The sequence below is a fragment of the Argentina anserina genome, chromosome 7, assembly GCF_933775445.1.
Source record: "Argentina anserina chromosome 7, drPotAnse1.1, whole genome shotgun sequence".
NCBI classification, from domain to species: Eukaryota; Viridiplantae; Streptophyta; class Magnoliopsida; order Rosales; family Rosaceae; genus Argentina; species Argentina anserina.
The window spans coordinates 5169123-5313301 of NC_065878.1; the positions used below are offsets into that span (position 1 = coordinate 5169123).

General features: G+C 37.7%; 8 protein-coding genes, 2 non-coding genes and 1 pseudogene across 15 annotated transcripts; 6 read left to right on the forward strand and 5 right to left on the reverse strand.

The window, feature by feature from the left end:
- The first annotated feature begins 4718 nt into the window (after nt 1-4718).
- LOC126802383 (uncharacterized) lies at nt 4719-14215 on the forward strand. Of its 2 annotated transcripts, XM_050530001.1 has the most exons (15): nt 4720-4919; nt 4994-5165; nt 5279-5358; nt 5948-5986; nt 6715-6733; nt 7732-7785; nt 9412-9539; nt 9621-9689; nt 10270-10355; nt 11391-11500; nt 11723-11773; nt 12201-12259; nt 12403-12447; nt 13256-13330; nt 13782-14215. In XM_050530001.1, the coding sequence occupies exons 1-15, from the start codon at nt 4794-4796 to the stop codon at nt 13911-13913; spliced, it is 1245 nt and encodes a 414-aa protein (XP_050385958.1). In that variant the 5' UTR covers nt 4720-4793; the 3' UTR covers nt 13914-14215. The 2 variants fall into 2 exon arrangements, with proteins under 2 accessions (XP_050385959.1, XP_050385958.1); XM_050530002.1 differs by lacking the exon at nt 9621-9689 and having other exon boundaries at nt 4719-4919.
- Nucleotides 14216-16754: 2539 nt separating this feature from the next.
- Nucleotides 16755-21398, reverse strand: LOC126802208 (ethylene-responsive transcription factor WRI1). Of its 2 annotated transcripts, XM_050529795.1 has the most exons (7): nt 21009-21398; nt 20824-20906; nt 20637-20645; nt 20266-20354; nt 19922-20046; nt 19755-19831; nt 16755-17529 (listed from the first exon to the last, which is right to left on the reverse strand). In XM_050529795.1, exons 1-7 carry the CDS (start codon nt 21209-21211, stop codon nt 16916-16918), a joined length of 1200 nt encoding a protein of 399 aa, XP_050385752.1. In that variant the 5' UTR covers nt 21212-21398; the 3' UTR covers nt 16755-16915. The 2 variants fall into 2 exon arrangements, with proteins under 2 accessions (XP_050385752.1, XP_050385753.1); XM_050529796.1 differs by lacking the exon at nt 20637-20645.
- A 14155-nt stretch (nt 21399-35553) lies between these two features.
- On the reverse strand, nt 35554-51478 carry LOC126803454 (uncharacterized; the record flags this gene model as incomplete). Its single annotated transcript, XM_050531262.1, has 7 exons — nt 51398-51478; nt 51202-51259; nt 46223-46383; nt 44094-44195; nt 43682-43787; nt 36540-38105; nt 35554-36035 (listed from the first exon to the last, which is right to left on the reverse strand). Coding segments are annotated over exons 1-7 (2556 nt in total), but the record flags the coding sequence as incomplete, so codon positions are not given.
- LOC126804283 (small nucleolar RNA R71) lies at nt 40275-40381 on the forward strand. Its single transcript, XR_007673237.1, has one exon. It is a non-coding gene; the product is annotated as a small nucleolar RNA R71 (small nucleolar RNA).
- On the forward strand, nt 47262-47368 carry LOC126804273 (small nucleolar RNA R71). The gene has a single exon (XR_007673227.1). It is a non-coding gene; the product is annotated as a small nucleolar RNA R71 (small nucleolar RNA).
- A 3569-nt stretch (nt 51479-55047) lies between the features above and the next one.
- Nucleotides 55048-59151, reverse strand: LOC126802107 (uncharacterized). 3 transcript variants are annotated; one of them, XM_050529658.1, is made up of 7 exons: nt 58807-59151; nt 58622-58734; nt 58282-58530; nt 57660-57794; nt 57197-57367; nt 55735-55896; nt 55048-55631 (listed from the first exon to the last, which is right to left on the reverse strand). In XM_050529658.1, the coding sequence occupies exons 1-7, from the start codon at nt 59141-59143 to the stop codon at nt 55215-55217; spliced, it is 1584 nt and encodes a 527-aa protein (XP_050385615.1). In that variant the 5' UTR covers nt 59144-59151; the 3' UTR covers nt 55048-55214. The 3 variants fall into 3 exon arrangements, with proteins under 3 accessions (XP_050385615.1, XP_050385614.1, XP_050385613.1); XM_050529657.1 differs by having other exon boundaries at nt 58622-58740; XM_050529656.1 differs by having other exon boundaries at nt 58622-58743.
- A 3664-nt stretch (nt 59152-62815) lies between these two features.
- LOC126801583 (uncharacterized) lies at nt 62816-68615 on the forward strand. 2 transcript variants are annotated; one of them, XM_050528979.1, is made up of 8 exons: nt 62816-63441; nt 63533-63700; nt 63800-63931; nt 64039-64149; nt 65063-65194; nt 65742-65879; nt 66686-66919; nt 67810-68615. In XM_050528979.1, the coding sequence occupies exons 1-8, from the start codon at nt 62974-62976 to the stop codon at nt 68200-68202; spliced, it is 1776 nt and encodes a 591-aa protein (XP_050384936.1). In that variant the 5' UTR covers nt 62816-62973; the 3' UTR covers nt 68203-68615. The 2 variants fall into 2 exon arrangements, with proteins under 2 accessions (XP_050384936.1, XP_050384937.1); XM_050528980.1 differs by lacking the exon at nt 63800-63931.
- Nucleotides 68616-72403: 3788 nt separating this feature from the next.
- On the forward strand, nt 72404-84396 carry LOC126801582 (DNA gyrase subunit A, chloroplastic/mitochondrial). The gene is made up of 26 exons (XM_050528978.1): nt 72404-72890; nt 72986-73121; nt 74932-75033; nt 75490-75534; nt 75618-75716; nt 75836-75922; nt 76185-76255; nt 76407-76515; nt 76595-76657; nt 76752-76817; nt 76962-77050; nt 77563-77611; nt 78383-78469; nt 78815-78908; nt 79462-79532; nt 79624-79713; nt 80411-80536; nt 80669-80826; nt 81434-81515; nt 81596-81760; nt 81843-81944; nt 82471-82607; nt 83242-83362; nt 83489-83543; nt 83628-83727; nt 83884-84396. Exons 1-26 carry the CDS (start codon nt 72481-72483, stop codon nt 83999-84001), a joined length of 2832 nt encoding a protein of 943 aa, XP_050384935.1. The 5' UTR covers nt 72404-72480; the 3' UTR covers nt 84002-84396.
- A 265-nt stretch (nt 84397-84661) lies between these two features.
- On the reverse strand, nt 84662-85600 carry LOC126803041 (uncharacterized). The gene is made up of 2 exons (XM_050530788.1): nt 85201-85600; nt 84662-85119 (listed from the first exon to the last, which is right to left on the reverse strand). The coding sequence occupies exons 1-2, from the start codon at nt 85555-85557 to the stop codon at nt 84850-84852; spliced, it is 627 nt and encodes a 208-aa protein (XP_050386745.1). The 5' UTR covers nt 85558-85600; the 3' UTR covers nt 84662-84849.
- Nucleotides 85601-91376: 5776 nt separating this feature from the next.
- On the reverse strand, nt 91377-94314 carry LOC126803455 (WD repeat-containing protein VIP3-like; annotated as a pseudogene).
- Nucleotides 94315-105912: 11598 nt separating this feature from the next.
- On the forward strand, nt 105913-109649 carry LOC126802633 (cationic amino acid transporter 7, chloroplastic). The gene is made up of 5 exons (XM_050530283.1): nt 105913-106333; nt 106453-106672; nt 106811-107162; nt 107254-107473; nt 108882-109649. Exons 1-5 carry the CDS (start codon nt 105934-105936, stop codon nt 109451-109453), a joined length of 1764 nt encoding a protein of 587 aa, XP_050386240.1. The 5' UTR covers nt 105913-105933; the 3' UTR covers nt 109454-109649.
- Nucleotides 109650-144179: the final 34530 nt, after the last annotated feature.

A 144179-nucleotide genomic window follows, 5' to 3' on the forward strand; every position in this document is an offset into this window, starting at 1 on the left:
TCATTGTGAAATTTTCTAGATCTTATTCGGTTTTATGTTTCTATAGATTGTTCAAGTTACCATGAGTGAGTCCGTCTTCTTCTTCGAATCATTCGTCAGAAACTAAGACTTCTAATATCCCAAGCTTCTCTTCTCGATCAAATTCCAAGTTAGATTCAAGCTACGTTGCACGGAAAATGCACGGGAATGTGTGTTCCCGCTTCCGAAGTGGAACCACGATGGAAGTGCTTGGAAACGCCCAGATTTGCGATTCTTTAAAAAGGTAGTTTTGGAAGCGTTATGGAAGCGCGAGTTTCCGAACGGGAAGCGCGAGGTGACAAAAATTAGAAGTGTGAGACCAATTTTTATAGCCCGGATCCAACATAAAGAGCAAGACCAATCTTGAGATCGAATCCACTATTAGTCTGAGGTAGCTCAATTCAGATGCGTGCATGCGATCAGGGAGGAATAGGAAGAGGCTTACGGAGAGAGAAGAGTCATCCGAGGAGGAAGAAGGAGGGCAAAGGTGGTGGAGGAGAACATTCTGCTTGTTGATCGCCTTCTCACATGCGTGCATACAATCAAGGAGGAAGAGGAAGAGGCTTACTGAGAGAGAAGAGTCAGAGGAGGAGGAAGGAGGGCGGAGGTGGTGGAGGAGAACCTTCTGCCTATTGATCGCCTATGAAAGAGAGCTTAAAGCTTGAGAGAAAAGAAGTACTTATTACATTGAATTGATGTTGTTATTACATAGCGGAAGAGATATACAACTATTTATATAAGAAGAAACGAATCACACACAACATGACCATGTGGATAATCCCTGACTAACATTACAATTAATGCATAATTGATTAACTAAGACAAACATGGTCTTACCAACTTAATTCCTAATTACCAAATATAACAAGAGAGAGATAGATCGGTTAGATTTGTTTGTCCAAAACTCTCTCTACTCTTTTAACATGGATATTTAAAAATGTAAAGGGAGTGAGGTTATTTTCAGATATTATTAGCAAAATATTTTTTATTTTTTTATATAATATTTTATTTCGTGTTTCCAAAATGTACCCGTTTCTAATTTTCTTAAAAAAAACAAAAAATCGTTTTCGTGTTTCTAAACGTTTCGCTTTCACTTATTCGTACCCGATTTCATGCAACTTAGGATTCAAGCTTCCATTTTGATTTTATTATGAAATTTTCTAGATCTTATTTGGTTTCATGTTTTATATTTCTATTCAATAACATAGTAGCAGGTTTATTGTTGTTCTGTACTATTGAATCAATACAGTACCAGTATTAGTGTGCTTGGGGACGATTTCATGCATTTTCCTTGCTTTTTTTAAATAGTAGTGGGTCATTATTGTTTTGCAGTTTTGAATCAACACAATACCAGTATTAGTTAGTTTTGGGACGATTTCGTGTTTTTCTAAATTTACGTAGTAGCAAGTAATTGTTGTTTTGTACTGTTGAATCAACATAGTAGCAGCCTTATTAGTTTTGGGACGATTTCATGTTTTTATGTCGTTGTTTTAATTCACATAGTAGCAGGTAATTGTTGTATTGTATTGTTGAATTAGCACAATAGCAATATTATTTAGTTCCAGTATCAATATGTCGATGTTTGTGTTTACACAATAGTAGTTTCTATATTCTAAAAGAAAATTAGAGATAGACCCAATATTAGAGCCTCTCATTGAAGTTAAATCCACACCCAAGTTTTTTCAATCTAGACCCAAATTCTTTCTTTACAAGTCTATTTTGTAATTTTTAATCATTTTAGTTTCCTTAATCTTAGCACCCATTCAAAACATTTTATTCTACAAGTCTAATTCAATCATTCCATTGATTTTTCATTACTTTAAATTGTTGAAACATTTGATTTCAAATTTTCTTTGAGAAAAACTTATGTATGTAGCTATAGTCCCGCTGACCTGCGAGACTGATTTTAAGGGACAAAATTGGCACAAATGAATTATGGTTGTTAGATCTAAATCTAACGAATTTGAGGGTTGAGTAAACTTTACAAACCTTCTTGACACCTTCTTGTCTGCACCAAATCCATTACCACCTTCCATCTTTGCACTTTGCCTCCTCCCTCTCATATAATTCTTCTCGAAGTGCACTCTCAAAAAAGAAAAGAAAAATCTTATGAAAATGGTATGACCAGGCGACATGTTGTGGGTGACCAAGGAGGGGAAGAGTCCATCAGAAATAACAAGGTGCCTGAAAAGGCAGGTTGGTGACGCTAATGTGCGGTGGCATTAGCTCGCTGGACATGTAGCTCCGGCAAGATCTTAATCTCTATGTTTTATTGTCAATCAACTGATTCATTATGCCTAATCCCAACCTCCTCAATTTGAAGTAGACTTCGACTCTGAGTTTTATTACTGGAGATTATTTGATATTTTCCAATTCAGTGTTGGTTTATCCCCTTTTTCAATTGATACATAATCATACATTCAAACTAATGCACGGAGTTTTCTGGGGTTTAACTTAATTAAAATCTTCAATTGATTAAGGATATGATTGTGTTGTTATTTTAATAAATTCATCTCGAACTTGTATCTAAATTAGATGGAACGATCTTGCACATTTATAACTTGAAAATGAATGAATTTCCAATTTTCGCTCAACCCATAATATAATACGTAACAGAACTCTTAAATTTCTTAGATGGAACTTGGAAGAGAAAACAACATAGAAAACTTAGGGAGAGAAGCCCAGAAGAATATGGGAGGCGAGTTGGAACCATATTAAACTTAATGACCAATCTTAATAAATAGAATGTCATGTGATTATATGAAGTATGGATGCATTTTATTCTTGACAACAACAACAACAACAACAACAACAACAAAAGATCGATAGTATCTAAATCAATATCAAAACCAATTTACTACCAATCCAAATTCTTCTCTACCTCATTCACCAAAGCACAAAGGAATTCTCACAAACAAAGTTCCATACTTTGTGTACCTAAACGAAGCCCCCATTGCCAACCCCTCTGGTAAAACTATAAACGCCGTAAAAACATCCTACTAAACTTGGAAAAGACTAACAATGGTGATATGGAGTTAAGCAATCAGCCAATCGCTCTTACCGAAGCATGAGTAATACAGTTTACCCCCTTTTCTTTGATTTTGCTATGCTCCTATTTATTTTTGTACTTTGTATGAACTGCAAATTAGGAGAGGGGGAGAGGGGTGTGTACTGATTTGGAACCATCTCCACTCCTATAGGCTCCCACATCTCAACTCTCAAGTCTCTATTTGTGTGCGATCATGGGCTTCATCAGTTTTCCTCCCATGTGCAATTGCGACTTTGGTTCCCATGATTTTCTTGTTAATTTACAGTAATAGCCCTCATTGATCTTCTTTGTAAATGTAAGTAAATTTTATACAAACTATGAGTGATTTAGGAACTTCATAAAATTCTTCTAAAAAAAAGAACTTCATAAAATTGGTGCATTTGTTGATACCAACCGAGGAGCCTCCTGTTATAGTAATGAAGATTTAGTTGTCAAAAAAGAAAAAAAAGGAAGAAATATGGTACATGTACATGAACTTATTTGTGCCACTAGTAACATTCATACACCATGTTTGCAAACATAAACTTAAGCACATCACATTCGATGCCCGATTGATAATAAGGACACGACATTACTAACGCCGTTAGTTGATGGAATAGGTGACATATTTTCAGGGGTAAAACGGACTTTACAAAATTTCCTTCCAAATTATTTGGTTTAAACCCTTGTAAATCTTGAAAAAAATGGACTATTCTAATAGAATATAGAAAGATAATGATTGTTAATGATGGGGATAAGAAACCATATAATCTGGGCATAATCACAAGTATAAAAATGAGAGAGAAAATGATCAGGTAACACAATCATAAAAAATAATAATTAAGTACATAACACAAAATACATGACCAAATAATGGTAAATAAATTGTTTCAAGGGCTATTACATAATCAAAAGTCCAATAAAAACTATATGTTACATAAAAGCTATAATCAATGTCTCAGAAACAAAAGAAAACAAATGACACATTAACATGTGGTGTTTCATGCCCCCCCTTCTACCATATTTTGGTTCCTAATATGCTGAATTCAATATTTCCAAATGTTGCGGCAAGTTTGGGTGCTTTCCTGATGACATTCTCTGTAGGATTCTTTGATCTCTTCCTTGAATCTTTTGCATTTGCACTTGTTGTCTCATGCATTGGTTCATACTAGGGAATTAATTAAATAGATAGTGTGTTAGCAATGACATTTATAAAATTGATGATAAAAAAACTCATCTTAATTATTAATCATATGCACTAGAACTAGTAAAACTTACCTCGAAAACATTACGCACCACATGGAATTGTCTTTAGGAATATTTTCATTCCCTTCATCAGCATTAGAGTCAATATTAAGATTAACATTGACATTAGACCTTAGATATATTCACATTTTGGTTGGCATTTTCATTTTTCCTCTGCCTTTTATGTTCATACAGATATTAGATCTACTTTAGTATGTCCAAGAGTAAGGGTTTTCAATTAAAAAACTAATTTTGTCCTTCATTCAATTCATAATGGCATACGATTTGACGGGCTCAGTAACATCCTGTACCTATTTGAGGTCAGATTTGGTATTTGATGTACTTAAATATATATTTTCAAATGTGAAGTTATAATTTCTTTTTCAGGAAAAAAAAAACAGTAAACTAATTGTTGTGACAAGTGCGGCGTGTGGTATACAATTGGGCGGGCGATAGTCGATAGAAGAGCAAATTGGGAGCGTTGGCATGGTGCTATGAATTCATGGCCTCCTCTTTCTCTTCCCTCCTTCTCCTTCAATCCCTTTCCAGATGCTTCTGCTTCCTTCGCCCACCACCTGCTCATCACTTGCGCCCTTCTCTCCACTTCCTTCCGATAACATCCCCAAAGGTCTCTACTCTACAATTTTCTTCATCTGAATTTTTAGGGTTTTGCTGATTGTGGATTCCTTTGATTGAAATCAGGGACACTCTACTCTATCGGCCTCGGGACTTGCTCACGACAGTGGAGATTTGCTGATTGATTCCGGGAAGCGTGAAGAGAACACAGTAGATACAAACACTTCAAATTCAAAGGGTAGAATAATGCTCATTGACGGCACATCCATCATCTATAGATCTTACTACAAGCTTCTCGGTAAAACTATGCTTCTCTTTCTCTCTTGGTTATTCTTACCTAATTTGTTATCCGCTATCGAATTGCACTACTGACACTGATGAGGGCTGTATTTGTCTTTTTGATGAGAGTAGCCAAGTTACACCATGGCCAACTGACACATGCCGATGGAAATGGAGATTGGGTGCTCACAATATTTACTGCGCTTTCTCTTGTAAGTGATGCCTAGGACTGACAATTTCCCGTGCCTTCTTTTTTCATGTGCTTCCGAATTGTGCTCCACGTATTTTGCTTCCGAATAGGACTCCTTACTCGCCGCAGTAGGTGTTTCTATTTGTTCGTTTTCAGCTTTGTGATTTTATCCTATCTTGATGCAAATGTATATGTTCGCAGAAGTTATCTTCTCTTGCAGAGGGTACTGATTCCATATATTTGTTTTTGTTTTTGTTTTTGTTTTTTGTTTTTTTTTGTTGTTGTTATTTTGTCCTTTGACCCTGCATATAGAATCCATGTAGTGCTTTATTACGATAAAATTACATTAGTGTAATCCTGGCACCTGCATAGAGCACTTTGTTGGTTTAATGCTTTTTTGGACTGTAACTTGGTTTGTGTATGTAGATTTTTAGTTGTCAATCTTGATGAATAAGTTCGTATCTAAATCCTTTTTTAATACACATGAACTGAACTTTCTTTCATTTTCTAGACATACTACGTTTAACATACGGATAATATAGTACTTTTATGATAAGTCTGTAATTTTATGGTCTAAGGCCTTTTATTTTTATTTTTATTCTGGATTGCAGATAATTGATGTGCTAAAGTTTGTCCCTTCCCATGTGGCGGTATGTATTTATCCATCCTTTGTGTATCTGACATTATATCAGCTTTAACATTTTGGTTCGCTGATGGATTTTATAGCACTCACTATGTTTCTTTCTGCTAGTCATAATTGGCCATCTTGCCTTTTTTCTTTTCTCATTATGGGTCCATTCTAATTTGGTAACACAAACCGTTAGGAGACTAGTTACGCAGAATTGATAGTGAAGAGAGAAGAACAATGGAACCACATTAGAATTTCCGTGTTTCACACTGAAGTCTTCATCCTTGAACATGACCTTAGAAAAGACATAATTTTTGACCTATTATTTGTTAGGTTAGTCCAAAATCAACAAAAGTTTAAACCAGTAATCCGTGATTTTATTAATTTCCTCCTAATGCAAATTAATACAAACTAGTCCCTGTATTTACCATCCTTTACCAACTTGTCTATTGTTCCTGCTCTTGTGGGTTGAACTGCGCTCTAGTCATAAGCGGGTATACGAATTTGGCTGTTTGTTTGGTCTTGTTTGTTTATTTATGGGGGTTGAAATTTGGACCCCGACTCTTACGAACCACACCCCTCCATGAGCAATTTTCCAATGGACATGTGCATGGAGGAGTGGGTGTTCTGTTTTGTAAAAGGGGAAGCCAATTTCACGTCCCCTTATTTAAATTTGCCAATCTCATTCCCCCTTAATTATTTTTTAACTTTACTACTGATTATATATTTCTTTTCTTTATGTTTGTGCAGGTGGTGTTTGACCATGATGGTGGGATATGAATCCTGTTAACCTCTTCCTTTTGTACTTCATTTTCATAAAGAAAGATACACTTTTAATGCTGTACATGTTATCACTCTTTAGCTCTTCATCTTTGTCATTTCTAGAAAAAGAAACAGAAGAAGAAAGTGGACTTTAATTATAGTGATTTCTTAATTCTTTCTGTTAATGCTTAAATGCTTTATGATATTGCTTATCCTAGAGGAATCAAATTTTATTGGTAGTTTGAGGATTGGTTAAGAAACTGCCTCTAGAATTTAGTAAAAATGATCGTTGATACTAAAGTTTGATTGCAAACATGTTTTCCATGTAGACAGCATATTCATGTTAGATCCCTTGAATCAGGTGCAATGTATGATTTTTCACTGTGTATTGGCTCTATCATGTAGTGATTCACTACTTGTGCACAGTATTCATAGAATTATGCCAAACCAGCATTTTTGGTCCAACTATTAGTGTCATATGTCTTGGATATTATTCATACAAACAGATCGTGTAATTATATATTCTAGGATAGTGACTTGCATATTTTCTCTCATTGAATAACTTAGTCATATTAGTTCAAATTAATTCATACATTGCTGTTGTGTGAAATCTCTATATGAAGGAGTACTGAAGCTTTTAAAAAGAGTATTGAAAGTACCCTGTTTCCTGTTCCCTCTATTGATTCGATATTTACCTCGCCCCTTCTATTGATTTAATATTATGCAGAATAATAGAAGCCTAATTAATTTGACGATATTTCACTATTGGTTGTCTTTCCATCACATTGTGTTATGTGTGCTTATTTCATATACTAATTATCACGTATGCCTATGTTGTTAGTTAATCTTTGTTCAGTGTTAAGATGGTGGGTGCTGTTAAGTAGTCTCCTGACTGTAATCTACTTTTCATCCCTGTGACTGGCTAATTATGAATTGTCAGCTGCTTTGGTATGTGTAGCTGTTTCTTAAGCCCAATTTTTGATTAGACAAACCATCTCTTTTCAGGAGGTTCATTTGGTCAAACTAGTGTTTCATCCAAAGAAAGTGTAAGAGGAAAAGGTATGCTTCATTTGTATTAATGTTTTTCTTTGTTTGCATTTTGGACTTGAGAAAATAAACCAGTCTGGCCAAAGAAGTAACAGTGGCTTATGAGTATTAAATATCTGCCAAACCTCGTGAAGGTTTTGGCAGACAATAGAGTATTTCTGTCCTGCTGAATTTTCTCAAATAATTAGATCCAACCATTTTGATCATCAGAAACCTACCTTGGCCTAGTAAGGCCACAGATTGCTTCCTAGTGCCCACAGCACCTATCGAATTTAAATTCCTGTGTAATGCTATGTTTTTTAGGTTACTTGGGCATTTTTGTTTGTTCCACTTCTTGCATTCTGACTAGTATATATGATGGTATTTTTTTTTTGCTGTTAAAAAATGCAATACCTGGTCAAGGCATCACCAAGGCGAAATAGATTGAGTTAAGAGAGGAGAGAAAAGAAAGGGTGGATAAGAGATTGACTGAATAGGAATAGGACACAGGAGAAGAGTATTAGAATAGCAGGGGGGAACAGAGTTTATAGTGGAATAAAGTGAGAAAGGAAGGAACAATTCCTAGGAAAGAAAAATATGATCACCAGTGAAGGCTGCTGCCATTTTCAGTTTCTTAGAAGATAAACCATGAGAGAAAACTCAGATAACTAAAATAGACAAATGTTGACATAGCGAAGCCCAGAAAATAATTAATCCTAGAAAGTAGTCCAGTCCATTTTGCATTTCTAGCCATGCACATATTTTCTCCGTTTTCAATGTTGTTGAAAGGTTGAGTTTATCCATTATAAAAAATACTGAACCTACAGTTGTCTCGATCTTTAATGTAATTGAAACATTATTAGAACCTAATATGTGAACTCACAACCACTAAATGGTTGTGTATGGCCATCGAATATAAATGGAAAATGCCATGTTCCTACTGTCTGTATAAGCTTACATGACTAAAACATATGATCTTGGACCTGTTGCGTTGCTAATTGGTTCTTGGGTTCAAAGGTTTACCATTTTTGATAGTTGAAATTTACAACTAAAAGCACAGTAGTGTTAATGTATGTATACATTTGCAATCTTAGCATTGTCTTGTTTTTTTTCCTGTACATTATGGGACCTGCATACCTCTGCCGCCCATGCAACATGCTTTCTGATCTCTCTCTCTCTCTCTCTCTCTCTCTCTCTCTACATATATCTTGCTTCCTCTCTCCCTTTCACATATGGGGACACTGAATGTTGAATATGTGATTGGTTCTATATATATGGTGAACTATTTTGAATTAAAGACATTTGGCCTTTGTAATTTATTTGTTTGTTTGCTTGTTTCTTTGCTTTTTTTTGTTTTTTTAGTAAGAAAAATATATTGTTTAGCTTTTCTCTTTAGTTTTATTCTATATTTTATATCACGTTACTAATTGGATTGAATGATGGAACTTTATTGAGGTTTTTTGCCCCAGTAGATGCTTTACTCTTGAATATTTGTCTCAGTTTAGAGTCTCATTTTTCTATGTATCCCGTATTGCATCTCTTATAAAAGTTTTGGCCTATTTTAAAATTTCAGTATTGGACTTTTATTTATTTATTTTATGTATTGTTTCTAATTTTCAAGAATGATAATCTTATAGCATTATCTTTATATTATTGAAGGCATGAATTTCCGACATAATTTATACCCCGCATACAAGAGCAATCGACCCCCTACACCAGACACCATTGTTCAGGGACTTCAATACTTGAAAGCATCTCTCAAATCCATGGCCATCTCAGTGATCGAGGTAATAGCTCCATATAACAGCTTAGTGTGATTAGTTGCCCTATTGGTATCTGTTGATTAATTGTCGCCTACACAAAGGCAGGTTCCAGGTGTGGAAGCTGATGATGTGATTGGAACATTGGCTGTCAAGAGTGTTAATAATGGTTACAAGGTTATACTTGCAACTTGTAAATTTGGATATTTCACAATGTAGTTGTTTTATACTGTGTTATGCGAGAACATCATTGCTAAACCTGTTAGGCTTTTGAGCAAAGGAAATCAATAACAGAGAACCTAGCCATATGGCTTGAGCAATTTCTCTAAAATATATTAATTTCAGCTTAAAGGGTCTGATCTCAGAAGTCTCTAGGCCTAGTGGTTTCTTCCTATATCTTTCAAGTTTCTGTTTCAGTTTGGGAGTTTAAAGATTTCCTTTGTTAGGTATTCTATGCTTTAGGGCAAGTTAGGGATTGCTGTGACATTTAAATCAAACTGCTACTGCTGTGTTGTGAAAATACTTGTCTGCTAAAGATAACTTATTTTTGAATTTTAGTTCTGATAATGCAATGGATATATCATCTCAAAAATATCTATTGTCATAACTGATGCATGCTGCCATGGCAAATAATGAATTATTGGAATAACATATTCATAGGATTTTTAATTATTATTTTTAACTCATAGAAACTAATTATCAGCTTCTGACTGTTAGAATCAGAAAGAGTTAATTCAGTTGCTCTTACTTTTAACAGGTACGGGTTGTCTCCCCAGACAAAGACTTTTTTCAGATCTTATCTCCTTCATTGCGTCTTCTACGAATTGCTCCGCGTGGCTTTGAGTGAGTAAGCTCATTTACTGTCCATGTTTACTTCATTCTCCTTGCGAGCTTTTTTCAACGTCTGTTTTTCTGTGCATGTTTGGTTACAGTGCTTTAATATATTTTTGCAATATATTTAGCATATTTCTTGGCTGCTTCATTTGGAACAGTGCCCAGCTTTTGTTTCATGGTGTGTTAAGGTTTTATGGTAGAGATGACGATGTGGATCCACTGTAGAAGAGGATCAAGTTCTTAACATATCTCTGTGCTTGTTTATCTAAACAGTACAAGGATGTTTGCTTGAATTTAGCTCTCTTGCTTGGCTGGTTTTCTGTTTTCTGATTAATGCTGGTGATGGGGCTATGTGGTGGTTGTCTTTCAATAACGTAGTACGTTACTTTGGGTACAATGAAACGGGCTAAATTAATTTGAACATAGTACAAGGAAGCATAGGGATGGAGAAAAAAGTTAGTTTGGGTATGGTCTCGGTGGTTAAGTAAAGCTGTCAAATTGAGAATTTATGAAGACGATGAATCCAGAGTTTGATTAGTACAAAACTTGTTCTGATGTAAACATTATTACAACTCATGCTCTCACTGGGTTATAATAATATATAGCATTTCATACACTTTCTTTATCAGGAAAATCAATGTTTCTTGAAACTGAAATCTAGAAGTTAGGAACTGCGTCATCAGATTTCATCTCTTGTTTTATATTCTTTTGGGTTCATTTGATTTTACCTCCGTAGCTTTACACCCTCAATAATCTGTGCCCTGTATTTCTAATTTTATCTAATTTAACTAATTTCAATTAAACAATGTTGGGTTCATTTGATTTTACCTCTGTAGCCTTGCACCTCAAATAATTTGTGCCCTGCATTTCTAATTTCATCGCAAGTACCCTTTTAGCACCACTTTTAATTAATCTTGACCAATGATTTTGATTGTAAATGTTGACATGACTTTCGTTTGACCCTTGTACTATCATATGTCGTTGTCGTCAGATGCCCGATAGATCAGATGACTATGTTTCCTGATATATTTTGTGGTTTCCCAGGATGGTTTCATTTGGAATGGAGGACTTTGCTAAAAAATATGGAACCTTGCAACCCTCTCAATTTGTTGATGTGATGTCACTTGTTGGTGATAAATGTGATAACATTCCAGGTTATCTATAATCTTGAAATTACATATGCTATAAGGAAAAGAACTAGTTACGTGAAGGGACCAAAAAATGTAAAACATATTGTTGAAGAAGTACAAATGATTATAGCTAGACATTTTTTTTTTCGAATATCAAGGCATAAGATGCAATTCAGAGGAATATTTTTGTAGTATCCTCAGCATCAAGACAATATTTTAATGTTAGAACTTGAACCATTCATGCAGGAGTTGATGGAATTGGGAATGTCCATGCTCTGCAGCTCATCACTAAATTTGGTACGTCCCTGTGTCTACTATTGAGAAATAATATATTTGTCAATTTGTGAACCTTTGATGGCTCCAGTAAAACCTTGCATGACTCCAGTACTATGCAGTTTTTCATAAAGGTTCATCTATTGAATGTAATTGCCAACAAAAGTATGGAAGGAAAGTGAAACTTGAATTTTGAAATCTATACTGTTCCAATGTTCAGTATTTTGATGTTCCAAACATCTTTTCACCCTTAAGTTTCTTCCATCAGACCAATAGAAGGAAAATCTTTATAATAACCTACCTCTTTACTCTTAGAGTCTTAGTGTATTTTTGTTTCTTTTTGTAAGTCACTTAATTATATGTTGTCTTTTGTTTACTTCTATCCCACTTAGTCCTATGTAGGGACCATATTGCTTCGTATATTAACAGATGACCTTTCTGATGTGGACAGCCTCTTTGGAAAATTTATTGCAATGTGTAGATCAAGTTGAGGAGGAACGAATCAGAAAGGTAATGTCAATAGCAAGAAGTACCCATTACTTCTTGCTCTTTAAAGCCATTAATTAGTAAGAGATTATACTGTAATAGAAAGTGCAAGTGTTCAGAAATTTTCCTGGTTGACTGACAGTGCTACCTTTGGTTTTTTGTTCTAGGCCTTGGTAGCAGGTGCTGATCAGGCTATATTAAGCAAGAACTTGGTATATAATATGAGCATTTTAGCTTTATGTATTTTTCTTTGATAAAATCTGTGCGTTTTCTACTAAAAAAAAAGTCATAGCCAGTCTATTTATTCAACAATAACAAAAAAAACTTTAAAATAGCCCGTAAGTGACTAAGTGTGATGGTGTGTCCCTGCTGTATAAAACTATCAATATTTAACTATTGGACCCAGCAATGTGCAAGACACCCGACAGTTCATCAGTCTGAACATGGACATTTAGTTTTACACACATGCCAACTGACTTGAAGGTTACTTTCAACTGAATTTACTATAAGAAAACATTTGGAGGTTTTTTTTTTTGCATGAAAAAAAAGCGATCAAGCCAAACTAAGCCATGTTTAAGAAATCTAAATTTGCAGATTGCTCTAAATGTAAACCAGCATTCAGCTTCAAGCTTTGCTTGGTTGCTACTTTACATGTAATGTTAAGTAGAGACTTCTCTTGTGAGTGGTATTTTGGTACTGTCTCGATTGTCTTCCACTCTTCCTTACTCCTCCCTTGTTTTCTCCCCTTGATGTTTGTTATTCTTTTTTGGTTAACTGCACTTAATTGTTGATAAATGTTGTAAAGACATAAAAGTCACCACTAAAAGCAATATGGTCAAAATATCTTTATGTTCTGTTGTGCTGATATTAACTATTTTAGGGTAATTTATATGGCTGAATAGTGTCTTACATCTTCATTTGTGTCCTAAGAATTTATTACTACTCATCTCCTAGTGGACTGGTGTCCCTACAACTTCTAATAATCTTGTTTTAATATCTAACTGCTCCACATTATGACAGGCACTGTTACGTACTGATATTCCACCCTACATGGTACCATTTGATACAGATAATTTGACGTTTAAAAAACCCAAGGTTGGTGCACTTTTATCTTTTTCAATTAGAATTTTGGGATTGTTCAGATACGCCTACATCAAGCCCGTGAAAGTTTTACTGAGTACATGACATTACTGTTCTGGCTTGTTGTGGTGGAACTCTAATTATTATTTAGTAGACGAATACATCTGGGGTTTACAGCTTCTTAGTACGTGGATGAGTGGTGAATCCTAGACTAACGGTCTACTTGGCACTATTTAGGGTCCTGCTAGCTATTATTTTTTCAAATGCTTGAATTTGTAGAGGTTCTAGAAACCAATAAGCTATTATTGTTGAAAATCTGTACAAAATCCTAAGTTGGCACTCTTTTTTGGTCCTGCTACGTAACGTGTACATGTTAAACAGATGCAGTGCATTTCCATGTTCTGCTATGTTCTGCTATGATGAAACAATTCATGCGTGAGAGCTGATTTACATGGTTTGGTTACAGGATGATGGAGAGAAATTCATGAGTCTCTTGACTGCCATTAGTGCGTATGCGGAAGGATTTTCTGCTGATCCAGTTATAAGAAGAGCATTTTACCTATGGAACAAACTACAAAACCATAACCAAGTTTCCTAGCTTTGGAGTAGACGGTCTGCAGAGAAGGCCCACCATGGGTTTTGTTTGCATTGTTTTGATACTTTGGTGTACTAATTCAAACAGCTTCTGACTACCAGGGGCATCTGATATATTATATGAATTCTATTAGTTTTGTAGATAGTCAGATAGTTATTACCATCTAAGGTGCAGTTGTTGAAAGGGAAAAAGTTGAAAACTGTATGCTGATTTTTATCAGTAGAGTAGCCAAAAGTATGTCAATCTGACTTTAGGCGTTCAATCTGATTAGGCATATGCTGAGCAGAACTCAATTACAAGCTAGCTATTTCACTTTTCGCCAAATATATCTAATAAATCTCACTGTTGGAGATGCAATATACGCTTTATGTACATGGAAAGAAACGGAACCTGACACACGTGGATTAAACAAAGGACTACAAGGATAAGGAAGCATAATTGCCAATTTACTATCTTAGGATTCACTTGGTGTTATTTATACCAATTTGCTACTCTAGCTTTATATAGCTTGCCAATTTGCTACTCCAAGTATGAATTTTGTCAATTTGCTAACCTTAAGCAAAATTTACTATAGATTTTTCATGATTAACCATTTTGTTTATTTAGATTTTCAAATCAAGTCACTTGTTATGGATATTGACAAATTGATATGACTAAATGGTGGTAAAATAGTTAATTTTAGAAACATAGGGTAGCAAATTGGCAAAATTAATACTTTGGGTAGCAGATTGGCAAATTATGAAAACCTAGGGCAACAAATTGGCACTAAGGTGAATCATATGGTGGCAAATTGACTATTAAGCCTTAAAAACATGGGCTTTATACTCGAGATAGATTCATTCTCCTGTTAGCTTATGCATTCCTGAATCAACTAGGAAATTATATCCTAGCTCAAACTGGACACATTCCTCTTGCACGTTCAACTTCTCATTTCATCTCCTTTTGTCGATTCTTTCCTTTTTATTACATAAAACACAAAAGTAATTCCAATTGATAAAGTTAAGGGATATAACATGCCAAAATGCATGTAGAAATGCTCTAAATACATAGACAAAATTACGTTGATCACATTCCCCCACACTTAAGCTTTGCTAGTCCCTTAGCAAAGTCAACAAAACTCACCACTCTACTAAACTAGACACAAACAATTGACACTCTACTTCTATGACACTAGCCATGGCAAATAAGTCAAACACTCTTCAAGCTTCAACAACATAGAGAACTCCAATTAGGCACATAAGAGCATGTAATCCACATATTCACAAGTAAGACACAAGGGCATTTCTTCAATGATCAATGACGCTCAACATATTCCTAAACAAGTCATAAGCTACCTCATAAAGATGCACTCATTCTTTTTCCAGTTGAAATCAGGTTCATGCTTAGAAGCTTAACTACTTCAATAGATATGTGAGAGAAAATGTTGTAAGGCATTCAAATAGCTCACATATATCATGAAAAAAATGTTCTTTAAGTAATAAACATCACAGTACTTCACGAAAGAATATCAATTACTTGCACCAATGGACCAAAACCATATGCTCTCTCTTAAAACGTTAGCTCCAAAAATTAAAAGTAGTCTACTATAAGGACCATAGAAAATTTTAAAAGGGTTCATGTTAGGTTCAAGGTCAAGAAACGAATGATAAGAACTTTTGAAACATCTTCTATAACCATGTAAAACACCGTACTGCCATGATTCACACCAAAGAGGACAAAGGTCAAAGTATAACATTGCTAGACATTCAATTCACTACACAACTCCTCCCATGCCACAACGTATCATCAAAACTTAGTGAATTGACACAACTTTTCTTTTTCCTTTTATTTTCACGAATCCACTGTTTCTTTTTTCTTTTTTTTCCTCCCTTTTCTTTTTCTTTTCGGGTACAAATTTTCTCTCCTCCACACTTCATTTTTTACCATATTCTTCTTTTGTTCTTTCTACACACCCTCAACTATTCACCAAAGCATAGTTCTTCATTCTTTTTAAGATTCTAACACTTATAAGTTACAATCGCAGCATTATCACACGTATGACCGTAAATAAATACATTAATTCATCATTTTAAAGGGAAAAACACAAATACAATGCAAAACAACACATCTTTAAGCCACTGATTCACATCCTAAGACACTAATTCCCTAAGATATTGAGGCGCAACAAAACTGATATTCAATTGCAAAAAATGAGACAGTCTAAACAATTCACAGTTTTCACAACTCTGCTCATCAAAACAATGATATTGAGGCTCAATAGCGCAACAACACTAATGAGACACAGTCTAAACATAGTAATAGTGATACTGAACCTCATTAACTTTCAAATTTTTCATGAAATGATACAATATGAGCCAAGAAAATGAAAATCATGCACATATATTGCCACTGAGTCTCAATAACAACATTAATTTAAAGGCAAAACAATTGAAATTCAGTACAGCACCTTCAGATCTCAATACTCTACCGCGCACCAAGGCAATTGAACCTTAGATCTCAATACTCCACTATGCTCCGCCGCTCGCCAAGGCCACTGAACCTCAGAAATCAGCCTCTCTGCCTTTCGCTTGCCGCGCCTCGATCTGGTTCTAGGGTTTGGAAATTAAACTGAGATTGGGGACTGGGGAATTGTATAAGGAATGACAATTTTGTGATTTGTTTATCTTTGAAGGGTAAATGAGTAATAGAGCTTTTGTTTTAAACGGGCCGTTACCTCTAATTTGGACCGTCTGGTATAATAGTATTAGGTTTTGCCATTGGCAATTAAAGGTGCTTAGTTGTAGTTATGGGTAAAAACTCCTTTTATATTTGTTATCTAATTTTAATTTTTCTAAATATAAAATAGAGAAATTTTCTATTCATCTGATCAAAACCAAAGATACATAAAACTCTGAAAATATATGTTATCCACCTTCCCTCCCTTCGACCAACCCACTCATTTTCTCCATAACGAACCACAACAAAATAAAACAACCCCAACAATCCAGCCTCAAAATTGGGCCTCTTTATACAGAGTAGTTAGAAGAAACCGATGTAGTAGTTGAAGATGGACAAGGAGAAGGAGAGCCATTATCATCCAAGTTTCCAGGCACACAAGCTGCGGTGTCCCCCAAAAAGCCACTCAAATTGATATCAGTTGCACCTCCGAATATCAAGTCAAAATTCTCTTCAAATCCCAAGTCCTCAAACAAGTCTGGTATATCTGAGGGCTTATTATCCAGTGGGATGTCAGGAACGGGAAGAAGAGTGTCCAAAAAGTTCCAACTGAACTGGGACTGATGCTCGTTCGTAGGATCCATGACATCCTGCATTGTAGTAGTACTACTTTCTATGCAAGGCGAAACCTGTGGATACTGAAGTTTGGGGGCGACCAATATTTGTTCTACCTTTGGTTCTTGTTGATGCTGCTCTTGTCGTTCTTGTGGCTGTGGTTGAAATTGATGTACTTCTTGTTTTACTTGGACTTGTTCTTGTGCTACATGGGAGGCAGGTGGATCTTGTGGTTCTAAACTCTTGAGTCTGTCAATGTAGTTGCTGATATCAAAATTGGTCACTGCATTTGTTCCCCTGTACTCTATAGCTGCCATATCATATGCTGCTGCTGCCTCTTCTTGTGTGTCTACTCATACAAAGAATAACAAACGGTTAAAACATATTATGTCAAGGGAAATGTGCATAACTTAACTAAAGAGAAAACAAATCATACAAGCTATCACATTAATATGTACACACACAATCTCATTGCCCCACAGCACCTACCCTTTGCTGCATTAACCAGTATGTAGAAGGTAGGAATTAGGTGGAGGGATAGATGGACCCTTCACATGATCATTTTCTATTTTCTTCCCTTTTGTTGTTTTCATTACCTTTCATTTGCCCTAATTCCTTGAGGGAGGGACTTTTCAAGTTTAACCAGATATATTTATAACAAATTCCAAAAGGCACCAATAATAAAGAAAAGAAAGAAACATAGAACCTGAAGCAGTGGATCTATGTTCCCAGACTGTATAGAAATCATGCTATAAGATATCTATTTTCTTGGATTTCAAACTCTAGTTTTTATTTTTTTAAAAATTAAAAAGACAAGGGTGACTATCTTGAATTGAAACTTAACAAAGGAAAAGTTTTCTCTTCTTGTCTTATAGTGCCCACAATTTTTAGGAATTGTTGCTTCTAACTAATATTTGTTTCAATTTTCTTTCCCACCAAAAATTTCATATGTTGACACAAACAAAAGAATGTGCCTTCATGAGAAAGGGGGGTAGGGTGTAAAGTCAATGCGCACAGGCTACTTCCAACTGTTGATGATCTCTATAACCTTCGATTGTTTTTCCAAGAATTTGAAGAGCAAATTCAATTTGGGTTAGTTCAAAATGGGTTAATCTTGCTTGCACTTGAAGAAAATGCAATGCAATAACCCACGTGTTTGGACGACTACTAATCGATGACAATTCAGCCATTCGAAAAACATTAAAACAGTAGATACAAGTGAGAGTCACCCACGCGATGTGATCGACGGTCACTAGCCTTCGGACTTTCTCCGAGTAATAATAATGAAGAACAAACCTAACCCAAGATCAGGACTGTTTTGGATCTGGCAAAAGTCCCCCAAGGCATGGCTCACTTGGAGATATGCACAGGCAGAGCAATGGGACACGTGAGACCCAATGCCCATCCCTTTTCAAAGGGGATGAATCAAATCAAATTACTCTGAAATCTCAAATCTGTGATCCTGTCTTTCTTTCTTTGAAGAAGAAGAATGACAGTACCAACTTTTCTTTTGTTTCTCAGTAAAGGGTGTCACGTGCCTTTCAGACGCTAAATAGACAAGAAAAGAGGGTGTCACGTGCCCCACTTATCACACTCTTTTGCTGCTCAAAGTCTCAAACTCTCCAACCAGATCAGGTCAAACCAAACTGTTGGCTCCTAGTGCATCTCCTGCTACCCCTGCCATGCCCAAACCCTAAACCCAAATCCAACTACGCTCTATGCTTAAATGTATTTACCCTCCATCTTAATCTCAGAACTTCTATTAAAATTGAAACTCAGATCTTTTCTAGAAAACAACATCAGAGCAATGACTAAACCCGAAATATGATGAAAAACAAGATCAGTAAAATCAGCTAGGCCTCATTATTGTAAAACAAAAAGGGAAGAGATAAAATTGTATGTTTTTTTTTTCAGATCCAAATTGATAGTTTTCCTGGCAAAAAATAAATAGATTAATTGATTTACTCAGGAAAATATGGTGCTATAGTGGTCCTGTCCCATGTGGAATTTACTTGTGGGGATAAAATACAAGTAGTCAAGTACTCTTGCTTTGGCCACCTAATAACTCTATCAGTTTCAACCTGCTTTGGCAGCTTCCTAATATAACCTACAGTTACGAATTAAAAACATTGTTTTCCAAACAGCCAATATAGGTTACCAAATTCCATTTTGAGGCTGAGCCTGTAGTTTTATTTTCCAATGCAGAAGCGAAACAAGAACAATTTCAAATATTAGAAAACCTGTGGTTTTTCATGCAGCAGACAGTTTCATTTTGGCATGTATTATATAATGTTTTGGACTAGAATGAAAAAATGGCAGCCACGTATGTGCATTGGCTGAACAAAAAGTTTTCAAAGTGGCATTTAGTTCAGCACACAAGTTGGCAGCATCTTGTTCTTCAGAAAAAGCCAAATAATATATAAGATGGACAAAAATAATTTTGGAGCCAGAAATGGGCCGAGAAAATGTGTGCGATTTGTTATATGTGAGGAAAAAAGTGAAGGTACATATGCATGTTGTATCTGGAAACTGAGAAAAATTTAGGAACAGAGAGGAAAGGAGAAGTACACATACTGTAAGTTCCCAGGTACAAGTACTTGTTTCCAAACACTCTTCCAATTCGTGCCTCCCATCGCCCGTTATGATGATGCCTGTGAAAATTAAATTTGCAGCAGCTATAACAAAACCATCCAAGGCCTCGCTACCCCAAAACTAAAGGTATAATCATGATTCATTCGTACCTAGCCACGCCGCGATACTTTGACACCCCTCTAGAAAACCCACTACTCCGGCGGCGCAAAGAAGCCAAGTATTCTTCCTTGGACACCTTCTGCATTTCATCAAGTTCCTTGGTGTATGTCTCTAGCTGCAGCATACACATAAAAGCAACCATTTCTGTTAAGTCCATAAGACACAAATTCAACCATTACAGCTGTAGACAACCCATATCTCACACTATGTATATGATTAGGTGACTAATTATTGTGACAATTCAACTGCATTAACCACTTTTTGAGAGAAAAACGTTGTCCACAAAGGATTCATGCCCGAAAAGAAGAGGAAGTCGGAGGATAAGTTGTTGTACCGGGAAATTGAGGATGGTTCCAGGACCCCAATACTTAAGTGCAGCAAGATCATATGTATGAGCAGCAGCATCCTCACTATCATAGGCCCCTAAATAAATAAATAAACAAAAAAACAGAGTTAATACGTCAATGGCAGGTAACAACACATCAGCCTACTTTACTGACCAGAATCTGAATATTTATTTTTCTAAACTCAAATATTTGTTTATTCTTGATCCAGAACATGATAATAAAATAAGAAAAAATCACAGAGAAAAGGATCACGATTGCAAGGAAAATATTAGAGTGAAATCATGTATTGTGGTGAGAGAGAGAGAGAGAGAGAGAGAGAGAGAGAGAGAGAGAGAGAGAGAGAGAGAGAGAGAGTCACCCAAATAGACTATAGAAGCAGGGAAGAGCGGCAAAAGTGCATATGAACGTTGCATTGACAGGGATTTACAGGAATAAAAACACAAGTCAGAAAACTCACAAGAAGATTAGATTAAAGAATGAAAATTACAGATCTCCTTGAACTTGGGTCTCATTACTCTGTCAAAATCAATCTTAATCATAATTACCTTGCCGTCCTTTCTTTTTCTGAATGTCATTCCAGGAAGCCTTGTCCCAGAGATGAGCTTCATACCTTCCAGTCCATCTATGCCTGTGAATTATGAACCAAATGACCATAAAGGTGGAAACTTTGACACATGCAAATAAAATTCCAGTAACAAAACTGAGAAATGAAGCATTGTCAAATGAGTACCTGGTGACCCCTCTGTAAATTGAGCTTCTTCTACCCGAGTTTGGGCATTTCTCAGCAGACTTGTTGTGGGTTTTTCTACTGCGTTTGGGTTTGGGTTTGGGTTTGTCTGATTGCTTCAGGTTGGTTGGAATCTCAGGGCCAACACATGAGGATGATGAAGAAGAAGAGGAAGAAGAGCAGGAATAACTAGGAGACCTCTTCATTTCTGGGCACACAGACACTCTCAATTACTCAGACTTGTAGTATGAAAGAAAGGACAGAGGAAATGATGGGTATAAATGCATGGTCTCTTCTTCTCTCTTGTTGAGGTTGGATTGCTCAAGGGACAACATGTAATAGTAGTACTAGTAGTAGAAGAAGTGGCATTTTGGTAGGCTGAAGTGGTTAACCAAAAAGAGGGACTCACTGACTCACTAGTCTCTAGTCTCTAGGGGTAGAAAGGAAGGACAGCCAATTTATTTTGTAAAATGGGGATTGTACTGGGGTTTAGTTTTGACCAAGGTTCAATTCTGGAAGCTGGGTTAAGTAACCAAGAGTTAATTAAAAGCCCTACACTTGTCATGTGTCACAGCCATGCTACCAATGGGGACAAACTGTCCATGCTGGCCTTTGCTAAGCTATGAGCAGTTGAGCTTTGAGCTTCAGAGGGAGAGAGAACATCTCTATCCCAGTTTTCAAAACTGAAATTCAATATCACTCTGCAGGCTTCTCTGTGTCAGTTATACTTGGTTGCATTTGCCTTGGTCTTCAGTTTCTAGATTCCACTTGAGTTTTCACAATCATTAAGCTTCTCATAAAACTACATCCACCATCTAAATTTTTTGAAGAATTGATGAACTAGTTAAATAAATCACAATTTCATCTCGAGTATTAATCTAATTCACAGAAATTAGAAGTTTTAATCATTGATTAGGTTATGAGAAGAAAAAAAATCAAGTCTCTTTATTCTAGCATGTGAACCCTAGCACATCAGATGGCAGTGCGTTGTTGTTTTGGCTGCTGTCGTCGTCTCCTTTTTACAGTAAATAAATCTAAGTCTTCTTAATCATTGTTGTGTGTTACGGCATAAATCTATAAGTCTTATCCTTTTATGTCCCGAAATTGTAATCTATTGGTAATTTGGGGGAACAAATTTGCCGACTATAATTCTTGTATTCACCATTTTAAACTCATGACATATGTTTAATTGCTCAATTATTATTTAAATATGAGTTGATAAAAGATATATGTCATGAGTTTAAAAGAGTGGACACCTAAGTAGCACGGACACGGACACGAGTGTTCGTATTAAACACGATTCGATACGTAGACACGGCATATAAATTTTTTTTGGACACGGACACGTGGTGGACACGTTAATTAAATATTATTTTTAATATATATATATTTATTTATTTATTTATTAAAAAAATATTTCATAAATTTGAAAGTATTTAGAATTTTAGATGTATATATATGTCAAATTGTGCATTAAAATGATGAAAACATAACTTGTTAGAATGGCTAAGAACTTGATAAGTACCTTGGATAATCAAGGTTCGAATCCCACCACAAGCATTTTTATTTTTATCACGAGTTTCTCTCCTTATATATATATATATATATATATATATTAAAGTGTGCATAAATATAACAAAAACTGAATCTGTTGAAATGGTTGAAGAGTTGTTGAGTGCCTTGGATGACCAAGGTTAGATTCTCACCATAAACACTTTCACTTTTATTATGAGTTGGTGCGTGTCCGCGTGTCCGATTTGGATACTCGCGTGTCCGTGTCCGTGTCGGCCACGCAATACGGTGGCATGAGCACGTGCCCGTGCTACTTAGGTGAGCACAAGGTGGACACAAAAATGGTGGTTGGCAAATTTACTTCCGGAGCAGGGAGAGATAGTATCGGCAATATAAAGAAGGTTCATGACATTATTACAATTTGGATGTTGAATGGGAGTGAGAAATTGTTTATCATTGTTATGCAACTATTAATAAGGATTGGACAACTGTAATTTTAAGGTCGTTCATTCATAGTAATGTCGGGGCTTGTAATTGGGGTGTATCTGGAAATCAGTATTTGAAAATTTGTAATTAGAAATCCGATTTATACAAGTTTCACCATTTTAAACTTTCAAAAGCTAGAAATTGTGTGACAACAGTGTCAATTAACTAGATCTCCTCCGCCATGTCACCGGAAAATAAATGTGCACCATATTTAGCTGGTGAGATGAAAATTAGAGCTCATCAACGGGCCGGGTCGGGCTTTCCTCTATTTTTGAAAAATAACGGGCCGAGCTTTATTGCTTTTCCTGGTTGGGCCTACTGGGCTTTATTTTAAAAAAATCATATATAATACCCAAGATTTTTAATCTCGTTTTACCAACACATTAGGACTAACTAATCAACATTTGTCAAATAACGTAGTTTAATACGTTGATATTAAATTACATGTCGTCATGAACATTTCTGATGCTCTAATTAATTTTTCTGACTTTACACATTATTTTCTTGTGCTTTAAAAATATGTTACTTGAAACACGACTAAAACCGTGACATTCAAACTAACACTGTCGAATCTCCGTCATTGGATAATTTTCAGAGTAGTAGATTTTGGGCTATTTGGTCAAGACTTGAGAAAGCCCAATCCTCTATTTTCTTCATCACAAATTCTGAGCCCAGGACCTGGCCTATTTCTCTTTTATCTCGGCCAACTCTCTCTCTCTCTCTCTCTCTCTCTCTCTCTCTTCCAATTCGACACATAGGGAGAGAAGAAATTTTGATAACTAACCACTACTTATCTCTCGAATTGATTTTTAACCAACAATTTAACTATGATTGAAAAATGACCTTATATGGTAAGGAAAAGACACAAGTATCCTAAGTTAAACAAAACAACGGTTGCAACTCATCTTTTTTGAACTCTCAAACTAATCTTCACGCAGTGGCATGGAGTACTCTGGCCTACTTTTGTACAAGTTTTCAACTTGCCAAAAAATTGGGAAAATACCCAGAGCTGCAACATCAATGGTGGACACAATTTGAAGACATTTGATTAAACCAGAAGATATTCTAATACTCCAGTAACCGTCATCGTCTTCCTCTACTGTCTTTAAGATCTTAGAACTTCTACTTTATGAAGTAAAAACATTAGAGGTAAGACAACTCATAAATTCTCGGGCTCTCAACCTTTGTTCTTTATAAATTGTTTCTTCTTCTTGTCTTTCTTCTTCTATCACAAGGTATTTGCCCAAGCTCTTTTCTAGGCTTGAACGGGTTTGAATTAGAATTATTGAAGTGAAGGTGTGTGGAGCTGTGCATGGGTTGTGGTGGCCTGCAAGGCATGCAAGGATAGAGACCAAGGTTGCACGCTTTTCTCCTCAATTCATGACTTTTCTCCTCAATTAATGTCTGCTTGTCTCCCAAATGGCCTCTCCTTCCTTTTTTTTTCTGGTTACTTTTTCCACCTTTTGGTAGGTAATGATGTAGTTAGCCTTTGTTTTATTTTTCTTAGCTATTTAGCTCTCTTGAGCAGTTTTGGTTCAAACAGAAGAAAACATTGGAAATCATCAATCTTCGTCTTCTTCATTCTCTTCGTTTCATTACATTTCATAACTCAACATGGTATCAGAGCAGACGTCCAATTAATTGGACCTGCTTCTGCTCTTCATTTTGGTTTCACCTTTGTAGTAATTCCTTGTTTTCAATCTAGCATATCATGACTGGAGGTGACACTAAGTGGGATTCTTCAGGTTCTGCATCATCTGCAACTGAAGTAAATGATACCAACACCAATCTTTGACTTATTCATACTCTTCTTAATGAGTTCAACTACCTATCTTGGTCTAGAGAAATCAGGCATGCTCTTGGAGGAAAAAGGCTGCTTAGTTTCATTGATGACTCAGTCAACATCCCCTCCACCTCAGCTAAGGAGTATGATGCATGGTTTGCTCAGGATCAGCTGATGATGACTTGGATATTAAATTCCATGGAACCAAAGATGCGTGAAATTTTTGGTTATATTGAGTATTCACTCCAACTGTGGAAAGAAGTCAAAGACTTATTTGGTGATTTAAACAATGCTGCATGTATATTTGAGCTCAAGAGAGAGAGATGACTGAGTTGCAGCAAGATAACTCTTCTTTTGTTCAATATCTTGGAAGGTTGAAAACTATGTGGAATGAGCTAGATCAATATCGTCCAATTACTACTAATAGAAAGATTTTAATGAAGAGAGCTGAAGAGGATCAGATTTTTTTGTTACTTGCTAATCTAAGTTCTTAATATGATGATGTGAAAAGCCATCTTCTCATGGCATCTGAGCTTCCCTCTCTGCAATCGGTTTGTACTACTATACAAAGAGAGAGGAACAAGAAGGCAAGTGATGAGGGCTGATGTATCGGTAGTAGAATAGAACAATGAAGCAAGGGTCTTTGCTAGCTCAAGCTCAAATTCAAAAGTTAGACCTTACAAGGGAAGAAAGTCGGATCTCAAATGTACTCACGGTGTCTCTATTGGCAGATCTAACATTGGTCATGAGAAGGAAACATGTTGGATTTTGTACCCTGAGTTGAAGCCAAAGTTTACTAATGATTCCAAAGGTCAGAAGAGAAAGATAAAGAGTAATACCACTGCTAGAGCTAATGTGGCTGAAGAAAATGGTTCAGAAGCAAAAATGAATTTTACTGCTAATCCAATCACTCAATTAAATGAGTTTGCTGCTTTCTTGCAACAAAAGCAAGGTGGAACTTGTGATGAAGATGCCATTGCTATGCTAGGCAAGTTTGCAGGATACCTTGTAGATGGAAAGTTGGCCTCTCATGAGGAAATTCCAGGTATTATTTGTGCTATTTCCACTACCTGGATCTCAGTAAAAAATATGATTTTTGGATTGTCGACTCAGGAGCTTCTGTTCACATGTCATACAATGCATCTTGCTTGAGTGAATTCATTTCATTTGAAAAACCTTCATTTGTGTCAGTTGCTAATGGGAATAGAGTGCCAATTGTAGGAAAGGGAAAAATGAAATTTTTTTCTGATCATAAACACTCTAGTGTCATGTATGTGACATCTTTTCCATTTAAACTCTTATAAGTTGGGAAATCAACTCACTTGTTGGATTGTTTGGTTGTGTTCTCAACCTCCAATGTTATATTTCAGGACCATGTGACCAAGAGGAAGATTGGTGAAGGATTTTTCCTAAATGGTCTGTATTATATTTCATCTTCCCCAACTTTTTCAAAGAGTTTTCTTGCTGAATCACATTCATCTACTCGTCAGCAGTTGTGGCACATGCATCTTGCTCATTCCTCTCTTCATATCATGTCTTATTTTTTTCCAAATCTATGTAAACCTAGTTCAGATTGTGAGACGTGTCACAAATCTAAATTCACTAGACTAGCATTTCCCAACTCGAACTCTAGAGACTCTAGAGCATTTGAACTTATTCACTCTGATGTATGGGGACCTACAAAGGTGAATTCTTTTGATGGTTATAAATATTATGTGTACCTGTTGAAACATAAAAATGAGGTCAAGAAGAGTTTTGAAAATTTCAATAAACTGGTTAAAAATCATTTTTCCTCAAGCATATGCATGTTAAGATCATATAATGATACATAATATACATCCAAAATCATGACTGAGTATCTCAATGCAAATGACATTTTGCATCAAACAAGTTGTGCTAGAAGTCCACAGTAGAATGGTGTTTCTGAAAGGAAAAATAGGGATTTGTTGGAAAAAACAAGAGCTATTATGATTCAGGCAAATGTACCAAAAAAGTTTTGGTCAAATGCAATACAAACAGCTGCTTATATCATCAATAGACTACCCTCGAGAGTTCTTGATTTCAAATCTCCATACTCAGTATTAAAAGGAAGAAATGTTAGCATTGATCATCTCAAATATTTGGATGTGTTTGTTATGTTCATATTCAGTCTCATCACAGGGACAAGCTTGATCTGAGGGCCTTAAAGTGTGTGTTTCTGGGCTACTCTTCATCTCAAAAGGGCTATAAATGCTATGATCCAATTTCCAGAAAAATCATTGAATCTCGAGATGTTAAGTTTGATGAGTCAAATTCTTTCTTTCAAATTCATGATAATGATATGCAAGGGGAGCTTTTTGATATGGCTGCAGATGTACCTACAGTTGTACTTATGGAGAAACATGCAGATTTGCCTGCAAATGTGCATGCCGAGGAGACTGCATAGAGCAATGAAGGGGTACCTGCAAGAGGGCATGCAGAGGGTTCTGCATAGCAGCTTGCAGGGAGGCATGCAGATACGTCTGCAGAGAGGTCTGTTGATTTGTCCTCTCCACCTCGATTTCATTCTTCTTCTTCTTCTTTCGATAAAAACATAAATAATCAAATGAAGTTTGTGATGATGATGATGTTGGCCATAGAAATTATGAACCTCAAGTCGAACTAGGAATCTTCCAACTAGGTTACAAGGTTATGAAGTTTTTAAGCCTAAGCATCTGCTTGGTAATGTGGTAATTTTTGCCTATGCTTCTGAGTCATATTGTGCTTTTATCAATAAAATCAGTCATATTACAAGACCAAGGAGTTTTGCAAAGGCTAATCAATCTGAAATTTGGAAGAAAGCCATGATGGAGGAATTGAAATCTTTAGATGACAATCAGACTTGGAGTATTGTTCCTGCTCCAAAAAATCAGAAAGTGGTTGGTGCTCGATGAATTTATAAAATCAAATTTCATTCTAACGGTGAGATAGAAAGGTGTAAAGCTCGATTGGTTGCGTGAGGTTTCACTCAGACTTTTGGTGTTGATTACAAAGAGACATTTGGTCATGTAGCCAAAATGAATATTGTCCGAGTTTTGTTATCTATTGCTATCAATGCAGGCTGGTCTCTCTATCAAATGGATGTTAAAAATGCTTTTCTTCATGGTGCATTAGAAGAAGATGTTTTCATGAGAGTTCCTCCGGGTCATCCTCAAGAGCATGAGCCAGGTTTAGTGTGTAAACTTCACAAGGCCATCTATAGTCTTAAGTAATCTCCTCGAGCTTGGTATTCTAAGTTGAGTTCAGTTCTTTTCAAGTGTGGTTTCAAAAGAAGTGTTGGCGACTCATCCTTGTTTGTTTGAAGAGGAAAGTTTGGACAACTTGTGGTTTTGTATATGTTGATGATCTTATTATTACAGGTGATTGTGCTAAAGAAATTCAAGCCCTTAAAGAGACCTTGTGTGATACCTTCTCCATCAAGGATCTTGGCACTCTTAAATATTTTCTTGGCATTGAGATGGATCAATCTTCTTCAGGATTGTTTCTAAATCAACGCAAGTACATCATTGATCTATTAGACGAAGTTGAAATGGCATCATGCAAACCTGCCAAAACTCCTCTCCCTTGTAATCACAAAATTGAAAGTGAGGGTGAACCTTTTCATGATATTACCACTTATCAAAGGTTAGTTTCCTGGCTTATTTACCTTACTATCACTCGACCGGATATTACAAATGTTGTGAGCTTGCTCAGTCAGTTCATGCATGCACCTACTTTGCATTATTATAATCTTGTAAAAAGACTTCTCAGGTATCTAGAAGGTTCAATCACTCGAGGGATTGTAATGCATAAACATGATCACTTCAAGATTGAAGGTTTTACTGATTCATATTCGGGTGGAAATGCAATTGATCACAAATCAACTACAGGTTATTGTACCTTTGTTGGAGGAAATTTAGTGACTTGGAAAAGTAAGAAACAAATTGTAGTGGCTCGCTCTAGTGCCGAAGCAGAGTACAGAGCAATGGCATCCACTGCTTGTGAGCTTATTTGGCTCAAAACCTTACTTTGTGATCTTGGCATTCAATGTGCTCTTCCTATCACATTACATTGTGACAACCAAGCTGCTATGCATTGTGAAGCTAATCCTGTTTTTCATGAATGTACCAAGCATATTGAAGTTGATTGTCACTTTGTGAGAGATCAGGTTCAATCTGGGATTATTGTCACTGCTTATGTTAGGTCTTGTGATAAGTTTGCAGATGTTTTTACCAAGTTTTTACCTTCAGTTCAATTTGAGAGATAGTTGGTCAAGCTTGGCTCTCGTTTTTCTCTCGCCTGCACTTGAGGGGGAGTATTGTAGTGAAAGTGTGTGGAGCTGTGCAAGACTTGTTGATCAGTTTAATTACTCGACATCAATATTCAACCCTGTAAGCATCATTAGTAGTATAAAGTAAGAGTATCGTTCACAAACCGAGGATCCAACCAGGGCATAGAATCACAAACATTTAACAACGAATTCATAAGAGTTTAAGGATTTTGAGATATAGGTTCGGACTTCAAATATAAAAACAGAAAATAAAACATAAACTAATATATACATGTGATCAACCAACTAACACACAAACCATCACCAAAATAATTCATATAAAAAAACCGAAAACAAGTTCTAGTTCTCCCTTTGGAATCATGCCGAGACTTACTCATGAACAACTAAAGTTGGATCATGCAATTAGAGTTCTAAGAAATAACCTAAACACATAGACACTTAACACATTTGATTCATTCCAAGCACTCCTAATCAAAATCTAACATGTTCATCCTATCATGTAATTGCAACACCATGCACATTGAATTCATTAAGCAGGTCACCTACTTAACCAACAATCATGCAATTCAAAACTTACATCGAATAGAATAGACATGTTCATAGCATAAGTCTTTAATCCAATAACCTAAATATCATGCTACAAGCGTATAGATAACATAAAGATATCGAAATCACTCAAAGTACACAGTAGAAAACCAAAAATTGAAATCGCAACTTTATATAAATTGAATCAAGTAGCTATTCATTGACAAAATCGAAACAAGGTTACAATATCCAAATCGCATACACAACCAAGAACAAGAAAACCAAAACCGAAATCGAAATAAACATAGAGAGAATCATGGTTACACTTTATCAATCAAGCAATCCTACAAGGTGTAGCTCTGGCTTTCTAAGGGAATGAAACTTCTTCACAAGCATGCTTGAAGCTAAGGATAATGGTGAAGAATGATGGAATCGGTTTTAGGATTTCTTGGAAGGATGAGTATGAAATTCGGTAGAGCTTTGGCTAGTATGTGTGCAAGGTTAATGATTCTTGAACAATGAGGTTGTGCCTCTATATATAGGAGTCACAAACATAGCCTTGCCGTCCCATATAGGAGATAGAATCGGATTGGGAAGCTGAAATCTTCTTTGATATGGACTTTGATTCATGTACTTCAAATCCAACTTGATGTATGAAACCAAATCCAATAAGGAAACATATAGGTTGCACGGCATCTCTTATTCTTCAACTAGGAAATAGCTAGGCCGACCTCTTCTCTCCTTATCCAACTCGGACATGACTTCCTTATCTCACTAGGAATGCATCACGATATCACTACTCTTTGTCCAAATAGGATTTGTCTTTCCTGAAAAGAAATCGACGATTAAGAAATAAGAAAGAATGAAAATAGGAAAGTAGAGTCCTAGTCGAGTAAGGAATCCTAGTTCAATAAGAATTTCTAACACTTAGCACAATTTCATCATCAAATTATCCAAATTTGGCATAGCTATACTAAAACATACAAATGACAAATATGAACCTAAAACAACTAAAAATAAGAAGTAACAAAGCATAAGAATATGACATATATACATTAAGAACGTCACACTTTGTGCTCCTATCAACAACCTCATACTTAGACTTTGCTAGTCCCTTAGCAAACACTAAAAAGGGAAATCTAAACATAAAAAAAAACAATACCATTAGACTAACACACGAAACATTCTAATGCCTTCAATATTTTGTCTCTGAGATCTTCAAACTCATAGAATCAAGAATAACACTCAATCGAAATAGATAGGATGAATTCAATGGTTAATAAACATGAGATTTCGTTTAACAAGTAAGAAATGACAAAAACATAGGTGATTTTAAGTTCGACATGTTCAAAACAAATTCAAATTCAACTCACAAAAAATATGCACTCCGAATTTTTTCTCTCAAGAACATGGCATATGCTTAAATGCTTTTCACACACAAGAGTTATGAACACATAGTGAAATCGAAAACCTCATGAAAGATACCAATCATACGCACAAATGAACCCAAACCATATGCTTACTCATTAAACAAACTCCACAAATCAAGAACTACTCATTTTAAGAATCATGCGGATCTTTAAAAAATAGTAGGCTCGACATGAATATCATTTTTCAGGGTAAAAGGAATCACAAAAGTCATCCTCAAGACTTAGCAGAGCAAACAACCACCTTATGTCGCCATACTCCATAAAAAAAAGGCCAAATATCATCGTGTTGGGCCCATTCTTCACTCTAAACATTGTGAAAATGAACAAAGGCTAAATTATAACATCATTGAACCTTCAACAAATACAACACAACTCCAAATTCACATAAACAACATGTTCATGCCGTGATAATCATTCTTCATTCTTTTCATGTTTTTTTAATCAAGTACATACAATAGCATAACCCCACACTTGAATCACATCATCACTCCATATTAACACCAAGAATCGGCTCTGCCAAGCCTCAAAGACAAGGTAGATATATAACTATACTAAGCAAGGATATTAACATGTTGGTAATGAAAGAAAAAGCTTAACGTAAGCTCAAAGGGGTTAACTCTAATATGTCCCAAGCAGGGCTCAAATAGGGATATACGGCTTTTTCACTTAAGTGGTGGAAATCCTAAACATATCTAACAATCATTTTCAAAATCAGAGTATATTATGACATAAAGCTTCAAAAGTTTCACAAAGTAAGTTCTAGCATTCTCTAGTTCATTGCAATTATATGGCATATAAATTGATCAAAATAAATGTAATGAGATTATAAAGCCAAGAAACGATAGAATAAACTCTCCAAAGAAAGGCACAAGTATGGCTCAAAACTCACAAAGGTTATATGAATCAAAACAAGTAACGAACATGCTCATTCTGTACCTAAGTTTCAAAATCCTCATCTACTACATGATCGTACAATCTCTACACATCGATTAACCATCAAATAATGATGAGTGCTCGATTACTCGACATCAATATTTAACCCTGAACACATCATAGTAGTATAAAGCAAGAGGGTATCGTTCACAAACCGGGGATCCAGCCAGGACTTAGGATCACAATACTTACACGAATTCATAAAGGTTTTAAGGTTTGATATAGATTTTGGATTGAGTCATAAACAGTAAATAGAACCTAAACTAATATATACATGTGATCAACCAACCAACACATAAACAATCACCAAAACAATTCACATAAAGGTAATTGAAACAAGTTCATGACTTCCTATTAGCATCATGCCGAGACTATGTAATGAACAACCAAGAATGGATCATGCATTTAGGGTTCTAAGCAGTAACCTAAATACATAGACACTTAATACATTTGATCAATACCAAGTAGCCATAATCGAAATCTACCATGTTCATCTTAATCATGTAATTCCAAAACCATGCACATTGAATTCATTAAGTATGTCACTTACTTAACCAACAACCATGCAATTCGAAAATCACCTAAACAAGAATAAACATGTTCTTAGCATAAGTCTTTAATCCAACAACCTAAATGTCATGCTACAAGCATAGTCATAACACTTAGAAATCGAAATTGATCAAGAGCTAGGTTCGGCAGAAACCAAAAACAGAAATTCATAAAACCAAAACATAATTTTCGAATCCTCTATATAAATTGAATCAAGTAGCTATTTCATAGACAAAATTGATACAAGATTGCACAACACAAATCACAAGCTTCATCCAAGAGCAAGAACAAAACCAAAATCGAAATTAAACAAGAGTGAATCATAGTTACACTTTATAAATCAAGCAATCCACAAGTGTAGCCGAGACTTCTATGGATGAAACCTTCTTCACAAGCGTGTTTGAAGGCTATTGATAGGTGGGGAATGATGGAATCAGTTTTAGGATTTCTTGGAATGGTGAAGGATGAATTCGGCAGAGCTATGGCTTGTGTTTGTGTGTAGGGCTGATGATGTTCTGAATGGAGAGGCCGAGCCTCTTATATAGAGGTTTAGGAAGCCTCTTGCCGTCCCATTTAGGAGATAGAAACCAATTGGAAAACTGAAATCCTCTTTGTTATGGATTTGGTTTATGTACTCCATATCAAACTTGATGTAGGAAACCAAGTCCAATAGGGAGATCACATTAAGGGCTGCTCGGCATTCTCTTGGTCCAACTAGGAGTAGCTAGGCCGGCCTCCTCTTCTCCTTCTTCAACTCGAATATGATTTCCTTGTTCAACTAGGAATGCAACTCGGCAACTCTTCTTCCTTTCCAAATATGATTTGTCTTTCCTGAAAAGAAATCGTCGATTAAGGAAAGAATGAAAATAGGAAAGTAGAGTCCTAGTCGAGTAAGGAATCCTAGCTCAATCAGGAGTTCTAACACTTAGCACAATTTCATCATCAAATCATCTCAATTCGAAATAGCTTTCCTTAGAACATACATATGACAAATATGAACCTAAAACAACTAAATAAGAAGTAACAAAGCATAAGAATAGGGCATATATACATTAAGAACGTCACACTTTGTGCTCCTATCACAACCCCACACTTAGACTTTGCTAGTCCCTTAGCAAACACTAACAAGGAAAATCAAAACAGAAAACGAAAATCAAAGCAACTAGCATTAACGACACAACACTAATGCCTTCAACATTTTGTCTCAGAGATCTTCAAACTCATAGCATCAAGAATAACACTCAATCGAAATAGATAAGATGAATTCAATGGTTAATAAACATGAAATTTCATTTAACAAGTAAGACATGGCAGAAACAAAGGTGATATTAAGCTCGACATGTTCAAAACAAGTTCAAATTCAACTCACTTAGGATATGCACTCGAAATCTTTTCTCTCAAGAACATGGCATATGCTTAAAAGCTTTTCACACACAAGAGTTATGAACATAGTGAAATCGAAAACCTCATGAAAGATACCAATTATATGCACAAATGAACCCAAACCATATGCTTACTCATGAAACAAACTCCACAAATCAAGGACTACTCATTTTAAGAATCATGCGGATCTTTAGAAAAGGGATAGGTTAGGCGCGGCATTGATATACTTTCAAGGTAAAAGGAATCACAAGGATCATCCTCAAGACTTAGCAGAGCAAAACATCCACCTTATGTCGCCATACTCCATAAGACAAGGGCCAAATATCATCATGTTGGACCCATTCTTCACTTTAAACATTGTGAAAACGAACAAAGGCTAGAGTATAACATTATTGAGCCTTCATCAAATACATCACAACTCCAAATTCACCAAAAACAACATGTATGCCGAGATCTTTTCATCATTCAAAATTTTTTTTTCTTTTTCTTAGCCGTGTATATATCTTTTTCTTTCTTCTCTTTTCACACGGCAACATACATTTTTCTCTTTCTTTCATTCTCTTTTCACGGCATAACATGCATACAATAGCATAACCCCATACTTGAATCAAATCATCACTCCATATTACATCCAAGAATCGGCTCTGCCAAGCCTCAAAGACAAGGTAGAGATATAACTATACTAAGCAAGGATATAACATGTTGGTCATGAAAGAAAAAGGCTTAACGTAGGCTCAAAGGGGTTAACACTAGGGTGTCCCAAGGAGGGCTCAAATAGGGATATACGGCTTTTTGGCTTAAGTGGTGGAAATCCTAAAAAGATCCAACAATCCTTTTCAAAATCAGAGTATATTATGACATAAAGCTTCGAAAGTTTCACAAAGTAAGTTCTAGCATTCTCTAGTTCATTGCAATTCTTTGGCATATGAATTGATCAAAATAGATGTAATGAGGTTATAAAGCCAAGAAACGATAGAATAAACTCTCCAAAGAAAGCACAAGTATATGGCTCGAAACTCACATAGGTTACATGAATTCAAACAAGTAGGGAACATGCTCATTATGTACCTAAGTTTCAAAATCCTCATCTACTACATGTTCGTACAAAATCTACACATCGATTAACCATCAAATAACAATGAAGTTCATTCCAATATCATGCTCATCTATCAACTATAAATTCAAAGATCAACTCATCCTAGACAGTCAAAGGCATACCTAGGACTCAAAACAAAAACAAAACAACTAAACAACTTAAAAATCGAAAAACAGAACCAAAATGACACTAAAATTCGAAAATCAAAACACAAAATTGAAACACATAAACATCAAACAATAGAATACAACGAATGAATGATGTATACCCCACCCCACACTTAAAACTTACATTGCCCTCAATGTACAATATGATAAGCAACGAAAATTAGAAAGAGTTAAGGGATAAGAAAATGCAAACACTCGTTGATGGCTCCTTCATTGGCTTAAGTTTAGAGTCTATAGCCTAGACTATCTCCAAAGCATCACTTGCTTGCCGTAGGATCAAGGAGAGACGTCTCCTCCACGTTATGTTCCACGAAATTGTCATAGTACGGCTTCAAGCGATGTCCATTGACCGTGAATTCCTTTCCATGCACCATGCTTTTGATCTGAATAGCCAAAAGGAAAAATATTAGTAACAACAAACGGTCCAAGCCACCTAGAACGGAGCTTGCCCGGAAACAATCTAAGTCGAGAATTAAACAAAAGAACTTTCTGCCCAACGACAAAGTGTTTCTTCCTAATCATGCGGTCATGGAATGTCTTAGTCTTCTCCTTGTAAACCATTTCCGAATCATAGGCCTCATTCCTAATCTCTTCAAGCTCATGCAATTGCAACTTCCTATGGAATCCGGCCTCATCAATGTCCATGTTAAAATTCTTCACAGCCCACCATGCACGATGTTCAAGCTCCACAGGAAGATGGCACGCCTTGCCATAGACTAATCGAAATGGTGACATGCCTAGGGGAGTCTTGTATGCCGTCCTATAGGCCCAAAGATCATCATCCAATCGTTGAGACCAATCCTTGCGTGATGGTCCAACAGACTTCTCTAAAATTCTCTTGATCTCACGATTAGATAGCTCCACTTGTCCACTTGTTTGAGGGTGATAAGGCGTAGCAACCTTATGCTTAATTCCATACTTCTTCAACAACGCCTCCATGGTCCGGTTGCAAAAGTGAGATCCTCCATCACTAATGATAACTCTCGGCATACCAAACCTAGAGAAAATGTTAGAACGAAGGAAATCTGCAACAACTCGAGAATCATTAGTCCGGGTGGCCTTTGCTTCCACCCATTTCGAAACATAGTCAACACAAACGAGTATGTATAAGTAACCATTTGAGCTAGGAAAAGGTCCCATGAAATCAATACCCCAACAATCAAAAATTTCAACATAGATAATCGGTGTCATAGGCATTTGATCTCTAGATCCTAAGTTTCCCATGCGTTGGCACCTATCACAAGTCATGCAAAAATGATATGCATCTTTAAAAATCGTAGGCCAAAAGAAACCACATTCTAACACCTTAAGAGCAGTCCTACGTGAACCAAAATGTCCTCCACAAGATTCAGAATGGCAAAAAGTAAGTATAGAATGATGTTCATGTTCAGGGACACACCTCCTAATGATTTGATCAACACAATGTTTCCACAAGTATGGTTCATCCCAAACATAATACTTAGCTAATGCCTTGAGTCTATTCTTTTGAGCATGCGATAAAGTATCCGGAAATTGCTTAGAAACAAGATAATTGACAATATCTGCATACCATGGTTCACTTACCTCAACTCGAAAGAGTTGCTCATCCTGAAAACTCTCTTGGATGGACAAGGGCTCGGCATCTCGCACCAAACGACTCAAGTGATCCGCCACAACATTGTCACTTCCCTTCTTGTCCTTGATCTCGAGATCAAATTCTTGGAGTAGAAGAATCCATCGAATCAATCTCGGTTTGGCATCCTTCTTTGTCATTAAATACTTCAAAGCTGCATGGTCAGTGTAAACAATAACTTTAGATTGAAGTAAGTAAGAACGAAACTTATCTAGAGCAAAGATCACGGCAAGAAGTTCTTTTTCAGTTGTGGTGTAGTTTTGTTGAGCATCATTGAGTGTTCGTGAGGCATAGTAGATGGCGTAGGGCTGCTTGTCCTTCCTCTGCCCTAGCACGGCTCCAACTGCATAGTCGGAGGCATCACACATCAACTCAAATGGCAAGGACCAGTCCGGCGGTGCCATGATCGGAGCTGAAGTCATGAGCTTCTTTAAGGTCTCGAATGCATGCTTGCAATCATCATCGAAGTGAAATGGGACGTCCTTTTGAAGCAATGAACTCATTGGTCTCGCAATCTTGGAAAAATCCTTGATAAACCTACGATAGAAACCTGCATGTCCAAGAAACGATCGAACATCCCTCACACTTGTGGGGAGGGGTAAGTGACGCACAAGATCTATTTTAGACTTATCAACCTCAATTCCTCTAGATGAAACAATATGACCTAAGACAATGCCTTGCGTGACCATAAAGTGACATTTTTCCCAATTCAAAACCAAGTTAGTTTCTTCACAACGTTTAAGCACAAGTTCAACATTTTCTAAACAAGTTTCGAAATCTTCACCATAGACAGAAAAATCATCCATGAAAACTTCAATTTTAGAACCAATATACTCAGAGAAAATGTGATACATGCAACGTTGAAACGTACCTGGGGCGTTGCATAAACCAAAAGGCATGCGACGATAAGCAAACGTACCAAAAGGGCATGTGAACGTAGTCTTCTCTTGATCTTCTTCCGCAACACTTATTTGGTTGTATCCACTATATCCATCAAGGAAACAATAGAAAGAGTGACCAGCTAACCTCTCAAGCATTTGATCAATGAATGGTAATGGCATGTGGTCCTTCCTTGTTGTCGCATTGAGCTTCCTATAGTCAATACATACTCTATGACCGGTCACTGTCCTTTGAGGCACCAACTCGTTGTCTTTGTTCTTCACCACCGTGATGCCTGACTTCTTTGGCACAACTTGAATGGGAGAGATCCACCTACTATCCGAGATGGGGTAGATCACGCCACAATCGTGCAACTTAGTGATTTCATCCTTTACAACTTGCATCATTGGTGGGTGAAGGCGTCTTTGTCCTTCCTTAGTTGGTTTGGCACCATCTTCTAGCAATATTCGATGCACACACACGGTAGGGCTGATCCCCTTGATGTCGGCTAAGGTCCATCCTATTACCGTCTTGTGTCTCTTCAACACTTCAATCAATCTCTCTTCTTGCTCCTCATTTAGTGCAGATGAAATGATCACGGGCAATGTATCCTCTTCTCCTAAAAACGCATACTTCAAGTGGTCCGAAAGAACCTTAAGATCAAGCTTCGGCGCTTGCACCACAGAAGGAAGATTCTTGTTAGTAGTTAAGAGAATTGGACTAGGAGAGACAAAGCTTACCTCACGTGCAACCTCAAGAGAGGTCACGTTTTCATGAATGAAGGATGGCACGGCATCCTTAGCTTCTAGCACCGAAATGTTTGAGCCATCACTTGTAAATCCGGCCCCTTGGGCAACGGTGAGTGCCAACTCGTCATTAGCCAAAGTATCTAGATAGTTATCTACAAGGGAATCAAGTATGTCAACTGAAAAACAATCACTTAACTCCGAAAGAGGATACCTCATAACTTCAAAGATGTTGAAGCTAATCACTTCACCATCGAACTCAAAGGTGAGTGATCCACTAAACACATCGATTTTGGTTCTTGCGGTCCTCATGAAGGGGCGGCCCAACAAGATAGGGACCTCCTTGTCATCTGCCTCAGTTGGTTCCATGTCTATGACATAGAAGTCGGCAGGAAAGATCAAGCTCGAAACCTGCACAAGAACATCTTCAACATAGCCCAAAGGGACTTTGTTGGAACAATCAGCCAATCGAATCACAACATTATCACGTTTCAAATCACCTAGACCTAGGTTCTCGTAGATATAGTGCGGCATTACATTAATAGATGCACCTAAGTCTAACATTATCTTTTCAAATGTCATGTTTCCGATTGTACAAGGGATAGAAAAACTCCCTGGATCCTTAAGCTTTGGTGGTAGCTTCCTTTGGAGCACGGCAGAAACCGTCTCACTCATTGTGACAACCTCCTTCTCTCGAGTCATCCTCTTGTTGGTGCACAATTCTTTCAAAAACTTAGCATACTTAGGATTTTGTTGTATGCATTCAATAAGAGGCATGTTCACTTCCACCTTCTTGAAAATGTCGAGCATGGCTTGAGTCATCCTTCTTTTGCTTTGCAAATCTACTAGGGAAGGGAACACGAGGAAGATCATTAGTTGAAACCAAACCACTAGAGTTAGGATCCTTACCTTTGTCATGCACGGCATGATCTTCTTTTGGTAGAGGCACGGCATCATTGGCCTTAGAGGAGGCAGGGTCCTTCTCTAAGTTTTTGGCATTGAAACTCTCGGCCTCTTGTCCTTTAAAAGGCACGGCCTTCATGTGTTGCTGCAATGGAGCATCCAAAGTCCTCCCACTTCGTGTCACCATGGCCTTCACGTTAGGATTAGGCTCAGTTTGGCTCGGCAACTTTCCTCCTTCATGGATCTTGCCCATAAAATCGATCACTTGTCCCATCTGCTTCTTAAGCTCGGTTATGTCCTTAGAATGAGCTTGTTGACCTGTAACTAAAGCTTGAGTAGCAGAGTTTAGATTTTGTTGCCCTTGAGCAAGAGACTTCAAAAGTTCATCATAATTAGGTGAAGATGCATTATTCGAACCATGAACATTAGAGTTAAAGGGAGCAGAACCTTGAGGTACCTGAGGCCTCACAAACAAACCTGAAGGACGAGGTCCTTGACCTTGAGCATTGGATGGTTGAGCATTGTTGCTCCAACGAAAATTTGGATGATCTCTAAGTTCAGGGTTGTATGTGTTCGAGTATGGATCGTACCTAGGCCTTTGTTGCCCCATAAAGTTCAACTCTTCTTCAGTTATTGCACCATTTGGACAATTGTCAGTCGTGTGATCCTTGAAAGAACAAATGCCACATACTTGAGGGTTGATGCTCGAACCATTGAATGCCTTGACTAGCACGTCAAGCTTCCTTTCTAAAGTAGTCATCTGATTCCTTGCATCAACATCATACACCCCACGGCTCTTGCTTCCTCTCTTCTCTTTGGAACTAAATTGGCGATTGTTGTCTGCCAAGTCATCAATCAAGGTGTAAGCTTCTTGACCGGTCTTGTTCATGAAGGTGCAGCCACATGCCGAATCCACCATGCTCTTATTGGTGGTGTCGAGTCCTTCATAGAAGAATTGCACCAAGTCATCCAACGAAATACCATGGTGAGGGCACTTCCTTTGTAGTTCCTGAAATTCCTCCCAAGCCTCATAGAGTGAATCACCATCTTTTTTAGTGAAGTTCTGAATCTCCCTCCTAAGTCTTTTCGTGAGTTGAGTAGGGAAGAATTGCTTCAAGAACCTCCTAGTCATTTCGTCCCATGTAGTGATGATTCCTGCAGGCAAAGAATACAACCAACGTTTATCATCATCCTTAAGGGTAAATGGGAACAAAAGCAACCTCAAGCCTTCTTGAGAAAGATGGTGAATCGATTGGAGCTTGCAAATGTCCAAGAACTCCCTAAGGTGAACATTAGGGTCTTCCATTGAAGAGCCAGAGTACTTAGGCAGCTGCCCAAGCAATTGAACAGGAATGGAGAAGTTAGCTTCATCAGGTGGAGTGAAAGCAATGCATGAAGGTGATTCCGGGGTGGTGGGAATGAATGCATTCTTTAGTGCCATTGGAGCACCAACAGGAATTATGTCACGGCCCGCAATTGTGTCTAAGTCTGAATTGAAGATGAAGGGGAAGGAAAGGTCCTCCTCTTCTTCTGATCTAGGTGAAGAGTTTAAGATTGAATTGCTTGGAGATGTTTCGAAATTTAAAGGTCTACTTATGAAAGAGTTGTTTAAATCTCTAAGTGCTTGAATTAGATCCTTGAGCTCTTCTGTCTTCTTAGAAAATTCGGACATGCATAGTACCTGTTATATGAAAGGTAACGAGTTAGCATTGAAGAATACATGATGGATACATAAAATTCGTGCCTTCCCTTAGTCATACACACGCACACTTACGGTGAAGGACACGGCAACTATGTCAAGTTTACAAGAGTTAGTTCTTTACGTTTACAAAAGTTCATACAATTCACAAGTTCTTTTTTCCATTTCAATGATTGAATGATCGATTGATTCTAAGTTGTAAATCAAGGTGGACGTGTGGCCTAAGTATTGATGCCTAGACACAAGATCAAGTCTTTGTTTCAGAAGGCCTTGTAGCTCAATCAGAGATAGTGAACATGGTAGGACTCATTTGTTGAACTACGGAGAGCGAACTCCCTATCGACTCCATCACCGAGATGTATGTCAGTCATTAGTTCTCTGAGATCCAATTTTGGTCCCATGCACCAGAGTAATAAGAGAGCGTGCCCCTTACTCAGCTGGACTTAACCACATGTGTTAGACAAATCTCCAAGTGTTAATAAAAGCCGCCCTCGACCTCATGCAAACTCGAGACCTAGCATGAAGGGTTAAGGCTAATATTAACAAAATGGACTTTGCCTATTCCGTTCGATTTACAACCTACAACAATCATTCACTCAAGCACCAAAACAACAACCTAAGATACATTACTATATGTTACACGAAATAAGAATAAGAATATACAAATGTACAATATACACAATGAATTCGCATTAAAAGTTAGGGATCCATCTCTTATGGATCCCCGGCAACGGCGCCATTTGATGAGTGCTCGATTACTCGACATCAATATTTAACCCTGAACACATCATAGTAGTATAAAGCAAGAGGGTATCGTTCACAAACCGGGGATCCAGCCAGGGCTTAGTATCACAATACTTACACGAATTCATAAAGGTTTTAAGGTTTGATATAGATTTTGGATTGAGTCATAAAAACAGTAAATAAAACCTAAACTAATATATACATGTGATCAACCAACCAACACATAAACAATCACCAAAACAATTCACATAAAGGTAATTGAAACAAGTTCATGACTTCCTATTAGCATCATGCCGAGACTATGTAATGAACAACCAAGAATGGATCATGCATTTAGGGTTCTAAGCAGTAACCTAAACACATAGACACTTCACACATTCGATCAATACCAAGCAGCCATAATCGAAATCTAACATGTTCATCTTAATCATGTAATTCCAAAACCATGCACATTGAATTCATTAAGTATGTCACTTACTTAACCAACAACCATGCAATTCGAAAATCACCTAAACAAGAATAAACATGTTCTTAGCATAAGTCTTTAATCCAACAACCTAAATGTCATGCTACAAGCATAGTCATAACACTTAGAAATCGAAATTCATCAAGAGCTAGGTTCGGCAGAAACCAAAAACAGAAATTCATAAAACCAAAACATAATTTTCGAATCCTCTATATAAATTGAATCAAGTAGCTATTTCATAGACAAAATTGATACAAGATTGCACAACACAAATCACAAGCTTCATCCAAGAGCAAGAACAAAACCAAAACCGAAATTAAACAAGAGTGAATCATGGTTACACTTTATAAATCAAGCAATCCACAAGTGTAGCCGAGACTTCTATGGATGAAACCTTCTTCACAAGCGTGTTTGAAGGCTATTGATAGGTGGGGAATGATGGAATCGGTTTTAGGATTTCTTGGAATGGTGAAGGATGAATTCGGCAGAGCTATGGCTTGTGTTTGTGTGTAGGGCTGATGATGTTCTGAATGGAGAGGCCGAGCCTCAATATATAGAGGTTTAGGAAGCCTCTTGCCGTCCCATTTAGGAGATAGAAACCAATTGGGAAACTGAAATCCTCTTTGTTATGGATTTGGTTTATGTATTCCATATCCAACTTGATGTAGGAAACCAAGTCCAATAGGGAGATCACATTAAGGGCTGCTCGGCATTCTCTTGGTCCAACTAGGAGTAGCTAGGCCGGCCTCCTCTTCTCCTTCTTCAACTCGAATATGATTTCCTTGTTCAACTAGGAATGCAACTCGGCAACTCTTCTTCCTTTCCAAATATGATTTGTCTTTCCTGAAAAGAAATCGTCGATTAAGGAAAGAATGAAAATAGGAAAGTAGAGTCCTAGTCGAGTAAGGAATCCTAGCTCAATCAGGAGTTCTAACACTTAGCACAATTTCATCATCAAATCATCTCAATTCGAAATAGCTTTTCTTAGAACATACATATGACAAATATGAACCTAAAACAACTAAATAAGAAGTAACAAAGCATAAGAATAGGGCATATATACATTAAGAACGTCACACTTTGTGCTCCTATCAAATAACAATGAAGTTCAATTCAATATTGTGATCATCTATCAACCATAAATTCAAAGGTCAACTCATCATAGACAGTTAAAGGCATACCTATGACTCAAAACAAAAACAAAACAAAAATAAAACAACTTAAAATCGAAAAACAAAACCGAAAATTTAAACTAAAAATCGAAACACATAAACATCAAACAATAGAATACAACGAATGATGTATACCCCACCTCACCCCACATTTAAAACTTACATTGCCCTTAATGTACAATATGATAAGCAACGAAAAATACTAAGAGATAAGGATAAGAAAATGCAAACACACGTTGATGGCACCTTCATTGGCTTAAGTTTAGAGTCCATAGCCTAGACTATCTCCACAATATCACTTGCTTGCCGTAGGATCAAGGAGAGAGATCTCCTCCACATTATGCTCCACAAAATTCTCATAGTACGGCTTCAAGTGATGTCCATGACCGTGAATTACCATACTTTTGATCTGAATAGCACCATAAGGAAAAAAATTAGTAACAACAAAAGGACCAAGCCACCTAGGACGGAGTTTGCCAGGAAACAATCTAAGTCAAGAATTAAATAAAAGAACTTTCTGCCCAACGACAAAATGTTTCTTCCTAATCATACGGTCATGGAACATCTTAGTCTTCTCTTTGTAAACCATTGCCGAATCATAGGCCTCATTGCTAATCTCTTCAAGCTCATGCAATCCGGCCTCATCAATGTCCATGTTAAAATTCTTCACAGCCCATCATGCACGATGTTCAAGCACCACGGGAAGATGACACACCTTGCCATAGACTAACCGAAACGGTGACATGCCAAGAGGAGTCTTGTATGCCGTCCTATAGACCCATAGAGCATCATCCAATCGTTGAGACCAATCCTTGCGCTATGGTCCACCAAAATTCTCCAAAATTCTCTTGATCTCACGATTAGATAGCTCGACTTGTCCACTTGTTTGAGGGTGATAAGGCGTAGCAATCTTATGCTTGATTCCATACTTCTTCAATAACGCCTCAATGGACCGGTTGCAAAAGTGAGATCCTCCATCACTAATGATAACTCTCGGCATACCAAACCTAGAGAAAATGTTAGAACGAAGGAAATCTGCAACAACTCGAGAATCATTAGTACGGGTTGCTTTTGCTTCCACCCATTTCAAAACATAATCAACACACACGAGTATGTACAAGAAACCATTCGAGTTAGGAAAAGGTCCCATGAAATCAATACCCCAACAATCAAATATTTCGATAATCGGTGTCATACATTCGATCCTTATATCCTAAATTTCCCATGCGTTGGCATCTATCACAAGTCATGCAAAAATGATATACATCTTTGAAAATCATAGGCCAAAAGAAACCACATTCTAACACCTTAAGAGCAGTCATACGTGAACCAAAATGTCATCCACAAGACTCAGAATGGCAAAAAGTAATTATAGAATGATGTTCAGATTCATGGACACACCTCATAATGATTTAATCAACACAATGTTTCCACAAGTGTGGTTCATCCCAAAATAACACTTAGCTAATGCCTTGAGTCTAATCTTTTGAGCATGCGATAAAGTATCTGGAAATTACTTAGAAACAAGATAATTCACAATATATGCATACCATGGCTCACTTATCTCAACTCGAAAGAGTAGTCAGAGGCATCACACATCAACTCAAATGGCAAGGACCAATTCGGCAGTGCCATGATCGGTGCCGACGTCAAGAGCTTCTTCAAGGTCTCAAATGCATGCTTGCAATCATCATCAAAGTGAAAAGGAAAATCCTTTTGAAGTAATGAACTTAATGGTCTTGCAATAATGGAAAAGTCCTTGATAAACCTACGATAGAAACCTGCATGTCCAAGAAATGATCGAACATCCCTCCCATTTGTGGGGTAAGTGACGCACAAGATCTATTTTAGACTTGCCAACCTCAATTCCTCTAGATGAAACAATATGGCCTAAGACAATACGTTGCGTAACCATGAAATGACATTTTCCCAATTCAAAACCAAGTTAGTTTCTTCACAACATTTAAGCACAAGTTCAACATTCTCTAAACATGCATTGAAATTTTCACCATAAACAGAAAAATCATCCATGAAAACTTCAATTTTAGAACCAATATACTCAGAGAAAATGTTATACATACAACATTGAAACGTACCTGGAGCGTTGCATAAACCAAAAGGCATGCAACGATAAGCAAACGTACCAAAAGGGCATATGAATGTGGTATTCTCTTGATCTTTCTCCGCAACACTAATCTGATTGTATCCACTATATCCATCAAGGAAACAATAGAAATAATGACTAGCTAACCTCTCAAGCATTTGATCAATGAATGACAATGACATATGGTCATTCCTTATCGTAGCATTGAGGTTCCTATAGTCGATACACACACGGTGGCCGGTCACTGTCCCTTGAGGCACTAACTCGTTATCTTTGTTCTTCACCACTGTGATTCCTGACTTCTTTGGCACAACTTGAATATGAGAGATCCACGTACTATCCGAGATAGGGTAGATTACGCCACAATCATGAAACTTGGTGATCTCGTCCTTGACAACTTGCATCATTGGTGGTTGAAGACGTCTCTGACCTTCCTTGGTCGGTTTGGCACCATCTTCAAGCAAAATTCGGTGCACACACATGGTATGGCTGATTCCTTTGTTGTCGGCTAGGGTCCATCCTTTGGCCGTCTTGTGTCTTTTCAAGATCTCAATCAATCTCTCCTTTTTTTCCTCGTTGAGTGCAGATGAGATGATCACTGGCAATGTATCCTCATATCCTAAAAACGCATACTTCAAGTGGTCCGGAAGAACCTTAAGATCAAGTTTTGGGGCTTGCACCAAAGAAGGAAGATTCTTGTTAGTGGTTAAGAGAATTGGACTATGAGAGACATAACTTACCTCACGTGCAACCTCAAGAGAGGTCACGTTCTCTAGAACAAAGGATGGCACGGCATCATTAGCTTCTAACTCAAAAATGTTAGAAACATCACTTGTAAATCCGGCCCCTTGGGAAATAGTAAGTGTCAACTCATCATGTGCCAAGGTATCTAGATAGTTATCTGCAAGGGAATCAAGAATGTCGACTGAAAAACAATCACTTAATTCTGAAAGGGGATGCCTCATGGCTTCAAAGATGTTGAAGCTAATCACTTCACCATCGAACTCAAAGGTGAGTGATCCACTAAACACATCGAATTTTGTTCATGCAGTCCTCATGAAGGGATGGCCCAACAAGATAGGGACCTTCTTGTCATCTGGTTCAGTTAGCTCCATGTCAATGACATAGAAGTCTGTAGGAAAAATTAAGCTCGAAACATGCACAAGAACATCTTCAACATAGCCCAAAGGGACTTTGTTGGAACAATCTATCAATCGAATCACAACATTATCTCATTTCAAATCACCTAGACCTAGGTCCTCATAAATATAGTAAGGCATTGCATTGATCGATGCACCTATGTCTAGCATTATCTTTTCAAATGTCATGTTTCCAATTGTACAAGGGATGATCTCTAAGTCCAGGATTGTATGTGTTCAAGTAAGGATCATACATAGGCCTTTGTTGTCTTATGAAGTTAAACTCTTCTTCAGTTATTGCACCATTTGGACAATTCTCCGTTGTGTGATCTTTGAAAGAACAAATACCACACACTTGAGTGTTGATGTTCGAGCTATTGAATGCCTTGACTAGAACGTCAAGTTTCCTTTCTAAAGTGGCCATATGATTTCTTGCATCAACATCATACACCCCACAACTCTTGCTTCCTCTCTTCTCCTTGGAACTAAATTGACGATTGTTGTCGGCCAAGTCATCAATTAAGGTGTAAGCTTCTTGACGGTCTTGTTCATGAATGTGCAGCCACATGTCAAATCCACCATGCTCTTATTAGTGGTGTCAAGTCCTTCATAGAAGAATTGCACCAAGTCATCCAACGAAATACCATGGTGAGGGTACTTCCTTTGTAGTTCCTGAAATTCCTCCCATGCCTCATAGAGTGAATCACCATCCTTTTGAGTGAAGTTCTGAATCTCCCTCCTAAGTCTTTTCGTGAGTTGAGTAGGGAAGAATTGCTTCAAAAACCTCCTAGTCATTTCGTCCCATGTGGTGATGATTCCCACAGGTAGAGAGTACAACCAACGCTTAGCATCATCCTTAAGGGTAAATGGAAACAAAAGCAACCTCAAGCCTTCTTGAGACAGATGATGAATCGACAGGAGCTTGCAAATGTCCAAGAACTCCCTCAGGTGAACATTAGGGTCTTCCATTGAGGAACCAGAGTACTTAGGCAGTTGCCCAAGCAATTGAACTAGAATGGAGAAGTTGGCTTCATCAGGTGGAGTGAAAGCAATGCATGAAGGAGATTCATGGGTGGTGGGGATGAAAGCATTCTTGAGTGTCATTGGAGCGCCGATAGGAACTAGGTCACGGTCTGCAATTGTGTCTGACTCTGAATTGAAGATGAAGGGAAAGGAAATGTCCTCCTCTTCTTCTAATTTAGGTCGAGAGTTTAAGATTGAATTGTTTGGAGATGATTCGAAATCTAAGGGTCCACTCGTGAAAGAGTTTTGTAAATCTCTAAGTGCTTGAATTCAATCTTTGAGCTCTTATGTTTTCTTAGATATTGTGGATATGCATAGTTCCTGTAATACGAAAGTTAAAGGGTTAGCATTGAAGAATACACAATGAAGTCATGAAACCGTGCCCTTCCTTAATCATATACATGGCACACTTATGGAAGAGGCACGACAACTATGTTGTCATGCTTACAAAGATTTGGTTCTTTACGTTTACAAAGTTCATACAATTCACAAGTTCCTTTTTGTCGTTTTAATGATTGAACGATCGATTGATTCTAAGTTGTAAACCGAGGTGGACGTGCGGCCTAAGTATGGATGCCTAGACACAAGATCAAGTCTTTGTTTCAGAAGGCCGTGTAGCTCAATTAGAGATAGTGAACATGGTAGGACTCATTTGTTGAACTACAGAGAACGAACTCCCTATCGACTCCATCACCGAGATGTATGTCAGTCAGTAGTTCTCTGAGATCCAATTTTGGTCCCATGCACCAGGGTAATAAGAGAGCGTGCCCCTTACTCAGCTGGACTTAACCTTGGGTGTTAGACAAATCTCCAAGTGTTAATAAAAGCCGTCCTTGACCTCATGAAAACCCGAGAGCTAGCATGAAGGGTTAAAGCTAATATTAACAAAAGGGACTTTACCTATTCCATTCGATTTACAACCTACAACAATCATTCACTCAAGCACCAAAACAACAACCTAAGATATATTTACTATATGTACAACGAAACAAGATAAGAATAAACAAATGTACAATATGAAAATGAATTCGACATTAAAAGTTAGGGATCCATCTCTATGGATCCCCGACAACGGCGCCATTTGATCGGTTCGATTACTCGACATCAATATTTAACCCTGTAAGCATCCTTAGCAGTATAAAGCAAGAGGTTATCTTTCACAAACCGAGGATCCAGCCAGGACATAGAATCACAAACATTTAACAACGAATTCATAAGAGTTTAAGGATTTTGAGATATAGGTTTGAACTTCTAATATAAAAATAGAAAATAAAACCTAAACTAATATATACATGTGACCAACTAACTAACACACAAACCATCACCAAAATAATTCATATAAAGAAACCGAAAACAAGTTCTAGTTCTCCTTTTGGAATCATGCCGAGACTTACTCATGAACAACTAAGGTTGGATCATGCAATTAGGGTTCTAAGCAGTTATCTAGACACATAGACACTTAACACATTCGATTCATTCTAAGCAGTCCTAATCGAAATCTAACATCTTCATCCTATCATGTAATTCCAACACCATGCACATTGAATTCATTAAGCATGTCACATACTTAAACAACAATCATGCAATTCGAAACTTACATAGAATAGGATAGACATGTTCATAGCATAAGTCTTTAATCCAACAACCTAAATATCATGCTACAAGTGTATACATAACATAAAGATATCGAAACCACTCAAAGATAGTACACAGCAGAAAACCAAAAATCATAAAACCAAAACTTGAAATCGCAACTTTATATAAATTGAATCAAGTAGCACAATTTCATCATCAATTTATCCAAATTCGGCATAGCTCTACTAAAACATAGAAATGACAAATATGAACCTAAAACAACTAAATAAGAAGTAATAAAGCATAAGAATATGACATATATACATTAAGAACATCACAATTTGTGCTCTTATCACGTAGTTAGCCTTTGTTTTATCTTTCTTAGCTATTTAGCTCTCTTGAGCTGCTTTGGTTCAGACAGAAGAAAACATTGGAAATCATCAATCTTTGTCTTTTTCATTTTCTCTGTTTCATTACATTTCATAAATAAACAAGAATCATCACTTCAGATAAACTGATCTTCATGAAGCCACATGCTAATGCTAATCTGATACTCTAATTGAAGTCGTGCTCAGTAAATGCAGCAGAGGAACAACTAAATAAGACGCAATGAAGATAAAAAAAAAAACAAGGAACAAAACCAATGAGAAGGATGAATTTGGGGTATTCATGTCTTTTGACACTTTAAAATGGTTAGAATTTAACTCTTTCTTAAACAGTGATCAAAAATCATTTTGAAGGTTAAAAATTGGTTATTTATCAAAATTTCTCTAGGGAGAGACTTCTCTCTTTTCTTTTAGTTCCACCAAACACCGAGACCACCGCCATTCTTCTCCTCCCCTTAGCGCCGTCGTTTCCGCAACTTGGCGACTTGCAATCCCACCTTCTTATTCCTCTCCTTCTTCTCTATAGAACCATGTACATCGATCATCCATTCTCGCCAGTTTCTAGTCAGATTGAAGAATGAACAGTTCTGATCTTTCATTGATTCTGGCGATTCTCAGTGTTTACGATGAGCTCCGGTCATCTTCTAGGTTTTCTATTGGTAAGCTTACTGATTCTTAACAGAACCCATTTCAGTTTTCTCTTACAATTTTTTAGAACCCTAACTAATTATTTATCCTAATTTCTCTGCCAAATCGCCACCACCATCACTATCGTTGTTCCTTTTCTTCCCAATGACGCATATATACTCCGGCGAGATCCTCATACCAAGTTTAGTAAGCTAGCCTTCAATTATCATTCTTCGTTCTCTTTGTTCTTAATGCTTTAAAATCGAATTCTAAACCCTTTTCACTGCTTGTTGATTTGGAATCGATTGGGGCTGAGTTTATGCGACAGGAATCATATCGGAATTGAAAAGAGTGAAAACCCTAGTTTTTACCTTAACAGTTTAACCTTTTACAATTTTACCGTGACGTGAATTTACCATTCTGCCCCAGGCAGAAATAACAATTTTATTGTTGACCTTTTTACTGTTTACGGTTTTATCTTTTAACTTTTTTACTAAAAAGGTTTTAACAGTTATACTTTTTCCTCATGGTAAGTTGGTAAAACCTAAATTTAACAATGGCTATGATTAACGTAGCTTTTAGTTACAACTAAACAATAGTTCTGATTTTCACCTGGTTAGTCGAGAACTCTTTTAACTTAGAAATATGTCGATAATCAGATGAATCGTTGATATGGTTATAAGTGTTTTTAATGATCTTAAGGCATGTTTAGTATCAGTTGACGACTAAAGTTAGACTATCCGAGAATTAGTCGATCAAATAAGGTCAACATAGTCAATTCCTGGTCAAACCAAGATATACTTGGTTAATAAAAAGGCAACATTTGACTTTCCTAGTCAAACTAGGGATGGATATTGAGTCATTAATCTATGAGCTTCGGAATTGTGTTTGACTCCTACATTTGGTTGGATGATTCAATTACAATGGTTGCTCAATGCTTGGAGCAGCAAAATAGGTGTGGGAGCTTACGTTTTAGATTTGTGGATTGTATACGTCGTTCCAAGTAGGGGAGGACCCTCTCATGTTGCTTTGACCAAATATATGAAATACATAGTCTAGGACTCGGTATTGATTTATTATTGAATTATGCTTATGCATTAAATTTTTGTGAAAACCTGAGACTAGGCAACGTTTTAAAATATGATTCTTTTCGAGCGTTACAGACCTGAGAGTAATGGGGTTCTGGGATATTGGTCCACGACTCCTCGGTGTCAAAATTGTAAAACCTCCGGAAGGACAATGCCATGTTATTGTTCTACCTTGTGCTTTATTTATTTATTTCATGACATTCAAGTGAAATGGATACTCTCACTCTTTTATTGTTATGTTAACAATATTGGCATTTGACATCAACTTAAGAGGTGACTTGTTCGCCTCCTAGTTGTTAGGATCAGTCGTTCATTCCTATTATATCAATCACATCTTATGAAAATGGCCTACTGTTTTAGCATGATATTTGCAAAACTTGAATGTTTTAGTAAATGGTTTTACTTGGATCCTAAACCTACCCTCAAACATTTTATAAAACCTATTTTGTATCCTTACACGGTTTTAGTTTTCAAAATCATGGGTGGCTGACCCTTACTGGGAAAGCGAAGACGATGTTCACCCCTACTATAGTGTCTTGCAGGTCGTTCTGTTATTCGGAGCTAAGAGTCTTCCATTAGAGAGTCATCCACCTCTATCGCGTTTGTAGTTGTTTTCCTTCATTGTTACTTATATTTGTATCTCTGAGGTTGCTTGTAAAGTATTTGTCACCATCTATTTCTATTTCAAGATTGGGTTGTTGATCATTTATTAAACTTGGGCCGGTGACTAAATTCACAATCTTCCATCTCTTTGTAAATTTTGTAACTCTTGTAATTCATGAAATTATTTTAAGTTGTTCGTTTCTCTTCTTGTCATTGTTGGAGAAAAAAAATGTATTCACAAGTTTCATTCATCTTAGTGAGTGTACAAAACGAACTTCTTCGTTTTGTTTCGCTTACTAATCTCATTTTAAATCAGATATGCTGTTTGCATTCTTTTCTAGGATGTGAGATCATAATAATCAAACAATCTTCACATGTGATATACAAATATATGATGATTATTTTTGTTCACAATCAGACAAAAGAAAATTATACATGATTGTCAACGATATGCACATAAACATTGCTCACTAATTATACAAGAAGTTCAACAACGTAGACATGATTCGTAATATAAATCATGATGAGCTGGTGGATTTGGGCAACCTCAAATGCCTAGACACACGCTTTCTTGCTCAACATTTCTACCTCATCGGAAATCTCAACACCGTGTGTGTTGCACCTTCTGACACCTTCTCGAGTGCTATTAGAACTATGTGGAGGTTAAATGCTCTGGTGGAGATTCAATCACGTGAAAATAGGTACCTATTCATCTTCACAAATAAGAAGGATGTGGATAGGGTTACGCAAGGTGGTCCTTGGGGACTTCAGAGATCTATGCTTCTTTCGAATGACTATGACGGCTTCTCCGATATAACAGCGGTGTCGTTGGATTTCGTGTGGATCTGGGTGGAGATAAAGAATCTTTCGGTGGCGCTACATACACCAGCGGCATCTCGACTGTTGGGACAGACCATTGGCCCAGTTCTGATGGTTGATGAGAATGGTCGTAGCTGTGTTGTGGTTATGGTTAGGCTTACCATTCCACTTAATGACCTGGTTTGTTTCGATTGCCACATGCGAATCTTGCCAGAAGATGTGATCATGGTGGCTTGTCGCTATGAAATATTGCTTGGGCAATGTCGCTCATGTATGATGATTAATCATGGTGGGTTTGAATGTCCCAGTCCCAGAGAAGCAGAGGTAGAGGAGGCTGTCAGTTCCTCTCATGCTTGTCCAGCTATGGTTTTTAAGGCTTCTATGCCTCAAACCCAAGCCTCCCTACCGTTTCCAAACCCATATGCCCTGCTTCCTTCTGCTCCAAAGGAAAAGCGCCCGATTCTAGTGCATGAAGTTCCAACCTTATGCAACTTGGGTCCGATTTCTAGAGGGCGGTGTTGCCACGAGGAGGAGGCTGGGATTCTGGGGAAACAAAGCCGACATGGATTGCAGCTAGCTCCGATCAACCTTTCACCAACTAAGCTAGGCCTCACGGCAACGGTGACGAGGGTGCTTAGAATTCATTGGTTGGCCAATCTCCAACAAAGCTTGACTAGCCTCATGGTAGGTGTAACAAGAAGCAAAGCTCTTGCCATTAACTCAACCTTAAGGACTCAACAGAGATGGAGATAAATTTGGTGACATTCATTCAAACGGCCAATCCCAAGCCCACAAAGACTGTTGCAACGGAGGTTATGGAACAATGCTTTGAGAGTGAACAAGTAGGCAGCCTCCATGTGGAGACGGACAACGAGTAGTTTCCTAACTGCACCAGGAAAGATCATCCATCTTACTTTTTCTTGATTATTTCTTCCGATGAGAGTACACAATTGATTCTCTTGGCTTGATTTGTTTGATCTAATCAAGTCTTAATGTAGAGAATTATTATGCTTTAGTTTTTGCTTCAAAATTTTTTTTGTCCTTTTTAGGGCTTGCTTTTTCAGACTTTGGTTTGTTTAATATGCTTGTTTTTGTGCATCTATTTGCTTAGTTTACCTTACATTAGGGGTGACATGTCATCTCTTATGTTTAGCCTTTGTGGTCGTTATGGCGTTGTCACCAAATGAAGTTAATTTATTCTCCTAAAAAAAACTTACCTTCAGGAATCGTCTTGAACTTCTTAGGAGATGCGGAAAGTCCTCCTCAGTCCTCCCCCATTTCTCGTATCCGAAGGATTCAAACGACAACCGCCATGTTCTTGTTTGTCTCTTGTTCAGTCACCATTTGTTGCCATGAGCTCACATCATAAGAGAGTAACAGCGGCTCCGTACATTGTATGTTTGAGCGTACACTAACTTAGTTTTGAGGATTCTCTAGTTGCAAGATCACCGATTTTCTCAGAAGAAGCATCTATTCTAGGACTCCAGAGCGACCAATGAGGGGAAAATTTAGAATTTTCTCCTTACGTTGGCGATGAACTCGATTCACCCGAACTAGGCAGTGGTGGTGGTGGTGATCAGATTTCACCTAAACCATCTAGTGGTGAGATTCTGATTTTAAAAACAAACAACTTTTATGTCATTTTTTAATTTTTATTGTGTTTGGTAAATCAAATAAAAGAAGTTTTTTTTTCTAAAGTTACAAGTCACTGGAAAATAGCTTTTAGAAGTAGCATCATGATTGCTTTTAGAAGCTGATGTCATAAAAAACACTAGGAAATTAAATAATATTTTATGACATAACAACAGCTTTTTAAAATAAATGTTATACCAAACACGATAATACAAAATTGTTTTATTTTATAGCCTATTCAATTCAAAGTACAGTAGCAGCGAATATTTTTTTTTAAATCGCAGCAATACCAGACTACCCCTTAAATACTTAGATTCAGAAATACTGAAAAAATCCCATTCCTTTATTATTATTTTTTTAACAGAAAAGGCCTCAATCCTACATGCCTAAATTGCTCCCTGCCCCGTCGCCACCATTTGCACACCAAAAATTAATAAAATTAGTGACAGATACTGTTTGAGTCTTAGATGTCCAATGATTTGTGGCTTGACTTAAAGTCCCACCAAAGTAATTGGGCCACAAGCAGCAACTCTGACTGGTATAAACTACGAATGAAGCATAAATTCCTAGAATGGGTTGGTGCTCAATGCTTCAGTCAGGATCATCTTCAGAGTTCTGTTGAGATGAGGGCCCAAAAATTTTAAAACCGTAGAAAAAAGAATGTAATCTGTCCAAATATGCTCAAGTTGTGAAACCCTGCTCATAGTTTAGATCATAATCTGAAGATCAATAATCTGTCCATGTATACATATGCCAAAAGTTACTCTACTTGCAGATATTCTCTGCCGAAATCTCCACGACGTTCTGTTCCCATTTCTAACTTGCTTAAACTAACAATATTCATGATACAGGAGGTTTTGAAAGCAGCTTCCACCACAAATTTTGAATCAACAATAAGAGATTATAATTTATATTAGAGACCAAACCCTGTTTAGATTTCTGCGTACTATCTATCAGCCATTGATAATCTGATAACATGGTGTCCGATAAAGGCTCCAAAAACTCACACCTTGCCAAAATCTCAGGTGCAGGTACTCCTGCAATGAGGTTTGTGTCCAGTCTTGGCTTACCCTCTAACACTTCCGTTGGAGAACTATCAAGTGCAGAGGGGGAGGCACCTGGGATTACCTCCTGCTTGAAAGGGAGTGCTCTAGCAGCTTGCAAGCAGAAGTCTATCCACTGATGGATGAGCAGAGACGGCCCTCTAACTCGCCCCCCAATTTGAGTTGTTTCAAGTTGAGAAACAGCAGGGATTGCCTAGGAAAGGGAAAAAGGAAAGGAATATGTAATGTGAATTCTAGGAGAAGAAAGAACCAGGTGAAAGAAAATGTCCAACACAATAACATGATGCAGAACCTACCCACAGATCTGCCCATATACTAGCTCCAGATTTCGGAACAATAACTGCAACACCAGGCATGCGTTTGGCAACAGGAAGAACATCACTGCTCCACCCAACAGCCACCCACACATCTCCAACTGCAAACGCTTTCAAATAGTGTGCACTGTCAAATAGTCGGACCTACATGAAACCCATAAGCAATTTAATTAGAACCTAATGTCAATGGTTGAAAATTCATAATGTCCATTGTTGAGACCATCTGCAAGGCTGCTGAATTTCTACTATCATGAATAATTAGAAATATGCAAGCACAACAATAATAATATTATACTCATGAAAATTGAAAGGTACCCCACATCTCCTAAATATATATTACGTCTTCAATTTTCACTCAAAACAATACATCTAACAGAATTGCACCATCTACACATTTGGAAAGTCCCACTTGATGATTCAGGTATATACATGAAGCCTGAAAAGAGATACTCGGTGGCTGTTTTTGGAGAACCAATTCTCGGAGCCAACTATTTGTACACATGTACGTAACAAGACCTATTAAAAACACTTATACCAAAGGATGAAAGGAGAGCTATTGTTTAATTAGCAAGCAATTACAACAATGATAAAATGAAAATAGAAAAGTAAGTTCAACTAACTCACAACTTCCGGATATCATCTGATGGATGAGGGAAGATGGCCCTCTGTGCTAATCAAAGAGAATACATCATAGACTTGTACTTGGCTAGACTTGATGTGTTTATGAAATAATAAGCTCATTGCGTACTTGAAAATGCTTAACCCGTAAAGTGCTAAAGGTAGAACATATCCAATATTAGAATTAGAAAAGTGAAGCCTGCAACTACAGTATGCAGGGTGGAAGATAAGAAATAATCAGCGACTCATAGCAACACACGGTATGAAGTTGGAAGTTAGAAGGCCAGCCAGGCCTAAAAGAAGCAAGCACCAAGAGGACAACATTCCGCTCGTGCCAGATTTTTGCATGTTTATGGGAGCTAACTTCATAGAGCTGAAGAAAATGAACAAATGAAAGGGATCTACTACTTAGGGTTATATAATGTCAATCAATATCTGTTCTAAAGAGGAGTCATGTGTCTTTTTTTGCACAACTCCCCATTCCGCAATCCAATGATCAGAACCGTGCATTTGTCTATTTATTCCACAGAAAATTGGAGACTATTTAATTTCCACTACCATTACGCTTATTCCAGTCTCATCTGACGGACTATATTTGTTTGCACAGATTGGATACACACAAATGTCATTGGCTTAATTTATCGATTTTACTGAGGAAAGGATATCTTTTAGTCATATAAATGATGGAAATGACTGGTATTGCATGGTTCAAATGCAGAAGTCAAGATCATCATCTCTTTTTACAACTTTGATATCACAAATATGAATGTACACGTTAGCCTGTGTGTTCTATTGAGAATCCGTTAGAGAGGGAAAAGGTTAATACCTGTTTACCAAGTACAGCAAGATTTTGCCTTACAGCATCTCTCCCACCATCCACTTGCAAGTCATTGTAGGATGATCCCATATGCTTCAGGACTGCACCAATAACTTCTCTAGGAGAATCAATCATTGAAATCCTCCCTGCCAGTTCGGGCCGCCATAAATCTGCCCAATCCTGTTGCAAAGAAGATAATTAAAAAGAAATTAAAAATACATCAAGAAACAGTGGAGAAAATTAATTCTAAAAAGGAAAGGTACGCCTGGTTAATAAAACCCAGGGACTCAAAACATTACTTAGGATTTCAGGAGTTCAGAAAATTTTAGCAGGTCTATATCATCATTTGAATTTGCGCAACAGCTTTATAATATTTTCCGATCTTCTAAGCATAATATTTGGTCCGACTGAACTTTTGAGGAAAGAGTAATACTACTATACAAAATCCAGTCTTCTATACTACTATACTCACCATTATAGGAGCCAGGTTATGCTTTCTAAATTTAGTTTTTTTGTATGCTATCACCATGCAGCCCCACCGATATGGAGCAGCCCATATTTTACCATCAGGGTCAATTCTCCCCTCAGAGTTCCTGCGTAGATATACCTGAATTTTTTTTTAGTAAAAGTAAAACACGACCAAAAAATCCTGGACACAACAAAAACGAAAGACATCACTATTTCATAAAGTACAACAGATGCAAGCCACAACTTTAAATGGCCGAGTAAAAGTGAGCATCCAAACTCAAACAGCTTCACAGATTTAATCTGCTTGACATAGAATTATGGTATCCATCCGCCATTTGAACATGAAGCAGGACTTTCCTCAGAATAATCTACAGGTTTATGCCTTCCATGAGTTCATTCTATGTGATTCCTTACTTCCTGGTTAGACAAGCTTATGGCAGATAATCGCCACTATTATATTTATTCCTCTCACACTTGAACATGAACACCAGTGTTGTATGACAAAGTGATATAAGACCCTTAATAAATCGGACAAAAACAGGTCAAGATAAAGGAATCAACTAGCACAACTCAAATATAACGGTATGGGGAACAATGAGGTTATGAAAGAGCGGTTGTGTTCTTACTTTCCATCTGTCACTCAATCCTTTATACCAATCCTGGTCTTCCACGCCTTGAATTGGCTCAATGAGAACCTTGTTGATGGCATGACCGAGCCAAGAGTCCCCAATACTAACTAGATCCGCAGCCGCAACAGACGAAGGCCGAACATTGCCTCTGCTAAGGGCCATAGAGAGCTCTGAAAATATGCCCTCGAGACTTGCATGAGATTTGAGTTGAAGCTTTGATCTTTTCCCTTGAGATTGCATAAAATCCTACTTGTCCCAAACAAACAAAACACCACCGTATGCTTCATAAGCAATCGAAAATGATCACGTAATGCACATGCTTGCGAAAACAAAATACCTTGATCCATGAAGGAGGTACAGAGCCACGTAGAGCAGCAACTGTCAGGGGAACAGTCAAAGCATATGTCTTTGACTTCCAAGCTGCAAATTCCGCTCCTAAATTGCCGTCACCTGCGTCTACTGAATTCGAGATTAGGCTAATGTGGAATTGCCGAGCAGTACTGTACAAAATTCATCAGTCACCTTGTTCGTGCAGCGCCGGCAGAGGCTGGGCTACAGGAGGAAGAGGAGAACAGCGGGCGGAGGCGACGCAGAAGCCGAGCCCGAGCCCGAGAAGGAGCGCGGCGGAGGCGGCGAACCGAAGCAAGGTCTGAGGGGGATCCGAAGGAGTGAGAGGGTGGGAAGAAGAGACGAGTGTAGGTGAGAGAGCGAGGCGAGGCTTGGAGCGATGGCGGAGAGCGGCGGAGGGGTTAAGCTTGGGGCTTTGGAATTGGGAACATGAGGGATCCAAGTGGAACCAGACGTGTGAAGTTGGTAACGCGGCAGCAGCCATACTGTTCCAACTGAAATGGAGCATCATCCGAGGCAGAAGGCCGAGAAATAAAGTGAATTTAAGGAACTCATAAATAGCTTTTCTACACATTTTATGCGCGTGTAAGAAAACCACTACCGCACGCTTAGTAAAATTGTAGGATATCAGTTTTTCAACCCTACACCAAAAAAGACTAGAGATAGTAAGGAACCAAAAACTCTTATATATAAAAGAAACCAAATAATCGTTATATCCCGATATCCTATGTCAATCTACTTTAATACCAATACACAAAAGTCTTCTTTCATTTTATGCACAAATTCCTTAGTTTCAGCATACTCTGATTGACATCCCAACGTACAGAACCCCAATTTAAAAATGAATTTGTAAAACTAAAGTCTTCCATACTAATTTTTTCACCAAAACTACATGGAATACAACAGTTTAGGTAAATTCAATTCCACAAAATCCAAGCACCAAAAAAATATATCCTCGAGTTACAAGATATAGAAGACTATCTCTTCAAGCAGGCTTCACCAACAGGCAATCAACAAAAAAATGTCTGGTTTACATTTGTATATTTTGGTTTACATTCGTAGGTATGTTGAAGAGTTGATTAACCATTTAATCTCATTTTCCCTTCTCATTTCCCAATTGCAACGTTCTATTGTATTTTACATTTTTACATGACATCAAGTATGTGATTTCCATTAGTCTGATTTATTCCCAATTGCACTTCAGCATCAATTTGCTAGTATCATATTCATATTGGGTAATATTCTACAATCCCAATCAATACAAAATAATACTATATGTAATATTCTACAATCCCAATCAATATAAAACGGTGAACTAAATGTAAATTTGTTTAAGAAAGATTTAGCTAGGAGAAATATGAAAGCATTTACCCAACAAATTTGGATCAATGGCAGACTATGAATTTCAGTTTTTTCGTGGTTGCACCGTAGTCCTTGAAGAAACTTGCATCGGCTTGCTACTTCTTTTTTAAGTTTAACGTGTGTGGAGCTTGCTGGAAAATTTGAGACCTCTGATAGCACATGAAACACAATCAAAAAAACATTAACTGAGTAGGAACCTTAATAGGTATAACCATACGGGTATATAGAATGCTGATAATTCAAAATTGTATGCATCAAAAATTTAACTAAACAAGCAACAAACATCAAACATGTCAACCAACACATATTCACACAATACAAGTGAGTAGTGGTTCCCCAGATCCCCTTACCTTTGCCAAGCAATTGCAAATGCACATGTTCCTAGACTCCATTTCCTACTACTTAAACACCCACTCCCTCACCCTCTCTTGTTTCTGGGTAACTTAGCAAACATACAGAAGAAAACATAGAGAACTCTATTTATAGTGCTTGGGATGGGAGATAAAACGTAGTGTCTAAGTCAGGAATCCTTACCTATTTAGGTACTAGACCAAACACCTCTAGCTTTCTAGGGTTCCAGCTTTTGGTTCCTAGCTTTGAGGAGTCATCATGTGAGTAGCTTGTTTTTCACCCGCTTGACACCTCCTACTTCTTTAGGTCTTACGGCTATCCTATGGCGGTTGCGAAGTTGGTCAACGATTTCTACTTATATTCTAAGGCGGTAGGGAGTGGATTCACACCGGAAAATATATGAGGGAGAGGCGGTGGAGAAAGCAGGGAAGAAGAAGAAGAAGAAGGCAAATACAACACTATACTTTCTTACGACAAACTACGAAAAATCTATCTACTTTGGGCTTGGGTATAATATTTGGGTAATTAATCATGATCTTAGCTCCTATGAAACCCAAAACAGAAATGCAACAAATATATATATATATATATATACACATTCATATATAAATTTATAAATAAGTATATATGTATTTTAAATTCTAAACTGTTACAATCTACACTCCTTAAAGAAATTCCGTCTCAAAATTTACTAGACCTTAATTCTTATATCCTAATTGGAACTTGAATTTTACCAAGCCTTAACTTGAATGATTTCTATCAGTATACATCACTTAATCACTGTCATTGATATGCTCAGACCCTACAAGAAATCTTGCAAACTTGACAAGCAAAGCAGTTGAATTTTCCTTAGTGACTTGCCCACCTTCCATTTTCTTGCTCTTCAAGTAGCTTGTAAATTCATTCAGTAAAGCTACAAGGTTGGAAGTGAAATCCACAATTGGATATGAATCAGCAGAGGAGCTTGAGCTAGCTACAAAAGCCTTTGGCCTCAAGTCAGAAGAAGAAGTGCCTTGTTCTTGGGAATGATTTGGGCTCTTTTTCATACTTGACTCTCATCTCAGGGTGCAAGATCCAACAAGTCTCTTTTTGATGATTTGTTCATCCACAATGGTTGTACATCCACTCCTTCCACTAAGCCTTTTTCCCTTTATATCCACCATTGCCTATCTGATTTGCAACAAAGGCACACCGGTGGATTTCCCTTTATATCCACCAGTCTATCTGATCTCCAAAATTGGATTTCATTTCCACCCTCATCACCTTTATGTTTACTTCTTCACATTGAATGGTATTGCAGATAGTAGGCAATTCAGAATTCATCATCAAATGACATTTCAAGTCTTCATACTCATCACTGAGGCTGCCAAGTAGCTTAAAAACTTTATTTTCATTAGCTCTTTTGAGCAAAATAGCAGCATTAGTAGTGTGAGGGCGATAAAGATTAAGCTCGCTCCATTTGGACTTAAACCAACCCAAGTGTTGAATAAATGAGTGTTCTCCTTGTTGAATCTCAGAAATCTCCATGAGTTGATAGACACATACAACATTATTTTGATTTCCATACATATCACGCAAAGATTGTCAAAGATCAAGAGATGACTTTGAGTGTTGAAATTCCTCTGCAAGATGAGCTTCCATGGAGTTGAGAATCCAAGCTCTGACCAGTTGATCCTTGCTCAACCAATCATCATAAGTAGGATCATCAATTGCCGGAGCAGTGGACTTTCCATTCACAAAAACAAGCTTTTGTCTTCTTCCTAGAGCAAGTGTGACAATATTTGACCACCTTAAATAATTGAATTCATTGAACAGAACTGAGTTGCCTCCGGCACAAGATCACCACCACCGCCTCCGATGTTTCCGTCGGAAACTAAGTTGCCTGCGGCAACATGCCAAGAACCACCACTATCGTTTTCACCATTGTTTCCACCACCATCGGCACCCGAATTAGAAGTATCTCGAAGCATGGTAAAAGAAGATTACAAACAGAGTTTATGAAAAGAAGTAGAAGGATTTTTTTTAAAGAGACAAGCCTAGAACGGGACCTCCTCTAATACCATGAAGAAAAATGAACTGAGAACAATATTCTTGAATTGTATTTTTCAGTTGTGTTTTACAAACTAGATTACAAGGTATATATAGAAGCAACAAGATCGATTCTTAAACTAGACCTAATCCCACCAATCTGTAATGTACAAGACTTCCATGATTTAGGGAATTTTACACAGTAACTACTTTTCCTAAAATCAAGTTATGTGAGACACAACTGCAACATTATCTCCTTCTCTGCTAAGAGAGGAGGCAGGTACAACCTTGGACTTAAGTGGCTGCGGATCAGCTCACTCTTGTTTCAATTTCTTGTGTGTATCGCAGTCCGTTATATTTTACTAGCCGGTTATTTTTTGTCACACGCTCAAAAAGAACATGTACAATAAATTGTTCGGTAAAATCAACCTTCAAAGTCCAACCAAACAAAAATGAAGTCCCTATTGTTCTTCTTGGGTCTTCCTCAGATTGGGTCAATTTTCTCCTTCATTTCCTTCCGTTTTCACTGATATTCCTAGATATTGGATATCGGATAGGCAGCCATGCAACTCTTACAAGAAGCAGCTTAAGATATATAGAATGGCGGTTTCGGCTTTCAAATCCTCCAGCAGAAGAAGCAACCCCACCGGTGTGGCCTCAACTTCATCTTCATCTTCATCTTCATCTTCAGCTAACACCAGCTCAACGAACAAGGCAAATCCCACCCCAATCAGAAGATCCAGAAGTGTCAGCGCTTTCTCAAGGACCGCCACTGTTGACTCTCAGAACAACACTTTCTCCAACAGGAGAGACAACCCTCTCTTCTGGTCCTCTTCTGATTCACCGACCTCCGTTGACCCGCTGGTCAAACCCGACAAAGAGGCAACCTCGTCCAGCGCGGTTGATGCTAGAAGAGGCCGGTCGGTGTCGCGGAACGCCGATGTCTTGGTCGGTCGGAGCCAGTCAAGAGTTGACCCGGGTAGGAGCCTGTCCAGAGTCGACACTGGGCGTCGCAACCGCTCCGTCTCCCGGTGCCCGGGGCCCAGGGGGCGTTCCGTCATTTCCAAGGTTTACTATTTTGTTTTTCAGTTCAGCTCGTTTCGACTTTGGATTAAATCAGTAGAGATTTGAATTGATTGACTGTGTTATGTACGTATAGAGTGAAGATGAACAAGAATGTACTTCTTCTTCGTTGAAATATAAAGGGGAGAAAGGCGAAAAGGGTGGTTTAGTTAGAACTAGCTCTGATGAGTTGGATCAGTTGAAGGGCCTCAAGACGTGGTCCAGTCAGCATTCACCTTTCCAGCCTTCTTCACATGCAAACCTGGTAAGATGATTCATAACCCAATTCTGTGTGCGTGTCTGTGATAATGACTAGTTGTGGTCTTGATAAGGATAAAGTTTGTTGTTTGGGTTTCTCTTTTAGTCCAGCTTGCAATCTTCGAATTGGGAAGATGGAGTTTCCACCGCCAGTTTCTTATCTGGAGCTGGAGAGAAATTTTTTAAAGCACCTTGTGATCAGATGAATATAAATGATGGACGTTCTGATGATAATGTGGTTTGTACTGCTCAGAGACTCAATAATTGCCTTATATTTATCTGTTGTAGTTGTTATCTGCAAATTAGGTAAATTTAATAAAGCAGGTTTTGCCTATAATTTTGCAGACAGTTCAAGCACTTCATCTGGAAGATGATACCACAAGTAGTAATATATATGAAACAGTTCGATCTGAAGTGAGACGTGCTATTTCTGAGATTCAAAATGACCTTGAAAGTGTAAGTTTTTTTTTTTTTTGGGTTTTCTTGATCAATTTTACAGCTATATATGGAAAAGATTTGTTCTGACGTAAAATGTGCTATGTACTAGTGTTCTTCAAGTGATAAACTAAAATCCAGAAGAGTACTCTAGACAGTGATGCAATTATTATCTACATGTGCCTTTTCTCTTTGCTCGATCATAGTCACTTTTGTTGTAACATGAATAAGGGGATGCTCAACTCTATTACCTTAATTATAAGATAAGTTTTGATTTGGGGAACTTTGGAAATTTTTTTGATCATTTGTGGCTCATAACAAACTACTATCTCCGGAGCTTTCAAAGGATTTCCTTGAAATATGAAACTGCAATTTGAAGTTTTAGTTGCTGAATTTGGTTGCATGGACACATAGTAATACAGAGATCATGATATTTCAAGGTTAAATGAACAAATTGGGATTTGGGTATCACGGTACAAACCTAGTGTCTCACCTTCAGTGAAACATTTGCTTTGAAAATTTGAACCTTAAGCATAGTATAGTGTTGTTAAAGGGCAGACCTTAATGTAGCTGTAATTTCTTGAACAGTGGATGACCACCAGGTTTTGGACAGTGTGGGTGAGCATATGTATTTGGCTTTTGTTTTTAGGGATTATGGATGCAATACCTCCCTTACAATCTATTTCTGCAGTAGATCAGTTTTCATAGAGCTATTGTTTGTGGAGTTTAGATACAAGCAAAACTGTTTATATGTTTGTAGGTGCCATACTTTCCATATTCTTATAAAAATAGCTCTGGTGCCTGCTCCCATGCTATTGCTTTCATTAATGAGGGCAATGCCAAGAGGCTGGCATCTACTTTTTTTTATTTTTTATTGTTATTGTAATGTTCTGTCATTGTTGTTATTTTGATTTTATTCCCTTTGCAAGCTCAGGCTATGCGCAGGGGCAGTACTCCGACACTATCAGCTTCTGACATTTCTGATATTCCCCCGGACCTGGTAAATCCAAGTGCAGTTGAATTGGTTCTGGATATTAGAAGAGAATATGCCAAAAAACTTGAGCAGGTAAAATTTCTATTTCTGTGAGAATGCTTGATATGAGATTGTTCCAATGTTTTGTTATGCTTAGTACCTGGATGTAGCTTAATAGACATTTCACTAGATATAATATGTTAAGAGCAGATGAAATGCATTAATCTGATTAAGCTAGATAGGAGAACCCGTCTCATCAGAGTCACGTGCCTGTTGTCATAATTTGTGGTCTGATACTCTTACCTTTAAACTATTAAGATCCCCATGATGCAAGTGTGTGGGTGGGAATTTTGATGTAGTTTCTTCATGCAACTATGTTGAGGTTTAAAATGATTTAGTTACCCTATTTTGGCAGAACTTTTGGGTGATGGATTCTTAGATAAATTCTGTTTATGCTTAGCGGGTGATTCCCATCAAGGAAATTATGTCATCGCAGGGATACCTCATGTCATTTATTGATACTTGAATTCCTTTATTCTGTTTGCTTTTTGCCGCCCTCATTTTTCCTTTCATGTTCTGTTTTATTTTTTCTCTTGGGGTACTAAACCTCTACTGAGTAGACATTGACTTAAACTTGCAGTCCAAGGAACGGGCAAGAAAACTTCAATCAGATTTGGCTGTTGAGGAGCACCGTGGACAAGAGCTCAGCAGGATCCTGAAGGAAGTACTTCCAGATCCCAAGATATCTAATGCGCCAAAATCTCGTCCAGGAAGAAAAGTAGGAATTTTTCCTTTTCCTTCATTGTCTTCTAGTAATTCAGTTAATTTATTTTTAGTACTACCAGAATATTTGCCTTGGAGTGTGGCAAGCATATCTGAGTTCTGGTGTTCTTTATATTGTTGACTCTTGGATAAAGATATTACAATAGATTCAGTTTTTAGAAATGATGCCAGTCCATATAAATCTTATTTGGATTTCCATGTCTTATGATGTTGTCATTAACATATCCAAAAACGTGACTTTGCCCTCCACAGTGGTGTCCTCTTTGTCAGTAGCGAACATGGGTATACTTGAAAAAAAATCACCCTTGGTTCCAAATCAAAGGGTGGAAAGAGGTCATTAGTTTGAGATCATTTGTTTAGTATACTTGGGTGTAGAATTTAGGGTGGTTAAGCATCTTTTCTTCTGATCAGTACACTAGGAGAAGAGCGCTGCTGTACCCCATGGTTGATTTTTATTAGTTCATATACTGACAGAGTAATGGAAAAGGTGAGGCTTAGCAACAAATTCCTATATATAATAAGTTGTTAAATCCTGCCCTTTGGATTGAATTAATATCTAACAAAAATTTTGCTATGTTTGTCACTTGAAAGTTTGTTGGAATGATCATTTAAAATGTGTCACCGCTCGCTTAAACCCTTTTCCTATGTTTTTGTTCAGACACATACACTAACACAAGTTAATTGAAAGCAGACTTGTATCTATACTCTGCTGGAACTCCCTTGCATATGAAATTCATATAAGAGCATATCACTTTGTCTCTTCTCCTTCCTTCATGCTTATTAATTAAATTGCTGTATTAGGCTAGCATTGAGAGAAGAAAGATGTCAAAACGTCTAACAGAGGAAGCGCTGGCCTATTTTGATGAGTGTGTATCCCTGTCAACTTTTGATAGTTCTGATTTCTCATCGCCAGAGGATCCACCTTTCAACTTAATTGGTGCTATTACCCCTGTTGATAAAAGTGTGTCTTTACTCCAAGAAAGTTCAAGTGCTTCACTCATGAATAGCTCAAACCGTAGCCTCAATGAAAAACAGGTCCATCCCATACTTCGGTGTTTATCATTATTTTTTTCCTACCATTTGTTTTTCCAAACTGTTATGGCTGTGAATGGGAAGAATGAGTCTAACTTGATGCACATATATTCTTTTGGAGCATTCTTTAGCATAAGTGTAAGACTAATATGTCAATTACTCAGACAGCTGCTAATATTAATATAAGATTTTTAAGCAGAACTACTAAACCCAGTAAATCTATTGTTAGTTCAGAATTTTAGCAAGTCTTTTTACAATTTAAATGAAGTATATAAATTAAAAGTAGTAAACAAAATTAAATAAGGTAGAGTAAATTAAGCAAGAAAATTTAATATGTTGAATATGTTGTTCATGCCAATCTTGTTCTGGTATACTACTGTAACACTACAAAAAAAAGTACATTACTTTATAAAGTTAATTGTGGCTAGATATTATAATGGAGAAGTGTGGTTAAACGAATCAATGTAGGTATAGGAGGTTTGATTCTAGTTACATTTCAGCTGGATAATTGGGGATTTGGGGAAAGAGGTCACGTGGCATGTATAAGTTGTCTCTAAAAATGACTAATCCAGTAAGTTTTGAAATTCTGTGTGGTTTCATCCCAGTGTTTCTACTTGGCTTATGTTGTTACCATCAGGTTCACAGGGTATGGAACCATGTTAATTGAATATCCACTGCTGTTCTATTTGACAACCCCTATATTTTTATTGCTGATGCATCTTTTCGTTTAGTTTCAAATTTCTATGAATTTTTATTTTCACCTTCTGCGTTTTCTTCTACTCCACTTCTGTCACATTCTCGCCATTTGAAAATTTCATGACCCATGAGAAGGTTGAGTAAGTTACTTACTCAACTTGATTTTTCTGATAATTAAATGTTGATTTCTTTTCCAGATGTTGAGCATCCAAAGTCAATTTATCAATTCCCACAATCCTTCAGGACTAATGGCCAGCAGTGTTCCTGGGGATCCCACCTTGTATCAGATTAGTCCTAACAGTGCCAACAGAGGCAAGGATTGGAAATTCTCATTTGCTCATAAGCCAACTGAAACTCTTGAGCTTCAACAAGACATTAAGAAGTACATCAGACATTTTGAGAGAGATGACATGGAATTGCAGAGTGTAAGATCCATCTCTCGTGATTTGGGTGAGTATAGCTTGCAGGCTGCAGCTGAGAGTTATATTTTTGATAGGGCTTTATTTGGAAATAGAATAGAGTCGCACGGTATTACACTCTGTGGTGGTGGTACTTCAAGTTCATTTTCTCCATTTGCTTCTTTTTTCTGAAAGAACAAACAAGTTGAAAGAAGATTGTTCGAATGTAAATTCAAATTTCACCAATATGTATCGGAATAAATAGTAAATTTTGTAAGATATAACAATTGAAACAGCCTAGAAACGAACACACAAGACGAGAGTCAATCCTCTGAAACCCCAGCCACCTTAATACGTTCCCATACTCAACTTCTCTCGATCTCATCCCCATCTCCACGATGGATGCTGTCACTGTCTCCTTGGCTCTTGCTGATGGTAGCAACGGTGGAGGCGCGGTCAAAAAACAAAGTCCTGCGTTGTGAACTTTGGTCCTATAACCGTGCATGCTCCGGTCGTGTTGACGGAGTATGCATGATGACATTTCTCCAATCAAGGGCGGATTCAGCCCCTGCAAGATTTTTCATCCCTAATTTTTTACTACATGTATATTAGTGTTAGCCAAAACATTTATTTATATATATATATATAATTGGATTTTTAATATGCATTTCTCCTACATGACATTATTCTTCTTCTTAAATTATTGAAAATTATCGAGGTATAACTCTTCTAACATTCTTGTTAGTTGTTACTCTATATATTAAATTTGAAATTGCAAGTATGAGTTCTTACGTTTCAACGTAATCATTTTGCGAACAAAATTTGTTGGAGTATTTAAATTTGTCATTGATTTTAAGAATATTGTTCTACATTCATTTACACTTATTTTCACTTTTAAAGACTCACCAACGTCTACAATTTACATGAATATATATATATATATTGGTAAAAAAAAATTTAGCCTTTGGCCAACTTCAACCCCACCCAACGTTCGGATCCTAGATCCGCCCCGTCTCCAATGACTACTGATGAAGCACATCTTGAATTGAGTGAATTGTTGATGTGGGTGAGGGTCACCGAGCTCCCACTACTATATGAGATGAAGAAAACTTTCCTCTAATCGGAAGTCTCCTAAGAGGCTTCAATGATTTTGACAACGAATGGAAGCAAAGGAAGCTTCACATCCGTTAGGACTTGGGCAAAGTGGTTCTCTTGGAACGCTAGGTTTTCTTTGATACTGGTATCAAGCCCATGAGTTCATCATCTAGCGATCATCTGAAAAAGGGCGTTGCATCATCTGTGGATCGGACGGACCACTCACTCATTCATTCATTCATTCATTCATGCAGGTGCCAAATGTAGATTGACGATGCTGCTGCCTAACTCTAGTTCCTCTAGGGTTTTGTTGCAATTTCCGGATTATTATACGATGATTCATGGGCACGGCCTCAAGTACTGCTCACTTGGCTTTCTCGGCAAAGACTTGCAACGAGAGTTCATCGATCCCACAAAATAAGAAAACCGGTGATCTTTTTTTTTTTGTAGGAGAGTGAATTGACTTTATTTGGCAACAACGCCATGCATGGCCACAAAGACCAAATACAAGAGGTGACATGCCACTTTTTATACAAGTTGAACATAAGCAAAGCAAATAAATGTGTAAAACACGTTTATTAAACAAACCAAAGTCTAAAAGGTTTGAAACAAACGAACAAACACTAAAGCAAAAAACTAAAGCATAGGTAAATTCCTCAAGACTTTTCAATCAATCGAAACTAACATATCGAGCTAAGGACATCAATTACATACTCTCAATGAAAGAAAGACCAATGAAAAAGCAAGAGGAATGATTTTTCCTGGTGTAGCAAGGAAATTACTCGCCCTCTGCTTCCGTCTGGAGGCTTTCAGCATCATCACTCTCAAGATCAATTAGCCAGACTCAAATTCTTCCAAAGCCCATAGGCTAAGGTATGAGCCTAGACATGAGCCCACTAGCTTGCTAAGCCCCAACCCAGCTCGTAACATCACAATCCCAGGGCGGATTCTTCAAACGTCTGGCCACCACCATTGTTATTGCTGGTGGCCAACTCTTCCAGTACAGGTCTGCCACTGCAAATGCAACTGGAGACTCTTATAGGCCAAACCCTTTCTCGCTCTACATTACCCATTTGATATGCAATGTCTGCATCGATGCAAACATTGGACGTTAATTGAGTAAGGTATACCAAACTAGGCCTAACTAATGCACACCAACTTTAATTGAGTAAGGTACTTGCAATAAGCACATTTCTCTTGTCACAATGCCCCATTGGACGTTCCTCTTATCTCAATACGCATCAGGAACACATTTTCCTAGACAATTATAGAAAAGAAAAAATGGAACTAATTACTATTTCTAATGTTCTTGGTCCTATTGTCTTGCTCTATTGTATAACTATTCTGGATGTTCTTACGCAATTCTTTGTCTTTATATGTTTAGTTTTATAGATAAACTACAGTATATGTTTTTAATACCCTTTTTTAAAGTATGAACTTACAAAAACTCATGATGTGTGTGACATGTACCCTATACCATTTCCAAAATCAACGCGATATAATTCTCACATTTTATTGGGATTTTGGATCTTATAGTGAGTTAGTAATGCAATGCATTAGTAATCCACCATCCCTTTTGATTTCTCACCATAATATATGGCAATCGGTATTGTGTCATACAAAAGCGTTTTCAATGAGGGCCATTAAGTTGAAGACTACTTGACATCACCAGAGAAGCTGAGCAAGCTAATGGGTCTTGGACTAACTTCTTCTCGGGTGTGAGATTGCCGTATGGGTTGACAAACAAGATATTGACGGCAGGTACGTTGTTGAAGAATACGCAGCTCATGCTCAACTCGTCAGAAGGATGTGATGATTAATGACTCGTCGTGTGGTACCCCTCGTCACGAGGTCATGCTCCACCATGACACCTTCAAGGCCCAAAAGCCAGGCAGACATCTGAGAAGACTCAACTCACAGCCCACCACATCTGATTTGGTCTAGTTCTCTGCTTCAATCCTTTCTTTGTTCCCAACCTTGTTTGGTTTCGCACGCCATTCAACCACATACGACTAGTATGCATCACATAAAACTAACCACAATGTTGTTTGGTCATATATTCTCTGAAATTAGATACTATAGATTTATTTGACCTCTATATATTACACATCAACAGTTACAGCACATGCGTACAACATGCTTTGGTGATCTGCGAGGCGATCCTCGTAGATTGTGTGATTTATGTCGATTATTAATCAATTTATTCCTATGATGTTTTCTTATTGGGTGATTCATATAGCACAGAGGTTAGACCAGAGGTATCGATTTACTGTATTGAGTGTGCGTTAGAGATTTTGGTTTCGCCTGATGGCAACTTTTTCCACTATATTGGATTCTTGGTGACTCTTGTTAGACTATGCAAGACATATACATATATGAAATACCAGCTAGTTTACATCTCCATTTCCATCTCCTACATCTTGGGCATCTCATTTCACACGTTTACACTTTAAGACATCTTTTCACTTGGTTGTTATGACGGGTGACTACAATTAGATATAAAGATATTTCTTTTGTGGCTGCCTCACTCATGGGGTTAAAATAAGATTTCTACTTATACACACTTAAGGGTTGACCAACAAGGATCCATGGCCCTTCACATAAACCCTAATTCATATCCTCTTCCAAGTTAAAATTTACAATGTAACATACACATGCATTGGGTTGATCAAGAGTTTCCTGCCCCTCCTAACTTGTCACTTTCTAAGCATGAAATCAAAAAAGTTGGTAGAACTAGGCTCACTCATAAGCTTTAAAATCATAGAGCACCGCCATTCGAAGTCGAGTTTGTTGTGAACCTAGCTTCTCGTAGAAGAAGATATTTTGACCATTCCAAGACCATAGACACAGTCCTCTGTAAACTCAAAGTCATAAGTCATTGACGAGTGAAAACGGTCAACGAGGCTCTTGAGAGCAGATGTGTAAGACAATTGGGGTTGAAGAGTGGGTTGGGCAACCGAAAAATGAACATCATCCACCCTTAGAAGTTGCATATATGAAATTATGTCATTGTCGTTTTTAGACTTTTTATGTTGAGATAGCATCGAATCAAAACCTCCACCACTTCTTGAAGGAAGGGAAGGGCGGAGAAAGTAAATGAAGTACCAGAACAGGTAAACAATCAGAAAACAATGCACGAAGAAAAGGCCAATCGTAGTTCGAACTCAGTAACGATTAGTTTTGTGGGAGCATGAGGCCAACTCAAGTTTTTATTTATTTATTTGTTAATTATGTCATCATTCGTTTTTGTGAATAAGTTTCGGAGTTTGTATAATAAAGGCGCAGCTTTTAACCGAGCTTAATCCAAAAGCCATCGGTTGGCGCGAAATCCCCAAAAAGCAAGTTTAGGGTTTTAGCTGTAAACCCTTCCAGGCTATGAAATCCTCATTTTCAGCCGTAACCGCAAACCCAACCCCAATCCCCACTATGGCCTTAGCCTCCGGCCTCCGCCTCTCTTCCTCTCTCCTCCGTTACCGCCTCCTCCCACCGCTCAACCCGGCCCGCTTCTCCCTCTCCGACCTCCGATTCCTCTCTGCTTCCCCCTCCTCTCGTACTAAGACCCAGCCCCGCCGCCCCCTCAAAGCAGCGCCCCGCGACGACGACCTCCTCGAGGGGCAAAATGGGAATGGGAGCGTCCTGGTCAAGGACTTGGGCGAGCGAATCGTTCATGTTGCGCTCCACAAGGAGGCCACCGACGCCTACATGGCCTATGCCATGTCCGTGCTGCTCGGCCGCGCCCTGCCGGACATTCGCGACGGTCTTAAGCCCGTGCACCGCCGTATTCTGTAAGTCGCTGATTGATTTATGAGGAAAAGGAGTCGAAATTATCATTAGTCTGCTTTGTGATTTATGTGTTTTTGTGTATTGGGAAATTGAACAGGTATGCAATGCATGAATTGAGGCTTTCGTCACGAAAGCCGTTTGTGAAATGTGCCAGAGTTGTTGGAGAGGTGCTCGGAAAATTTCATCCTCATGGTGACAATGCCGTGTATGATTCCTTGGTGCGAATGGCTCAGGTAAATGGAAGCCATTTTGTGTTCATGACTAGCCTAATAGTTAACACTGCTGTCTGATTTTCCATTCTGTTGAAATATGTTGGTAACACCAGTGGATGGAACTCCTAGTATTATTCACCATCAAGCATCGGCAGATACGCGTTTTTGCCTGCAATTTTTATTGGATTCCTGTTACATTTCCATCTAAAAGACTACTTAGTAAATTCATTGCTTTGGATCTCCCAACTTCTACAGACATTTCTTCAGAAGTACTAAGGTTTCCAGTATAATTCTTTCTAATGTGTGTTTTGGATCTTTATTGGGTGCGAAGACATAAATTCTGACTATGGGGTTGTCTTCACAAGTCATGTTAGAAAAAAGAGTTTTACATTTGGAAATCAGCACGTTTTTCTCTATCTGCCCAGCCCAAAATTATATTTGCAAGTTTTATTTCCATACTTGTTTGGGAATTTGTCCACACTCTTTACAATTTTGTACTAGTGGAATGATGCATGCGCTCACCTTATGGGGATCAGTGGACTTTATTCTAGTCAAGTGGAGTTTCTACACTGCAAGAATATTGAGTTGAAATCTCTTTACGGGTATACTTGTGATGAATGACATGAACTTTACTGTGGACGAGATTTTGGGGAGCAAAGTTTCCATATCCTTGTGTTTATTTGCTCATTTATATTTTTCCTAGGGACTCTTTCTATAAGTTGCTATATGTACTAAATTATCTAGTTGTGTAGGAGCATTGGGATATCTTCTGTTTGGGTTGTTTGCATTCTGTTAGGTTTTAGGAGTCTATATCTGATGTTAAGGGAGAAAGAGAACTTGCTTAATATTTTTAAGTTAGGTTATTCAATGTTCAGGGTTGGAAAGAAAACATCATTTTGAGAAACTGGACACTAAATTCAGAAATAAAAGCTTCGTATACATTGATGAAACAGGCTGCATACTGCACTCTTTTACTTGCTATCTCCTAGTACTTAGGGTGTTGTCTTCTTGACATCTTATCAACCAAATTATTTTTACCAATCTATAGATAAAAAATCCCTTCTTGTAAGTGACTCCAGTTCCCTGGGATCTATAGCATTTGCACTAGGGGGCCAAAATCATGTCAAATTTCTCTTTTCTCTATGCATGATAGGGTGATGACCCCTCGACATCTTTTCAACCAAATTATGTTTGTTTATATAAACGAATTTTTTCCCAGTAACTCCAGATTTCTGGATTCTATTCTGTGTGCCTTTTTCGTTTTTTGTTAGGACTTACATTACTTGAAAGTTTGAACTAACAAAGATCTATATAAGAGGTATTATGGTATTGATGATCATCAATGTACACATACATTGTTCATACCAGGTCATTTGAATTAATAATTGTAATTGTATTTTGAACTTAAACTGCACACGTCCCTCATGAGCTTGCTACTGTCCATACATGAATGCGATAGTTACTATCAACCTGACAAAAATGGAATATCTTAGTTTTGTTTCAAACTATACGCCAATCTTTTGAGCAATTATGTATCACTCAAACCTACTTACCACTCTAATGTGAGGGTAGGTGTGTGTTGGAGTTGAAGTTACTTTTGACTCCTGCCAGATATTGGGTTAAATTTGGTAATTTTGTCTCTATATTGATATTTCTTTCATATCAGTCTCATATCAGAAATACTGGAGAAGTATCTTCACTGTGCACATTTAATTGATGAATGAAATGATAAATGTATTAAAACGGCAGATATTTCAGGCCAAACATACTACTTTATCTTTTCTAATGTTTACTTTCTCTTTTCTGATTCATTTAAATCTTAATTTTCCAGGATTTCTCTTTACGGTCCCCACTGATTAATGGGCATGGAAATTTTGGTTCAATTGATGCTGATCCTGCTGCTGCCATGCGTTACACAGAGTGCAGATTGGAGGTATTTTTATAAACTACTAAGCAACTGAACACCATATAGATGCACAATTGCTATATTAGTTGGATCTGGAGATGAATTCTAAGATCTATCATCTCTATAAGTGGGTCACTTCTCCCTGGTTCTCTCTCTCTCTCTCTCTCTCTCTCACACACACACACACACACGTTCATTAGCTTTTTTTAGTGCTCTTTCTCAACTAGCTTTTCTGCACTCAGTTGTCCAAGTAAATGAGTGATTATAAAATAGTTCCCCTCAATTATTAATAATAACTTTTATAATGAAAAACATGAATGCTTTCTTCATGTTGTTCAGATCCTAAAATATTTCTTATCATAGGCATTCTTTGGTGCATTAATACTGTCATCAGTCCAAGTTTTTCAAATTACTTCCTGTTTGAAAGAAAATATTGATATTGATCTTAATTAAAATTTAGATATGTATGATTTATGTTTGCAGGCGTTGACCGAAGCAATGATGCTGTCAGATCTAGAACAGGATACGGTCAGAGAATGAGCGAAGCAAATCTCTTTATGTACTGCTTGCTCCATTGATGTTTTATATATTAACTTCTTCATTTGTTGCAGGTTGATTTTGTTCCAAACTTTGATAATTCACAAAAAGAGCCATCACTTTTGCCCGCTCGCATTCCAAATTTATTATTGAATGGTTCTTCTGGGATCGCGGTAATTTTCTGAAGTTTCATCATGTTTGACTCGTAACTGCTAAATCCGTTTCGTCCTCTTCATCTTTTATTTGCTTGTCTTCTGTTCACATATGCTACCATGGCTGAAACAATTTTCAGGTGGGCATGGCAACAAATATCCCTCCGCATAATCTTGGGGAGTTGGTGGATGTTCTTAGTGTGTTGATTCATAATCCTGAAGCTACAGTATGTGATCAGACATTCAGACCTTTATGCTTATATGTTTATGTAAATTATGTAGTTGAATTAGTCCACTGTTCCTGATTTGTTATTTGATAGTGCTTTCGCCTTTCAAATTGGTTCATCACCATGGCTGCTCTTATTACTATCAAACTTAAGAAATAGTATGCTAATCAAGTAAAGATATAAGCTCACAAAACAGTATATCCATGATGTATATGTGCCCAAAGCCTTCCACATTTTTTATTTTTGGTTTTTCCTTTGACAGCTGCAAGAATTGCTAGAATACATGCCAGGACCTGATTTTCCAACTGGAGGACTGATTATGGGAAACCTTGGGTAAGCACTTTTTTTTTTTAAATTTTATTATTATTATTATTATTATTTTTATCTTTTGTTTATTTTTTCTCAGTTGTGTGACCATATAACTTTTATGTAAAATTATGCTTTTGTTATCATTAATATTTTGGCATATGTCTATTTGGTTAAGTATCTTAGAGGCATATCGAACTGGGCGAGGACGTATTGTGGTCAGAGGAAAAACTGATATAGAATCTCTTGATTCTAAAGGCAAGCGCAGTGCAATCATCATAAAGGAGGTAATGTGTATCTTGGTCTTGTTTGGTCGGTAATAATTATGCATTCATTATAAGTGATTTCTGCCCTGTGAATACTCAGATCCCTTACCAAACTAACAAAGCAGCTCTGGTGGAGAAGATAGCGCAACTTGTAGAGAATAAGGTGATTGAACTATTGTATAAATCTAAATTTTTAGGTCATAGATGGTTGTTTATTTTCTCTTTTCATGTTTTTTTTTGTCCCTTTTTTCCTTCAGATTTTAGATGGCATTAGTGATATTAGGGATGAGAGTGACCGCACTGGAATGCGTGTAGTTATTGAGGTATGTTTTTGTTGTCAATGTGTCTTCTGCTCCGCAATTTGGAGCTTTCAGTACTAAATTTCTAGGAGTTCACATACCTTCGTCTAACTTGAATCACCAAAAGAATGTTTGCAATTGGGTAATGATTCTTTTATCCTCATTCAGCTCAAGCGAGGATCCGACCCATCTATTGTTCTGAATAATCTATATCGCCTCACATCTCTCCAGTCCAGTTTTAGCTGTAATATGGTTGGGTAAGTGATATCTTTCTCACTATCCATATGGATAGACATACAACATACCGGCTTTGCCTTTTCAAAGGTGTATATTAGTGTTTTGAAAGGAGTTGGTTGGGTGCCCCTAATGACCCAAGGAGAAAATTGGGGTGGGCAGAAATTGTCTTTCTATATATTTTTCCCAAAATGAGCTTGCCTTTTTCTCTGAGGCCATGCTTCTGCAGGAATCTTTATTTCCCTATAAGATCTGACATTGAAGATCTTTATCTTTCCATATGTGGGCCAATATGTCACTTGTCTAGTATATTTCTGCCTATCCCCATAGGTGTCATTTCATTAAAGACATTATTTGAAGCAAGTGTCACTGTTTGCGACATATATAATAAACTGCCTGATGGGAGACTCAATTCCTTCTGATATTTTACTATTAAATAAGTTCTGATTTCTCTTTCATTGGAAAAGTTTACTACTCAAGCTAAGCACCTAACATTTATTGTGGATTTTGATTTAGAATTTATGTCTACATGCAGTATTCTCAATGGTCAACCTAAACTGATGGGTCTGAAGGAATTGCTGCAGGTGACTACTTAACTTTCCTGTCAACAGTATAAATGTAAATAAATACAGTGTAGGTATGTATTATAGTTGCTTCTTTTGCTTGACCAAAGAAGATGGAATCACTACATTTTGTATGAAAATGAATTTCCTTCACTTATTTTCTGTTATATGTTTTTTCATCTTCTTGGAATGTTGTTATTTGTTCATGTTGATTGTTCTAATGTATTTCTTTTTGAAAATTAAGTCAGTAGGTGATGTCATCATTATTATATCATTTAGTACCTTGAGAAAACTTATCTCAATGAATGTGAGGCAATGCATATATAAATTTAAAAAGTTGTCTTTTCAGACAAAATGAGGAAATTTCCAACCAAGTATCTTTCCATTTTACTACGTTAGTTTCAAGGACAAACAGACTGGAATGTAATGTTGAAAATCAAGCCTGGAAGTAAATGAAAAAGATCTGCTTCAACTTTTATAGAGAAGTAATATATATTTGCCTTCAGTTTGTTGTCAGTTGCATCATGCAAAAGATCTGTTGTGGGTGCAAGTCTGCTAAAGTATTTAAATTCAATGTCTCTGTTGTAATTTTAATGGACCTTTTTGGTTACTGCTCCTAGTTATTCAGTCACAAGTGTTCATTGGTAACTTAAAGTCTAATTGGAGGATCATGTTTATGATATGCTTATAACTTAATTTAATTCCAAATTGAATGGCTAGAGTCAATGGATGATTTTTTATGCACTTTTCAGCATGCCGTAATTATTTATTTTGTTATGGATGTGTATGCAGGCTTTCCTCGATTTCAGATGCTCTGTTATTGAGAGACGTGCGAAATTTAAACTTTCACAAGCACAGGACAGGAGACATATTGTTGAGGTTTACTCATTAGTTCAAAATTTTCTTTAGTGTAGTAGTTATTCCCTAAATTTTCTTGGTACTTGTTTGTTATATTCTGGCATTTGTTCCATGAACCATGTCTCTGATCTTTAGAGAATTGTCAGTTTTTCACATAGTTATGAAATTGTTTGAGCTGTTTTCTCTGCATTATCGTGTTATTATTTAACATATCTATATTTTTGGTACCACACTATAGAGGGGTGGTCAGGTGAACTTAAATATATCAACTGTTGTGGTGCTGCACGAGCACTTTGTCAATGTCTTTCTGCTCCTGTGTTGGATTTGGGGCAACATATATTAAAAAATATCTTCTCTGTTACATAGGGTATTACTGTTGGCCTCGATAATCTGCAAAGAGTAATGCGTATAATTTCGGAAGCTTCTAATAATGCAATTGCATCATCTCTTCTAAGGACTGGTGAGCTCCTCTATATCCTGAAGTTTTCTTCTCTCTTTCATGTCTTTCCGTTGAATTTTATGTTGAAGGTTTTGGTAATCTTGGCTGAGAAGAAATGTAAAGCTTACTTTTTATTTTATCGGTCAGCTTAGGTTCGAAGGAAAAGAAAAGAAGAATTGATAATGCAACAGGAATTTCTCAATTTTGTTGATTAAATGTTTCTGGTTTGAAGCGGAATCTATTTAGCTCTTACATGAGGTTATATATGTTGGACACTTATCTTGGAACTACTGTAAAAAAAATTTGAATGGCACTTAACTGCATCTTGGGCTCAGTAATAGTGCACCATTAATTTCATTATAATATCTGATGCTATATGAATCTAGCTGGTAGATTTCTAAACTTACACAGTTACATTTCTCAGCTTATTTTGTCGTTCTCTTTGTAATCCATCATCAGTAATTTTTTTATTGTTATTTGTATAATTGAATTAGTTGGGTAGTCGTTTTTAAGCAGTAAACGTAGATTGAAAACATTTATATCCGCTTATGTTTATTTCTGTTTTTTGTTGCAGAGTTCAACCTTTCTGAGAAACAAGCTGAAGCAATATTAGACTTCACCTTTAGAAGACTTAATGTTCTGGAGGTGCAATAGTAATCCTATGTAAATGAAACTTTTGGTTGACAGATCGAGGATAAGAGTTTCAGATAAAATTTAAGTTCTCCTTGTTGTGCAGAGAAAAAAGTTTGCGAGTGAAAGTGAATCGTTGAAAGAGCAAATCTCAAACTTAGAAGAACTGTTGTCAAGCAAGAAACATATATTGCAGGTAAAGTTGAAACTGTACATGCTTACCAATGGTGAAGTCCATCTACAATAACCTTTTCATGAATTCAATTATTGGAGTATAACTGTTCATACTGATTCAGAAAATTGATTGCCTTGATTTGATATTCATTTAAAGTTTCTCGTTTTTTATCAAGACCAATTGGTTACATTGTGTTCTGATGCAGTGTTGAAACTTGTTAAGATAACCGCCTGTTTGGTTGCTTCCTCATTTTCTTGCTCTTGTATAGAGAATGCAGTAGATGAATAGCATTAATCAAATACAAATACTGTCAGACACTTCCACTGGATAATAGTCTCCTGGCTAAGTTTGGATCCAGTATTGGACTAGGTTTTTCTGAGTCCTGTTATTAATTGGTCATAATTTACCCCTTCGACATCAAGATCATTGGACTTATCAAGTCATAATAATAATCATTTATGTTATTGTCTTGAAACAGTTATTCATGGGATATTTATGTAGATCAGAAACTTTATTTTTCATTGAAACAATTTTTATGTAACACTGTCTATGATTGACTTTTAATTGTTCTTGGTGCATAAACCCCGTCGTCTTTCCAATGTGACAGAGTTGCTATCTTATTATTCATGAGCACTCTTAACTCATATAACAATCTTTTTTTTTTGCCAGATTGAAGACATGCTTCCTTACTTTTGTAATTTTTTGGCTTCTCAATCAGGTGGTTGAACAAGAAGCAATTGACATAAAAACCAAGTTTTCTAATCCCAGGCGTTCGATGCTGGAGGATTCTGATGGTGGTCAACTTGATGATATCGATGTTATTCCGAATGACGAAATGCTTTTGGTATAGGCTATTATATACTTTTTTAGAATTTTATTTGGCCATTTGAAAATAGCTAAATGAGCTGTTAACAAGTATTTTTACAAGCTTCTAAAGTTTACCTTTCTTCTATTTTCCTTTGCATATAATTATCAGGCCTTTAGTGAGAAAGGATATGTTAAGCGGATGAAGCCTAACACATTTAATCTGCAAAATCGAGGAACCATAGGCAAATCTGTTGGTAAATTGAGGGTAAATGATGCAATGTCAGACTTTATTGTTTGTCATGCACATGATCATGTTTTATTCTTCAGGTAACTCCTCCTCCTCCTCCTCCTCCTCCTCCTATCTCTCTCCCAGCATAATGGGTAATTGTAATAGAAACTTTTCAACATTTGTACTATTACAGTTCAAAGATTGGTTCTTTAAAGGCGCTAAACCCACTGTTATGCCAATAGAACAGAAAAGGCTTAATTGCCATGTCTTACAATTTGTCTGAAAATTCTACTTGTGTGTTCTCACCCCATGACCTAGTCCTAAATCTACTGCATGAAATGCAAATCCCATTCCTCACAACTCAATGTTCTATTGATATGATTTCAAATTAAATTCAATTACATGTAGTTGTTTCTTCCTGAAATCTTGACTTAGCAGATATTTGCATCTGATTTGGGACCTAAAAGATTGTGCATATTTTGTTGCGAAAGTTGTACCTTAATGTTTGCCACTGAAAACACCCAGTTTTAGGAGCTTGCTGCTGTTCTGCTGTCGGTAGATGAAGCTCAATTAAATTTTCATCTGGTGCCTGGTTAAAATTGATATCTGCTATAAATTGACACGATTGTTGTTTTCAATATTGCACTCAAACATGCCTGGCATTTATGTAGTTTATAGTGTCATTTAAAAATATTATTTGTGCAGTGATAGAGGAACAGTCTATTCAGCTCGTGCATATAAAATTCCTGAATGCAGCCGGACAGCAGCTGGTACGCCACTGGTTCAGGTATAATATCTACTTTCTTGGTAATCAAGCTCTCTCTGCTATTCTTCAAGTATGAATCTTAACGCTGTTATGTTGGGCAGATCTTATCTCTGTCAGATGGCGAGAGAATTACTTCTGTTATTCCTGTGAGCGAGTTTGCTGGGGATCAGTTTTTGCTAATGCTTACAGTGAATGGCTACATAAAGAAAGTGTCTTTGAGTTCTTTTTCGTCGATCAGGTCAACTGGAATCATAGCAATTCAATTGGTTTGTCTCCCAGATCTTTTGTTATTTTTGTGGTGATGCATAAACGTGTCCATTGAGTCACAGTTCAGTGTTGACATGGCAGGTCCCCGGTGATGAGCTGAAATGGGTCCGTTGCTGCACAAATGATGATCTTGTAGCAATGGCATCCCTGAACGGGATGGTTATCTTGTGTTCCTCTGATATTGTAAGCTGACAGCAATTTCTTGACTTTGTTCGCAGTTCAAACTCGGTCTTATTATTTTTATTTTATGAAGGAACAAGAACTGTAGTGCGCAAAACTGCTTTTTTATCTTTAGTGGTCGAGTAGTGTGGCATAAAAATTCAGTTGTCATCATGAAAACTGTTTACTCCTTGTGTGCTACTTACATCAATCTGCAAGAGTTGATGAGTTGTCAGCATGAATGAAGAAACAACAGTAATGTGCCCTGCGATTATTATTGTTTTACAACCTGTAATTATCGGATAAGGATTTACATAGTACTATTTAGCAGCGAATAAAGTTAAAGATATAATTTTTTATGGTAGCAGTAAAACAATCTTCTAGTTTCTAACTTGGTAGAGAATGAGTATGACCTTCTGGTTTCTCTTTGGGTAGTGGTAGATTCTCGATGTGGTAGATACTTTTGTTTTTATATTTAAGTTTTGACTTTATGGCCGAGCCTATACTTGATACTTGGCTTCTTTTGATATCCATTCTCGTTCTGAACCAGATTCGAGCACTCGGCAGGAACACTCGGGGTTCTGTAGCTATGCGACTTAAAGAAGGTGATAAGATGGCTAGCGTGGACATAATACCGGCAGCAATGTGGAAAGACTTGGAAAGGGTGTCGGGAGCACCAGAGAGCGCGTAAGCTTTTGAAAATAGTATCATGTCTTTTTTAGGCTTATGCTCAAGCATTTTACAGGTCTTTTTTGGTGAAGCATAATTTTACTGCTCTTACAAGTGCTAGGTTACTGGGTTGCCATAACACATCAACATAAAGTGCATTTGGTTGGATGTTTGGCTACTTTTACCTAATCTGAGTGGCAACCATTGGGTCAGATAGAGCAGGGAAGAAAAGAGAGGAGCGTTCCATTACTCTGTACTTGACCTGTTTAGTGTGTAGGCGCAGTCAGATCAACTTTGTTAACAGTGTTCAGATCATTACAACCTTCATTGTGTATCTAGAAAGTTGATTGATTGGACGTGTGGAATTTGGAAATTAAGGTCAATATGTTTTATTTTGGGGGTGGATTTGGGTTTTTTTTGGTTGGGGGGGGGGGGGGGAGGAGGAGGGGAATGGCCCGAGGGCATTACTTAACAAAATTTCATTACATATTGATTGGTGGAATTGTTCAAAAGAGGTTTTGGGATCAACATAACTTTAAATTGGCTTTTTATTCTCCTAACACGCAAACTTAATTATTCAAATCATTTGATATATGCATGTATTTTTGTTTTTTCAAAGGCAAATAATGCTTTTTCCTATTTATGACTACAGGGCTAGAAATTTGAATGGCCCTTGGTTGTTGTTTGTGTCTGAGAGTGGATATGGAAAGCGTGTTCCCTTGAGCAGATTTCACTCTTCCCGTCTGAACAGAGTGGGTCTAATAGGTTACAAGGTATGATTTGTCGTACTATAAATTTTTGGTCCAGAGATCTTATGATCATGAGAAAGTTCGATTTGTTTAAATTCAATGGATTAAGACTTGGTTTTTGTTTATGACATGTTCACTGCTCTACTTCAGTTTTCCTCAGAGGATCGATTGGCAGCAGTTTTCGTGGTTGGATTCTCTCTGGCAGGTGATGTTACTAAAACTTGTTTCCGTCTGTTTTCATGTCTATAAGCATTTTCCTGAACTTTTTCTAATTCAATGAAATTAACAGAGGACGGCGAAAGTGATGAACAAGTGGTCCTAGTAAGCCAAAGTGGTACAGTTAATAGAATTAAGGTGCGGGATATCTCAATACAGTCTCGCTATGCAAGGTATGTTTTAAACTCTGTTTTGTGGGGTTATGATTATACAGATGTCCACTACTATGTGCATTGTCTGTATCATGGACAAATCCATATGATCACATCTATTGGTTAGTCAACAGTCTAATAGTAATGTACATTTACTTACTCTCAACACGTTTCCAGGGGTGTTATTTTGATGCGACTCGATCTTGCTGGAAAGATTCAGTCTGCTTCATTAATGTCGGCAACAGATGAGGAGCCAGAGATTGAAGTTGATGCTGGAGCTGTGGTTCATGGTTGAGTAGATGTAGATCCAAGTCGACTAACATGTTTAAACAGGGAACAGTACATTATGTATGATCTATATCTGTGTCACATCTGTGAAGGCTCAGTTTTGGTGCGCCATCCAGCACATCATCCAGATGAGCCCTAAAGTGAAGTCTTTTTGCGGTTTAGCAATGTAGTCTACAGAGGAAGTAATTTTGGTCGTATTATTTGACGGTTGTAGGCTGTATAGTCATGCAAGTCTACAGACAATGCTACAAGTCTTGAAACATATTTTTAGCCGTCACAACTTGCAAAAGTTTGTTTGACGGTTTTCTTTCTCTATTCAATGTTCTTTTCATTTCTTCAATCTTTATTATGAAAATTCTGTAGTTCTATTAATTAGACAGTAAAAATGTAACCAAGGACACAACCCGTTTGTAGTTCACTCATTTCACGCATAAGGAAGTGCAACTTAGTTTTCACTGCATTACTGCACCTTTCAGCTGGGTTTATGCAAGTTTCCAGTATAGTATGTCACAACAATGAGTGGACATATCTTGGATCTTTGAAGTACAACATTCTAACGTTCACACCTATCTTGGATCTTTAAATCTCAATTTGCTGGAAATGCATTACAACATAGTCCATATATGTTTGTTGTGAGAACAGTTTGTACATCACAACTTTCACAGAATCAGAGTTATCTAATGTAGGGGGAATTTGATGCAAAATATTTCGATTATCGAAAGTGAACAATTTGAATATGACATACGAGCAGAGTTTGTGAAGCAGGAAACCAAGAAAAACTAGATAGAATTCTGAACTACAAAATGAAATGGAAACGGTACAACCAAAACTTGTTCACGAAAGATATGAAAACAATCAGTCAGCTTCAAGGGCAGCAATTTCATATCTGACTTCTTCCAAGTGTTCATTTATCGCAGTCACAGAATCCTGCACCCCTCGAATGGCTTCCTTGAGTGCATTATCATACTGGGCGTTGGCTTCTGCTTCTTCAGTTCCAGCAGCTTCAGTTATCTCATGGAGATGCACGCACTGATGCTCCATTGGTTTCTCAAACCTGCAGTTTTCATGACTCACCAGCCGCTCCGAGGGTCGACCAGCCTTCTTCAACACCTGAAGTGTAGCCGTCTATACAACAACCACCATGCCCGTTTTAGCATAAAATCCAAACAAACAAGCAGTAAGGATAAGAATACTGAATATGATTACCAGGTTCAATTTCTGCTTCTCCTGCGTCTGAACAGCTCGGAGGAGATGGGCTAAATCAAGGCGGCCATAATCAGGACCCAGAAAAAGAGATTCCAAGTGAAGCACTTGTTTCGAGCAGTCATTGAATTCCTGGGTGACGTCGCCGCAAAGCGTTTGATAGGCGGACTCAGCAGAGGAGGAAGAGGAGTCCATGTAGTGCGCGAAGCCCAATCGGAGCTTGGCGTAGGCTTCCGCCCTGCGCTGCTGGATTCCGAGGAATTCGCCAAGTAATTCAGCGGTGGAAACCTTCACAGCATCTTCTTCTTCTTCTTCTTGGCCGTCGTCTCTGATCGATAACTTCTTCTCGAATTCTTCCATCACTCGATTTGCCCTAAAACCCTCTCTTTTCAGTTCCTCATTAAATCATTAATACAGTGAGGGCATCAAACCGAGCCGGGGTTCGGGTTATCGCTCCGACCGTATCTTTTAAACGGGTCGGTTTTCCAAACTTGCAACTAAGAGTAATTTCTTTGGAGGCTGTAATTAGCACACTCAAAATTAAAATCTCCACTCATAGTATTTAAAAACAAATTCTTTCTTTTATCTTTCTGCACTATCTAAATACTAACCTCAAACACACTCTATGGGTGTGAAAAAAAAAATTAATTGAATGTAAGAGAGAAATATGTGTGAGAGAGTTAAATGTGAGGGATTATTATCAATTTAGACTGAATTTTTCTTATTTTCTCATTTCTCTTCCGCCCGAATCATTTTTTTTCTTTAATCTATATTTTGTAAATTAAAATTATATTCTTCAAACCATAACCAATTAGATTTAGGACTTTAATAAACAATATGGTTTTTTAGGCAGATAAAAAATTTAACCAGTTAACATGTCAAACTTTTCTTCTTATTTTATTAATAGAAGATACGTAAATTGAACGTTAAAATGAAAATATAAGGTAAAAGAATGGGATAATGCAAGAAGTCCTTAACTTAAGAGTCCTTATTAGAAAGGCTTCCGTTCTTTTTGTGTTCTTATTTTTGTTGTCCTTATTCATCTGTTGTTCTTTGTAGAGAATCCCGTCCAAATTCTACGAGATTTGTTTTTCCCCCTTTTCTCCAATCAACAATGGTTATCAAAAAATATTACTATCTCTTGGTCAGAGCAACTTTAATTCTTGACTCAAAAAAAAAATCTATGAAATTATGAAACATAAGATACTCATTAAATCATATTCTCAATTACATATGCACTTTTTAACTTCAAAATAGACATATTGCTGGTCTTGCTATCTCATTAAACATTGTACTAAAGAGAATAAAGTATACATTAGATATACACCAAGTCCCCTTCACCCAAAAGATTTTGTTGTAGCTTCAATGAGTTCAACAATTCTCTCCCATCCATCATTTACATATCATGACAATCAAGCCATAAATATCATAAGGATGATAAAAGAACCAATTCCTTCCCCTAAAATTCATTGAGATCTTCTCATAGTCTAAAGCAACTGTATGACAATGCTCACACTGGTGCATATATGTGAGAGAGTAATAGGAAGAGTTGAGATTTTGACTTGGATTGGCTAACAAAAGGTTGGACTATTGTCGTGGAAGCAGTGAATTGAGATGAAAATACTCACTTGAAGGAGATTTTTGGATTTCTGAAAAAGAGAAAGAAAACATTGTTTTCAACTAAAGTCTACAGGGAAAAGAAAATAGTCCAAAAAGATTATTGAAGGATATTTTAGAAAGTGCAAAAAGATGTGAGAGAAAAATTATTTAAAAAATAGGAGGGTGTGCAGATTTTAATTTTGGCTATGTCAATTTCAGGCCCATTTTTTTTTTGAGGCAAAGTCTTATATTGATCATTTGTAAGAATCAACTTCCACCCTCTCAGTTTATGTTGAGATTGAATCCAAAGTATTAGAAAGTCTATAACCCTAGCAATCTCTGATATTTGCTAAAATGTAATCATGAAATAAGCTCCAAAATTACAATGTGTTAGCAAACTAACTTATCAGAAGAAAACCATGATCACCTTGGGCCAAATGGAATCCCCTAGGGGCATCTGGAAAGAGAATGATTGCATAGAGACCGACTTCAATTCCCACTTAAAATAGATGTTTACTAACTTAATTAGGGAATGATTAATTTGGGGGGGGGGGGGAATTGATTCGTAAAAGCATTTATTGATAATCCCAAAATCATCATTTATTGATAATCCCAGAAGTACCCCTACACATGATTTGTCACATTTCAGAAAATGATGCAACCAGTATATTTGAGTTAAAATAGAGATTAGCAAATGTAATTCATGTATTACACTCACTAAGATGAAGAAAAATAAGTACAAGAAAAACAACCAACTTAAAATATTTTCGCGAATAGAAACAATTTACAAATTTTACAAGCGAAAGGCGAAAGATGGTAAAATGTCACCGACCCAAGTTTTAACTACACAACAACAACCCAAAATTAGAAACACTACAAAGTGGTGACAATATTTTCATATACAACCTCGGAAAAATACAAATATAAGGCATAAACGCGAGGAAGTCAAACATTAAGACAATAGATGAATGATGACTCTCTATCGATGCTCTTAGCTCCAAAATATCAATCATAACCGGCAAGACACTATAGTAGGGGTGAGCGTTATCCTCACTTGCCCAGTAGGGCCCAGCCCACCCAGGATTTTGAAAACCAAAATCGGGTAATGATAGAAAATAAGTTTTAGAAAACGTTGAAGGTAAGTTATTTGGCAGCCAATAAAATCATTTAATAAAACAATGCACGTTTTATAAATATCATGCTAAAACAGTAAGGTCTTTTTCATAGGATTGTAATAAATGTAATGGGAATGCATGATCGATCTTAACGACTAGGAGGCGAATGAGTCATATCTGAAGTCGAGGCCAACCACCCTTTAAGACAATATAGGAGCGAGAGTGTCAATTTAAGACAATATCTTAAAATAAATGAATAGCGCGCAAAGTGGAATAGTAACAAGACATTGCCCCTCTAGAGGTTTTACGGTTTTGACACCGAGAGGTCTTGGACCAGTATCCTAAAACCTTATTACTGTAAGGTCTATAACACTAAACAATCCTATTTTAAACGTTGTATAGTCTCGGTCTTTCACAAACATTTAATGCATCAATATTATTAAGTAAAAAAATCAATCTCGAGTCATAGACTATGAATTACATATAATTGGCCAAAGCAACATGAGAGAGTTAGATCCCCTACCTAGAATGACATGCAGAATTCTCTAAGTCCATAACGTATGCTTCCGCTCCAATCTTACTGCTCCGATTGTTGAGCAGCTCTTGTTCAAGTGATTTCTGAGTTTGACTTTCCATTGATTGTCTTTATTAGTTTGACTAAGAGTTGATTATGTTGACTTTGTTTGACCTTTTATCAACTAATTCTCAGATAATTTGAAAACAGTTTGACTATAGTCGTCGAATGATACTAAGCATGCTTTAAGATTATTAAAGATACTTACGCAAAATAGCCGATTTGCACCCTAAATTTGGTCATAATTGTCAATTTGCACCTTGAACATGCATTAGAGTCAATTTACCTCTAAACTTGGTAAAAATTGCCGATTTGCACCATATCCGTTAGATTTAATATTTTCCATCCAATTTTAAGTCATATGTCATGCATTTGAGGGGCAATATTGTCATTATATATTTATTCATATTAAATAATGAAATAAATTAATAAAATTATTTAAGATAAACACTTGTTACAATGTTTTTTTTTCGAAACATGTTATGATTTATATATTTATTATTTTACGTGATATGATATGTTAAAAAATATTAGAAAAATATAAATAAAAACATTGAAAATTAAAAATAAATGTGTGTTTTGGGAGAATTATTATTCTACAATTGTGTGTGTCTTAGCCTTATTAGGTTTCCTATTAGAAATTCGCATCTCTGTAATAGATTAGGACTCCGAATCTTGCAAGATTGTGGTTATATAATGCCTATATATAGGCCTCATTTTCAATAATTAAACGGTTACGTTTTGTTCCATTATGTCGTTATTATTCTCGTTTCGTTCCTCCTCCAACAATGTATACATATATATATATATATATAATACACTATTTGAATGAGTGTGTTTATTGAATATAGAATTCGAAATAGGGTTAAATATGTAGAAAAAAGATGTAAATAAATAATTTAATTAAAAAATAATCCCCTTTTAAAGAATATTTTTATTTGTTTTTAAGAAAAATATAAATTGAAAATGACAACATTACCCCTCATGTGCATGACATGTGACACAAAATTGGATAGAAACAGTTAAATTTAACAGATGGGGTGCAAATCGGCAATTTTTACTAAATTTAAGAGGTAAATTGACTCAAATACAAATTAACAATTTTAACCAAATTTAGGGTGTATTTTAACAATTTTACCAGATAATTATAACCATATCGACGATTAATTTAATTACCAGACACATATCTAAGTGAAAAGAGTTTTCGATTTCTGGGCGGAAATTAGAATTAGAATTATCATTTGGTAAAACAGTCAAAGTAATTAGTGAAATAGTAACTTTCTGCCAAGGGCAGAAACGTAATTTCCATGGTAGTAAAACAGTAAAAGGGTAACTCTACAAAAGTAAAAACCCCAAAATTTCACCTTATCACTCCGATCACAATTCCGGCTCCCAATTGCAACTCCGATAAGCACAAGGCAAATATGCAGTATACAAAAGAGCTTCCCAACATCTCAAACATACCAAAAATCCAACAAGCATCTTACAATTCAGAGGCCAAAAACGGGTAAATCAGCTATCTCTTTGAACTAAAATGCAGAAAAGATGAGACTGCTTCTCTCGGTTCCAATTCCAAGCTATTGCTGCTGCCTTAATGTTTCCATAGCTCACTCTGAGCCTTCCTTGTCATCAGTGTTGTGACGAACCAGAACAGAGAAGAAGAAAGAGAAGAATACATTATAATCTGGGTTTTCAACAAACCGAAGTGAGCAGAATAGGTCCTGAATCGAAGAGGGAGTCGCTGCAACCCTCAAAATCGCTGCCTTGAGAAGAACGACGGTGGAGCAGTGGCGGCGACGACGACGTGGCAGAGGAGAAAGAAGGGGATGAGTCTCCGATTTAATGAAATTGAAGATGGAATCGAATTGGGTTTCAAGGGAATCAATTCAAGCTTACCAAAAGAAGGAAGATTTGATCGACTGGAGCATCGATCGGACGCCGGAGCTCCTTAGCCGATCTTCACCGTGTTAACTCCGATTTGCCCAAAATCGGGGTTGTTATGTTAAGCCATTGATATGTATAGATAGAGAATCAGATGGTGGATATGGTGGGAAGTTGCATGTGGGCTCTCTTTCCGGACGGCGGCGGTGTGAGGGCAACAAGGAGTTGGCGGTGGTCGTTCGGTGGATGAAACAGAGGGAAGGCTGTGTGTTGTCGAGAATGAAAGAGAGGAGAACAAACTTAAATGAAGAGAATTGGGCCAGAAATTGGGCTCGGTTTAATGGACTGAGAAAGGATATGAGTGGGATTTTCTCAAAGCCTAGAGCTAGCCCAAATCAACTGATAGTAAAGGCCCAAACGCTAAGGTTTGACGTTCTTAAATCGACAACTTAGTAAAATATTTTCAAAGCACAAAATAATTTGTAAAGTTAAAAAAAAAAATAGAGCATCGTACACTTTTAGCGACGTGTAGTTTAATATCGACGTATTAAACCACGTTAATCTACAAATGTCTATTAGTTAAATCTTAATGTGTCGGTTAAACGAGATTAAAAATCTCAGGTATTACATGATTATCCTTCCGAATTCTGATTCCTACATATTGGTAAACACATGGAAGGGAATCAATCCTAGTATTGAATCTGATTCCGGATTACAAATATACACAAGGATGAAAATGACTCATCCTCTCTCCTATTCCTTACCAATCCCATTACGGATTAGTAAACATGGCCGAGAAGAAGAGACCTCTTCCACCATACATGTGTCGACAATGAACTTTGATGACAATCACACCATTGACCCTTAATTTATAGCGTTGTGGGATATGAAGTTGCACAACTTTTTTCTTTTCTCCTCTTTTAGTTGTGATTGATAATGACCAAACGTGCCTATTCTTATTACCATCATATGATTTGATACTTGCACAATACATTACAAAAAGACTTGGTTGTAGGATCCTTTCTAAAAGACAACGTTACCAATTTACCAGATGAACAGTAGGTATTACTGTACATTTAAACAAAAATATCACTTCCTCCAGGTTGAAAAGCCACTCCCCAGACTTGATCATGATGCTTGCTCATTGTCTGAACGGTTGTCTTCATGCCAGTATCCCACAGCTTTAGAGTTTTATGACTTGAACCTGTTTCAAGGGTCGCCCCATATGTGATTGCATCCACACCAAGACCCAGGCCGTTGTGACCTGACATGGACCAAACCTGGGTTATAACCCCTCGGCAGCATAACTTCGCACATGGTTATCGTCTGAGCCAGTGAAGAGTAGCCAAGGTTCAACAGGGGAAAACAAAAGGGGCTTTACGGACATGCAGTGGCCTTCCAGGTGCTGCAGAAACTTGCCACGATCTGAGTTGAAAACAGAAACAATTCCATCCACAAGCTATGCATCTCCCATCAGGACTCCAGGAAACTGATAGCACAAACTTCTAACTGCTGCTTTTGTCAGCTGCTTGGTTCCTTCTGACGAGGAATCAACAATGTGGCAACCAGGTTTCATGAGTTCCAGACCCTGACTGAGGCACTACCACCACCTGCCGCAGATAGCATAGTACCCTGTTCAAGAGCCACAAGTTAGCATCAGTTTATTTGGAAGAAGGACATCTAATTTATCAATTCCGCAAAGTTTCAAAACTGAAAAAGAGGTATGCAAAGTTTTCAAGCGGCCACAAATTCCTAGTACGTGACAATATATACCATTTCATTAGATGCAGTGATAGGATCACAAAGTGTGACGTTCTTAATGTATATATGCCCTATTTTTATGCTTTGTTACTTCTTATTTAGTTGTTTTAGGTTCATATTTGTCATTTCTATGTTCTAAGAAGAGCTATTTCAAATTTTGAATGAATTGATGATGAAATTGTGCTTAAGTGTTAGAAATCCTTATTGAGCTAGGATTCCTTACTCGACTAGGACTCTACTTTCCTATTTTCATTATTTTCTATTCCTTAATTGACGATTTCTTTTCAGGAAAGACAAATCATATTTGAAAAGGAAGAAGAGATGTCGAGATGCATTCCTAGTGAGACAAGGAAATCATGTTCGAGTTGAAGAAGGAGAAGAGGAGGCCGGCCTAGCTATTCCTAGTTGGACCAAAAATGATGCCGTGCAACCCTTATGTGGTCTCCATATTGGACTTGATTTCCTACATCAAGTTGGATTTGGAGTACATGAATCAAAATCCATATCAAAGAGGATTTCAGTTTCCCAATTGGTTTCTATCTCCTAAATGGGACGGCAAGGGGCTTCCTAGACTCCTATATATAGAGGCTCGGCCTCCCCATTCAGATCATCATTAATCTTTCACACAAACACAAGCCTAGCTCTGCCGAATTAATCCCTCACCCTTCCAAGAAATCCTAAAACCGATTCCACCATTCTCCACCAATCAATAGCCTTCAAGCACGCTTGTGAAGAAGGTTCCATCCATAGAAGTCACGGCTACACTTTGTGAGATTGCTTGATTTATAAAGTGTAACCATGATTTTCTCTATGTCTATTTCGGTTTTTAGTTTTTCTTGTTCTTGGATGAGCTTGCGATTTGTGTAGAGTAATCTTGTTTCGATTTTGTCTATGAAATAGCTACTTGATTCAATTTATATAAAGTTGCGATTTTAGGTTTTTAGTTCTATGATTTTGGTTTCTGCCGTGATCTATTCTTGAGTGATTTCGATATATTTATGTTATGCATACGCTTGTAGCATGATATTTAGGTTGTTGGATTTATGACTCATGCTATGAACATGTTTATCTCTTCTATGTGATTTTCGAAATTGCATGATTGTTGGTTAAGTAGGTGACATGCTTAATGAATTCAATATGCGTGGCTTTGAAGTTGCATGGTAGGATAAGTATGTTAGATTTCGATTAAGACCGCTTGGAATGAATCGAATGTGTTAAGTGTCTATGTGTTTAGGTTGCTGCTTAGGACCCTAATTGCATGAACCAACCTTAATTATTCATGATAGTGTCTCGGCATGATTCTTAAAGGAGGACTAGAACTTGATTTTCGTTACCTTTGTATGAATTGTTGTGGTGATGTATTATGTGTTGGTTGGTTGATCACATGTATATAGTAGTTTATGTTTTATTTTATGTTTTTATATTTGATCCGAACTATATATCAAATCATTTATATCTTTATGAATTCGTGTTAAATGTTTGTGATTCTAAGCCTTGTCTAGATCCCCGGTTTGTGAACGATACCCTCTTACTTTATACTACTAACGATGCTTACAGGGTTAAATATTGATGTCGAGTAATCGAGCAATCATCATGCATAGGAGTAGCACAGACTTGAAAAATTTATAACACTAATTACATAATTTATGCTACTGATGCTGTTGGGGATAATTTTTTTTTTGTTCCTTACCTTATAGGGTGCAATTGGTGTGCATGAGGCCATGAGTGTAAAAAAGTGATTATATTGCATCAAGATGACGAACTCAGTTGGGTTTGTCTGTCAGGGTAACCAATGATTTCAGCACACCAGGACAGATCTTGTCAGCAATTGTGTATTGACTGAAATTTCTATTCTTATTAAGGTCTTTTACGAAACCTTCACCCATATGCTTATATGAAAGAAATTGAAACCCATACTCGCATTGCTAAGCTTACCAATTCGCCAGTCTATTATTCAATCATCATCAGTCCTCATATTTTCTTAGTTTTCGTCAGAAGTATTATCACTCCATCACAACTCAAAGTTCATAAGGATTCATGGAAATCAGCGGTTACAAAAGATCTAGGTCTAGCAAGGCAATCAATGTCATCCAAAACTATTACATTGAGAAAGATAGGAGGAATTGGAAGATTAACAAGGTCAAAATCCATCTCTGTACTTCTCTTGGCTAAGCAATCAGCCACCATGTTCCGCTCCCTATGGATATGACTGATGGAAATTGAATCAAGGGCCAAGAAAAAGTTCTGTAGCTTGACCATAAGGTATCAAGCAGAGCCAATTCAATGCCTAGTACTCTACTTCACTCTTCTTCTTCTTTTGGTGTTATGGGGGTACAACTCTACTTCAATCGTGGGTTTCTATACGAACTTTGGTAAATGTTGGAGACTCTAAAAGGGGTGTATTGTATATAGAATTAGTGGGAGTTAAAAAAAATCAATTGATTTCAAAAGTCTAGGTGTATTCAATACATACTTTTAATTATCCATATAAGTATATGTGTATTTAATTAAGATTTTTAAAAGTCATTATAAAATCCATGAGAGTATGAGAGTATACAATCATGACTTTTCAAAACAAATAGAAGTCTGTGAGTATTCAAAATATCATTCATACTTATAAAATTATAAACTTATAGAATCTCATCATTATAATGTAATATATACACACCAGAGTCTAAAAATTGTTTAGCCGACCAAAGTTTTGTATAGACTTTTGCATGGACTTTTTCATTTCATTCAGAGATTACTGTTCATCATCCATCATTTTTCTTTATTTTCTTTTTGCCTTTTCTTTACCGATTATTTTTCTTACAACCCAACATGGTTATTCACCCTTTAATTATTTTCTTCTTATCTATATTATGTTCTTACCTTGTATCTTTATACTTACTAAAATCTCATTTTCAATTGTGGACACATGTCCAATGCTACCAATAAAAACAATGACAATGAAAGAAGTACATTAGAAAAAAAGATTAAATTTGAAGAATTTCTCTTACTTTCTTATAAATAATTGAGATTCTCTAATTTCTTTATAATAGACACAACCAATAAATTTTCTTAGAATAAATGTAATACCCGAAAACCATAGCTGAAGTTTATTATACTAATTATATTAAGGGATATATATACTTATCGATTTAAAAAAAAGAAAAAAAAGAAAAAGGAAGTCGGTTTCGACCGACAAAGGGCAAGAGATAAAACCAAAAAGACTGGCATGAGAGGGGGATACCTCAACTCGGCTCCTCTCTCTCTCTCTCTCCATCAAATATATCGTCAAGCACTATCGCAATGGACAACGACGTTATCTGTGGGAACCAATCTACAAGACCATGCCTAAAAAATTTCTCATCTTCTCCTCTATAAAACTGCTCCCCGATTTCAGTATTTTGTGTGTTTGGAATTATTACTTTTGATTTATTTTGGGTTGGGATGTCACAATAACAATTGTTCCATAAATTTTTTTATTAGCATGCATTAAGTCTCCGTTTAATAGCACCCACGAGGTGTTAGAGAACCAAACCAACCTAAATGCTTAAGGCGCACTCAGGAGTAAAACAAATTATCACAGAACTGTTGACACTGAAGCAACGAAACCGTTGATAGATCATTTTGTTAGAACGTCTATAAAATACCCTGAAAAACATCATCGTTAGTATATAATAAGCAGGGATCGTTCAGTCCGGGGAATCAAAAGGGCCTCAAAACTTATCATGTTAATGGGGGGGGGGGATTTGATTTGGATTCTTAAACTACAACTTAAAATAAATCCTAAATTACTTATATACAATTGATCAACCATTCATCACATAACCAAAACACGAATTCTACTCAAGAAACATGTATGACATGCATAGAACAACATATAGGCAGCAAATTATTTCGATTCTTTCTAAGTCCATTTCAATTCCAATTCTAATTAGAGTCCGAAGCGGTTTCATCTAATCGTTAAGACTTCTTAATTATTTAGAATCAACGAAGCGTTCAATCCTAAACATATGCTAAAAAGAGTTCAACATAACGAAGCGTTCTAGTTAAACAACAAAGTAGCACATAAGCACATTAAGTCGAATTGGAGACATCTAAGCAAGCATGGCGTCACTCATCTTGATTAAACATGCAAATTCCTAGAACTATCACAACCCTAAACAAGTATCAATAATTAAAACACGAAGCGCATATTCAATCAAAGAACACTTTGGTGAATTAAATCGCAACCCTAGGAGAACCATGGCCTTGGCTTCCTCAAGCATTGATTTAGATGCACAAATTCAAGGAATTAATTGAAATAAAACCTAAATTAATTTCGAAAACCTACTGCCCATAGCTATTATACACGGCATAGACACATATTGCATGAGTTCATACGATCAAAACATAAAACCAAAGAAGTCTGAATTTATATTCTTCATATATGAAACAGAAAATAACATCCAATGATTCATACAATAAATTCGAAATTTACAGAAAACCAAAAGAAAATTTACAAGCCATGGATGAATCACACATTAGAAACCTTGAAGGATGGAGGAATGTGAATTCGGTGGTGGAATAGGCAAGAGGATGGCACGGCAAAGTGGAGAATGAATGAAGTTTTTGGCTCGAATTTTCAGGATATTTTTGGGCAGCAATTCGGCTGTGTTTATGAGAGAATGGTGATGGTGAATTGTGAGGGAGGCCATGCCTTTTATAGAGGAAGGAGGAGAGGAGGGGCTGCTAGGGTTTTTGATGGGCTGATCCTCTATTTTTTTTTTCTTTTGTTTCCTTCTTTTCTTCTTCTTTCCTTTTAATTGCCGGATGAACCTTCCCTCATTTGACGCTGCATACTTCTTCTTTTTCATCTTATTCAGAAACTAAATTACTTCTTTCTTTTTTCTCCTTTTGTTTCCTTCTTCTCCTTTTTCTTTCCGTAATTTCCAAGTCATTATCTCACATTTAATTCTGAAAATAAGGAAAGGAAATAATAAATATAAATATGTTTCAGGATGAAATAATTGTGTATTATTGAATGATATGGGGGCCTATATATAGGCATTACAAAACCACAATCCAGTAGGAATCGGAGTCCTAATCTATTATGGAGATGCTAATCTATCTCCTAACAGGAAACCTATTAGGCTAAGACACACACAAGGGTAGAATATTAATTCTCCCGGAACACTCCCCCTTGTGTCGCATGCCTAGGTTGCATGGTGCACACATCGTTGCCTCGGTAAAAACCTTGTCAAGCAAAATAAAAACCTCTTGGGTAAAAACAAAAGCTTGATCGAAGGGAAAAAGAGCACAACGCACCATCTACATTTGATAGCATCATGTGAGGTAGACTCCTCCTGAAGTCTACGAAACAACTCCCCCTGAGTAGTGCCATAATCATGGAGTACAAAGAACAACGTACACAACATTCATTACATGCTTCTCAAACGTAGTCTTGGGCTAATGATTAATCATTAATCTAGCCACACATCCTTAGATCATACATGCTATACTTAGCCAAACTTAGATATTAGGAAACAAGATTGCATAACAACTCAAAACAAGAGTTTGCAATGAAAATCAGATTCTCGGGTAGAATGACCTTCACTCACTTAAAAGGCCATAACTTCTTCGTCAAAATAGGTATCAGCGAACCGTAAAATTTTCTGAAAAGTAGACACCCGTGGCTTTCCAGTGACATAAGGTTCACAACCTCATCCGATCGGAGCAGTTCACAATGCTCTGTCGAAGTTGATATGGGGGCCTATATATAGGCATTACAAAACCACAATCCAGTAGGATTCGGAGTCCTAATCTATTATGGAGATGCTAATCTATCTCCTAACAGGAAACCTATTAGGTTAAGACACACACAAGGGTAGAATATTAATTCTCCCGGAACACTCCCCCTTGTGTCGCATGCCTAGGTTGCATGGTGCACACATCGTTGCCTCGGTAAAAACCTTATCAAGCAAAATAAAAACCTCTTGGGTAAAAACAAAAGCTTGATCGAAGGGAAAAAGAGCACAACGCACCATCTACATTTGATAGCATCATGTGAGGTAGACTCCTCCTGAAGTCTACGAAACAACTCCCCTGACTAGTGCCATAATCATGGAGTACAAAGAACAACGTACACAACATTCATTACATGCTTCTCAAACGTAGTCTTGGGCTAATGATTAATCATTAATCTAGCCACACATCCTTAGATCATACATGCTATACTTAGCCAAACTTAGATATTAGGAAACAAGATTGCATAACAACTCAAAACAAGAGTTTGCAATGAAAATCAGATTCTCGGGTAGAATGACCTTCACTCACTTAAAAGGCCATAACTTCTTCGTCAAAATAGGTATCAGCAAACCGTAAAATTTTCTGAAAAGTAGACACCCGTGGCTTTCCAGTGACATAAGGTTCACAACCTCATCCGATCGGAGCAGTTCACAATGCTCTGTCGAAGTTGACTGACTTGCAACTTCCCGGACAGGACTGTCCTACTTTGCTAAAACGGCCATAACTCACACAATATGATAGCTATGAATGAAAGGTTGATACACATAGACCTTTCCAACGGTACCAATTTCACCAGATTTCATGGAGCGAGCTGTCCTGTAGGTCTCGTTGAAGTTGACCTATGAAACTGGACAGATTCTGATTTGTCACATTTAATGTGTCTTTCGCGAAAAGAATGGGGGAATGGACCAATGAATGACTGATTTTGGTCCAAGATGGAACCGTACGCATCCTCTACGCTACCAGTGTCGACTGCTACAACAAGGCGTACGTTGATGTTGCTGGAGCTGCTGGCGGCGTTGGTGTGGATAGGATTTGTGTTGGTTCACTAAGTGTAGAACTAAACCCATGTCAAATAAGCAATGCAAATCCAATGACAATGCATAGGCGCATAGTTAATCACGTCATAATGAAAGCAATAGTGTCCCAACAACACTAGCATGTATGAATGTATAGCTCATTGAATCTCTTCATCATCTATACTTAGACGGAATAGAGAATCAATAATTAGCTTCATATGAACACATATGGGTATGAGTTCTTGCAACCGATTGTACTATGTTCTCTCGAACGTCGCAATCTGATTACATAAGCTCTCAGTGGTCTGGAGGCATTTAAAGTCCCTCGGGCACTCTCATATCTGCGTCAAGATCCCTTTACAGATATTCTATGACCACTATCATATGCTGCAAATCAGTTTTCATGGACACTACTACTGATCAAGTAGCGGAAAGCAATTATGTCCATAACGAGAGAATATAACTCATCGTACTCAATACTAGGATAATGAGACAATCTTTGCGCCATAAGTCCTGCATATATTGCATGACTTCATCTTTCTCATTACACTTACGAACAACGACCAACATAACAAGTCTAGTTCAGCTTGTATTGATTATTTCCACTTCGGTCAAGTTGCTCATCGTTGATGCTTTACAACGGAATAAGAGCATAAGCGAATACATCATCAATCATGGGAGATCAATACATTAAACACACGCGCGCGCTGTATACGATCAATTCGTGAGATTTCTATTCTTCTCTAACATCAACAAAAGGAGTCTGTAGCGTCCCACAGAAACTTAGTTGATACACATGTTTAGAGAATATCTCTTGATGATGGGCGAAATACTTGTGCCTACGCACTTCGCTTCTTTCTAGTTTTGATTCTAGAGAATAATGGTCTCCCCCTCATCTAGGCAGGAGCCAAGACCGAAGCTATGACCCTTACTAGTCCATCTTTGCGTTTGCCGCCCTTGTTTTGTGGTGCAATGCCACGGGCGCCGACAACAGCGTACGATGGTGCCATCGCCGGCTTCCTTCCCACTGTCAGGGATGGTGCCAACGGTGCTAGGACCAGGTCATATGAAATTCTCTCATATTCTAAGAGTTCCAACCTTACCGGCACATCACAACATTTATGTGTGATCTTGTCACTTTCGCAATATCGGTAGAGTCATTGAGCATCGAATCTTTGACTTTCTGGAGGTCGATAATGCGTTGCACATTTTCTCACTTTGAGTAGTGCGGGATCTTAATGAGACATAGTGCCACACCACGTCAATTCCTGGCGTTAAAACCGGAATGGGAGCATTCCATATCTCCCCCTAACGACGGGAAGTATGTCTCATCAAAGTGACCGTCTGCTAATATCGCAGGATAGAGATCAACGGTTGTAGATTGGAAATAGCGGACAAGTGTTGGTGATTCATAAATCATAACCAACCAGAATACTTAATCGTTTCAAGTAGACCCATTGAGATAACTACAATAGAGGCACATAAACAACTTTAACCAAATATGCGTTTAAGGAAAAGAACGTTGGGATCGTATCCAGTAACCATCTGGTACGCACTAAACGCTTTGCAAGTTGTGGGTCTAAAACGAATAAGTGTCACTGCATGCAACATCATTACATATCTCCATGCAAAAATCGGCAGATTAGTACCCATAACCAAGTCCGAGCTCTGCTAGATCGTGCAGTGAATGAACATGAGGAATAATATGTTCAACGACGATCCCAGTAGATATGCAAAATGAAATCATCAAAGTCGTGGAGGTGAACTCTCCAACGGTATCCAATCAAATGGATTTGAGAGGATGGGAAGGGTGGTGAGCCCTTAGTATGATGATCATAGCTAAAAACTTTAGTGAATGCAGCGTTTCTTGTGGAAAGCAAATCGACGTGTGACCAACGCGTCGATGCTCTTAACCTATACCATAAAAATACCGAAAAATGTCCGTATTCGGTTGGATAGGGTCCACTAATGTCACCTTAAATACTTTGTAAGAATGGAATGTTCTCGGTTGGAGCCTTAGCAAATAAGTCCTTGAAATCTAGCAAAAGAACAAGCTTTGCAAAATGAGCGATTGGCATCAGAGATTGTCATGGAGGCATTAGAAGACACGGGAGGCATCACAAGCTCCTGTGAAGGAGGGGATGCCGCCACCGACGGCCTTAATGCCATGGAGCCACCGAAATAGGCAAGCTCGGCCTCACCGTGCATGGCACAGATAGGCTCGGCCTCACCGTGTGGAGCATGGGTGAGGTGGTCCTCCAATCGCTTCGTGAACATGAAAAATAGATGATAATGTGAATTTCAAAGAACTCGAATCATCATATCTTGTTCAAAATGACCAAAAATGATCATATCAAAACCGAGAAGACAGTAAAACCGAACCCATGATTCAAAGAATCTTGAGTTACATAAACTACTGCTGCAAGCAAGCAAAACTATGTCTGCAAGCTAACAAAGCTACTGTCGAAGCTTGAAAAAGATACTGTCAATGAAATCAGACAGATTTATTCCTCTCCATTCTTAACAAAAATATCAAGATGAAAATCCATCATTGGCATGAATGGCCTTTAAAACTTAGCAAGGCACGAAGATATACAACACAATCTCCGCACGAGATCCGTAAAACAACTACCTGCGCCGTAGGACAGTGTGGGTGGTTACGCAATTAGCAATACACTCGATTTCACGGCGGGACATTCTCAAAATGAAGATTAAGAGAGTCAACGACGCGGTGAACTTCTCTACACAATACGCCGTAGGATATTGTAAGAGAGGGGATTGAAGAAAATAGCAATCCCATCGAATGTATCACATGGCAATAGAACTACATTCTTCAACTTAAGAGTTGGAAAAACATGGTATTAGAGCAGTTGAATACCAAACAATTACGGTGGAAAACCTTCCATTTGGTGCGGGTGGTCACCAATAATAATAAAATCATTTGAGCTATGAAACGACTTGGAGAAAACCGGAAAATTAACCGGAAAACCATGTCAATATAACTCAAAACCGGGTGAAATTTGGATTGGGAAAACGTGGCAGCAAGAACTGCTGAAATATGCGGAAAACATGACGAGAAACGACAGAAAAAAAAATCATCGGAAAAACTCGTCAGAAGCCGGCGGCACCGATTGTCGGAAAACTAGCCGGCGGCGGCCGGAGCTGGCCGGTATGGAGGCCGTAACTTCAGGTCCGACTGGGAACGCCGTCTGGAACCGGATGGCGGTGCCGGAAACGCCGGAAAATGGTCGGAAGGCGGCGAATACGCCGGAAAATGTTCCGGAAACGCCGAAACAGTAACCGGGAAAAACGACGTCAATTTTGACGTTCCGAGGTCCGTTTTCCAAATTTTAAGGTCCAAAATCACAATGTAGTGCTATTGGGGTCCCATGTAACCCAAAAACGGCCAATTTAAAAACCACGTGAGTTGCAAACGTCGACCATGCATGCTAAGCCAAGGCAAATAAAATTCTCACGAGTCAATCTTGTAAACAAGAAATACGAGAAATTTTATAGAATATGCCAATATTTAATACAACACAAACAAGCTTCCAATTCCAATAGACGACTTAAGCTAAAGTCGAGCAATAATCATGGCAATGCCAACGTCATACTTGAAAAATAGTAAGCAGAAGACATAGTCAAAATAGATTGACTAATCAAAAGTCTGTAGCAACAAAATTTTGCATATCGGATTGGGCGGAGCCTTAGCCTAAGGCTCAAAAATGTGCTTACTTGAGAATGGAAGAATGTTACGTTTCCATCTCCAAAATTCCCTCAAGAAATAGATACAGGTGCCAAAAATGACATGCGTTTCTTTGATGTGGAGTATGCATCAAGGTCAACTCTGATAATACAACGTCATAGACGTTCATTAAATCACTTTTAAGTGTGTCCCATAGAATTCGTTATTTTTGGGATCTTTTTGTCAGCAAATAGTGCTGCATCAGAGTAATGAATCAACTCAAATAAATGAGTACGTAGACCTTGAGATTATCGTTTATAGACATGAGTTTAAGAAAACTCAAACATTCAAATAACAGTCGCGATGGCGACGCATCCATAAGAAACGAGGGTTGTATAGGTTTCAAATAATCGAAACTATTCAAGTACGTAACCGGAATTAGAAGGTTGTGATGTATATGGTCACAAAATAATCGATGCATATCGGTGATTCTCATGATCGCACCCAAAACAGCGGTGCACTCAGGCAACCACACGAAATCGATATCTTCCTTTTTAAATAATAACGTGACTCCCACAGGACCGTCACACGAAAAACGTCGACCAAGAGGGGAATCATATCCCTCTTTGGTCTCATCGGCGTTATAAGAAAGGCCGGAAAAGAAGACATGAAAAAGGCTAATAGCGCCCGATAATTTATATATATATCTTCAAAAGCAGCAACTTTAAGAAAAACATACTTGTTGGTTTGCCAAATAGACCGCATATAAGTAAATTGCTCTGCAAATCGATCGTCATGCATGAAGTTGCTTGTTGAATTCCTTTTTCGATCTTCGTCCGATGACATAAAAATCTTGGGAGGATACGATCGAAATCGTATGTAGATGGCAAAAGTATCGTCCATCGCGGCATGAATGTCATCACCATAGTACGACGAGCAATGATTTTTCCTATACGAGCACGTGAAATATCGTTAGAAATAAAAACGTGCCAATGAACATTTAAATAATGAAATAGGAAAAAGGAAAAGGAAAAGAAAATATAGTATGAAGCCCAAATGGCTATTGTACCCGGCTGCAGGTGTCGCGAGCGGGGCTGCAGGGGTCGCGAGCGGGGCTGCAGGTGTTGCGAGCGGGGCTACAGGGGCTGCGAGCGGGGGTGCAGGGGTCGCGAGCGGGGCTGCAGGTGTTGCGAGCGGGGCTACAGGGGCTGCGAGCGGGGGTGCAGGGGTCGCGAGCGGGGCTACAGGGGTTGCGAGCGAGGCTGCAGGGGTCGCGAGTGGGGCTGCAGGTGTCGCGAGCGTGCGGGCAGGGGCTGCGTGCGGGGTTGCATGCGGTTCCGATGCGGGGGCTGCAGGGGTGCATGCAGGGGTGATGCAGGGGCAGCGTGCAGGGGAGCGTGCGTGCGTGCAGGGGCTGCGAGCAGGGCTGCATGTGGCTGTGATGCGGGGGCTGCAGGGGTGATGCAGGGGCAGTGTGCAGGGCTGCGTGGGGCTGCATGCGTGGGTGCAGGGGCAGCGAGCAGGGCCTGCAGGGGCTGCGTGCAGGGCAGCAAGGCAGAAGTTGCAGGGGCAGCAAGGCTGGCTGCGCGCAGGGATGCGGGGGTAGCAGCGGGGGGGGGGGGGGGGGGCTGCAACAACGGCGAGCAGGGGCTGCGCCGACGAGGAGATGCCGGAGGCCGGAGATGACGGCGGCCGCGGTGGAGAAGAGAAAAAATTTCTATGGCTCTAAAAGTTCAGGGTTTTAGGGCAACGTGTTTCAGGATGAAATAATTGTGTATTATTGAATGATATGGGGGCCTATATATAGGCATTACAAAAACACAATCCCGTAGGATTCGGAGTCCTAATCTATTATGAAGATGCTAATCTATCTCCTAACAGGAAACCTATTAGGCTAAGACACACACAATGGTAGAATAGTAATTCTCCCGGAACAAAATCACATATGTTACAGAAATATCGAATAATAAAAAAAATCCTAACCAAACTAGGTTTCCTAGTTCAACAAGGAATACTACTCTATAGTACTCTCGACAATTTCTGCATTTTACACCCGTTTTAGCACCAAAAGGGAACGAACGTCACTAAAGACTCCTAACTTAACTCAATGACTCTATATTACAATAATAAGGGTTAAGCAAAGTACAAATGGAGGTAAAATATATGGTAAAAACGTCGCAAAAGTGCGCTTATCAACCGTAAGCTTGTAATTGACAAACATTGTATGCACATTAATTAGTTACCATACCTTATTTTCTTAATTAACGAAAAAAGAAAGTTTTAATTGTTGGTATGAGTACTAAAAAATATGTAGAAGTCGGCCTAAAGCAAGGGACATAGAACAACACAATCACAATTTTTACACTTCGGCAGATTTCACCAGCTAACATGCATAACCAAATGTACTAAAGCAACCAAATAACTTTACAACAGACATTAGACTTGCAGAAAATCCCCATCGCTCGATTAACTAGCTGTAACACACATCCCAATAATTTATTTAGTATTGACGACGAATCAAATAAAATCGCTAAAGCCCTCTAAAGTACATTTGGTGTTCATTCCATCTCTGCTATGAACATGACAAATTATCCAAATTAGGTGTTACCAGCCCTCTAAAGTACATTCATCAAAATCCTCAGTGCCCTCTCTTCTTGTTTGTGAGGCCTAATTTAAAGTTTCTCCAGAGTACATACTCCATCTAATGCGTACCCACCTCCAAAGTCTCATAGTTCATAATCCAATACGGAAATCAATCATGAAGAGTCATATCTGAAGCAAGTTCATAGATAATCAAAGGAGGTCGTACTACTTTTCATATAATTCCCCAATTTGGTTAGGTTTGTCTTGTTTACCAGCTCAAACAAATCTCATCCTCCTCTAGATTTTTTTTTCCAAATCGAAACACAATGAATAAATCAATCAAAGTATGCAAATCAATAGGACACTAACTACTGTAATCAATCCCAAAAAACAAAATGAAAACTGCAGCAAAATCAAACCTCCGGAAACGACGACGGGTCTTCTGATCTGGAGGGCAGGCAGGTCAAAACTGAAGCGCTTTCATCATCATCATATAAACTATAAAGGTTTTTATATTGCAACAGAGAGCTTCCCCTTTTTCTGTTGTTCGGTTTTATAAAGGGCATCTGTGCATACGACACCGTTTCAAGGAGACGACGACAAATCTAAAAAAGCAAAAAAGGCCCCTTGTTTTCTAGTTCACCGTTCCGTTTGGTTGTTTACTCTCTTTTTTTTTATATATAAACGAGTCATTGGTAGTGAGTGAGAAACCAAAACCAGAACCAGAACCAGAACCAGCATTAAGCTATGGCGTCAATGATGGAGACCCAATGCCACGGCTCGTCTTTCTCAAGCCCCCGGGCTTACCTCAGAGCTCTGGCTGAGACTCCGGCCCGTCTCGCCCGCCGCGCTGTTTCAGTCTCCACCTCCTACGACGAAATGAGCGCCGTCCGCGCCCGCTCCGGCTCCGACATGCACAAGACACTCCGCTGGTTCGACCTCGTCGGATTCGGCGTCGGCGGCATGGTCGGTGCGGGAGTCTTCGTCACCACCGGCCGTGCAAGTCGGCTCTGCGCTGGCCCATCTGTGGTCATATCATATGCCATTGCCGGACTCTGCGCCCTCCTCTCCGCCTTCTGCTACACTGAGTTCGCCGTCGACATGCCCGTCGCCGGCGGTGCCTTTAGCTATCTCCGGGTCACATTCGGTACCCAACTCAACACTGATATCAGTCCACTACTGCGCTCCACCTTCAACTATATATCTTTGTGATGATTTCTTTCAATTCTACCTTAGTTGTTTTTACTTTGTTGAATCAAAACTCAGGTGAATTTGCGGCGTTTTTGACCGGAGCCAACTTGGTGCTCGACTATGTGATGTCGAACGCCGCCGTTGCGAGAGGTTTCACGTCTTACTTGGGCACCGCAATCGGGGTCCCCGCTGCGAAATGGAGATTCACAGTCGGCGGACTCCCCAACGGTTTCAATGAAATCGACGTCGTTGCTGTAGTGGTGGTTCTAGTGATCACGCTCATTATCTGCTACAGGTACATACAACATATGTAGTTTACAGCAAGTTGAGTTTTTTTTTCGACATATATAGTTGAGTTGCGTTTGAGACTCTGAGTTATATAATTTTCAATAGAATGTTAAATTTGATTGGTGGGTTGGGTGACCATGGTCAGTACAAGGGAGAGCTCGGTGGTCAATATGGTGTTGACGGCGCTGCATATAATATTCATATTATTCGTCATTATACTTGGGTTCTGCAAAGGCGACTGGCACAACTTGACTGAACCGGCCAACCCGACTGGGAATCCGTCGGGGTTTTTCCCGTACGGGGTTTCCGGCGTGTTTAACGGGGCCAGCATGGTTTACCTGAGCTATATCGGATACGACGCCGTCTCCACCATGGCGGAAGAGGTCCGGTACCCCGTCAAGGATATTCCCATCGGAGTGTCCGGGTCCGTCCTCATCGTCACCGTTCTCTACTGCCTGATGGCCGCCTCCATGTCCAAACTGCTCCCATACGACATGGTAATAATTACAGTAGTAACAGTACAATTGGATAAATGAATAGTCACTGTAAAAAAACTGACATGACATGGTGTTGTTGGGTGTTGCTTAGATCGATCCGGACGCGCCATTCTCGGCGGCGTTGACGGGGGAGTGGGAGACTCGGGTGATCGGAGCGGGGGCGAGCCTGGGAATAGTGACGTCGCTGGTGGTGGCGATGCTGGGGCAGGCGAGGTACATGTGTGTCATTGGACGATCGAGTGTGGTCCCCGCATGGTTCGCTCGGGTCCACCCCAAGACATCGACGCCTGTTAACTCCTCCGCTTTTCTCGGTACGTTTCTCCCTCACGGTTCCCTCTCGTTTTCTACAAATTAATATAGATAGATATATTTAATAACTCCAATGAAATCGATGATATTTCCAATGTGGGATGTTAATGATGTGCGTGCAATGTGTGCGGTGTGGACTAGACCAGAGACCAGAGACCTGATTTGGATTAAGTTTGTTTGGTGTCGTGTGAGTGGGTTTTTCATTTTGATCTTGATCCTTTGATATTTGGATTTGTTTTTGGGGTCCCCTATAGTCTTGATTGATGTGGGAATGGATTAACCAACAAAAAAGATTGATGTGGGTATGGTACGCCCTGCCCTGCAAGGCCTGCCCCCGCAAGACCTTATCCTCCATTCCTAGTTATGGGTGGGTTGCTTCTAGTTATTTCATTCCTATTCTTGGATTGGATCAACCCCTTTTCTTTTGATCTGATTTTCGTTTGATTCGATTTGATTCGGTGGGGGGAAAGTAGTTCACAGTTCATACCCCCTTGATTTTTCACCTTCATCAATGACTATTTCTGATCCTTGGTAGTGGCAATTGGTTAAACCTACTTTTGTCAAACAAAGAGATACGTGTACGTAAAAGGTCGTCTTCTTTTCTCATCTCCTTTGAAGCTTGAGAGGCTTACGCATCGAGTGCTTGTTTTTGGATCATTAACCAACATGTATGAGCAAGTTTAGGCAGAACAGGTGAAGCTAGGTTAAAGAATAATTGTTGACTTTAACAGTTCGAAAGATGCGCATCTTAATATTCATTTCCGTAGACTTGTAATAATAAAAGCTACGATCGTCACACAAAGAGATGTAGAGAGGAGGATATATCAAAAAGTTTGCATGTTGCCTTCACAGCCTTTTCTTATCTTGTTCATGTTCATCGGTCGAAGGCTTTAGCATCACTATATCTCTATCTCTATCACTGTTTCAATCGCTTTCTTATTCGATTTTAAAGTCATAGATAGGAGGAGATCTTAATTTATTGGCGCAAGTGGTCTTGATTGGTCCAACTCATCTTCAAGTTTCTCTAGATATATCCCCCGTTTGCTTGCTAAAATAGCCATTTGTGACTGAAAATGACCTCTTTGCAATTTGCTTTCTCTACTCTCACAATTAAGGTCACCTGTCAAACTTCATATTTATATGACTCCACTGAATTCATATTGGCTTACGGCTATACATATTCCACTCAATCCGTGCTTGTGCTTATTTCAGTCTTTTCATGACATTTATGCTTTCCTTTGTGGGTTGGTGCTCTTGAGTCTTGATTTCCCACCATCTCTTGTTTTTATGCAAATACCAAAAAAAATATCTCCATGCCTTTAAACAAAGAGTCGGTAATATACAATGCAATTTGCTTATGTCGTTGCTATTTTTTTCTTATATGAATATGCTTGCACTCGTACTTTTCAGGTATCCTGACTGCAGCCATTTCTCTTTTCACTGATTTGAATGTCCTTCTCAATCTCGTGTCCATCGGCACACTCTTTGTCTTTTACATGGTGGCCAATGCTGTGATTTTTAGGCGCTACGTTGTGGTGGGGAGGACAAAGCCATGGCCTACAATATCATTCCTGTGCTCATTTTCTTTGACATCTATATTCTTCACGGTGATTTGGCAGATTGCTCCACAGGGAAGAGCCAAAGCCTTGATACTTTGTGTTACTGCAGTAATTGCAGCTTCACTCGTCCAAATTTTCCATTGCATGGTCAAACAAGCACGAAAACCAGAGTTTTGGGGTGTGCCTCTGATGCCATGGATGCCATCTGTCTCCATTTTCTTGAACGTCTTTCTATTGGGGTCACTGGACAGACCATCCTATGTGAGATTTGGATACTTTTCAGGTTTTGCTGTCCTTGTGTATGTTTTCTACAGCGTTCATGCTAGCTTTGATGCACACGGAGATGGGTCTTTCACTCAGAAGAATGGTGAAACCCAAACAGAGTCTGCACAGGAAAGTACTGATCCAGGAGTTAAAGTGTAGAAATTTGTAATATGCATGCTTCTTCAGTTCTTCATAATCTTGGGTAGATGGATGAATCACAAATTGTAATTGCAAAAGGGAGAGAACATAGGTTAGAGTGAATGCATTGTAGAGCATTGCGTAGGTGCTCGGGACCAGACAAGTACACCTAGTTGTATGTTGGTTAAGGCCGTCAACTAAATCAGTTAGATGTTAACCCAAGATATGTTTGATTTACAAGAATGGTTCAGTTTGATCAAATTCGGTTTGTTATGTGATGTAGTGATGCTTCAACACCTTAACAATTACTAAATTGGATGAAACTTTATATGAGTGATTTACACATTTTCTTTGAAGATCTATAACGTGGAGATGTGGCCATTTGACTGAAAAGGGAGTCAAATAATGAACTTAACTCTGTAATTTTAAAGTGAACATTCACTCTGGATAAAAACTATATATTTTCTTAGCTAAGGAGGTCCTTAATTATTCAAATGTTGCGGATTTCTTATTTTAGCCAACTTTTTCATCATATTTTTGCATCTTAACCATTCATATCTTAGGTTCTAATGTTTAGATCACGTATCAAAATTTCAACCAATTTGGTGATAGCTATGATATAAAAAAAAAATTAAAATCATGAACTGCAAAAATTGAACAGTTTATATTTTTAATACTAAATTGCAGTTTTGAATGCCTAAACGATAACCAAACTGATTGGAATTTTGTGAATGTGATCTATACATTAGGAACTTAGATCTGAACGGTTAAAGTGCAAATTTATTATCGAAAAGTTAGCCAAATAAGAAATCCGCACCATTTGAATAAATAAAAATCTCCTTAGCCATGAAAGCCTATATATATATATATATATATAAATCAAAAAGTTGTTTTTTGACAAATTACGAAATAAATTAAAACCAAACAAAGCAGGCCAACAAAAATGATTAACTTAAATTTGTCTATGTTTTTAGAACATTACTCTCTACATTTTGACATCTTATTTCCTTTATCGATCTTTATCAATTTGACTTACTTTTGTGTTTTAGGTTTTTAGGAGTGAAAGAATCGGCAAAGAAAAATGACAAAAAGAGATGATGCTGTGCAAGAAGATTTGTGTTCAAGTTTAGCTAGGAAACATTTTCCTAGTTGGATTGGGAATGTGAATGAGACCAGGAGAATGAATCTATCTTGAATGAGAAGTCCAAATTGGATCAAGAATGAAATCCAAGTTCAAGAAGGAATCCTAAGTCGACTAGGGAAGCTTGCTTGCGTCAGATTTGCTATGGATTGATGAAGATATGATTCTAGAAGATCACATGAATTGCATAAGAGATATCAATGTATAAGATGATGGATACAACCCAAACCGTGCTAGGGTTTGATGAAGGGCTCAACATGAAAGGAAAATGAAGTTGAATCCAAGTCATACAAGGAGACCTAATTGTATAAGGAATGAATCAAGTCATACAAGGAAAGGGATAAGGATATGACGCATCAAAGGTGTTGTTTCCCTTTAGGATTTGGATTCTACTCTCTTGTAATTAGTTGAAACAATGTGGCAAATGGGTAATCTCTTCTTTGCCGTCCACTATACATAGGAGGCAAGAGGGATGAGTTTTGCATCACAATTTTCAGAAACACACGGCTCACACGCTTTCTTTCCCTTTGTTCTAACTGTGCGATTCAACCCTAGGAGATCAAGAAGCTTCCTCATTACCATCATCACTACCGATTTCACCTCTTTGTAGTTTTCAATTACAAAGTTGTAATCTCTTATCCTTGTTTTTGTCGAATTCTTTTGGTTTTATAGAATGGATTTCTTTTTAGAGTTTGTTCTTTGGTTATCTCAATTTCATGTTAGAATGTACTCAATATGTTTAGGTTTTAGGATTCTTGATTTGTAACATGGCATATGCATGCATGACTGAAAGTTTCTGGGGGAGGATTTATCTTTACGTATTGAGTACTTCTAGAATGCATGCTAGGGTTATTTGATTCATACGACAGCTAGTATTGAGATAGCATGAGAGTGAGTCTTGATATTAGGCATTGTTTCAGAAGTCAGAGTTTGAGTTATGTGTTATTCGGTCCAACTTCAAAGTTCTTTATGCATCGGTTATGTCTAGATTAGTGAAGTCGCTATTCATCTAGTCTATGCATGATTGGTAGGAGATTCTGGTCAGGGAGATAAGATTCTTTACACTTGGAAGTGACTTAAAAGAGTTGCATGCCTCATAACTGGGTGTGCATCTTCGTCTTGATTGAATAGGTTGTTATGCATATGTATTCCAAATGTGTTATAAGTAGATTAGAACCAACATGAACATATAAATCGTATTTGCATCTTTCTTATCCATTCATCTTTACTATGAGTTTGTGTGTGAAAGTTAGTTATCAATCAAAACTAAATTGTAAATCTCGTATATCTTGTATATTGTGTATAGTGAATGATCGTTGGTTAGTATGTTGGAGCACCCTATAGTCCTTGGTTGTGTGAATGATAAAACCCATGCTTACTCTTACTACATTAATAGTGTTTTCTAAATTGAGAAGTCTTATATGCCTAGTGTATCAAGGATGTTGTAAAAAACTAGAAAGACCAACCAAGCCACTCCTAAGTTTATCCCATTAAGAGGACATGAACCAGAAAAAGCTAGAGCAGCGACACGATCGTCAACTCTATAACTATCCCTATTGATCTAAGACTATTTGATTTGCCGGGTTCAAGACCTCCCAATCCTTTAGAGCAACATTATCACAGAGGGTAGTAATTACAATCTTGGAATCAAAGGCTATAGTGACAGAGCCAGGGGGAGACACTGAGCAAGTTTAATTCCTTTAATGATTGCATTAAACTTGGTAGCCAGAGGAAAGCAAGCAACCATGGTACCGGCGAAACCATAAAAAAAGTAGCCATTGCTATCTTTGACCACTGCCGAAATTCCTGCATAATCAACCTTCTGTTTCCAAGCCGCATTAGTGTTTATAATCCAACAACCAATAGACGGCAGAGACCAAGAACCCCTACGGACTGATTGTGCTGTAAAAGAGGATTTTCCTTGAGTTCATGTGAGATGTGAGACCTCCTAAAAATCAATAGCCATAGAATGAGCTTTAGTAGCCACTCTAACTGGACCAGGGGTGACATGATTGAAGACATAGTGGCACCGGTGAGTCCAATAAGACCATAAATGAAAAAATATTGGCGAATAGAAATCTTCCAGGGCTTTGAAAGCAAAAATAGACTCGAGCCATCGTGCTACTGAAGAAATGGAGTCAACAAAGTAAGACAATCGAGAGGCACATCAAGTGACAATTGTCAAGACCCAACCCGAATTTGAGGGTGAAATTCGAAACAAGTCGTGTAGGATCCACTTCAAGGAAAATCTACCGAAAATTTGGCATGACCTTCCTTGAAAATGGACAACCCTAACCTGTTCAAAAATGCAACATTTCTAAAATCAATCATCCAACCTTAACACCTGGAGTCTCCATGCTCCCAATTCATCTACCAAATTCCACAACTAACTAATTTTAAGGGTCATATATTTCTAACGATCTATCTTTATACCAAGAGTATTAAGGCAATAATAACAAGTTATAACTTAATTAGCATAAGCGGTCAGGTTTACTATGTCTCCACTTCAAGTGCCCTTAACCTCATCTAGCTTTTCATGCAAACTAGATAATTGAAACTGAAGGGACCAGGGGGAAAGTATTTAAAAGAAAACGTGTCTGTGTGAGTACATGAAAATCAATTATTCATAAAATAAATAATTTATTATACTTCCCCATTTTCTTTGGGATGGAAATCCAATACATGCAAGTGTTATTAAAATTTTTTAATAACAACAAATATTTTCACGTAAACAAACTAGGCCGCGCTAGTCAAAATAATATCAAATAATATAAATGAGACTAGGACTGCTACTCAAAATAATATATCCAATAATAGAAAATGGATTAGACCCGCTCTTCAAAATAATATATCAAATAATAACAAAGCCATACAATATGCTCCTTGGGAAAAATATATGTACTCTCATACTCCCAATAACGTCACGTTATGTTAACGTAGAGGGTACTAGGCTTTCGTGATATTGTCGACATATCACATCACCTCCCAGGCGGAAAGAGCTTGGGTGCACTACTTGGGGGTAGCCACCGACATCATAAGGTGGAAACATACAAGCTAGCATCATCATCTCAAGGTGTATGTCAAGGACATGGCCCACATGCCTTGGAAAATAATCCAAATTAAATCAAGTATAATAAATAAAAATAAGTGTAGCAAGTAGTCTAAATAAAATAAATAAAATAAAATATAACTTGACATGTCTCACATGTCGCAAAATAAAAGAAATAAAACGATTAGATTTATATTATTTTCCGGAAATCCCATTTCTAGTAATTATTCAATAGTATCATAGTTTTCCGGAAATTTCATTTTTGAAATAAATATTGATAGAATAAAATATAATTTAGAAGTTCTGAGAATCCCATTTTCCAGATAAGTGATCAACAATATAACTCAATATAGAGAACTAGAAAAGTAATAACCCAATAGAACTCTAAAATCATTTTACTCAAAACATTCTGCATGCATTTAATTTAAAATAAAAGTCCATTCAATGTTTAAGGCCTAAACCTGACGAAGCCCAATTCCAGAGAAATGCTACTGTTATAAGTCCATCTTGTATTTCGTCGTAGCATCAACTCTAAATCCAAATATCACAAGAGTTAACACCAGATTCAATTTTGATCATAAGTAGACTCGATTAATGTATTCCTGATTTGACCAGGAAAGTTCAGAGTTGACTTTTTATTTGACTAAGTCCTCTGGGTTGACCAGGCGTTGACTATGTTAACCAATTATCGATTAATTCTAGGAAAATCTGAAAATATTCGAAGTTTAATTGTCGAGCCATACTAAGTATACTGTAGGAGTATTAAACCTAGTTAGAAACCAGGGTTTTTCACCCTTGCTTCTCTAATCGGCTTCCTGGCCAACAATCTGGCATATATCTATACATCTATATATGTATATATATATATATAGCAATTACATATATTGAATCCAAACAACACTACAAATGCAACAACACCAAAAACAGTGGGATTGGAGTTCGATTTCTACCAACATGAGTCTCCAAACCGAGATCAGAGGCACTGCTCTCCTCCCTGCCTCATCTCCAAGTTGCTAGAGCTACTGCTATCTCCTTCAAGCTCTTTTGCTACCATCCAGAAGTCTTAGGGTAGTCGTTGTGCTCACCTCAATATTTGGAAGCGAGTGAATTGCTCACTTGTGTCAGGTTTGTCAGCAAAAAATCAAGAAAGGAAAACTAGAAGAATCGAGGGTTGAGTTTAACAAATCAGAGAGGAAAGGAATTAAGGATCTAAGAGATTACCAAGACGAAGAAAACAAGTCGTCGGAGCTTGGTGGTGGCACTGTAACTCCGATTGTCCTTCACTGATTAAATTTTGATTTGGGGAAGAAACAAAGAGGAGAAGTGATTCAAGGCCATCATTTTAAAGGGGAAAAAGAAAAGAACTTTGGGGTGAGATTGCAGGTCATAACTGTTGCCTGACGGCGACGCTGGATGGAGGAGAGAGCCGGTTAGTGAGCTCGGTGGTGAGGGAGAATGAAAGCTTCTCTCTGTGTAGTGTTGTGGAAATGAAGAGAAGAATCAAGAGAGATGAGCTGGTGGGACTTTTAAGTGAAGATGAGATTGGGCCAAGGACTGGGCTCGAGCCAAAAGAAAGGAAAGACTTGGGCTTCTCCCAAGCCCAAAATCAAAACCCAAAAATTGTATTTTTTGAAATCATTTAAGACAAGGTAAAACTTTAGAAATTTGTAAAAACTAAATCAAGCGTCGGAAAAATATTCTGAAGAAATTTCGAGCAACTAGCGATGTGTAGTTTAATATTGACATGTTAAACTACGTATTTCGACATTTGAAGACAATATCAATTAATTAGTCATAATGTGTCGGTAATCAAGATTAGAAAATCTTAAGTGTTACAAAAACCACCCAAGAACATGTAAACAAGACACGCTCAATTGATTCACTATGTTCATGGCATAAAGGGCAAGTGGGATCAAGAGAGATGTGCTGACGAGAAAGCACCGCCTTCGTGGGAACATTATGACTAACTTTCCATAAAAATAGAGAGATTTTGGGGAGAGTTTTCACCTTCAAAATTTGAGATCAAAGCTTCTTAGGAGAGTAGCAATGTTTTGGATGGTGTAGGGGGTTGGTTAGCGACTTGTTTCGCAAGAAATGGTACCCTATTTTGACAAAGTAATTTCCGCACTTGGAGAAAAGCCACAACAACTATTCCACATCTTGAGGTTGAGTAAGACATATGGAAGAGATGAGGCTCCGAGTCTGAGGAGATATATCATCCTCAATGCTCTGAAGATTCCATGATTCAGTGCTCCAATCGATAATCGAGCTTACTTTCACATCAAAACATCTTCCATCCTCACACAAAGAAGTTGGAGGGATACTCAGGATTCATTTATCCATCCATAGATTTACTGATTCCGCATTCCCAATGTTCATAAACCCCCATCTACAATCAAAACTCTGCCCTCTAGAAGACTGGACCATAACCAAGATGGGGCAGAACCTCTTCTAGCATCTAAGAAAGAAGAACTAGGATGGTATACCAGGACCTTTGCATGGATTAATGGTTGGAAATAAAACACCAAGCTTAATTTGTAAGTAATGCAGAGTTAAAGTCTTGGAAGTTTCTAAAGCCACGACTCTCTCATGCTTTCTAGTGAATTCGTTTGGTGTCTGAATTTTTCCACCAAAAGTCAATAAGGATTGCGTTCAACTCATTGCAAGTGGATTTAGGAAATTTGAAACATGACATAGTGAAAACAAGAACGGAAGTAGCCATAGATCTAATCAAAGTTTCCTTGCCTGCACATGTAAGAAGAGACTGTATCCAGCTTGCAACTTTTCTAGAGACCATCTTTGAAAAACTGAAAAGCTTTCCGCTTTGAACGACCCCAAATAGTCAGGATTCCCAAATATCTTTCGTGGTCAGTCACCACTTTCATTTCAAACACCAAACTGATTTGTCCCTATTTATACTTTCACCTGAACCTTCACAATAAGAATGTAGAATGTCATATAGGTACATGTGATAGGAGCACAAATTGTGACGTTCTTAATGCGTTTATGCCCTATTCTTACTCTTTGTTACCTCTTATTTAGTATGTTTTAGTTTCTTTTGTATGAATTATTGTCTGATGATGAAATCGTGCTAAGTGATAAGAATCCTTGTTGAGATATGATTCCTTGTTCAAGTAGGATTCATCCTTTCCTATTTCGTTATTTCTAACGTACTTATTCTTATTAGGAAATACAAATCCATGTTGGACAAAGAAAGCAATCCTAGTTCCACAAGGAAAGAGAAGATGATATGCACTTAAAAGCCTAATCCATGCAAAAATCAAAATGTTGTCAAGATTCGTAATCCAACTTCGACGGGATCTCCTGGATAGCTCCGATCGAATTAGAAGACGTACCATATATGGATAGAGAGCTGTGTGAGTTTAGTTTCTGTAGGATTTATAATCAAATCAATATCTTATTCCTACAGGGAGATATGACTGAATCATTACTCGGAGGTCCAGTGGACTCGGCAGAATTATCTCAGCCATTGATTTGCTTTTGATCCAAGGGATATGAGGGAAACTCGGGACCTTGTTTCTCCTACATATAGAGCACAAATCTATATCATAATCATCATAAATTCCTGCACCAAAGAATGTCAAAGAAGGCATGCAACAAATTAATGAGAAGAGGTAAGAAAGTCAAAGAAGACATGCAGCAAATTAATGAGAAGAGGTAAGAACATTCAATCAAGGCGGTAACAATTAAGACTTTTGCTGCCTCCCTAATTCAAAGGAAGAAATTTGTACAAAAGAAATCAACATTAAAGGAGGAAGAAGATATGCTATTAATGTCCAATCCTTATAGAAATCAGAATTCTGGCAGTGCAGATTATCCAACTTTGATGGGCTCCCCTGGACAACTCACAATGATTCAGAAAATACATGATATATGGATGAAAAGCTATGGGAGTCTATTTTCAAATGCCGTTGGAATCAGCTCACAAGATTAGCCAAAGCTCTGCCTTAAACACTACTCATCATCCTCAAAGCCATTCAAGGCGAAATCACCATCTTTCCTTCATTCCATACGATCCAAAGCGCTACACCTAGGATTGCCATTCAAGTTGAAGTCGTGCTGTCCTATTTTGATACCGTTAAGGAGATTTACAAAGTGTAACTTGTTACTTCTTCACTTATGTTTTCGGTTTGGATTCTTTGTGTGATGTTGTGTTTATGTTTTTGGCTAGTTCCAAATTTGTGGAATACTCTTATGTAGTTTACGATTTTGCAAGATGTTATAAAGTAGTTCTGATTTTGTTTTCTATGATTTCTATGTAGATGTCGTGAGTTTATAATTCAATGATTTAATGATTCTCTTTCTTGTGCGTTATCTATATGTGATTCAAGGCACTAAGTTAGTTTTCCATATAGGATTCTTAAGTGTTTTTTTTAAACTTGTTAAAGTAAGTAACATGCTTGATTTGTTAACTTGTTAGTAAGTGACATGCTTGACATGCGCTACGTAACCTAGTTCGGCATTAGCTTGTTGTTTGTTAACTCAATACTTGTCCGCTAAGGCTCGGTGTTTGCATAGGATGAGATTATGATTTTGAAGCTACTTGTGACGATTTGTTTGGTGATGTTTATGTGTTGGTTGGTTGATAACATGTATATTTTAGTTTATGATTTATTTTTATATTCTTGATACGATCCTATATCAAATCTTTATATCTCTTTATCCTGGTTGTTATCGTTGTTAAATGTTTGTGATTCTTTATCCTGGTTGGATCCCTGTTTTATGAACGATACCCTCTTGCTTTATACTACTAACGATGCGTACAAGGTTAATATTGATCTCGAGTAATTGAAGCGATCAAATGGCGCCGTTGCCGGGGATCCATAAAGATGGATCCCAATCTTTTAATTTCAAATTCACTGTTCATATTGTACATTTGTATATTCTTATCTTATTTTGTTGTAACATATAGTAAATATATCATAGGTTGTTGTTTTGATGATTGAATGAATGATTGTTGTAGGTTGTAAATCAAACGGAATAGGTAAAGTCCCTTTTGTTAATATTAGCCTTAACCCCTTATGTTTTCTTCCAAAGTTTTTACATGAGATTGAGGGTGGATTTTATTAATACTTGGAGATTTGTCTAACACTGAAGTTTGTATCTAGCTGAGTAAGGGGCACGCTCTTTTATTATCCTGGTGCAAGTGACCAAATTGGATCTCAGAGAACTATTGACTGACATACATCTCGGTGATGGAGTCGATATGGGGCTTGTCCTCCGTAGTTCAACAAATGAGTCCTACCATGTTCACTATCTCTGAATTAGCTATCCGGCCTTCTGAAACAATGATTCAAATTCGGTCTAAGCTATTAGACTTTAAACTTAAGCGCTTGTTGGGAGGCAACCCAATTTGTTTTCTTTTCTATTTAATGTTTTCTTTGATTATTGTTTTTCTTCTTTTTGATGTGGTTTGTGTTTGTGTCAATTAGTTTTCGAGAAAAATTGAAAAGAAGCCAAAACAATTTCGTTCAACAGAATCTGGCAGAAGCAGTCTGTCAACTTGGGCAGGCTGTATCTCCTAGCTCTGTATCTCCTAGCTCTCAGGGAGTGGAAATGTGTGAATATGGAAAAACAAGGTGTTCGAGTCTAGTTTATGTATATTTTTACAGAACTGGATTTAGAGGTCTACATCATTCCCTGTTGCAATTTGAAGGCAGTATGGTCGTGTTAGAAATTCATAACTTGAGCATTTGCAGTCCGAAAACGGTAAAACAGGGAGCACTTCCGGCCTAAATGGGTAGTCGGGCCATACATGGATTCATTTTTCCGCCTTGAGGGCAATGCCGCCTGAGAGGCGAGGATATATAGCCGGCTAGGATAGGGTGATTCAATACCCTCGCCATGAACGTGACGTGACGGTATTGAAAACTTGAGATTTGATAGGTATATATATATATATATATATTTTTTTTGGCCGGGGGCCTATGGTACGATATTGTTATATTGCTGCGACTAGCGGGGCTAGTCAGGTTCTAGCTATTTGTAATTATTTATGTAGACTAGCGGGGCTAGTTGAGTCTCTAGAATGATCGGATATTATTAATTTGACTAGCGGGGCTAGTCTAGTTTATATTATGAGCTATTAGGTTGACTAGCGGGGCTAGTCTATTTTTATATTTGCCGAATGATTATTCGAGATTGGGAAATCCCCTAAATTGATTAGATAGTTCCGGGATTTTAGTAATTATTCGGGAATTATATATTACGTTAAATAACGACTTTGGTGGTCGTAACTTGAGTTGGGAGGTTGTGGTAAGAGGAGCGGAAAGATCCAGGGATCGATCGAGGTTTGTGTCCTAACGTCTCATAGCGTAATGGACGTCTTTATGAATGTTATAGGTTGATAATTTTTATTGTTGATATATTTGTGATTTGTGTTTGTCGAGAATGTGAAATTATGGGGAGCAGATGGCTCCAGGTGTCAGGGTGGTTTTGAGATATTAGAAGTGTCGTTTTCGTGCAGGTAGGGTTGGCTACTTTTAGGGGAGACTATTCCGAAATTTTGGTAAATCTCCTTTGATAGTGGTCCCCGCACGATCTGCCTCGAAAGTAGGGTACATTTTGGGGCGGGTCGTGTCAGTTCGTATCAGAGCATTAGGTCCTCGGACCAGTGTCAAGGTTATGGTCTATTTGACGATGCCTTCGGTACCTTGAGTTCGCATCCTGCTTCACGAGTTGTGAAGGTATGTTGTTGCATGCACTTTACTGATATGTATCGATGGGATGCCATTGATTACTAAAAGTGGAGTTATGAGTTGAGAACTCGAAATCTTTGGTAACATTTCTTTTATTGCCTAATAAATATTCAGGTTAAGAAATGGCAAGCCAAATCCTCTTGTCGCATCGGTGAGGGTGAAATGAGGGAATGTTGCTGGGAGTTAATGAAGTGGAGATCCTACTTTAAGGAGGATTAAAGGGCTAATTTTAGGCGTTATGGGGGTCGTTTGCGTTTATTTGAAATTTGGGTGTCGAAGGTCGGCTTTTGGTTTGACTCCCGAATTGACGTCTGGACTGAGAATAATCTCCTGGTGAGCTTGTATTCCCAACATTTTCACGGGGTTGGGCAAACAGTGTCTGTTGACAGAGATGCATTCGGTACGTCGAAGGAGGTAGTGTAATTGATGTTAAAGTGGAATTCAGAACGGAACTGTTGACATTTGTTCAGTTTTGGAGATACTAATTCCATTTCTATGTGTTGTCCTCCTCAGGTGAGGAAGTTGAAGTCGTGTATCATGTTGCACGGGTATTGATCTCCCTTGAGAATGTAGGTGCGTTCTTCATTTGGAGCTAAGGCGAGAGGATTATGGTAGTTTTGACGTCGCAGAGACTTGTGAAGAATGTAATGCGGGATGTAATTGGTTTTCCAAAAGGTGTGGCAGAGATACTTGGAGATGTCGGAATCGCCCCAAGCAACATGTTTGCGCATTGATCAAGGAATTTCGGTTTGCCTCCTTTGATGGTTGCCCCGCACGTCTCGATATAGATATAGGCAAATTTTAGTAAATCTCTTTTTGACGGTGGTCCTATTGGTTGAACGTTATACTTCACCAATGGATCGACGTGACGCCATTAATTATTTGAAATTGAATTATGAGCTGAGAACTCTTAGGAGAAAATGTTCGCATTGACTCGAGGGGTATTTCGAGTTATAGCTTGTCATTTGTGTGGGGTAATGGAGGTGGTACATATTTCGATATGTATTACCATATCCATATTTGGTGACCCTTTTCACTGGATCGTAGGGTGGTGGGACCGCTTATGGATCCATGCATGATTTGAGAGGTTATGACTCTTATGGACGAGTGTCCTTTTGTTTAGGGGTTGAGAGATTTTAAGAAATAGACGATGGGCCTCGTGAGACGAGATGATTAGGATGACTTTCCTTCTGTATGGTCGTTACGGAAGGTTTATGTAAGGGGAATTATTAAAGGATGTTTGACAAGGTTGAAGCTAAAAGACAGGGAATTCAAGACTTTCAACGCTCTATATACAGAAGGCTATTAATGTGGGATGTTCGTAGGTACTACAATAATTGTGGTATTCTGGTCCTTGAGTTTTCGAAGACTTGCCCTAGGAGTGACTATGAGTTGTGTCTGTGGTTATGGAAGAATGAAGTTGGGGAAGTAGAGTGAAAGGGAGGATCAAGAATATCGAACATCCACATTTGAATGGAGAGCGAGTGTATATGGAAGCGTTGTCTGCCTACCGAGAGTGATGAAATGATGTGGTGAGCATAATTTAGAAATTGGGGTGTAATTTCCCCTAAATCGTATTGCAGAACCGGTAGTAAAAGCAGAGAATATAAATGTAAGACGCATTTCTCTGCCGGATGCGAGTGAAACTTGTGCATACGAGTGTTCGCTCAAGTGGCTATCGTTATGAGTAGCATTTTCTAGAGTTCTGATAATAATTATTGGTTTTGTCAAATGGTTGGAAAAATCCAAGAAAAAGGGATTTGCACTTTTCCAGCGGCATTAGACGAGGGGCGTAGTATCATTAGTGGTACTTAATTAGATATATAAAATAATGGTCGTATTTAAGATGTGTGTTTTAACGGATAGTAGTGTGGTGGGACCACTTGCTGATTCAATTGTGACTTGGGATGGTATGATCCTCATGAACTTGTGTCCTTTTCAATGGGGACTAAAGGATTGTAAGATGTTGACTAGTGGGTTAACTTATATTTTGGTGATTCCTCGTAGGACGAGCTGCTGAGCGAAATTTTTCCCTGCTATTTTGTCACTTCAGAAAAAACTCAAGGTTGAGTTCGGTATTTCCGAGGTTATGTTGTTAGTGAGCCAAAAAGGGAAGAGAGACTACCTGGGAGATGCAGGGGTAGATGAGATATTATCACCCTATCCTCTTAAGTAGGTAAATTTCGAGGGTGAAATTTGTATAAGGAGGGGAGATTGTTACGACCCGAATCTTTTACGATTCGTGGCAAGAATAATTAATCTTTTCCTCGGAACGAGAGTCGTACTACGTGTGACGACTTTAAAAGTTCATTTTTTGATGCGTAAGTTTTCTGGGAAAAATTCATTCACGAAAGTCGTAGAGCTCGTCGATACGAATTCGTAGACACGCGACACGCCTAAATTGGAGTTCGTATGAAGAAGTTACGAATCAAAATGTATTTGGGCCATTTTTTGGAATTTAGTATAAATAGGGGGTGAAAAACCGAAAAATCAGAAAACCCCGAAAATTCAAAATCGCGCGCCACTGTTCACGCGCGGACAGAAAATCTCCGCCGGCGCCGTTCTCCGCCCTCCGGCCATCGATCAGGGCGCCACCGGTTTCATTCGCTCGGCCTCGTCATTTCCCGTCGATTGGTACCAGCCCCGAGGCCTGCCGACCGCCGTGCACGGCGCAGCAACGCTCGAAAGATCCGGCCGAAGTCAACGCCGCCGTGCGGCCATTTTCCGGCGACTCCGGAGCTCGGGGTTAGCATCGTTCGACTGTGGCGGCGCGTGCGGCGGTGCGTGGTGACCTTTTTGGGGCAGTAGGTTACCCCTTTATGTAGCATTCGTCGATACGAACTTATCGACATATTTATCGATGTAGTTAGTCGTTGTATGTTGTTGGTAATGTAGATTACAGTATAAAAGGATAAATGTGATTGTGGTATATTTGGTGTATGATGATTATGATGATGGTTGTGTTGATGTGTGTTTGTTGGGTAAGGTTTATGATATTAATTGGGCAAGGGTGCATGGGCTGAGAAATGCCGAAAGGAGTGATTTGGTGAATTCAGTGTGTTGGGTGTCGATAGTAATTTTAGTTAAATATTAGTGGGAACTACGAATGGCTTGATCCTTCGAAAAAGGGTACGTAGGCAACCCAAACAAGGTTTGGGTGCAGCCACAATTATTTTAGATTAAATATTGGTTTACGTTTGCAAGTATCCAATTTTGATGTTAGGTTTCTGACTACAAGTGGGCGTTAATTTAAATATATGCATGCATGAATAATTATTTATGTGATTTCGAGCGTTATATGATTTAACTGCTTTGCGATGATATTTGGTTGACTTGGAAATATATATGAGATATATATATATATATATATATATATATATATATATTTATAATGCCTTATTTGATTTAAACGGAAAGTGTGGATTTTTATCCGGGAACGGGGTTCTCGGGATTTGTTATATTCATATTGAGATTTATACGTACGGTTGGGAACCGTACTCGTTCTAATTATTCTTATCCGGTATCCCCTCCTCTAACTTGTTAAGTTAAAGGGGGCACGATCAACGGATAAGAATGATTTTCTATCTTATTCCGGTATCCTCTCCTTTAATCCTATAAAGGAGGTACGATCAACGAAATCATATTCCATTCTATCCGGTATCCTCTCCTTAGCAACATCAAAAAGGGGGCATGATCAACGGATATGAATGATATTTATTTTGTGACTATTTTAGCATACTGATCTACTTTTCCGCCTGGAGGGCGATGCCGCCCGTGGGGCGAGGTTACATGATATCATTTTTCCCCCTGGAGGGCGATGCCGCCTGAGAGGCGAGCATATATAGCCGGCTACGATAGGGTATTTCAATACCCTCTCCGTGAACGTGACGTGACGTGACGGTATTGAAAACTTGAGATTTGATAGGTATATATATATATTTTTTGGCCAGGGGCCTATGGTACGATATTGTTATATTGTTGCGACTAGCGGGGCTAGTCAGGTTCTAGCTAGCGGGGCTAGTCGGGTCTCTAGAATGATCGGATAGTATTAATTTGACTAGCGGGGCTAGTCCAGTTTATATTATGAGTTATTAGGTTGACTAGCAGGACTAGTCTATTTTTATATTTGCCGAATGATTATTCGAGATTGGGAAATCCCCTAAATTGATTAGATAGTTCCGGGATTTTAGTAATTATTCGGGAATTATATATTACGTTAAATAAAGACTTTAGTGGTCGTAACGTGAGTTGGGAGGTTGTGGTAAGAGGAGCGGAAAGCTCCAGGGATCGATCGAGGTTTGTGTCCTAACGTCTCATAGCGTAATGGACGTCTTTATGAATGTTATAGGTTGATAATTTTTATTGTTGATATATTTGTGATTTGTGTTTGAGGAGAATGTGAAATTATGGGGAGCAGATGGCTCCAGGTGTCAGGGTGGTTTTGAGATATTAGAAATGTCGTTTTCGTGCAAGTAGGGTTGGCTACTTTCAGGGGAGACTATGCCGAAATTTTGGTAAATCTCATTTGATAGTGGTCCCCACACGATCTGCCTCGAAAGTAGGGTACATTTTGCGGCGGGTCGTGTCAGTTTTATTCTATCGTTTCTTGGCTATATAACCTCATTACATCTATTTTGATCAATTCATATGCCATAGAATTGCAATGAACTAGAGAATGCTAGAACTTACTCTGTGAAACTTCCAAAACTTTTATCATAATACACTCTGATTTTGAAAAGGATTGTTGGATCTTTTTAGGAATTTCACCACTTAAGCCAAAAAGCTTTTTGCCTTATTTGAGCCCTGCTTGGGACACCTTAGTATTAACCCATTTGAGCCTACGTTAAAATTTTTCTTTCATTACCAACATGTTAATATCCTTGGTTAGTATAGTTAAATCTCTACCTTGTCTTTGAGAGTTGGTAGAGCCAATTTTTTAGTGTTAATATGGAGTGATGATTTGATTCAAGTGTGGGGTTATGCTATGTATGTATTTGTGTTGTGAAAAGAAAAGAAAAATGAAAATGCCATGAGAAAAAGAAGAAGAAATCGATATATACACGGATTGAAAAGAAAAATGATGATGATGATCTCGGCATGATACTTATTTTTGTGAATTTGGAGTTGTGATGTATTTGTTGAAGGCTCAATAATATTGTACTTTAGCCTTTGTTCGTTTTCACAATGATTAGAGTGAATAATGGGTCCAACATGATAAAATTGACTCTTTTTTTATGGAGCATGGCGACATAAAATGAATGATTCTTGCTCTGCTAAGCCTTGAGGATGACCTTTGTGATTCCTTTTACCTAAAAAATATTATCCTTACCGAGCCTAAGCCTACCTTTTATAAAGATCCGCATGATTCTTAAAATGAGTAGCTCTTAATTTTTGGAGTTTATTTCATGAGTAAGCATATGGTTTTGGTTCATTTGTGCATATGATTGGTATATTTCATGAGGTTTTCGAATTCACTATGTGTTCATAACTCTTATGTGTTAAAAGCTTTTAAGCATATGCCATGTTCTTGAGAGAAAATATTCTGTAATAACCCGAATTTCGTTATTCATTTCTTATAATTTCATGGAGATTAATCAAATGATATTTTGGTTATATCCATATTCTACGTCTTTTAAATAACCTTCATTCGAAGTAGAAAAATCAATTCGAGAAACATTAAGTCGTTTTTAGATTTAATTCGGTTGACTCGAGAGTTGACTTTTGATCCGTCATTCGTTTCCGAAAACTTTCTTCATAAAAGTCGTAGAGCTCGTCAAAACGAGTTTGTAGACATGTGACACGTAGTAATTGGAAGTTGGAGGAGTAAGATTTTAATTACGGAAGTTGTTGTTGAAAAGGGTAAAAGGGGGAGAGAATTGGAAAACAAATATCTTCTTTCCCTCTCATGTCTTCTTCATTTATGCCCCGTGCTTATCTTCTCATAATCTTCTTCTTCATCTTCTTTCTTCTTCTCTTCTTTATCTCCATAAATTATTCTTCTCCTTTGATCTTCTCACCCAACCACCGTGCTGCTTGTTGTTGCTTGTTGTTTGCTTGCTGCTGCTACTTGCTGCTGTTGCTGCTTGGTTACTGCTGCTGCTGCCCCTGCTGCTGCTGCCTGGGTGTGTTGCTGCAGCTGTAGCCGGAAAAAGGAGACCTTGAGGTGCTAGTAAAGCTGCTGGTTGTGTGCACCAGTGGCTTGGTTGGTTGCTGCTGATTTTGGGCAGTGACTTAAGGAGCTCAGCTTGGTAATTTCGTTTTCCCTTGTTGGTTATATTATATTGTTGTTTGGTGGTGTTCTTAGTGGTAATGGTGAGTTATTTGAAGGTCAAGAGGTATTGTAAGTTTTGGGGTCTTGGTTGTGAGAAGTGGAAGGGTTTAAGGGAATGCACAAAAGGTGTTTGATGAAATTCTTGTGAGAGATTTTGATACAGTGTAAGTAGTTAGGCCACTGTTTTGGTGTTTTGGGTAGTGAAGGGGTTCTTTTGGAAAGCAAGAGAGGCTTGAGGGAGTAGGGGATGTTTGGGAGTGCCATGGTATTGTTTGGAGAAGTTGTTTAGTTAAGTTGTGACATTTTGGAAAGTTTGGTTTTGGGAAGTAAGAGAAGAAAAGGGTGAAGAGGTTAGAGTGGATGCCACTAGTGTGTGGCATGGGTGACCTTAGTACCTTCAGCATTCTTGCTGAAATTTATGAAGTGTTTATTATTTGAGTTGTTTTAGTTCCTTTTTACTAAGTGGAGCTTTGTTTAACTTAGGTGCTTGAGTTAGAAACAAGTGTTTGAAATGTTGAGTTAGAAGTGGAAGCAAGCATTAAGGTGAGTAAACCTTACGTTTGGTCTAGTTACCTTAGCGGTAACTAGACGTGTGAACTTACATTTTATATATATTTTTAGTTGTTGTGTGATTCATTATAGATGTGTATATATTTGGTGATTTATATACGTATATCTAAATAGTGATATCATATGCGTATATTTATCACTAAGTATATAAAGCTACTATATTGTGTATTTTTAGTTGGTTTTCATTGAACTGTGGAGGATGGGACCGAGGGGGAATAAAATGTACCTCTCGGTAAATTAGAGGTCTTTGGATGGATTATTGTATAGTCGAAGTGCTTATATGTTGTGTGACCGGAAGGGAAGAAAATGTACCTTCCAGCATTATTGTGTGGTGATTATTTTGTTGTTACCGGAAGGGAAGAAAATGTACATTCTGGTATGATTATTGCGTGTGTAGCTTTGTGGGTTGTGGTATTGTCTTTGTGGCGGCCTTATGAGGCAAAAGACTTTGTGTGAGTTGTTCTGCCTTAGTGGCGGCCAGTTTGCCGAAAGAAAATGAATACATATAATTTAGCCTTAGTGGAAGCCCAAGTGGCAAAATGTATTTCAATGTTCTGCCTGTGTGGCGGCCTTAGTGGCGTAGGCATATGTCAGAACCACTCCTTGGCCGGTTGTGGGGATGATCATCTAGAGCTCTAGTATTACTGCCAATCTTCTGGGTGCGACTTGAGGGTCGCATTAACCCAGAATGTTCTGCATGTGTTGCGATGTGATTGTGAGTTGTCATTTTGCTTGTGTGACAATATGTGGCGTTTGTTGTGGCATTGGTTGCAAGTTGACGTTGTTAGTGTTGTGATGATAATGTTGTTTTATATATATTTCGGAGTTTAGAAATATGTTACATTATCCTTGAGTATTTCTTTTAGTTTACTCATACCAGCTTTGTAGCTGACCAGGTTTGTGTTTACAATCCTGGTGTACCATTATTGGTGCAGGGGGTAGTACTACAGGTACTTTGCAGTAGTAGAGGAGGAAGGAGTGAGCAGTGTAACAGCAGGGTGTTGTTTTTACTTCTGTTCATTTTTCCTATTTTGGTGAGGACTTGTGAGAGTTGACTACTGTACAACTTACAAGTGTATTTACGTTTTGTTACAGTTTGAAATCTAAGTGTTTTGTTAAACTTGGATAAGATATTCAGCTGCTGTAACGTAATTTCATTTATTGAAGTTATATCAGAGTGCTAGCATCCATAAATTCGAAATTTTACTGTTATGAATTTAGGGATATTACATATTCGGAGTGCATATCCCTTGTGAGTTGAATTTTGAACTTGTTTTGAACATGTCGAACTTAATATCACCTATGTTTCTACCATGTCTTATTTGTTATACGAGATCTCATGTTTATTAACTATTGAATTCATTAGTTCAACTATTTCGATTAAGTGTTATTCTTTATGCTATGAGTTTCAAGATCTCTAAGATAAAATGTTGAAGGGATTATAGTTGAGTCATTAGTTTAGTTGTATTGATTTTTATTTTATGATTTGGTTTCCCTTTCTTGTGTTTCCTAAGGGACTAGCAAAGTTTAACTGTGTGGTTGTTGATAGGAGCACAAAGTGTGACGTTCTGAATGCGTTTATGCCATATTCTTACTCTACCTCTTATTTAGTATGTTTTAGTTCCTTTTGTATGAATAAGTGTCTATGTAGAGCTTATATCGATTATGAGTGAATTGATGATGAAATCGTGCTAAGTGTTAAGAATCCTTATTTAGATATGATTCCTTGTTTGAGTAGGATTCATCTTTTCCTATTTTTTTGTTTCTAATGTACTTATTCTTATTAGGAAATACAAATCCATGTTGGATAAGGAAAGCAATCCTAGTTGCGCAAGGAATAAGGAGAAGAAGATATGTACTTAAAAGCCTAATCCATGCAAGAATCAAAATGCTGTCAAGATTCGTAGTCCAACTTCGACCGGCTCCCCTGGACAGCTCCGATCGAATTAGAAGACATACCATATATGAATAAAAAGCTGTATGAGTCTAGTTTATGTAGGATTTAGAATCAAATCAATATCTTATTCCTACAAGGAGATATGACCGAATCATTACTCGGAGGTCTAGTGAGCTCGACAGAATTATCTCAGCCATTGATTTGCTTTTGATCCAAGAGATATGAGGGAAAATTAGGACTTTATTTTTCTTACATATAGAGCACAAATCTATATCAGAATCACCATAAATTGCTGCACCAAAGAATGTCAAAGAAGGCATGCAACAAATTAATGAGAATAGGTAAAAAAGTCAAAGAAGGCATGCAACAAATTAATGAGAAGAGGTAAGAAAATCAAACATGGCTGCAACAATTAAGATTCTTGCTGGCAGAATTATCTCAGCCACTGATTTGCTTTGGATCAAAAGGATATGAGGGAAACTTGGGACATTGTTTCTCCTACATATAGAGCACAAATCTATATCAGAATCACCATAAATTCTTGCACCAAGGAATGTCAAAGAAGGCATGCAACAAATTAATGAGAAGAGGTAAAAAAGTCAAAAAAGGCATGCAGCAAATTAATGAGAAGAAGTAAGAAAAATCAAACATGGCTGCAACAATTAAGATTCTTGCTGGCTCCCTGACATTTTTGTTGTTTCCATCTTTCCAATGTTGTTTCAATTTGTTGCCTTAACTCAAACCTTTTTTTTTTCATATAAGGGTGTACTCAAACCAGGTTTATGAATTTGCTTATTTTTAATTAACATTAACATAGTTGTAAGTAACTTATTTTCCACTTTCAATATCATGTTCTTTCAATAAAATATAGGGGACTCTGGACCTTAAAAATAGCGGGAAATAGTTACATCATTGTACCTTGTTTAAACTTGGATTATACAATTAATAAAAAAACTATATAATTACAAAAGAACAACATGGTACAAGATAGCAAGCCAATGCATCAAAGCACTGTCACATGGAAACTGATGCAATGATGTTTTATATCATATATACACTTCAATTACTCACATTCGAGCATATAATATGACCACGTTCTAACTACAGTGGCATCAACTTCATCAATAGTCATGCTACTTTCAGTGAAATGCCTACTTACAATAGCAAACTTTAAATTTGTTTCTAGTATTATGGACACGACTTTTTTAGTGCTTTGGGATGATATAATACATCCATTGCTTTCCCAACTTCCTCCATGCCACATCTCCAAAGGTAAACATTTTACAAGCCAATAGTGGACCTTACTTCTGGAACTTTATTTATATGCAAAAAAATGAGCATAGATTGGTCAATACAAAATCAATTACACCCGCAGACACTTTTTTCATTCTTTAAAAACTTTGGAATGTTGTCCAACTCTCCAACTAAGGGCCATATATATATATATATATATATATATATATATATATAAAGTAACCACACTAAGTACATGAATGCTCCTTCTAAATAAAAGAAAGCATCTCATATTAACAAGTTTCCTTATAAACTTTAATGAACAAAATAAAGTGAATTCCCACATAAAATCCATAAGTATAAATCAAAATTGATTTGAAATAAAAGAAGAAGGAATTCATACAATGAAATTATTTGCCTTTTAAAATCTTTTGTCATTGGAACTTTCCATATGCGTTTACCAAGATTCTCGTCTTCATCTCCTCTTGCATCTTCTCGATCTACAAACGCAGGAAACAAACAAGCTTAAAACTCTACAAAATTTCTTCAATTTAAAAAAAAAACTACAACAAACTCGACTGGGTGACAACCAACCCAATCTCTCTCGAAGCTTTTAAGGACCATATCAAATCGTATTGCTCTGGATCCCTCCAAAATTATGTATTCTAAGTTCATGAGTTCTCTGTATCTTCTTCTCCTTCATTTCTATTGATTTCCAATTATTGCTAAAAGGTTTTATTTTCGACCCAGGTCAAACCTAATCAAAAACCCACCCGTATAACCCTATTAAGGATTCATTTTGCTTTGTTTTAATTATGGTTGTTGAAGATCATTTAATAAGATTCGAGGGCCAGCGTGTAACATCTTTATCTTAGCTAGAAAACAAACCTCCTTACTTGAAAAGCCTTGTGTGTGTGTATTCTTAAATTTTTGTTGAAGACTATGATCTTGTAATTGGCTTTTGATTTGTTTGTAGTTTTTTTTTCCAGAAAAAAGATAGTTCTATTAACTAGCCAAAAGACACGTACATCATAAGTTGATCTGAACCTAAATAAAAAAAGGTGATAACATAGCCACCTAGTACAAGGAAACAACCTAAAACATGTAACCGTTATTATAGATTATGCACAAAACAATCTAAACTACTGATGATGAACCGAGAAATTTAGTAAATCCCTATAGCAGATATTACCATCACCTAGAACCTTAATTGGTGTGCCACAAATAGTATCCATGGTAAAATAAAAAGGATTCATCCTCGCATAACTTAGGTGAGGGACACTGAGATCTAAGCGATCTCCTTGCTCCTTGTCAGGGCCCAAATCTGTAGCAGCCATCTTCATCTTGAACTGAGGTCCGAAAACCCAAGCCCAAACCTTGTTTGCTCCAAATCCAAACTCATACCCGGGCCCCCCAAGACCTTGGCCCAAGCCCAAATTCGAGCAAGCCTTCCCGTCGGCACCCTAGCAGATGTCACCGCAACAGCCAACTCCAACCATCTTGATCGCAAGATGCCATTATCCTCCTTTCACTGCTCGCCGGCCTAACGACCGCCGCTTGCTTGATCGTTGCTTTGGAAGGCAGAGCAACCGCCATCTCCATGAATTTTAAATCGGGACGACCCGATCTGGGTTTGACCATCCAAGAGGTCTTGCTCACACCACCACAGCATGACAAAACACCTCTATGAGACCATGGCGCTTCCATCTCTTTGTTGTGTGGCCGGGGAAGCATGGAACGCGCTGCCGACATAATGAATGGTTTTCGTATTGCCATGGTACTCAACAAGAGTCGGAGCATAGGTGTAAGGTTTTTCTAAAATGTGTTCATTTGCTAGCATCTCGATTCGTTTGTAGTTGGTTTCTTGCTGAATAAAAGTAATTTGTTTGCCTTAAAATTAACTATATTGATGATTTTGGAGACTCGTCAACCTACGGAAGAAATCCTCCGCAGGAAAAGAATAAATCAGTTAAGACATGTGGAGGATTAGCTCTATTATGGAATAATTCAGTGTCCATCGATTTTTGATAAACAGTTAACTTCATTGATGCTAATGTATCCTTTGTAATGATTATGTATGCCAAATCTCTTTTGTCTATGGCACACCCCATGAAATGAAAAACAACAATTATTGTGTTACATGAGTAATCATTTTATTGCTTGAGCTCTGCCTTTGGTTATGTATAGGCGACGTCAATGAGATTAAATGGTCTCACGAAAAATGGGGAGGAGCTCCCCCTGATCCCCCTGATCTGTGGCATATGAAACTATTCTAAAATTTCATTTCCTCTACTCAGCTTCACGACTTGAACTTCCAAGGCTCTATGCACACTCGGTTTGCTATCTCAAATAAGTTTTCATAAAAGAGACTTAACAGAACCATGGGGAACTCTGAATGGTGCCTAACTCTGAGCAAGACACAAGTTTTTCATATTCCTAAAGTTGGGTCATATCATCGACCAATTCTTCTAGATACAATGCCAAATGAAACCAAAGGCCCTTCTCTTTTCAGGTGAGCAATATTGGAATAGTCAGTGAGTGCAATGATGTTGTTTATGGTGCTTGGGATAATCAATTACAAATAATCTGATGGTCAAGTAGAGTGCCAATCTCACTTGTACTCAGCAAGCTCTTAAGGCTTGGTCGAAGAAAGCTTACCCCAGATCAAATGCAGTTCTCTTAATAAAGATCTCAAACAGTTTCACAATTTGGAGAACTAAAACTCCTCTGATGATTTTGAAAACATCCCAGCGAAAATTGCGGAATTATGGAAATTGATGAAATGCACTGGCAACAAAGGTCAAAAATACAATTGCTTCAAAATGGCGATCAAAACTGAATTTTTTTTCCATAAGTCTACTATCCAACGTAGACAATTCAATAAAATCTTTTCAATACAAGATGGGTATAGCAATTGGTTTTACTCAAAGAAGGATATTATTGGCCAGTTCCTATCTCACTTCATAGAGATTTACACTTCCTCGGGTTCTCATCAATGTGAGTATGTTATTGATTTTGACGATCCAGTGGTTACAAATGTGATGAATGTGGTCCTAAACGCATACATAACCCTCGAAGAAGTTAAATATGCTATATTTGATCTTGTCTTTCTCTAAGCCCTTGGCCCCGACGATTTCTCAAGTATGTTCTATCACCATCATTGGGAAGTTGTTCAAAATTTAGTTAGTGCCTCTGCATATAAACACCATCATACTCTTAGCCAGTTCTGAAAGTTCAATTAGGCGCATATAGCTTTAATTCCTAAAATCCAGAACCCAACTAAAGTTGGTCATTACAAACCAATTGCTCTGTGCAACTTCTCTTATAAAGTTCTCTCGAATATCATAGCAAACAGCCTCAGGCAGTTCAAACCAATCTGCTTTTATGAGTGGCAGGGTGATTCAAGACAATATCATGATAGCTCATGAAGTGTATCATCATTTAAAAATGCGAAGGTCTTGATCAAAAGGTGAATTTGGTTTGAAACTCGATATGAACAAGGCTTTTGACAAAGTGGAATGATGTTATCTAGAGCTTGGATTCTCTGACTCGAGGGTGAACTTGGTGATGAGCTGTGTTCGCTCTGTTAGTTTCTCAATTATCTTAAATGGAAAACCTGGTCAGTGGTTTAATCCTTCTTGTGGTTTAAGGCAAGGGGATCCTCTCTCCCTAATTCTTATTTGTCAATGATGTGCTCTCAAAGATGGTAATCAAGGAGACTAAAAGTTAGTAGGTAGACCCAATTCGTCTAGGACCTCAAGGCCTCCCAATTAGTCACCTATTTTTTACCGATGATTCTTTGTTCTTTTTTAAAATAACACTAGAGAATTGCCTGCAGATCGGTTCGATTACTCGAGATCAATATTAACCCTGTAAGCATCGTTAGTAGTATAAAGCAAGAGGGTATCGTTCACAAACCGGAGATTCAAGCAGGGTAAATAATCACAAACATTTAACAACAAATTCATAAGAGATATAAAGTTTTGATATAGGATCGTATCAAGAACATTAAAAAAATCCTAAACTAATATATACATGTGATCAACCAACCAACACATAAACATCACCAAACAAATCGTCACAAGTAGCTTCAAAATCATAATCTCATTCTAGGCAAACACCGAGCCTTAGCAGACAAGTATTGAGTGAACAAACAACAAGCTAATGCCGAACTAGGTTACTTAGTGCATCTCTAACTTGAAACATGGCCCGGTAATCCTATCTTAGTGCTTAGAAATTACAAGGTAACATGTCATTCTCAATCTTACCACTTCATTGATTCAACTCTTATCTAATTACTTAGTGCATCTTAGATAACAACCGGATCATGGTTAATTCCTAGTGATCACTTAGTGCATCTTAGATAATAAGCATGTCACTTACTTTAACAAGTTAACAAAAACACTTAAGATTCCTATATGCAAAACTAACTTAGTGCCTTGAATCACATATAGTTAACGCACAAGAAAGAGAATCATTAAATCATTGAATTATATACTCACGACATCTACATAGAATTCATAACATCTTGCAAAATCGTAAACTACATAAGAGTATTCCACAAATTCGGAACTAGCCAAAAACATAAACACAACATCACACAAAGAATCCAAACCGAAAACATAAGTGAACAATTAACGAGTTACACTTTGTAAATCTCCTTAGCAGTATCAAAACAAGGCAGCATGACTTCAACTTGAATGACAATCCTAGGCATAGCGCTTTGGATCGAATGGAATGAAGGAAAGATGGTGTTTTCGCCTTGACTGGCTTTGAGGATGATGAGTAGTGTTTAAGGCAGAGCTTTGGCTAGTCATGTAAGCAAGGTTGATTATATTTTTTTTGTGGAAATGAAGTGCTATATATAGAGGAAAAAAGCCAAGGGAGGCTGGCCACAAAGTCCATAAAATTGAAACCAAATTGGTTGAGGTTTCCTAGATTTTCTCAATTCGGCAGATCTGACTTTTGTGCCTTGTTCTGGCCATAACTTTCTCTAGAAAAAAGATATCGAGCTGATTCCAATGAAATTTGAAAATAGACTCTCATAGCTTTTCATCCATATATCATGTATTTTCTGAGTCATTGGGAGATGTCCAGGGGAACTCATCAAAATTGGATGATCTGCACTGTCAGAATTCTGATTACTATAAGGATTGAACATTAATTGCATATTTTCTTCCTCCTTTAATGCTGATTTCTTTTGCATAAATTTCTTCCTTTAAATTAGGGAGGAAGCAAGAGTCTTAATTGTTATAGCCTTGATTGAATTTTCTTACCTCTTCTCATTAATTTGCTGCATACCTTCTTTGACTTTCTTACCTCTTCTCATTAATTTGCTGCATGCCTTCTTTGACATTCTTTGGTGTATGAATTTATGGTGATTCTGATATAGATTTATGCTCTATATGTAGGAGAAACAAGGTCCCAAGTTTCCCTCATAGCCCTTGGATCAAAAGCAAATCAATGGCTGAGATAATTCTGCCGAGCACACTGGACCACCGAGTAATGATTCAGTCATATCTCCCTGTAGGAATAAGATATTGATTTGATTCCAAATCCTACAGAAACTAGTCTCACACAACTCTCTATCCATATATAGTATGTTTCTAATTCGATCGGAGCTATTTAGGGGAGCCCGTCGAAGTTGGACTACGAATCTTGACAGCATTTTGATTCTTACATGAATTGGGCTTTTAACTGCATATCTTATTCTATTTCCTTGTGGAACTAGGATTGCTTCCCTTCTCGAACATGAATTTTTATTTCCTAATAGGAATAAATACGTTAGAAATAAAGAAATAGGAAATGATGAATCCTACTTGAACAAATAATCATATCTCAACAAGGATTCTTATCATCAATTCACTCATAATCGATAGAAGCTCTACCTAGACACTAATTCATACAAAAGAAACTAAAACATACTAAATAAGAGGTAACAAATAGTAAGAATATGGCATAAACGCATTAAGAACGTCACACTTTGTGCTCCTATCAATAATATCCCTTAAAAGTAGCCAACCTTACCTGTACAAAATAACACTTCTAAAATCACAAGTCCATCCTGAACACCTGGAACCTTCGTGTTTCCAATTCATCTAACGAACTCCACCACTATTCAATCTATATCAGATATCACATATTCCTAACGACCTATTCTTATACCAATAGTATCAGAGCAGTAATTAATAAGTTACAACCTAACTAGAGAAAGCGAACTGGATGACTATGCCTCGACATCTAGTACCCTTGATCTCATCTGGATTTTCCTGCAGATTGGGCATTTGAAAACGAAGGGCCCAGAGGAAAGTATTTAAAACATGTTAGAGTGAATGGACAAAAATCAGATATCGAATAAATACACAGTTTAATATACTTCCTCATTTTCTTCAATGCTTGCAAGTGTTGTCAAACAAAGTTTAACAATAAATGATTACACATAAACGAACTAGTCCTCGCTACTCAAAATAATATCGAACAATAGCAAATGGAGTAGCCCCACTAGTATAACAATTAGAAGAAAAATGGACTAGCCCTTCTAGTCGAAATAATATATCAATTAATAGAAAATAGTGCTAGTCAAAGTAATATATATCAAATATTTAAAAAGTGGACTAGTCCCGCTAATCAAAAGGATAAACAAGTTAAACATACATAGCGGACTAGACCCCACTAGTCTAAAGGAAAAAATGAGCCATATAGTATCAAGCTCCCAATACCATCACGTCACGTTAATGGAGAGGGTATTGGACTGTCGTGACATTGCCGGTGTAATAACCTGAATTTTCGATATCCATTTTTTGTAAATTCTTGTATTAAAGTGGTGTGTTGAGTAAATTCACATTTTACGCCTTCTCGATCATTTCGAAAATAAGTGTTTTCAGAATTCTAAAGTCGAAAAACGTTAAGTTCCTTTGACTCAATAGTTGACTTTTAATCCGTCTCTTATCTTAAAAAACTTCATTCATGAAAGTTGTAGAACTCGCCGATACGACTTCGTAGACATATGACACGTTTAAATCAGTTGTCGTATGTGAAAGTTGTTAGCAACAAAATTTTAGCTTCCGATTTTGGAAGGGGTATATAAGCACAATTTTGGAAACCTTAAAATCAGAAAACTCAAATCGAACAGCCGCACGAAACGTGACTGTTCATCATCCTTATCACCCAAAATGCCTCCGATCTTGCTCGTCCGGCCGCCGTGGTTGTCACCACCGGTCTCTTTGGAACTACAATGCTGAGCTACTTCAACCTGTTGTTGTGGCATACCACTCACTGTCACCGAGAAGTGGCAGCAATGCCCCAAGGTTTTAGTTTTTATTTCGACACTACTGTAGTCTCCTTCTCCAGTGAGTTTAAGGCTCGAGGCCACCTTGAATCAATCACTTGAAATCCTTGGAGCACGTCTGCAAGTTGAGATATCGATTTGGGCTGCAACTCAAGCCCGAACTGTTGCGTCGGGACGAAGATTTCAACTACGTCTCCGGCAACTCTCTGGATGTTTCTGAGCTTGGTGGAAATGGAGTTGTGTCATGTAGGAGCTTTGTGATGTCCCAAGAAAGTGGGTCAAGCCGTTTGAAGCAAAGAGGGGAGTTTTGGGCAGAACTTTCAAGTCGGGTTTGAGTGGTTCATTGCTTGGTAATTTCAAAATCCCAATTCAAATTAAATTGTTTTTATTGGTTATGAATAGTTTTGAGGTTGTGAGGGTTGTTTTTATTGGTTAGGAATGGTTTTGAGGTAGCGAGGGTATGAAAATTTGAGGTGTATGGGTTGGTTGGTGGTGTGTTTGGCCGGCAGCTTGTTTTACTATTTTGGATGAGATTTCAGTCAATTTGTGAGGTCCGTGTACTTTTTTGTGCTCTATGTGTCTTATTGAGGAGGTAGAACTACTACCTTATCGTGTTTTAACCAATGATATATATTTAGAATTATGTTTGGTTCACTTGTTTGTTTGAAATTGATGAAATTCATGTTTGTGAGTTTGACAAACCTTAGCCTTAGGCCGTGGTGAGGGTAAGAGCAAGGGTTGGAAGGTGACATGGGTTTTTGGATTTTTTTTAGAGAGAGTTAGATTAATTAGACTTACCTTGGTTTATTATTTACTAAGTGAAATTTATGTCGCTTAGGTGATTGACAAAACAATTGAATGAGCCTCATTTGACATTGTAAGGGTTGCAAAGCGGAGTATAAGATGAGTAAATCTCACAACATTGTTGTTACATTTTTGTTATTGATATAGTAGTATAGTGATTTATATGTGTATTTAATGGTATTCATAATATACATATATACTTTACTATATTATATAATATTATCATCTCATTTTATTATACACGTGATATATTGTTGCTGTTGTGATTATTGCTTTGTGGCGAAAAGGAATTAAATGTATATTCCGGTATTGATATGACTTCTGAATATTCTATTGATGTGAGTCACTTGGGTTTTTATTTTAGTACAACATTATCATGGTAGGATTCATATTTTGTAAGTGTGGTTTTAACATTGGATTCATGTTAAAACGTTTTCTGGTTTTCGGACCTGGTGATGGTAATTAAATCAGGAACAAAGCCTTTGGCAGGGTGATTGGTTACGATCAGTTAAAACTCTAGTTTGTTTGCTGTGCACGGCATGAGGGGTAACCTGGGTCTCATGAGTGCACTTGTTTTAAAAAGAGTTATTTATTATCTTTTCTTGTGCATTTGTGGAAATTAAATTCAAACTTCACATTTGAATTGGATATGACATTTGGTTGATGTGATTAACAATGGATTTATATAATTGTTTGATTTACTCATAGATGTTGTAAAGCTTACCGGGTTTGTGTGTTTACAATCTTGGTGCAGCAACCAATTGTGTAGGGATAGACCTACAAGTGGGAGTTCGCGGGCTATAGGAGCATCTCGTTGGAGATCCACAAAGTAGTTTTCCCATTTTATTTTGGTGAGGATTTGAATGAATTTTATATTATATATATTGTTTCACCATTTTGTAAACTTGGGTGATGTATTATTTATGTTGACTAAGTTCCTTCTTGAATTTAGTTTTTGATATATTGTTATTGCAAAATGATTTTAATGTATTTGAGGTTATTTTGGAGTTGTTAACAACATTGAATTTGAATTGTATTGTTTAAAATTTTCGGGCTTTGATAGCTGACTATGTCACATCGCCTCCCAGACGGAAATGGTCACCATAAGGTGATATAGTGTGCTAGTATCAATCTCAAAGTGTATGGCTTCTAAAAGAATAAGTGAATTAGCCCCGTTAGCCACAATAAATAAATAAGAATATTCATAGAAAATAGACCAGTTCCGCTAGTCAAAATAATGGAAGACTCTGGGACACAGCAAAGCAACCCAGAGGAAAAAGAATGGAGTTAGGGCTCGGCATCAACAGTTCGACAAGGAAATGGAGGGAAAGAGGCTAAGAGAGGGCTGAGCTTACCCATACAAGAGCCATAAGCTCGCCGAAGTCGATATTCACACCGTCACCCTTCAGTAGCTCAATCGGGTCCGAAATCGAACTCGTCGGGAAAACACCTAGTATGTACGATCTGTGAACATCGACGGGAAGAGGGGAATGAGGTGGTCACGATAGTGATAGCCTCGTCGACTGGGCTTGCCGGATGGCGGCGGCACGGTCTCAGGAAGAAGCTGTGTCGTTGCCTCTATTAGCAACAGAGGAAGAAAGATAGAGAAGAAAAAAAAATGAAAAAAAAATAGGGTGCGGCCCAGTGGGAGGACAGAAGAAATAGGGTGATTTTGTGGAATTACTTTTTCGCCTTTGAGCATACTTAAATCCAATTTCAAAGCTTAAACTTTAATTGCTAACAATGTTTACTTACAATAACCATTTTAAGCGTGTCGCGTGTCACGTGTCTACGAACTTGTATCGACAAGATCTACAACTCCCGTTAAGAAAATTTTCTTGTAAAACTTACGCATCAAAAATTCAACTTTTAGACCCGCTACACTTAGAATGACTCTTGTTTAAGTAAAAGTTAAAAGGTAAAACAGTAAGGAATTGTACAAGGTTCGGATCATATCACTTTAACACGTCTTCTACTTGAGGAGTGTATACTTTGGCAGTTCCAATAGAGCATGAATCTGATTCTAAATACATTGCCTCTGATCTTACCCCTTGAAACATAGCCTCCAACCTATAATTTTTCATTATAAAACAATAAACCACAATGAGTTCCATACTGAAACTAAAATTGATAATTAAACTGTATAAAACAATCTATCAAGAAGAAACCAATGGAATTCAATAGCCATTATATACATATAGAAAAAAATGAATGAAATGAATGAATGGGGAAATAATAGCAAAAGAAGATATCGAGTTGATCTCATATAAAAAATGTCACATACTCATAATTGAGAAAGATGGATATAAAATTGCATACCGAGGTCTCATAAATTGCAGGTCATGCGATGTTCTCAAGCACAAAGACATGGAGCATATTAATTCAATTGAACAAAATTGATAATTAGACAGGGAAGCAAATATCAAATCAACAAAAACTTTCAAAAGCACAAAGACCCATATATAATTGAAACAAATGGACTGGTATTCAAAAGACTTCATCAATCGATGTTTGACTCCAAATCACTAAAACAATATAGACCCATATAACCCAAGAAAACCAAATCCCCAATCGAAATTTAAACTTTAACCGATACAAATTTAGATGATCACCTTTGGTTTGGGGCTCAATGTTGCAACTATAGAATATGGAAGAAGATAAATAAATAAGTTAAGGAGTCCAGTGAGTGAAAGTGGGGGAAAATAAGAGCGGGATAGTAGAAAAACAAGAATCTAAAGGATTTTGATTTTACTTTCGACCGAGTCAAACCCAATTAAAAAACCCACGTGTATAACCTTGTTAAGGATCCATTTTTCTTTGTTTTAATCATGGGCGTTGAAGATCATTTAATAAGATTTGAGTGCCAGCGTGTAACATTCGTATCTTAGCTAGAAAAAAACCTCTTTATCTAAAAATCCTAATATATATATGTACTCCATATTCAGAGTGAAGCTTTACTTTGAAATTACAGAGTGAAGTTCGTTATTTGACTCACTTTTCAATCACATTTCCATATCTATACTGTATAGATCTTAGATTATAATGTATAGATTATGCATGTAAGGTTTCATCCCATTTGATAATTGTTAAGGTGTTGAAACATCATTAAACCATTGAACAAACTGAATCTATTCAAACTGAACCATTCATGTAAATTACAATTATGGAAGATCAAAATGTATGAAACTTTGCACGAGTAACCTATACATTATATTCTAACATATATATGATGGAGATATGGAAATGTGACCGAAAAGTGAGTCAAATAACAAACGTCACTCTATATTTTCAAAGTGAAGCTTCATTCCGAATAGAAACCGTATATATATATATATATATATATATATATGTCGATGCCTCTTTTTCCACAAGCCAAAAACAAAGGCTCAACATGCAAAAAAAACCGAGCCAACAGTCCTAAAATCACACCAAGCTTAATATCAAACCAAGCATAGATTAAAATACGTCATGCAATTCTCGTAGATCCAAGCTACGCTTTGGGGCTTACACGAGGGTCGTACGGAGCTTGTGAGGCCCATTGTCGAAATAGAGCACGTAAACAAATTTTAGGCTTGGGAACCAAAATTCATGCATTATGTGACTTTAAATTCGACATTGGGCTAGTAGAGAAAGGGATCGTCAGCCCAATAACACCAAGGCCCATTTTTGGCCCAAAACCCATCACATAACTCATATCCATTTCCTATTCCAGTTGCTTCATCCCCATATGGCAAACACGTTCTACCAGTTTTGCTGTTGGGATTGGTGCTTGACTAGTTTTGGCAGAACCAGAAAATCAGGGAGAGGCAATCATGCCTAGATCTTCTAAGATCTCTTTGATTTCCTATTCCCACAACTTCGTTCGAGCATGATTTCGGGAGCCCGTGATCTTTAGTTGGTGACAGCAACACCAAGTGCCGACCTATCCCTGCCATCACCGCCCATATCCATAGACCACGCATCCAAGATGAAGAGAAGCCTTGAGGACCATTGGTCTTTAAGGTTCATCCTCCCTTCCCAACTCCACTATAAAGAGGGAAGATTGATGTTTCAATGGGGGATGGATGGGGATTCAACCACACGGATTCATTCCAACTCATCCGATCTCAGCCCAACCGAAAAGAGAAAACTCAGTAACTTTAAGCAAGAGAGCATGCATTATCTCTCACACCCAAACCATCACCCACCTTGCCTTAATCCTCACCCAAATCATGCAATCACATCACTACTGAACTCACAAGCATCCAGCTCCCTCACTACGCCCCTCCTGTAAGCTTCGTTACTCTTGTTATGCATAGAAAATAGCTATTGTTACGGTCAAGCAAATTGATCGGTTCGATTATCCAAGATCAATGTTAACCCTGTAAGCATCGTTAGTAGTATAAAGCAAGAGGGTATCGTTCACAAACCGGGGATCCAACCAGGGCATAGAATCACAAACTTTTAACAACGAATTCATAAGAGTTTAAAAGAGTTTGATATATAGGATCGGGTTGAAAGATAAAAACAGAAAATAAAACTTAAACTAATATATACATGTGATCAACCAACCAACACAAAATACAGTACCAAAACAAATCATACAAAGCTAACGAAAGTCAGATTCTAGTCCTTCCTTAAGAGTCATGCCGAGATACTATCATGAATAACTAAGGTTGGATCATGCAATTAGGGTCCTAAGCAGTAACCTAAACACATAGACACTTAACATATTCGATTCATTCCAAGCGGTTCTAATCGAAATCTAACATACTTATCCTACCATGTAACTTCAAAGCCACGCATATTGAATTGATTAAGCATGTCACCTACTTAACCAACAATCATGCAATTCAGAAAATCACATAGAAAAGATAAACATATTCATACCACAAGTCATAAATCCAACAACCTAAATATCATGCTACAAGTGTATACATAACACATAGATACTCTCGAAATCACACAAAGACATGTCACGGCATAAACTAAAATCACAGAACTACAAACCTAAAATCGAAACTTTATATATTTGAAACAAGTAACTATCTCATAGACAAAATCTAAACAAGTTTACAATGACCAAAACACATACACAACCAAAAACAAGAAAAACCAAAAACCGAAATAAACATAGAGAGAATCATGGTAACACTTTATCAATCAAGCAATCTCACAAGGTGTAGCCGTGGCTTTCCAATGGGATGGAACCTCTTCACAAGCGTGCTTGAAGGCTAAGGATTGGTGGAGAATGGTGGAATCGGTTTTAGGATTTCTTGGATGGGTGAGTATGAAATTCGGTAGAGCTTTGGCTAGTATGTGCACAAGGTTGATGATGTTTTTATGTGGAAATGAGGTGCTATATATATAGAGGAAGAAACCAAAGGGAGGCTGGCCACAAAGTCCACAAAGTTGAAACCAAATTGGTCTAGATTTTCTCAATTCGGCAGATCTGACTTTTATCCCTTGTTATGGCCATAACTTTCTCTAGAAAATAGATATTGAGTTGATTCCAACGGCACTTGAAAATAGACTCCCATAGCTTTTCATCCATATATCATGCATTTTCTAAATCATTTTGAGTTGTCCAGAGGAGCCAGTCAAAGTTGGATGATCTGCACTGCCAGAATTCTGATTTCTATAAGGATTGCATATCTTTTGCATTAATTTCATATCTTCTTCCTCTTTTAATGCTGATTTCTTTTGCACAAATTTCTTCATTTGAATTAGGGAGGCAGCAAAAGTCTTAATTGTTGCAGCCATGTTTGATTTTTGTTACCTCTCCTCATTTAATTT

Coding starts and splice junctions, on each gene's coding strand:
- LOC126802383 (XM_050530001.1), top strand. CDS start 4,794: ATGGCCTCCTCTTTCTCTTCCCTCCTTCTCCTTCAATCCCTTTCCAGA. Junction 9,690..10,269: donor GTGTTAATAATGGTTACAAG/GTTATACTTGCA, acceptor TACTTTTAACAG/GTACGGGTTGTCTCCCCAGA. Junction 12,448..13,255: donor CTATATTAAGCAAGAACTTG/GTATATAATATG, acceptor ACATTATGACAG/GCACTGTTACGTACTGATAT.
- LOC126802208 (XM_050529795.1), bottom strand. CDS start 21,211: ATGAAGAGGTCTCCTAGTTATTCCTGCTCTTCTTCCTCTTCTTCTTCA. Junction 20,907..21,008: donor ATTTACAGAGGGGTCACCAG/GTACTCATTTGA, acceptor CATAATTCACAG/GCATAGATGGACTGGAAGGT. Junction 17,530..19,754: donor CTTGTACCTGGGAACTTACA/GTATGTGTACTT, acceptor TTGTATGAGTAG/ACACACAAGAAGAGGCAGCA.
- LOC126802107 (XM_050529656.1), bottom strand. CDS start 59,143: ATGATGCTCCATTTCAGTTGGAACAGTATGGCTGCTGCCGCGTTACCA. Junction 55,897..57,196: donor TTGCTGTACTTGGTAAACAG/GTATTAACCTTT, acceptor GGTTTCATGTAG/GTCCGACTATTTGACAGTGC. Junction 55,632..55,734: donor GTATATGGGCAGATCTGTGG/GTAGGTTCTGCA, acceptor TCCCTTTCCTAG/GCAATCCCTGCTGTTTCTCA.
- LOC126801583 (XM_050528979.1), top strand. CDS start 62,974: ATGGCGGTTTCGGCTTTCAAATCCTCCAGCAGAAGAAGCAACCCCACC. Junction 63,442..63,532: donor GGCGTTCCGTCATTTCCAAG/GTTTACTATTTT, acceptor ATGTACGTATAG/AGTGAAGATGAACAAGAATG. Junction 63,932..64,038: donor GACGTTCTGATGATAATGTG/GTTTGTACTGCT, acceptor ATAATTTTGCAG/ACAGTTCAAGCACTTCATCT.
- LOC126801582 (XM_050528978.1), top strand. CDS start 72,481: ATGAAATCCTCATTTTCAGCCGTAACCGCAAACCCAACCCCAATCCCC. Junction 76,658..76,751: donor CGCAACTTGTAGAGAATAAG/GTGATTGAACTA, acceptor TTTTTCCTTCAG/ATTTTAGATGGCATTAGTGA. Junction 78,909..79,461: donor ATCATCTCTTCTAAGGACTG/GTGAGCTCCTCT, acceptor TTTTTGTTGCAG/AGTTCAACCTTTCTGAGAAA.
- LOC126803041 (XM_050530788.1), bottom strand. CDS start 85,557: ATGGAAGAATTCGAGAAGAAGTTATCGATCAGAGACGACGGCCAAGAA. Junction 85,120..85,200: donor AGAAGCAGAAATTGAACCTG/GTAATCATATTC, acceptor GTTGTTGTATAG/ACGGCTACACTTCAGGTGTT.
- LOC126802633 (XM_050530283.1), top strand. CDS start 105,934: ATGGCGTCAATGATGGAGACCCAATGCCACGGCTCGTCTTTCTCAAGC. Junction 107,163..107,253: donor AACTGCTCCCATACGACATG/GTAATAATTACA, acceptor GGTGTTGCTTAG/ATCGATCCGGACGCGCCATT. Junction 107,474..108,881: donor TAACTCCTCCGCTTTTCTCG/GTACGTTTCTCC, acceptor CGTACTTTTCAG/GTATCCTGACTGCAGCCATT.